The sequence below is a fragment of the Tribolium castaneum genome, chromosome 4 (assembly GCF_031307605.1).
Source record: "Tribolium castaneum strain GA2 chromosome 4, icTriCast1.1, whole genome shotgun sequence".
Classification (NCBI taxonomy): Eukaryota; Metazoa; Arthropoda; class Insecta; order Coleoptera; family Tenebrionidae; genus Tribolium; species Tribolium castaneum.
In genome coordinates, this window is record NC_087397.1 from 11,142,946 (window position 1) to 11,287,124 (window position 144,179).

Consider the following 144,179-nt stretch of genomic DNA (forward strand, 5'->3'; position numbering starts at 1 on the left):
TTGAATACATTATGGCAAGACACTTGAATCAGTTTTTCGTTAAATCATCACTGGTAACGGCACGACTACCCGACGATCTACCGGAGAGCGAACGCGTCCACCCTCTCCAACGACGTAGTCGGAACTGAAATTCTGGAGGACACTGTTGCGCTTCGGCAGGAGTTGTTAAGATATGGCTCCGCCTTCTGGTGCCCCTCCACAACGTGTTATCAGGACTCCAGCTGCTTTCCTTTCAGCTGAATGGCGAATGTCACGTGCGCTTCATGAATTTCAGCAACGTGCGAACTTGCCGGCTTCGCCCCACCACACTTTTTATTAATAAACTAACAAACCAATCAGTTTGTGGCAAGTTCCGTGGCTAATAAGAGTACTTGTAGTTGTGCAACGCTCCACACAATGCATTCATTTATTCACTTCTTTTTTATAAATAACAAAACTTTATAAAAATATTTTGCTGCGTTTTACTCGTAATTCTTTTATTTCTGCATTTTATTTATTTATAAATACCTAGACAAAATGTACCTAAATACGTTTGGAAAATGAATATGGATCAAACGACAAATAAATATGTCCAGATTTGGTGTATATTGGGTGCTCAAAAACCGGAGCACCAACTTAATGGTGTGTGTGGTAGAGAATTATTGTTTAATATATGTATAAAAGTAAAAACAGTAAAAATAGCTATTTGTGTATTAAGAGCGCATTGTCGATTGAGAGAATGTTGAGACAAAACCATGAAATAATTGATTAAAATAAAAAATTATTTATTGTCTGTTGTTACTACAGTTACCACAGCTAGTTACATAAATCACTGGACATTTGATTTTAATAAAAAATAAGAGAGCGAGCGTTTTTCCCATTTCGTCGCTTTAAAGCGACAAAGTGACATTTTTGAGAAAATGTCAACTTTGCGTTGCTAACTGAAAGCGCAAATATTTATTTTGCATAGCAATTGTACAAAAAAATCTTTTTATTAAGGTTAGTGATAAATAACGAATTTTAAATAAATGATATGTGGCAACGTTGTCTAACAGTCGTAATTGTAATAGAATTTGATCAACAATAGAAATAAATTATATTTGAAACGGTTTTCTAAGAAATAATTCCCAGTGTTGGCACATCTACAAATTGTGATTTTTTTAACAATAAACTGCTAAAGTCTGATAGTAGCTAAATTTAAAAATAATTGTTCATCGTGGTTTTGTTAGAGAACGATTACGCACTTAGTGTGGAACATAAAAACATTAAAAAATAATGACAACTGAATAAGTCAACAAAATAAGTTTTTCTACTTGTTGCACAAATTGTTCATTGTAAAACCGAAAGAAGTTTCACAAAGAGAACTTTTGTGCAACTCCTTTTAGTAAATTTTCAGGAGTTGTACTGGCATTGCTAGACTGAGTGTCATCTGTCATCACTGTAATTTAGTGTGTGATCACTGATCTGTCAACAGCGTCAAGTCGTTTATATTGATAGCGTTCGAATAATTAACAAAATTAAGAGGAAATAGTTGGAACAGATTTTGATAAGTTAAACTAAACACAAACAACCAACAAAAATAAAAAGTAGAAAAAAATAGTATAACACTCGCTTCATAAGATTTAATTGTGCCACTCATTCTATTAGAGCACTCCTTCGTCGTGCTCCTAAACCTTTCGTGCTCCTAGAACGTCTTATAAAACTCGTATAATAATATACTATTATATAAATATATATATTATATAATATACTATTATATAAAAATGACTAGGACTTTTTTCAAGATACTCAACGAACTACTGACTTGATGTGCCAGTTTTTGAGCTCTGTATAGTATATGTATTCAAATTGTACGGTCTCTTCTTCGCTTACCATTTTCTCTTGACTACCATTTTGACTTTACAGAGAAGAACGAAAAGTCAAAGAATTTTTTTTATTAATTTATGTTATGTTATGCGAATGTGGGAAATTGCTTTACAAACAAGTTAGGTACATATTTTTGTACTCATAGCTTTTAGATAGTTATTTCCCGGTTATCTCTAGCGTGTGGGAAACGGACTTATCCGTACTAAGGTGCTTTTTAATATGCAACAATGGCTAAGGACATTTAAAAGGTAGATATCGATGGAAACGTTAATTTTTTTATGATAAGTGACAGTTATCAACTTATCAGCAAAAAGAACTAAATGATCAAAAACAGTATTTTACGTACCTAAGTCCGGAAAGTGGTTTAACTGGACGAGGAAATACCAGAACGAGTCAAAGACGAGTAGCTTACGAGTAGCAGTAGAAGATCACTTTCTGGACGTGATGCGTACAACATTTTTTTTGCAACCGTGATGAGAATTTCTTCATCTCCAAAGAGCGTCTAACGTCATTAACAATGTTAAAAACAACTGCAGTTGCATGTAGCATTTCTGCACATAATTGTACATTAAATATTTATAATAACTAAATCTCTAAATTTCCAACTTCATTGTCTCATTTTTACGAAACAAGTCTGGGAAAAATTATTCAGCGGGAGGGCTAGCCTGATGAAATGGTACTTTCCGGCATGAATATCATAAAAGTAAAATGTTCATTACGTAGGATTGAAAAAAAAAATTTTTTGCCTCTTGTAAATGTTTTGTAAAATGTTTCGTTTTTGAGTAAATTAATAAAATGTGAAAATATGCAGTCGAAATTATCCCATACATAACAGTGTTTTTAAACTAAACCGCTGTCAAATACGCAAATGTTATTGTATTGTGTATTGTATTGTACAATGTAGTCTTCAGTCAATTAAACCTGTAATTATTCGAAATGAAATAAAGCTTATTTTAAAATGGTTACTCATTTGTAACATGGACATGAATAACGAGAAAAATAATAAAGTAATAAAGTAAAAGTAATAAAGTTGGAAAACGTTTGACAGTGACATTTGCACTTCTGATAGGTTTCAAATCCAACCCGTTTAGTTTAAAAACACTGTGTTGCATGGGTTATTGATATCGACTGCACATTTTCATATGTTATTGTTTTACTCGAAAACGATACATTTAACAAAAAAAATACAAAGAGGCATCTAAGTTCCTAGATGCAATTGGCTTTCAAATTCAAGCGATAAAATGGCCACTTAATTTGTGCTACAAAGTTATGAAACAATTGATGTCAAAGGGGTCCCCATAGCTCTCTTTAGCAATGTTCCTTAATCCTACAATTTGCAATATTAAATGACAACGATTGTATACAAAATTAGATAAAAATTGGATAAGTAGTTTTAAAGATAAAAAATTTAATCTGTATTTTTTCCATAATGAAACGTTTTTAGAAAAAAAAATATATGGGTCACTTTATTTTAAATGTTTAATCTATGGTTAAAATATGTGCACAACCTCGTGAGATATCCTGTATATCCCATTTCAGTTCATAGTAGAATTGCAACAGCGCATTTGAATTATTTGTAGTGAAAAATTAAGCAGGAATTGAGAGTTTCTCTAAAAAAAAATAATTCTATGTTCAACTAAATCTGAGCGGCACGTTCTGGGCTAAGAAAACCCACCAGAAATTCTCAATTGTAGTCCAATTCACTCTTAAAAATTCAAATGCGTTGTTGCAAAATTCTACTATGAACTTACATGAGATATAGCTTATATCTTTACTCTGAAATCTTAATTATTTTTTTGACTTTCTGACATGATTGTCATATTAATTTTTTGCCTATTTAGCTCTATCTGCACAAACCATTCAGTGTTGGTGTCATAATTTGTACATAATGTGTCTTTAGTTTGGCGTAGTTATATACAGAGTGCTCAAAAAGTGGCGCACCAACTCAGCGAGCGGAACGTTGTTGAAAAGCATGTGTATTATCCTACCGTATGTTCAGATTTATAAAGTCCTTGTCAAAGTATTGCAAACAGTTTGATAGAAACACCAATGAGAAGCAAAATAAAATCTTCACTGTAGATATATATTTTTGGACCATAAACTGTCGTGTCACCGAACATTATTTTGTTTAAACTACAGTTGTACAGTTGTTGCCAGGCTATTTATTGAACTGTGGTAAATAAAGTCAAGCTCCCAACTTATCTTTAAGCAATGCATATAACAACAAATTGTTTTTTTTTTTAATAAATACCTAATTTAAATTTGATGCGATCGAATGTCGCCGGTCGCTATTTTATTAGAGCTTGGTAAAAATCTATATTTTAATTTTATTTTAAATTATTGTACTACAAACACGGAAACACGAAGGAATGTGAAAACGCTAAAAAGCGTCGAATTTTAGTCATTTGTCGCAGTGTTCTACAGAGGTTTTAAATATCATGTTCGAAACATTTTTATAAATCCTTTTTTTTATAAATTCTTCTAGAATCTCCGGCCCTAGAGGAGCAAGTCTTTTAAAATCTCATTAATGCATTAGGGGTTTATATTAAAAATTGGTGCAGTGCCGACGATTCTCCCCATTAAACTTACCAATACTCGTTATAAACAAATTGAATAGAAAAAATATTGTATATTATTTTGTTCAAATAATAGTTTAAAATGCATTGCTTCTGTTAGAGCTCGGAAACTCTGTAAACGACCACGATAGGCGGAGCCAATGCGTACTTCATCGAGTGGGGAGATTGAGCAGTGGCGTAGCAAAAAACTATTCTATGATCAAGAAGGGTTTGAGATTCATAATTTGTAGTAGTTAAAATTTCCTCTATTCAATAATTGCAAGATGAAATAGTAAAAATCATATCTAATGCTAATACACGTTGATTTCCTAGAAATACAAAGCAGAGAGGTCGAATAAATAAAAATACACAATGAGTAACGAGTAAAAACGCGTTTATTGCAAAAAATGTTTCTACTGGTATCTTTACTATAACTGGTAATATTGAAATGTTAAACTTTAAGACGAATTCCCTACACATGTAAGTACACGCCACGCCACTGTTTTCTGCCAACACCCCTAATTTAAAGATTGGACTCGTCCGAGACGAGTTTTCGTCTCTGCGCACTCCTACCACCGTGGACGATCTGTCATTTCGCGGACTCTATAAGTTATGAAGTTTGTATTTGAATTCTAGGCGGGATGAGGAAAGAAGTCAGCTACCAATCAAAAGTCTTTGCTTCTTATTTATTTCGAAGCGGAAAGGGAAAAAATCCAATATGGCGTAATGACATAAGAAAGGTAATTTGGTTGAAATAATTGTTATAACCATGGTTATAACTGTTTTTATTTGGTTTTTGTAGCTTTTTTACGTTCAAAGAGATATTCGTATTGCTCTTAGTTAATTCATGTGTTTAATAAAATCAGGAGTCAAGGGAACTACCATCCTGAACCTAAAAGTATAGTAGAAGTAGAACTAATAAATAGGTAGTTTTTGTACGGCTTTTGTGTTCACTGGATATGTCTAGATAAGACCAGAATTGTAACAGAAATTTATTAAATACATTCATTTAAAATTTACTTCTGAATTCTGTATTAAATTGTAATAAGTGATCGGTTCAGATGAACTTCTCTTCGTTTATATAAGCTTTCGCTCATTTGTAACTGTGCCTTGTACATAAAAACGTGCTACAGAAAAACGTAGTATTTTTTAAACAATATATAGATAAAATTTACAGTAAAAACAAAGAAAAAAATTATTAAGATTTAAATTCACTTTCTTTCATCTTTTTTCGACCATTTACTGTTTCTTGCGCGCACGATGTAGGCAACATGCAATGACGCATCTATCTGTCAATGTCAAGGACGTAAACAAAAATCAAAATAATCAGTTCATTTTCCACTTTTTTGATAATTTTACCAGATAAAACGTTAAAAAATGAGTCGGAGAAAAAAGATAAAGGTATTGTGCCGAATACCAGTCAGAAGTATACTTGCTTTATTGTATTTTTACCCAAATGACGGTAAATCGTCGAAAGTGAGGTTATCTGATCAATGGTTTTTAGGTGGACAGTAAAGAAATTGATGATAAACTTAACAACGCCGATGAGGAAAATGTTGCGGAAGCGTTGGATAAAACTAAAACCCTTCCATCTGAGAAAAAATTAAACTCAGGGGCTAGTTCTTCCAAGGGAAACAAGAAGGAATCAAAGAAGGAAGAGTTGAAGAAGGAGGAGGATAAGAAGAAGGATATTGATCCCGAATCGGAGCTGGATGATCCAGTAATCAAAGACCTATTTTCTGGGTTAGAAGGAGCAGCATTTCAGAGTCGCATGCCATTTGATAAAATGACCTCAACTGAAGCGGCCTGTTTCCCAGATATAGCCCAAGCCGCATTACAGACCATTAAAGTGTACCTAAACGTCCGCAATCGTATTCTACAAATGTGGCTCGATAACCCAAAACAACAACTAATACTTGAAGACGTTATGGAAAAAATCGAAGTTCCCTACAACAGTGACGCGCCTCTTGTTAAAAGAGTTCACGCGTTTTTGGAACGTAACGGGTACATCAATTTTGGTGTTTTTAAAAGACTTAAACCTTTACCGTCGAAAAAATATGGAAAGGTTATTGTAATTGGAGCCGGCATTGCTGGACTAGCTGCAGCTCAACAATTACAACAATTTGGGCTGGAAGTAATAGTCCTAGAAGCGCGGGATAGAGTAGGTGGAAGAATTGCTACTTTTAGAAAAGGTATTAAACAATCAAAGGACAAAAGCGAACCAGGAATTCTTCAAGTCAAAATAAAACGATTTAACCCAAGTTGCACTTGACACCAAAATTCATAAATTCACAGATAAATTATAAATTAATATTCGATTTTGTTGAATACTTCAAAACTGAACTGCTTCAAAAAATAATCGATGTTTATGAAATTTGGCACAAGTATACTTTGCTATCAAAACCACAATATATTTTGGTTTATTATTATTGTAAAGTATTATTGACGTACTAAGTGTGAAACCAACAATTTAACTCGTTTATTGTTTGAAAGGTGAATTTTAACTAATTTTTGTGCCATATAACATTTTTTTTAAACACTCCGATGTTTTATGTGATATTTGCTGCATCTTTTCACATTTTATTATGTTATTTAAAACGGTACGTTTTACACAAATTTATGGGGCAAAAATTTTTTAAAATGGGTTTAACTTAGAGGTTAGAGGTATTTTAACATGTGGAATCTCTGGTTCTTTTTTGTGCTTATCTTTTCGTTACATTCTGCATAAAATAATGCTTCGACCTTATATGGCAAATTTTCGTCGCAGTTGATCAAACTCTTGCGAATAAATTTAAGGTTTTAGCTCAATAAAAGAGAGAAAAAAAATGGCTAGGGGAAGACTGAGCAAGACGGGGTACTTAAAGTTTGAATCCCAATAAAACTAACATTATCGTATCTATATTTTATTTTTTGTAATTAATCTTTCATGATGAGCTCCTGGTTTCTTGAACGATTTATCGATAGAAAAATTTTGATGGTTGAATACTTGCTAAGGTAGAGATGATCTGATTGCTGTTTATATAGAAATTATGGAACCGCTAGAATTTATCTAACGATAACTTGTTCAAGAAATTGGGGATAAGTCTTATTTGCAACTTTTGTTACGTAATTAAATAGAAACTTAAAAGTTACATTTTAACTTCACTGTTGTTGCTCTCGATTGATGGTCTAATCCTAGATATTTTCTTCTTTTTGTACACTTTTTTATCATTCCCAGACTTTTTCAGTTTTTCTTAGATATGTAATTTCTTTTTTCTTTTGCTTTTTTTCCTATACTATTCTCTGTCTTTTAATTGTTTTTTCCAGTCTTTTTTATATGGTAAAGAAGTAAAAGTAGAAGTTTTTCCTCTTTTTCTAACTACGCGAGTGGTTAGAGATTTTTTCAGTTTTTCTTAGTTCTGTAATTTTTTTTTCTTTTGCTTTTCTTCCTATGCTGTTCTCTGTTTTTTAATTGTCTCTTCCAGTTTTTTTTATATGATAAAGGAGGAAAAAGTAGAGGTTTTTTCTTTTTTTTAATTACGCGAGTGGTTTTGCATATTACTTTTGCCATTTTAATGCTGAAAAGTCTCCGTCTTGCCTTCCTATGGCAAATAGAGTTTAATAGAGTTCCTATATTGGGAATATATCCAATAAAGGAACTCTAGAGTTTAAAAGTTAGTAACTACCAATAAATATGTTGCCATGTAATACAAATAAATAAGTGTTTACCTGTTAAAGTAATCGTTGAGACATATGAATTAGTTCCTATATTGGAACTATTATAGGAACTCTAATATGAATAACTGTAAACGGAATTTGAATGTTATTTACAAAACACACACGAACTAAAGAAAGTGAATCTTAAGAAAATCACTAAAACGTTTTTTTTTCTTTCATAAAACTTATGAAAGACATGGTGGCACCTCTCAGTGACTTCTCTAATTTATAGCTGTCTTAGCAGGGCTTTTTTACGTGCAAAAACAATAATGATTGATTAAATAGTTTGGTATTTAAAGCCTATACCCCTATTGCACACTGAAGAAAATAAATTCTGCTAAATATTCGGGGAAATACTTTATTTTCAAAAACGTAAAAAGTTAACTCAAAGGTCCCTGTTACAATCGCAGTTATATTTCTCAAAAAATCACGATAGTAACATTTTTACGTTTTATTTTATTTTCAGGTAATTATATAGCTGACTTGGGGGCTATGGTTGTGACAGGCCTCGGCGGCAACCCTGTGACAACCCTCAGCAAACAAATCGACATGGAACTGCACCGCATACGACAGAAATGTCCTCTGTACCAATCAAGCGGTGTTACTGTCGATAAAGACAAAGATGAAATGGTTGAACGTGAATTTAACCGACTTTTGGAAGCCACATCGTACTTATCGCATCAACTAGATTTTAATTATGCTGGAAATAAGCCAGTTAGTTTAGGTCAAGCGTTAGAATGGGTGATAAAGCTTCAAGAAAAGCACGTTAAAGAGAAACAAATCCAGCATCTCAAATCCGTTATAACACTACAAGAAAAATTGAAAACGAATCAAAAACTATTAGTTGGGATTAAGGAACAGATGTTTGAGACCAATGCAAAAATTAGGGAACTGGCCAGTGTTGAAAAACGAGATATTCAGCTAGAATTTGCGTATAGGAGTGCTGTGCGTGATCTTAACTCATATTCGAAAGAGTGGGATCAACTGCAAGAGCAAGCGAAGGAAATTGAAGATAAACTTAAGGAATTAGAAGCGTCGCCACCAAGGTACTAAATTTGTTTGGCTTTGGCACTTTTAAAAAAATTTTTGTCCAGTGATGTGTACTTGTCATCGAAAGATCGCCAGATTTTGGACTGGCATTTTGCCAACTTGGAATTTGCAAATGCGACTCCACTTTCGAATCTATCGCTGAAACATTGGGATCAGGACGACGATTTTGAATTCACGGGGAATCACTTAACAGGTGAGTGGGCGCAACTGTAAAAACTGGAGTGTACGGCTGGTTGCATACATAGTTTCGTGTTAACTCACGTTCTCGATTTTTTGGGATAGAGAATATCTGTTTTCAATGCGTTTGCCTTTCTTTTGTGTAAGGTCAAGAGCAATTTGAAAAGAATGTTACTGATGTGATGTAATATTTACTCGTTGCGAGTTTAAATATTTGTATTATTCTTCTTGTATGCGCTGTGTTTACTTTTCTATTCTTCCGAGAGCGGAACGTTAAAATACGGTGTAATTTTTACCTTTTGATCTGTCGTGCGTTGGACAAAAACAAATGATGCCACTTTTTGATTATATGAAATTTTTTGAATCATTTTGCTTAATACGTGTTTACGCCTCTAATGGTTTTAAACGACTGATTTATTGACAGTTGAGCACAAAGATCTGATAATTTTTTGTAATAAAAACTGGAGATTATTTCGTTTTTACTATTTTAGTGGTTCCGTTCGCATTTTATTTAGTGGATTAATAAGAAAATTGTCAATAATGTATTAAATAAGGGTAATCACAAGAGCAAGTTAATTCTGAATAGTAAAAAAATGTGTAAAATTCAAACCTGATTCACACCTTACTACTACTACCAAAAACTTTTTTATTCAAAAACTCTCAAAAATTAAGAGTCGTGGAGAGTGTGCTATTAAATACTTTATACAGGTTGTTTTTTTTAAATGAGCCATTCTGGATGACTCAGAAAATAAATAATTTTCGAGGTAGTCAATTTTATTTACAGGGCGACCGTTTTTATATACCTTTGAAAGCTGTAGCGCCAACTCAGACGAAAAGTTGATCTTGATGGTGATATTGATGATGATTTCTAAATAAGAGATGCACCAAAAAGTAAAAAATAATTGAGGTTAAAATAGGGAGTTAATCGAAGAAGTCATGTTTTGAGTCATGAATAACAAGTTAAGGTAAACTAAAAACTTTGATTTATTTTTAATAATTTTTAATTAACTCCCTATTTTTACCTCAATAATTATCACGGACGATTAAAGAATCAACATATCAAGTAAAAAATAATGTTTCTCACACTGGAGAATATTTTTTCTTATAGGATAAAAATTCTAAAATTTATAAAAGCTTTGGGAGTTGTCAGCTGAACGAAGTAACTGTAATGCTGTAGTTTTCTAACTTCCAAAGCTTTTATAAATTTTAGAATTTTAAACTGTAAAAAAATTTACTCCTGTGTTGAAAAACATTTTTTTTGTACATATTTTGAATAAAAGTTTTTTAAAAAACATTTTTTTTATAAATCTTTTATTTCTGATTATGATGGCTTTATTAGCACAAGTTTTTGAAAAAGTGTAATTTTTTTCTGTAGTTTTCAAATAAAGCCAATTTTTCGATTTTTGTCGAGATTGAGTACCGAAAGTCACGGTGTTTGGACGTAAAATAACGGTCCTAATACTATTGAACTCTTTAAAATAGCGAATTTTGTTATTATCTCTGAAAATGCAATGCGTTCCAGTGGCGTTTCCTTTTACTCGCGTTAATTTTTCGCATTTATAACAATTCTGTTGCACGTCCTCGGATAACCAGGCCATTATTGTTTATTTATTGCCATAATAACACGTTTTTCTTCTCGTAATAACGTCGATTCACACCTTGCGGCAAGACGTACGTGATTGACAGGCATTAAACCCAACGGCTTTTGCAGGTCAGTGAGCGGCTGATGGTAAAGTCGAACAGTCGCCAACATCATCATTCATAATAACAGTTTTTCGGATAAAGTATTGTTGAAAGAATGATTTTTCACGTGTTGTTGTAGTTTTTCTTTTGTAAAAAACGGTCGATGTTTAAAGTCCTCGTGCATGAGTGCTTCATTTGCCTGACCCGTCCGACAGGGGCCTTCAGATCGGACAGATAAGTCGCCGATAAGGCGGTCATCTCACGATTTCTGGATTCGTTTTATTTTCACTTCGACCTTTAAGCTTTTTTGGTCAATCTCGGCGCGCTGGCGATGCTTCTACCGATTAAATACTTGTTTGCGTACGGCGTTATTAAGCTCCGTGCTTTGTTGCTGTTTCGTTTAAATTCCAGACTGTGCTAAGGGGCTGTCGCGAAAACGGTAATCGGATTTTCTCTTTTTCTACGACCTGAAAATTATTGACGCTTTTTTTGGAAGTTGGTGCTAAACAATAACAATTAAAGCGGGCTTTAACCCTCATCTGCAGGGGTTCTGCATAGGTTGGGTCTAATGAACCCATAGGGTAAAATACAAGTTTTCGACAGTCCAACTGCTTTTTTGATAAATGATTACTATTTTATTAATCAAATCAAATAAACATTTTTATACATATTTTAAATAACTAAAATCAATCATTTTTTAAAAAAGAAGAAAAATGCTACTCGTCTTTTCACCGTACGCAGGTAATTGTTTTTTTTATCACGTTATCACATGGCTCAAAAATTGTCTACGATTTTCTATGAACTCTAGAATGACAATTATAGCGTTTGCATTGTAGCTCTCTGCTGTATTTATTCTATTTACTTATTTTTACTATTTAGTATGTTTGGTTCAATGGACCATTTGTTACCTTTTTATGTGAATAAAAAACTAAGATGCGTGGTACGACTTTTTTCAGTATACAGGGTGTCTCAGCTAAGACTTTCGAGCCTGATATCTCAGATATTTGTCAACGGATTTTTATGAAATTTAAAACGCAGATATTTTAGAAGATAAAGATTAAAATGCAATTAATGCAACGACTCAAGTCTTAAAAACGTAATCTTTACATGCCTTTTTAAAATGTTAAGCTTTTTAAGAGTTATATTAAAAAAATTATCGTCAGTGAAAAATGCTGTCAGAAAAATCTCGTTCGTGGAAGACGTCTGTTTCGCGAGAAAAATGAGAAACAAACTGCTAAACGTGGGTACAGATGCAAAAGCGTAGATCTCTACGAGACAAATGAGCACTACCATTGAATTTTGGTCAATCCTACTCGCAGAAACGTAACTGTCACGTAAGAGACATTTCACAATTATGTGTCACCCATACAAAGTCAAAAAACAATATTTTTGACATATTTTTGGTACTGGATGCTTTAATTCCTTCAAAAAGGACTAAAAGACTGAACAACAACTGAAAAATTCTAGACACTTGAACATTCTGGACTTTGGAAATGTTTCGTACACTGCTGATTGGATTCTCTTCAAAAGCTTGAATTACAGCCCCAAATATTGCTTCGTTTCCAGTGACGTGTTTTGTCCTCACTAGAGATTTAGTTCAGGTACGCTTCCAAATTATTGACGATTCTTTGAACTTTAAATTTCATAAATAACATTTCACAAAAAGTTAAAAGACACTTTCCATAGACGAATATTGATTCTTTTTTCAACAACACAGAAATTTCAGCCACTGTTGTTGGTTTTTAAAGTAATTTCACCAAATTAAAACAATTTTACTTTTCTGACAGCGCGCACACTTTTGGCATTTTTTTCAGTGGTACAAAAAATGCCGCATAGAAATGCTTCATCAATTGTTTCAAAAGATGACTCTAAATTACTATTAAAATTTGGATTAAGTTTTTAACAACAAAATTTTTTTTTTTTTTTCTTGGATCAGCTGAGCGATTTGGCAAATTTTTTGTGTGGCCATTTATTTTTCGGGGTTTAATGATCCAACGGTAATTTGGCTTAATTTTAAATAAAAGAAATGTGTTTTAAAATTGAATTTTTTTGCCCCTAATTGAAAGACCACCTCCTAAAATATGTGCATTCTAAATTTCATAACAATCCGTTGATAAATAACTGACATATTAAGCTTGAAAGTCTTAGCTGAAACACCCTGTACATAACACATCTCTGTAAACATTTAGAAATACATATAAATTTATTTGGATATTTTCTGTCATAAATAAAAATTGAATCGAAAATAATAAGCAACCTTTGCTGTTGAGGGTTAAATCCATATACAACACAGGGTTTTTGTTTTGATTGGTGCAATTTTTCATGACGGAGGTGCAATATTTTAATGGCAGCTTACGCAATGAGAACTTGTTGAATTGAAGATATTAATTACAAAGGTAAACTTGTTTTGATCGGGCTGCAGCTTTAGCGCGAAGACACCCGCAGTGCACGGACTAATTAATATCTCCGCCAATTAATATTAGTTTTTATGCAGTTACGATTGATTTGTAGCCATTGTGCTTTGATTATGAGTCTCGGGGGTTCATTGCTCCAATTTGCGCTCGGTGGAATGCTTTTTTAATCGATTAATAGGTGTTTTGTTCATGGCGGCGGCGAAATTTTTAATCGTCGTTTTGTCTCCGACAACAATAGGATTGCAATTATTTCGAGCAGGGCGCGAACCAAATTCGAAAATAATTCGCAGGGTCACCTGTTCAACCAAACAGAATCATCGGTGGTGATCTTTCATACGGCGAAAAAATCGCGTCAAAACGAGATTTCACACAGCACGCAAATGACAGATTAGTTAGTTTTCAAAGAATGCACGGAATTGAACAATAAAACCGAAAAAATCCAGCTGTCCACTGAAAGATTCGTCGTTCTCATTATCTCAAGAAAAAATCTCGTCATTATACGATAATACGAGATCAGAGGACTGTTTTTTACCGCGATCTTCATGAGTTTTTTGCCCAAATCATTGTCCAAATAATATTTATTAAGCCCGCAGATGCGACTAGATTACTTAGATGGTAGTTCGATAATCTTCAAGTTGATGTTTAATTTTGGCAATTTTTTGGTCATTTCAACCGGCTGTCGTCTAATTCTCGTAGAAATCGTCAATTTAAAAAGTCAATTGTCGCGCTTCACTGGTGTCGGTGGCATTCTACGAATCAGGCCGCATCTAATTGATAAAATACAATATACCGATGAGAATCGATTGGTTACGGATGTTAGTGCTCGTGTGGAGCTAACATTGTCTTCGGAAATCCACAAAGAGCATCTCGGACGTGACCTTGCCGTATACTCGATCTGGATGGATGAAATTGAGTTATACACATTTTTTGTTTATGTAACGTGTGCGACCTTTACTCTCATCCTTGCAAGCTTTCTCAAGTTAAAAATTCTGAAATTGCATTGAATTTTATTCAGCCGGATTGGAATTCCGTTTGTAGGTCAGCTTCCACAGTCAAATTGCCTGGAAATGTTGATCGAATATGACAATTGTAGATCGAGGATTGTATTTAGAGAGTCCGGTAACAGATGAGACGAAAGATAAACGATAAGTTGCCGCTGAACCGGTTCAGAAGTGACGGTCGAGAAGGCGACATCATTAATTAATTTATAAACCTAATAATGATTTCAAAGGGATCAGAGGAATTCAAAATCATTTCATTAAATTTCCAAAGCAAACAAAAAACTGATGAATTTCTAATCGATTCGTTGGCTTTGTCTCGTGTTTACGACGTGCTAACAGCCCTCAAATTTGGAAACGTTTCGTTTGGCGGTGGCTCGACAAAACAACACAAATGATTCTTTATGTGACATGTGGACGGCTTAAAGCGGCTTACGTCGGGCTTAAAGTCTTCATACCTCCGAAAGATAAGAAATGATCGTGAAATCACACCCATTTAATTCCATTTGTCGTATCCTTTTTCGTTCGAAATGTGGGGGCAAAGCTTAACGTCGCCCTCGGTTTGAGATACCGAACACCGGATCTTTATAATTTGCAAGAGATCGCAGTCCTTGATTTGGAAGAAGGGGGTTGGTCAAAGGCGGCCGCTCTTTGCGAATTTGACACCTCTTCCGTTCGGAATTGTTGCGGACAAATGCTTTCAGTTTACGTAATTTTTCATTTGGCTCTTGACAATAAGAAAGTGTCATTTGTTACAAAGAAAACGATTTTAATCAATTTACATAATGTGTGTCACTCTTGTTAATTATTTCTTATCAAGATGATCGAATTTATTAATAATAATTGTGTTGTCACTTTTATGAAACCTGAGGTCCTTTTATTTTTTTACCAAGCGAAATTACGGTTTGTAGAGCAATCTCCGTCCTACATTTATAAATAATGTAATACAGTTTATCCTATTTTTTATTTAAGATATTGCGTTTTACCGAACCATGAAATTGCATTTTCGTGCTACGTATAGAGTGTACAGTAATATGAAGTCCAGTTTTTGCTGCTTGGTAAAGTAGAATGACTACAAGTAGGTAAAAATATAAATGTTTATTTCCAAAGAACACTTGGGCCATTCTTTATTGTTTTGGCTAAATCCTAATTTAAAAATCTTTTCGGAGAGATAAGAAATTTTCTTCTAATGTGAATTTTTAAAAAGTTGCGTTGGTGTAAAATGTAAATTAGATTAGAGGTTTACATTCTACTTCCATATTTTTCTTCAGATTTAATCCAATATGTAAATTAGTAAGTTTAGATAGTTGATCTATAATTTAAAAACAGCACTCTCGAATATCTGAACAAAGTTGATGCGTCAAATAAAATATGAAATTTTTATTTAAATCAGTAGATGCATCAGATTGACTTTGAAAAAAGCTGTTAACCATCGCGAGCAACCACCCGTTCGTAAGTAAACTTGGAAACAAGTAGGGATCAAAATTACATCATTTAAATAAATATTTACCGTCAACGGTGAGTGCATATATCATTTTGTACATAACGTTTTCGCTGCGATGCGAGCAGTCCAGTTAGGGACTATTCCGTATTCTTCGTGTAGAAATCACCAAAACTTCGGCTGGTTAACCATGTTACATAGCGGCCGAGGTGAAATTCGAACACGGTAACACTTGTACGGAGAAGTTTTAATTGCTTTTCCCCCGCTGCGGTATTTATCATGGAAACGCAATAGGAACTGGTAATAAATATTAAGTAGGTTTGTCTGCCTGTATTACATAATGCATTAGTTGGGAAGAGGATACATACGTATCTACGGGTGATTTGTAGGTGTGAAGATAAACTTTGCCGTTGAAAATCACACAAGAGGTCGTAAATTTTGTGACAAATTAGCGGCAATAGCTCAACACCACCATTATTATTACATGTCTATTATAACCGAGCACAAACCGTTCGAACCCTCGTTCATTGATTAAGTTGCAAATACGGACGATTGGACTATTTTTCTCTTTGAAAACATGCTCAACAACTTCACGGAGGAAATAAGATACCAGTTTATTAGCATTCAGAATGGAGTTTTTTCTATACTTCAATATCGGTTTAAATTCCAGCTGCTGTCATATTTAGTGGTTTATTTGTTCGGATTTTGAAAACAGACATAGTTAACATTGTCCCACGTGAACCCACGCTTTTGCGACTCATTATCCCGTAAACACAGCATGTGGTCATTCTGATTGCCAGTTGCGATTTTGTGAGCGAAAACATTTGATATTTTATGTATATATCGTAGAATTTCTCGACAAACGTGTGTGTTGTTTTTAGAATCGGTGCAAATGCGAAACCAAGTGGGATGATTTATGTGGCTTTGTTCTAGCAAACGGCCACTTGTGTAATATCGGGAGCAGTGTGGACTTTTAGTAAACTAGTTTGTTCCACGACTAAATAACTTATTATTTCAACTATACTAATTAAATGGAGATCCGAAACGGAAATAGTAAACCGACGTCTTTTAGCCGTCTCCATCTGGAAAGATGATATTGATAAGAGGTTTCATTAGGATGTATCTCGTGTAATTATTATAACTTCGTGTCAAAAATCATCAAGTTTTGATGACATAATTATAAGACCGTTGCAGTGTCAGTTTTAATTCTATTTTTTGTTTTTGAGAAACTCGCCAGTTTCCGAAGAAAATCGTATTAAATGTTTTTTCTCGTATAGTTATACACAAATTGTCCATGACTAAATTAGAATGTTGATGTGAACTAGGTAATAATTTTAATGATACTTTAATAAAAGTTTAATGATGGTGCGTCTATGGTAATAATCGTGCTTCACCAGAATTCTAGCAATTAGTTTACAACATCATAAAACTTGTCCTGTGTGTTCGGTAATGGCTATAAATTCAGAACTGTGGTGTAAAGAATTTAGTTGATTTATTCAGTCCACTTTTCACAAATAAATATTATATAAATAGTATCGCTTGATTACGAATTATTCAGCTGTGTTATGGTGCTGTCGATCCATGCCCTATAAAATGGCACGCTTACGTAGACTCCATAGACACTCGGTTGCCCGCAACTTTTCCCCCAAATGACCAAGCCAGCAATGTTGCCTTTCCCAGTGTTGGGACATGTGAGAGGTGCTCCTCCGTCGTACTAAATTTAACTATTAGGCCCGGTTGCTCAGTTCGAGCTTAATCTTTTGCTTACGTAAACTCGGTTTAAATTTAAACTAAGTTTAAACCGTAGTTGTGTTGCTCAGTGGAAAGTTTAGCTAAGCCGCGCTGAACTTATGTTGGTACAATGTGTTCAAAAATGGTTGTTCATCAAGTCGACTATAGAATTTGAACACAATGTGCCGTTTAATTTTAACTGTGAATATTGTCAAAGTTACAGAACCTTCAAAATAATGCAAATAGGCTACAATAACTACAATAACAATTAGCACGGAATATTATACACAAGTCAAGCCAAACCCTACCTTGGAAACAACTTTGCCAAAAAATGGAAAAAAATTGAGTAATAAGGTCTTAAAAAAGTTGACAGAGATGTCAGTACTCCGAAACTACAATAGTTATTTGGACGAAGCGGCACAATTACAATAACAAATAATCATTTTTGAACACATTGTAGTACTGTACGCTTGCGCACTCAAGTATGAGGTTGCTTGGCGAGATTTTGTTTTGGTAAAGTTAGCTTAAAATGGAATAATATTATTATTTATCAATATTTTGGTATATTGTAGGAATAATATCGCTATAATAAGAATCTTAAGATTAAAAATGTATCTCAATATAATTATCAATTAATTACTAAAATGGCTTTCCTTTCTTTCTTGGAACTCTTTCATACGTGGCATTTTCAAATTATGCTTCCTTCAGAAAAAGTGCAATTTATCGTTTTCAGGCTTGTCTTTCAAAACACTGCAATAAACTGATCTGCACAGTCTATTTGTTGCTTGTGTGTATTTGAAGATTTGGGCGTCCTGACTTTTGAAGCATACAAATGTTATACAGGGAGTTCAAAAACTGGCGCACCAACTTAGTGGTATGTTGTTGAGAAGCATGTGTAGATCACAAAAAAAATCTTGAAAAAATTCCTATAGTCATATTTAAAAAAATCTGGAGCTACAAACTTATTTTAACTTTTTCAGTTTTCATTATTTTTTAATGTTTTTATGTTTCACACTAAGTAATCGTTTCCTAACACAACGATGAGTAATTATTTTTAAATGTTCTTACTTTAGCAGTTTTTTCAATTTAAAAAAAAAATAAAATTCATAAAAAATCACAGTTTATAGATATGCCAACACTGGGAATTATTTCCTAGGAAACCGTTTCAAAAATAATTTATTTTTATTGTTGCTCAAATTCTATTGCGATTACGACTGTTAGACAACATTGCCACATATTATTTATTTACAATTCGTTATTTATCAATAACTTTAGTACAAATAATTTTTTTACTATTTTTACCTTTATATGTAAGCAATTCTCTACCACACTCCATTGAGTTGGTGCACCGGTTATTGAGCACCCGGTATAAATATTTTAACTGTTTAAAAATCTGTGCTATAATTAAAATCACATAATATTTACATAGTGTCAATAAATCCAACATCATTCTTTCCCTGACTGTTGGATTTTGATGCAGCAATTAAAAAAATAAGGTCTAATAGGTATACTGAATTAAGAATAAGTAAATTATTATCAAAATACTTTTTTTTGTTTTTTTAATATAATAACTTACATATTGTTGCCACGGTCCTCTACTCATTACTGTTATTGCTCAAGTTTATTTGTTTTTCACAAGTTTAACTCAAACTGAACTGAAATTTATTTAAAAGAGCTGTTTTTGTGCATCATCAGCAAATTTACTATCGAATTCTGTAATTTATTAGTTCTTTATCACAAATCTTCATTAAAAACAATTTTTTTCCACATTTGTGAAAGTAAGTATTATATGGGCTAGATGGCAGTCTGTTTTTTCTAACATTATTGCTCTGTATATTTTATGATTTTTTTAATTGTCGCTTATTTTTTGTAATGTAACATCCTCTCTACAGGTGTCTGCTGTTGCATTAAATTTTAGTGCAGTTTGGGTCTATGCTCCATTTTTTTCATCGAACGTAACCAAGTATCTTTTTTAGAATCCTGTGTTAGTTTATAATTTTGAACAAAATTGACCAAGTTTTTTTCTTTGCCCTTAAAATTGCTACTTCGGTATCTTTTATTCATCTGTTAATGATTTAAATGAAATTATAAAGTGGTTAATATTAAAAATGTTAAGCGATAAACCAATGCTTAAGCGCCCAACATCGACCGCTAAGCCTTTGCTTAGTCGATATTTCGTAACTGAGCAACACTCGGTGCCGTTTAAACTTAGTTTATAGTTAAACTCGGTTTAAGCTCGAACTGAGCAACAGGGTCTTAGAGAAGGAAATTTTATTCATCTTACCGTGCACGCATCCTTCATTGATTCGCCTCCCGCGCAAATTTCTCCTCCGGTCATATCCAGATACGTGTCAACTGTTGGCAAAACTGGCAATAATCCTGCGCGACAAGTGGCAATATCAACAGGTGATAGGTTGACTTGTTTCATGGGATTAGTTGGATGGTCTTGGACGCCAAAATTTGTTTCGCCCCATCCAGCCACAACACATCTGTCAATAAAACGATTAAGAAATGATGCAGTTTTGCTTAATATATGTACGTTTGACCGGTGTATGATGCGCCAGCTGTCGGAAGACAAGCAGAGTTGATATTGTTTTGACTTAGAGAAAATGGGGAAGACACTCTGACTATTGCAATGTCGTTGATCAAATGCTGGGGGTCGTAATTTGGATGAACTCTTATCGCGGAAGCTGTTCGAGTCTGAACATTGGGCGACGTTAAATCACTGGGATTGTGCACACCCATACTTATAATAACATTCGCGGGATTATTTCTAGAAAAGTGGCAAAATATTTGTGTGAGTGTTTGGTACTGAACTCACTGGTCTCCGTAGACTTTGTGTGCTGCTGTAAGAACGTGGTAATTGTCGATTAGAACACCACTGCCCGCATATTGTGGATGGGTGGAATTTCGTAGGTAAGCTTGCCATGGGTGACCGCCTGGAGTTGCTTGCCCATCGGCTGTTGAGACAGGAGAAACGAACCTTTCGCCACATCGGCTCGATGGCCCTTGAGTGTAACATGGGATTGTTCCACTCGGGCAAAGTTCTCCCTAGTTGAACGAGTCAAATTTGCAATTTGACGCAATGTTAACAACTTACGGGTGTAACAATCCGGGGATCGATCCCTGGAGTTGTTGGGGTACCACCGTTGTTGCAAAATCCCGGAGGTACGCACACGTAGGAGTCACCGTCAGGTGTGGTTCCTCCTGTTTGTGCTTTGATTGTAGCTTAAAAATTTGGATTGTTAGTGTTGGAAGTTTGTTTGGTGTTTAGATACGAACTGATGGCTAGGCTTATGAAAAAGATGATGTGTTGGTAGGATCGCATTTTTCTGTTTTGTGTGTTACCGTTCGTCATTACTAAGATTTATAAGTGAATGCTGTGAATTTCCCACCAGATAAAGGTTCTTGTATGACATTGAAATTCGTATCAAAGTGAATTACCGTACGGGAAGTTTGTAATAAAACTATTTTTGAACCTTGTTTCTGGTCGTTATCAAAATTAAATACGTAATTTGCCATTTTTCGATTGTACTTACCGGAAATTCGTCCTATTTAAATTCGTTCAGTGGTGAAGGGCGTAGTTTCAAGGGTGGATGAGTTTTTAAAAAAACAATTATCTCTAGATTAAACAGTTCAGTTAGTGTAACATGTTTAGCTATTTGTCGGCTTTTTACATTTTATGATTCATATTTCGTAGTCACTGTTAATCTCCCGTTTTGCTTAATATAAAGGAACAACTTCTCGGATCCTTTGACAGGTGAGTTGAGTACATTAACATTTAAATAAGCGGTTTTTATCGCGATAATTCTTTTCACTTGGATATACCGAACTAGTCATTAGCGCTCGCAGATTAATTACGGGAAAACTTGTCATACGATTTGATAAGCGCTCTAATAGATAATTACCACGACTGGTTGTTATTTGTTTTATTATAATTAACAAGCTATAATGGCTATGTGTAATAAGCCATCAGCCATCAATGAAGAACGCGGCTCAACGAGATAACGCATGAGAGCACTTAGTGTCTAAATTATGCCATTATCGTGTTACACTTTTTTTCATCGAAATTTTCCAATTCACACCATAAGTTTAGAAGCTCAGACGCACAGGAAAGCCGTTCTGAAAAAATGTAAAGCTCATCGGGGTTTGAGGTACGACTTTGTCGGTTAACAATGTATTTTTCCGCGGTGTAATCTGCTTCGTCAATATAACCGGGCAGCTACACGATTTGGGCGGCCCGTGGAAATATTTACAATCTTGCGATTGCTATAATCAAACTGGCTTGTTTATAAGAGAGAGAGAGTGATTAATGGTGAGGAATAGTTTCCTGATTTATTCGCCCGGTTAGCAGACGATTTGGTGCTATCTTTTTCTTATCAGTGATGTATTTAAATAATTAATTAAACGAAGCCGAATTAATTGTACGACTAAAAAGCTATTTCCTATGATCTATGATTCCGTGGTGTTCGGTCTGTATTTATTTAAATTAAATCAACAGGTTTTGGTTCCACCTACCTAATTTTGCCAGACGAGACGACTGTTATTACCTCATCGTAAAAGAGGCGTATATTTTCTTTTGTCAAACACAAATGCTACGTAAAGGTGATTTAGACAATTTGGTGTATCTTGTTAAATCGAGATACGAGAGTGAAAGTGGGAACATGGCATTTGGATTCATATTGTTTGCATGCTGAACATAACTTCTTTTGAAAGTGTTTATATACCCAAATAGGTTCGCGACTTGCTATCTATAAATAGGCGCTGTTAATCTAAATTGAAGCCGAAGTTTCTCATTTACAGACTTGTATATCTCGTATTGTTACAATGAAAAACACCTGTTGAGTACGTTGGCTTAATAACATTTCTAGGGATTGTTATTAATATCGCTTTGTTTCGCATGCTGTTGCATAAATTTTTCCTGCTTGAAACAGATCTTATTGCATAACATGCGGGGGTTGTGTTTAATTCTAATTATTCAATCACGCTTTTTGCGATTTTGGTGGAGTCGTAGTGATCAGTTGCGAATCCTTCGTCGTGTCCATGTGAATATCTACGATCTTCTTCGAGCGCAAGCCGTCCAACTCGTTGATCGTGGATCTGTTCGTTTGGTTTCCAGATGAATGGTGAGATGAACGATTGGTTTTTATATCGGATGCACGGCTACAGTTTTGACATAACCGAGTTCGCTCGGAGCTGATTTCATCGCCGGAATTTTTTTCAAGTCGGCACATTATATCTTGTGTGTGTGTTTCTTCTCGCAAGAGCAGCGAACGCTATTATCCCCAAGTACTACACGGTTCTTCTGGGCTGTGATTATGGCGGTCAGATTGTCTGCTGACCCCGAAGAATGCAGGCCCACTTAACAACGCAAATCACCGCGTTCCGTCATAATTTACAAATGGTTCATGTTTCAACAATGTATGAGGGAATTGTCTTCCACTAACCGGCGAATTTAATAATAAATTAATCTTCTCAGAACTCGTTTTATTTATTTTGTGGGTATATGTCTTCTATTAGATAAAAACTCGGGCTGAGTGCCATCGACAATCTTTTTATGCATATTTCAACACTTTATAAGGCAAATGGTCAGCACTACTATAATTTCTACTGTATTTCCAAGTATATCTTATCGACTGGTTCTGGTTAATTGCCTCGGCCACGATACGATGCTGTCATAATCTGTTTCTGTGGTAAAGCGAACAGTTGCCTCCAGCATTAGCGGTATAATTATTTTGATTTTTATTCCCAAATTGCAAAAATAAAACACTTCTTTCCAATAACTTATGTGATGGCCCAACGTTTAACGACATTGAAAGCTTTATATAACCATGACAGGCTTGTCTCAGACTGATAAGTTATTTCTGAAATGTTGTCTATAAGTATTTTGCAACACATACTGCACTACTTTCAAATGTCAAGCGTGCTGCTGGGGTAAAACCACTATCGATGAATAAGCACTAAAGACAAAGGAACTCAGTTTTTGAATAATTTTGAGAATTTCCAAAAGCCTTCCAATTTTTTGTTATATTACGTTGCGAAGTTAATTATATTGTTATTTGTTATTGTTCAAGTCAGTAGCCGTGTTATGCGCTACTTGGGTATGTCGTACTTGAAAAAATATTTAAAAGGCTTGTCATAAGTTTGAATTGTAGTTCTGCTGCATTTTATCATTATTTGTCAGTGCTAACCTTGATCTGAATTACATCTAATAATAGAACAGCGCCAACAATCAGAGAAAGCTCATAATTAATAATGTCCTTTACTATTGATACCACTGGAATCGAATTAGCCGTCACTGTATGAATATTGATTTAATGGTTTTACCTCTCGCAATACTTATTTAATTACGCTGCAGCTATGTTATAGAAATGCTGACTTACACAATCATCGTGACTTACCCGGAGAACAAAACACAAATGTTTGATTTTAATTATTCTGAAATTCTCATTGTTTCATTGTAAAGCGTTTGCAGTTAAATTAATTTTAAAACCAAGAACCAATTATCATTGGATCGGAAATTAATCCAACATGATTTAGTTTTTTCGTGCGAAGTTTATGCGCTTGTCATTTTACATTTAAACTAGATAATTTATGACTGTGGTTTATATGGTAATACAATTTCCGAATGTTAAATAAACTTTGCACATCATTAGAATTGATTGAGTTAAGCAATAATGAATGATAACTTCCACAATTAGGCTAAGGTAACCTTTAACGATTGTTGAATGATTAATTTAATCTCTGTTTGCACAATAAATTAAAGAAATAAAATTTAGATTTTTGTGTTGGATCGGATGTTCGTTTTAAGTAGACGTTCCAGCAATTACCCCACGAAATTAACATCATGTATTCGAATCTTGTTGATTCCGTTTCTGAGAATTTTTATAATCTTCACGCACTTTAACAATTTGTAGTTGTCTCTTTGTGGTAATTTATCATGTTCTGGGATCTATTCTTAGGAATTGAGATATCAAATGAGACATTTACTTAACCACATTGGGTTAGTCACATAAAAAAATCGTCATAACTTGAATTAAGACGGCTGTATTAGAGGCGAGCTTTAGCTTTGCAATTTCACAGTAATTGGAATGATCTTGTTCAATTTTATGGTTATTTGGCATTGTTCTATCCAATTAACTTTAACGCAACATTTACATTTAACTGTAGACACTTTTCAGCTATCGCGAATAGGTACTGTAATCGTTGTTCGATAATCTTTCAGGGCATTCTTCAGTTTATGAAAATCACATTTTGTCCGAAGTTTTTTTATTTCTCTTATAATTACATTATTAAGTCGTTAATGCACACATGCCAGTCTCCACGCTTGATGAGTGGCACCCGTAGCTTGTATGACAAGAATGTTTGATAATTATAATAACGCGATCTCTTCCGTCACTCCATTTGTTAGACGTTGAAGAGCTTGAGTTCACCAAAATTTCAACGCTGGCGTCTCAAATAACCAAGGAAACTAGGCTGTAGCTTTATACGAAAATATATGTTCTTGGCTGTTGGAGATTGCCACAAGAAGCTAGTATATAGTGACGTGATCTGGGATCAAGTACAGCGTGGGCTCGCGACATCCGCCCGCCAAGATTGCTGATAATCTGGACAGCGACCTCTTAGAGCTAAGTCCTCAACTTAATCATCATCAAATTCAGCAAATGCATTTCTGGTGCAATTTATTCGCTTCAAATTGTGTTTTTGTGAAAGCTGGACTTCTTTCTTTACTTTCGCCGAATAAGAAATTAAAATCACTAATTAAAAACACTATACAGGCTGCTCAAAAACTGGCGAACCAACTCAGTGGTTCGTTATTGAGAAGCAAGTGCAGATTACGGAAAAAATGTTGAAAAAATTTCTAAAGTCATATTTTAAAAAAATTGGAGGTACAAACTTATTGTGTTAACTTCTTCAGTTTTCATTATTTTTTAATATTTTCACACTAAGTAATCGTTCTCTAACAAAACGATGAATAATTATTTTTAAATTTTCTAACAGACTTTAGTAGTTTTTTTGAATTAAAAAAAAAGAAATAAAATTTATCAAAAAAAATCACATTGTGTATACTTTCGGTTCACTTTCATAAAAACCATTGTGGTGGAATTGACTAACCTGTTACCATGACAACTCATGTAAAAGTTAATGCCACGAGTACCCAATTTCCACCACAATGGTTTTTATGAAAGTGAACCGAATGTAGTTGATTTTTTTTTATAATTAACTATCTAAGAGCTCTCAGGTTGGCATTATCATAAATAGTTTTTTTTTTGAATTAAGGTTGGTGTAGTTTTTTATCTGGCAAATTCAATTTCCAAATTTTTCAAGTTGTCTCTAATTTAAAACACGTACAACAACACATTTAGTTATTTTAGACCACCTTTACACTAACGAATTAACAATTAACACTAACGTCCAATTTTCAAAAATGTTAAATGTGGTGTTTAAAATGTTAAATACAGAATACAGCCAGTTTCAAAAGTGGTTGGACATAAACTTTTGGGGTGATATAGTCTGGTCTTTATTAGAATTTTGACACTGACAGTTGATTATACAGACTGATCCAGAAATACTGAGTCTGTTGGCAACACATTTGAAAGTGCTTGTAATTTGTAACATTGCAACCGAATTCGATTTTTCTTGACAATTATTTGACGTACAACCCCACAAGAATGTTAAATTGTTGTTAACTGGAAACGCATTCCATTAGTATCTTTAAAAGTTTAAGTCTTGTGTTGCCAAAAGACTCAGTATTTCTGGATCAGTCTATAAAAAATGAACTATAGATGTGCCAACACTGGGAATTATTTTCTAGGAAACCTATTGCGGTCACGACTGTTGGACAATGTTGCCACATATCATTTATCCAAAATTCGTTATTTATTAATAACTTTAATAAAAAGACTTTTTCTAACTATCTTTACCTTTGTATGTAAGCAGTTTTTGGGCACCCTGTAGAACAAAGCCCTAACGAGTGTTTCTGTTCGACGTTGTGCAATTTTTGTGAAGGGGTTCGCTCTTTATGGCTAGTATTGATGTTGGTTTAGCGAATTCGAATAGAAGCGCGATTTGTTTACGACGCCGTTCTTGTGGCTATTTATTTGCTCGGCCTGAAATTAGTGGCACTTTGTTGCCAGTCCGGTGTCGTAAGATGTGCAAGTTATTCCAGTGGAATTCACTTTACAGAGGCGGTTATTCGCTGTGCAGATTTAAATTCGCTTAATAGCTCTAGTTTATAATCGCCCGGCTCCAACTTTGTACGACTTCTTTATTCATCGTTTACTGAGGAATAATTGAACTTTGTCTAATAATAACTTTTAATCTGATAATGCGAGGCTTCTACGTGAAATACTAGACATTTACGACCTTTTGTTTTTAGTTTGCATGCAATTAAAAAGGCGAACTTTTGAAAGAGGCAATTTATTTTAATGCAACATTGAGATGTAACGTTTCTGTATTTGTAGCGACTGGAAATGAAGGGAGCTAAACGTTTTTCTGAATGTTAACATTTTAATTAAATCGACATACTTTAATGGTTTTCAATGTAACTCCGTGATCGAGGAATTTATAATTCTGACATATTTCCGAGAAAGTAATAATAAAAAGAGTCGGGAACGTATTGTAGCGCGTTCTTTAGTAGCAATCAAGCAAGACGTCTCTACTGTTGAACATTGAGCACAGATTCTGGCCAAACGTAGATTCCTATTTACTGACTGCCATAATTATGATTTTTGAGGGTAGCTCAATCGTTTATATACTCCTTTTCCAATAAATTATACAACTTATGGGAGGTGAAAGGTCAGCGACATCAAATTTTATTCTTACGATCTTTTAAGTTTACTACTTTCGGTACTTGGAATTTTATCATAAATGAATAAAAGATATAGCGCTGAGTTGGAGTAATTATTGCTAACGATTTGTTGATAGTATATCTTCCTGTGAGCAGGAATATGGAGAGATTTTGCCAGAGATTGGTAAATAATTTCGATCATTCACCTGCCATTTAGTGTTACCAATTTGAGTAACAAGCCAAAGAGATGTATAACAATGGAGCGCGGTCCTGAATCTGTTTCATCGGTTGCTCACGTCTCTTACGACTTCTTAAACAATATAATCTTCTTGTCTGTCGTTCAGAACTGCCGAAAGCGTCTGGAGCCTATGTTTATGTATTTGTATGTTTGAGTGTATGATAATTTCGAGTGTCTGGGTTATATTTATGCATTGTTCCGCAGCGTACGTGCCTATTTTTATTTATTTGTCGAATTTACAACATCTGTTACATGACCAAATCGGCGTAATAATTTTCAGCGCTCGACAGGTTTTCTTCTCAATTATTGACCTCCGAGACGATTCTTATTCTCGATCTCGGCACAAAAACATTTTCGCATTTTCAAGTTGGATTTTTTCCTTGATAAAATTTGAATTATTCACGTTATTTCGCTAATAAGTGGGTTTTGTGTGGAAGATGTAAAGTGGGATAAAATACGATTTTGTTGGTGCTGTACATTATTGCATTAATTAGGCATTCTTCACTGCCGGGTATAGACATTAATAGACATAATCTGAATACTTTCATCTGCGATGCGAAACGGTTCATTATCATCGGGTCTATAGCATTCATTAATTTAATTACGATCACAGAATTATTTAATGAAATTCGTGTTAGTTTTGTTGGGTTATCTAGTACAGCATACCTACTTAATTAGAGTGCAGTAAACCTTGCAGAGTTGGTATTATAGAACTTAAACTGTTTGTCTGAAACGAAATAAAGGCACGATCTATATTTCAGCTTTACTGACCCATATTCGAGAAAATTGTAACTGTTTATTTCACCTGGATGGAGTTTATAGTTGAGCATGAAGCATACTGCAGCAACATGTTGTGTGCATGACGCTTAGAAATTGCATGACCTCCGTATCACTCGAATTCCAACATCACGCATAAATCAATCCGTCGTCATTTATCATATCATGGTGGAACCCCTGTTGGGGCGTTAGTCCGCATATAAAAATCTTTTGATTCATAGAAGTTCAGAATTATTTCCGGCATATTGTCCTTTGACCCGGTATCTTGCAACCGATCTTTTAATTTTCAGTAGAAAGTTAAAGATAATTTGCTTTCGGCGCAAGCTCTTTTTTTCCTTTTTCGTCGTTCCGTTTCAAGCTCGACTTGAATGCTGTCCAGTAAAATAAAACAAAATTTTTATTGGGCGTTTAATTCGACCATTGTTCTAGAAATTTTTCCAGTTATTTGTTATTCATGTGTTAAATTGTTAGCGTTTTCAAGATAAACTAACCTTCTTTCGCGTGCATAATGTCTGCATTGTATGGAGGCTCTAATATCTCTGGAAGGAATTTTTGTTAAAGCGGGGTGGACGGACAATTACTGTTATTTGTGACCTACATGTTTAAGTACATGTCTATGAGTCCGTTGTTTCGTTGCCATTTGCGGGTCACCTGGGCCATGTATTGTTACACAAACATTAAAATGTATCATTTTACAATCAAAACTGAGTCCTCGCCTGTGAATACGGAATCTAGGCATTGATTATACGCACGACTGAACGCGCTTTTCTTTTATATTTCTCTCTTTTTCCCTCTCTTTGATCCGTTTCATATAAACGGCCACTTTTTGCACGCCTCTTGGTAATACCTTCTTACATAGGTCGAAGGGGACTCCAACAGGTGTCGACGAAACGCCATCATTTTATCTACCCTTGTATCGCTAGCGTTGTTTGTACTAATGTATTGATTCACATTGCTGTGGGGTGGTTTTTCGTTTTAGAGAAAGTGTTACAAGACTGACCTTTGCAGAATGTCATCAAGTTCTTAGATAAAAGTCACTCGCGTGTTCGTGATGGTGTCAATATATACGAGAACGTGATAGGTAACCGGATTTAACTCGGGGGAAGGCTCTAAATTTGGAAAGAACTTTCGGATGATTTTCACTTTTTGGTCTCTGTATGGCAACAAGATAAAAACCGTCCAACTGTGATGTGGACATGTAATGTAGAAATTGCAACAATGATTGTTTCCGACACGACTTGTATTATCAGCAACGAATGATTCATATGTCGAAACGTTTTTCTTTTAGTGTGCAAGTCAATAATATTCTGGCTGATGATCAATCACTAATTAATGTTTCACCTATGGCGAAAGTGTTGTTTGAATTCACAGCCAATTAAATAAAAAGGAAATAACTTGGTTTGACGTTTGTGTTTTGTGCGCACAGTGAACGTTGCTTTTGCGACAGGTTTGATCCATTACAAAGATTAGAAGCAAATATCACGATGCTAGGAACACTTTCTCTCCTCAGACAATCGGAGATCGTGTTCTAACGTGTACACCATTTGTCGAAAAGTGCAGTCTAGCTAGTTGTCCACAGCTGGTGAACGTCAACTGAACTGTTATAAATTATAACACGAAAGGTCGTTTCCCTGAAGTAATTTATATTGCGTTCTGCACTGTTATTACCGTAAACACTTAATGATCGATAGCAGTTCTCATAAGTTTCGATTAAATGTGGACGTAGGTATTAGTTTTGCGTTGCATTGCAGCCTCAGAGCTAAGTGATTTTTCTATTTTCTATCAGGTTTAGAACAGTAAGGGAATTCGCGGCTATAACTCATGATGCGTTGAATATTTGAGCGTTTTACGTGAATTTAGCGTTATAGCAGTTAGCATACGGATGTGTTGAGAGCACTGGGCGGGCGAGCTCGTGATCGCTCACGTATAATTATCAGAGAAACTTAAAACAAACAAGTGCCTGGTTGACTTGCTGACCCTCCTCAGAGCAGCCAAATATCGGCCCAGTGTGGTAACGACGTAGGGTTTGCAACCAATAATTTGCGACGATTTCGTGATTCTGTAAAACGGTCGGGGTTGCTCTAATTTATGTTAAACATATGTTCGTGCACAGCGACAAATCCGAAACTTTTCTAAATTCAATTATGTTAAATAAAACTTGTGCAATGTGCAAATATGGATATATGTATGAACATACATCGGGTCGTGATGCAGCAACTGCAAATATAGAAATTCATATCCCGCAATATTCTGCACGCGAGGAACAGATAAGCAGTGGATGTGCTTTTGCCCTAACTATATGTTAGTGGGAACCGAGCGAGCTTGTATTGCAGTGGTTATAATGTCTGATTATAAAGTTCATACATCAGATAGGACCTGCTTTATTTCAGAGCTTATTGACAAAGGTCGAGCTACCTTTGAACTCGTTGATGATAATCGGAGTTTTTCAAATTTTGGTGTTGATTTTTTTCTGATTGGATCGTGGCTCGTGGTCAGAATGTCGTTTGATGGAAAAATGTCGATGAAAAATTGTGAATATAATGGTTTCGTGGCGTTCCCGGTCTCTAGTTGCAGTCGACCAGCTGGTGTGTCCTGGGATGCGTTGCGGACGTAATCCGGAAAAGTCGCGTTTCTGCAGGTCCGCTGGTTGTAGCTCTGTGTGAGAACCTGCTCGGCACAATGTGCATGAGGATCGTGCTTCAGCAGATATACTGGTCAATGCCGGTGGTAAGCGCTCACTCGTTACAAGCTAATAGTGTAAAAAAAGCCCACTACATTGTTATGTTATGGGGAATCCGGAGCCGATACTTCCCCCGATAGGCTCTTCCTTGATCTATGGACGCGACCGGTGCTGATAACGCCCGAGAGATGCCTGGTCTTCCTATAGGTCACAGACGTGATCTGAGAGCTTTAAGCTAAATTGTTTGAAAAGGGGCGCTTTTATTATTTTACTTCTTTTTGTTTCAGGTGAGCCGCAAAGACTTCTTTGGTATGACAGTGTCTTGTCCTTTCGCGTGTTACTAAATTATAGTTTGTGTGTGAAAAGTATGTTGGTTAGAACAGATGACTGTAATAATCTTCAGACGCGTTTGTCATAACTTAGAAATGTGGAAAAACGTGACCACCACGAGACTGCACATTTTATAAATATTTTGCTTCTTCGGATCAATGAATTCGATTTGACTAAAGCGTATGTTGTAAATTCTTAGGATTTATACTATTGTCATCCATTAATTCCACAGTCGAAGGCATTTAACGGAATATTCCATGCGGAATGATGGTGAAAACAATAGTAAGCGGGTACTGGAACATGGAACTCATATCGCTAGCCAATATTATAATTGCAAAAAACAGCCACAATCTGGAATATTGCAAGCCGAGCCACCATATTTACATAAGCCATGCTAAACTATGACGCTGATAGTATTGTATAGAAATCAGAATAAATCGTAACCACGAACCTTACCATTTTGGTTTTTGCGACCTGGAGTCGTTCTAATGTTCCAGGAACTTTGTAAATGGCTATAACTTGTTTCATAAATTGATTAATGCATCAGTCCTGCCTCTCGGCAGCTGATCAGGGCGATCGACGATTCCACCATTTCCGATGAATAGCTTGGTAATTGTATTGTACGGACATGTTAATTTGACCTTAGTTCGTTAAGATGCTGACGGTGCGTAATTTGTTGGCCATCACTCGACATCACGCAACGTACACATTGATCCGTTTCATCGTGCACCAGGAGTTGCCCTCTGAATGCGAAGAAACCTAACCAACAACATTATCATCGTCATGCATTTGCAATCAGAAATTTATTGTCCACGAGATTCCCGGAAGATGCACTTCTTGCATTCTTCGAATTGGACTTTGCTTAAATTTCACTGCCATAAATTGTGCCTTCATACTTACTGAAACCAGTAATGTGAAGCGTTTATCTAATTACAGCAAGTGGTTTTGTATTTACATTTGAGATATTTATAACCCGCATAGTGTTTAATTAATCCCATTGTTGGAGCATAAATCTCGATACAGTATTTAGCTCTTGCGTTATTAAGAGATTGCACTGTTCAATTAAAAATTGTTCATGCTTTACAGGATCATGTCTATCACACTGATCCTTGTTTCAGACTCGGCATTTGATATCGTAATAATCTCGTCATGCCTTGTAACTATCAAACTGTTTTTAAGAGCGTCTTGAGTTATTTATTTTGACACTAATTTTCTTAACGCAGTTTTCATCAGTTTCGTGTTTGTGATTAAATTTTATAACACATAATTTGGTGTTATAAGAACATCCGCAGGTGCATACATATTTAATTAACAGTGTCAACTTCCGTTTGCATCAATTTTTTCAAAGTGTTTGTAGTATTTGAATAGAATCACTTCCTTAAATTTATTATGTGCTCGGTTAGAACAACAAGGGTATTTTAGAATTCATTAAGAAAATTCATAATTACTGGTGTGTTTCAAAAAATGAAATATTAAATTTCGGTGAATTTAAATTACAAATTGCTCAAATGCCCACGAAAATAATAGTTTATTTGTAACTAAAGTATAATTAATATGAATTAGGAACACTTAAAATGTTAAATTATGTGATAATTTGATTCTCACGAATTTATTAAAATGATGATAACCGTTAAAATATTTGCGGAAAAACAAATATTTGAGGATGGAGTGCAGTTTTGTTTACTTCATGTTTTCCGGGTGATTCTGCACTCTTGGAACATTTGTGTTTGGTTTTGTTATCAGTACTCAAATATTCATGACTGATGTTACTCAGCGCATATTTCTCCTTTTACGGTACAGATCTGTGAAAAAGATTAATTGATACGGAAGTTATTTTACCTTTGCATTAGAGATGCAGCCAAATCGTTTTATTATGCATGTTTTAATTGCACTCGGCTTGCCCCGGGAAATTGGTTTCGGGCACAATTTTTTCGGGTTACAACATCGAAAGGCATAATTACTGCATTGTTTATCACGAGGGTCGTACCAGATTTCCGAGGTACATTTATCATTTACATTAATAATGGTATTCATTGTTCTAATTATTACGCTTCATGAAGTAGGAGAGACGGTGTTAATTAGTCATTGCATACAAGATTTGCTCGCGAGACAAAAACTGTATTGTTGAGTTATGTTGCAAAACTCAGAAATATTAAAGAGTAATTTAAAATGTAATTAAATTGTTGTTACGAGTCTTTGCAGGTTTCGTACTTTTTGTTGCTGGTCCATTTGTGCAAATTCCATTGTCAGAAAGATTAAACGATGCTATCATTTATTCAACATATTAACACATAATTGTGATCCCGCCGTTTAAAGGTGGGTAGATAAGGCCTGATTTATTGCTTTCATTGAAATGTGTTGTTATTCAGACCAATAACACCACTCACGAGCTGCATTTAGCAGCAATGAGGCTCTCGCCGTTTTAGTGAAACGTCAGTTTGCTTTTATTATTTTGTTATTATTGTGGATATCACGGTTTGTGTGGTGTTTTTTTTACTTTTGTCTTCTAGGATTGTTCCTTGCTAGCTTTCAAATTTTATGGCATGGGCGGGTTCAAGTAAAAATTTCCAATATTGAAAGTGTCAATTGTTTTTAGCATTCCTGAAAACGATATTTATGGTCGATTCGAGGGCGAGAAAGAATTGTAGCATCGAAATTCCTCGTTGGCTACTAAGGTGGAAAAGAAACATCGAGTGGGGAATGCAGCGAAAGCACCGGTCTGATGCATAGCAGGACGGATAGTATAGCGCTTTCATGCGACCGCGTTCAAAAGTAAAAACTTGTAAAACGAAATGGACAAGGAGAAGAATGATCGTGGTGCTCTCTGCACGGCTGCTGCTGCTTCTCGGTGCTGAGTTTAAGTCGGCGCACGAACAACTTTTTCCCCACATATTTGAAACCGGGTCTTTATAAAGTCGACTTGGGTTTGCTTAACGACTATTGGAAAAAAGTTTGGCCAAGCTAACTGTTTCTTTGTTATATCGCTGCTTACATAATCGGGAGATGCGTTTGGCTTATTCCAAACGGTCGATCGCACAAGATTTAAATGTCATGAATATGTTGTGTTGTTCCACTCTCACTGGAACGAAACGGCACGAAAGAAAAAACGGTAAATAATATGTTGCTTTTTTCCTCGCCAAAGAAGCGATTCATTCTTTATTAACTATATTGGGTGCCATCTCGTGCGAAGACTCTTCACGTTAAATTGCAATAGATTTATAATCATTGTAATGGCCGGCTCCTAATTAACTCGGCGTTTTAAAGATAGGTTGCTCAAAAATTTTAATTCAAATTAACTTCAACAACTACTCAAGAGTTTTTACATGGCAGCTGGACCAGTGCCATTCTATTTTGCACGTCTTTGCCGAACTGGTTCTGAAGTCTGTTCACAATTTGAAAAATTCGTTTATATCGGAATTATGGGCTGTATTAACTCAACAAATTGTCCGTCTGGTGTATTTCAAATTTTTTAGGAATCCGAGACTGATTGGAGATGCTAATCGCGGCTCTCCGTTCGATCTCACTATTGGCCTGTTTATTTCATTACGAGATCTCTCGGTTAGATAGGTTTTTAATTGTCGTCGCATCTGTGGTGTTGAGAATAAAACAAGCGGCGATTTGCATCTAGCACGCGTGAGATTTGCAGCACTATAGCTCGTTTGCAGTAAACCGATACTAAAGGTGTTATAATTCGCGCCCTGCTCCATTTTATGATTGTCACTCAAAACGTGTATGTTTTCCGTTGAAAAAGTGCAGATTCATGACCGGTCGCTTCTTTGCATGTTGTCCCCGCGATTGAAATTCTTCTCGTTTTTAACGCTCGGGCCGTAATGGGATTTCGATCGAGATGGGTGTTCTGTGTCGTCTGTCCCGGCTTAGTTTGTCAGCTTAGCTCACAAGTATGCAAACTCGCCGAGAAACGAATTCGCCGAGAGATTTATTAACCTGATTTGCTCGTCGTTCACCGACTTCTTCTTCGGTGCAAATCCTTTTACCACAGCAGCGCATTGTTGTTCGGGCTTCACTGCACCTAAATGTTCATAATGTTCGGGGATTAAAAATCGTACCGTCATCTGTGAGGTGATTTTGTTGCTTGTTTTTGAATGTCGTACAGGCGTGAATGTTAAATGGGTACCGAAATTCTTGCAAAGCTCAATTTCGAGGGCTTAAAAGTCGTGCCAACCAACTGCCGCGCGATGTCGATGGGTGAATGGAGCGTATCGGATGGTCAGAGCGAGCTTTAATTGTTAGCTGTCGTGGTTGACGGGTGCATTGTTAGTCTATCATGGGGATGGATGCCACAGGTGGAGCCAGAAATAGAATTAACCACAAAACATGTTTGTATATTGGAAAAATTGTTTGTCTTGGGCGGATATGAAAAACTAAATTCCCGATTTATTAAATGTTGTCGCTCACAATGTGCTTAATTTGTCAATAGTTTGCGCGAGTGTTTCATTGCACGTCGATTCCTTTTTCAGTAAGCCTTCATGTCATTGGATCATAGAAGGATAGGTAGTGTATTCATGCATGCTCGGAGTCAGAGTGCTTTTCTGCACAAAGCTTACTAACGACTTACTTGTTCGGCAACAACGTCGCTAATATGTACCTTCTGATTGCATCTGAACGGGCAAGTCGGTGAAATCGTTCATTTATATCTTGTACATAGTTGGTTTTAATGACCGCTCACTAAAAGCAAAGATATTCCGTTATTAGGCTCGCTTATAGACAACATAGTAACGTTGTTTAATTGAGAGGGACGAAAAAGTCGCATACAATAATTTGAACTTTTAACGATCACGGCTTACAGGTGTTGAATAGCGATGGTAATATGTGTAGATAACGCAAGACAGGCAACGCATTGGTCCATAATCCACGCATTTTATGTTGAAAATCCGACAAGCTGTCGGTTTATGACTGTCTTGTCATTTACGGCGGTGAAGTTTATTTACGATAGGCCCGCAATCATATAAACGCTGCGATGCATATGCAGGAATCAGAAATTTTTGACGCACCAGGGGATACGGTAGTTATCGGCCTGCTTCTCGAAAAAGTTCGGTATTAAGACGTGAATGACTTTGAGTCGCCTGTCACCGGTGTGAAACTGCTGGTGAGAAAGCCATCGCAAAGGTGTGATGTCGTTTTAGACACAATGTTGTTTACTAGTGCCCAGGAATTATGAAATACAGTTAGTCGGTGCCTTGTAAGGTTTACCAACATTTGTAGGTATATAGTTGTATTAAAGTAACTATGCAGAATGATGAACGCTACGTTTCCTGTTTAGATAATCTACACAAAAACTTAAACGATGTTGAAAGCGTTTGCTTCTCGCTCGAGATGATTTTTTCGACATCCGGTCAGATATACCCTTTTGAATTGTTCTGCTTGGTATTTGCTTCGAGGAGTCATTATTTGATGTCGATCAACACACCACAACTAACCCACCTTCTGGCAGTACACACTATTTCACTGAATTTTTCAAATAGTAGGTGCACGAAAATTGTTTGAAACAGAACAGAATTTAGATACCGTTGCTTTAGCACATAATCTGCTTCCTCTTCCTGCTTAAGCTGAGATTAGCGATGTGGACTCTAATTTTAAAGCGTCACACTTATATCCGGACTGTCTCGTATGTTAAAGGTGGTATTATCGCAAATACGACATTCTCAAGTTTGTTGTTTTTGAGCAAATAGTCAGAATGAGCAAAACCCACTAAAATTATGTATCTGATTGAATATTATTATCATAAAGAGTATAGGTAGGTATTCATTTACATACAAGCAGACATTTGCGTTCATCTGAAATTTAATTCCATTTTTTGCAACGGTTAATTATATGTAATGAAACGACTAGTACTTGAATATTGCTTTAGTGGATTTAAAATTAAACATTTTACGAATATTAGCTCAAGGTTTTTCCTATGGTGCAAAATGTCATTGAATAATAGCCAAAATGCCTAATTCATGACTAACTTAAGCCGGATAGAGGTGTGAAAGTAACTTTTTGTGTATCAAGATTTGAATGTGCAAATAATCATCGTATGGCATTAGCAATGTGAAGAATAACAAAGGAATGGGCGTTGGCGTAAAAAATTTACAGACAGCTTATCGCAGATGATTTAAGAGTTACACATCCCCTGTCTTTCAAACAAACTTTCGCTTTGGAGGCGGAAGAGGAACAACGCATAACGCCCGATTAGAAACGAAAAGAATCAATTGAACGGTTAATTAGACATTCCGGAGCAAAAACATTGCACAGCCAACAATGACTAGTACTTTCACAGACTCGTTATCTATTACAATTAAATTACTATTCACGTTGGCACTGTGTTCTTTAATCGGAAAAGTAGCTATGTGATCGGCGTTTAATTAAATTTTTGCTTTTTGAATTCATAGATAGACAAGAAAATTATTCATTTTAGCGGTTCTTGAAATGAATTAATGTGAAAAATAGTTTGCTTTTGGGCATGGTTGAGAATTAATTTAGTTGTACGCGCCTTGAACTAGAAACAACATTAAATTTGCATTTTTATACGAAGTGAATTTGTTAGAAGAGCATCTTATTAATTATGCTTCACACTTTATCTACGTTTACACCGTGCAACGTCAGTTTATGAGACAAGTTGACGGTAAATCATCTCGGTGTGAGAGTAATTTTTATGTAAATCCTCGGAAATACCACTTTATATACATCCAGTATTAAAAATTTGCAATGTCAAGCTACAATGTTCCGGAAATGTTCGTGTCATGAAAGTTAATTAATCAATTAAGTTAACCTCGTTGGAGCAATAACTTCATTCCTGCTCAAAGGAATAAAGTTAATTAATTTTAGGGACGTTGCCTTTCACTTTTTTCTTTATAATATCATTTTAATTTTTACGCATAATGAGCACATGTACAAAATAAGAAGCCAAATCGAAAGCAAGGTGTCGCAAGAGACCTTTGTAATTTTATTTACTTTTTAGTAGAACTTTTTTCTTGACTGGATTCTGTTCGAGTGCCACGAGTTAATGAAGCATTCACCGCAATTAAACCACAAGTACGGGCACTCCGATGATGGTACTTGACATAAAACTATTTTTGTTTGTTTTATAAACGTCAATGAAGGCACCTTGAAGCTCTATCTAAAGTGTTTTAATTATTATTTTGACCAATACTTACCTGTTACTTTTCATGTAATAGCAGATGCTGTTAATTATTGATTTCTCAACTAATAAAATGGGTCTCGAGCAGCTTTTGTTACGTAATTTCAGCTAGAGTATTATTTTTGTAGCTGTGTGGTAATTTTTAAAAACTGTTATTTCAGCGTCTCATGTTCTTAAATTATTTTAGAGAATTTTATGTAACAGAGGTCAGAAGCGTGATAGATGCTGATGGTAATGAATTTTTGTAAGAAATCACTAACATTTGTTTGCGTAAATTTTGCAAAGTTTAATGACTCCACTCATTGAATTTTATATTAATTTCTACGTACTGAAAAAAATAAGTTTGTTTAATTTTCAACACTCGTGACACGGCATCCCCGACTTGAACTATTGTCACTAAGGAACATTTTTAATTTTTATTTAATTTATATGCGAAGACGCTTCATTAAATCATGAATTATTGTTAACGATTAGAATTTTTATTGGTCGCTTGTTATTACCATATTTATTAACAAATTTTTTTCGGTTGTCTATCTCTACTATCGTGAAATCTTCTGTGTCCCATAAATGTAAACTGTAGTTCGTTTATAACACCATAAAGTGTAAACGGATGTTTTCTTCTAGGACTTGTACGAGGAGATGCGCTGTTAACGTCATGCATGGATGTCAGAAACGAAAACAGTTATTTGTATTTTATTGTTAGATTATTCATGATTATTGGTTGTGACAGAGAAAGAAGAGGGAGCATACACTTAATTTATGTTTGTTCAGCAAGCGCATATTTTTTGATTTTTATTACACATTTTGTAAGAGTGTAATTATTATAATGCTTGTTGCAAATGATTTTGGAATTTACGTAATTAACGATAATAAACTTGGCCCGAGTAATAACTTTTCAAATTTCTCGTTATTGGTTTAAAAGTGTAGAAATGCGTGATTATTTCGACTGAAATGTGTGAACCAACAGCTAATAACAATTGAGTCGCAAAGCATAATTATCGTAGTGAGAATTGTACAAGGTTGTTAAGCATTTTGTTATTCATGTGGGACTTGGCCCGTGAATTTGTTAATGTTGTTAATAAGCATTTTTTTGGCAATTTATTCTATGCTCAGACGAGTTAGAGTTAAGTGAATAGAAATGAAACGAACGAATAAAAAGAATCAGTGTTCAGATTTTATTATTTCTTATATTCACAGTAAAAAAGGCATTATATGTTACTTTATAAATAGAATTTACCTACGGTACGGTCTTTAAAAAATATGAAATTGCATTATAAAAGATTGTACAAAAGGCAGAGTTGGCAAGTAATTTGAGAAGACGTAGACAACTTACAACAATAAATATCGAATATAAAAAATATATAAATATTTACAGTTTTACATACAGTTTTGAACATACTTAGCTATACAAGTCCTTATATACAGCAACAAGTGTTATACTCCGGGTCGGAGTGTCCGGGGTCCATACACTCACTCATTCATCAATTCTCCCGTGGCTTTTTGGTCAGTCCGGCCGTCGCAGCCTCGCACACACACACCCCCGGCATTTGACTATCACATCCGGCACTCACATTGCACTCACAGTCTGTATTACGTAGTATCACAATTGGTTGACATTAATTAGGATCACTGTCATATGTGGATGGCCACTGTTCGGGTGGCGCCGCCTCCAGCACCGCCGCTCCCAGGGGGGTTGGGTGCTTGGGCCCGTGTGCTGTGCCGGTGCACGTGGTGGTGCACGTGAGGCCCCCTCACGGAGCCCCTAAGTCGCTGGTTGTTAGGCACGTCGGGCAAAGCGAATTTGAGCTTCTCCCAAAAGAGTTTGTCGCCCCATTGCAAGTATACGTTAGTCTTGAGATAGAGCCGAATGTCGGGGTCCAGGTCCTTCTGGGGCACTTCCCCGAGGAGCACCACGATGAGGCGGCGCCGGCGGTCGCGCAACACTTGGTGGTGTGCCGATTTGAACTCGAAACGGCACCATTCGGACTTGATGAAGTTTTCGGACAGGATCATGATGGTGCGCTTGGAGGACTCGACCGCTTGCACGATGGTGTCGGCGAGGAAGGCCCCCACCGGGAAGTCGCGGTAGTGGAGGCACAGTTTGTAGTTGGGCTCGAGGGCGGGCGCCAACACTTCGGCGACCCACGCCTCGTCCTTTGAACTGTAACTAACGAAAGCGTCGAATAATTTGTCTCTGTCGTCGCGGTCCAGGTCGGATGACCTCTGGAAGAGGCGAACACCGAATTTAGAATGCAGCCAAACGCGCACTTCTTGGCGGAAGATGAACAACAGGAGGATCACGATGATCAAAAACGCGAAAACGGCGAGAGTTATCACTAGGAGCGGCAAATAATCTTGGATTATTTGGCGTTGGATTATGGTTTTCGTCGCTGTCAGATTACCGTTGACACTGTTATCGATGTTCGGCAGGCCCGTGCACGACGTACCGTTCTCTTGGTTTACGTAAAACCCGGTTTCGGGATTATCCGAATAAACGTCCTCACTGTAATAGTCGATTTCGGTTGTGTTGAAAACACAACGAACCATCGCGCTGTCCGAAACCGCGTCACCTCGCACCATCCACTCGCGAAGTTTTTCCGTAAATTCGCATTCGCAAGACCAGGGGTTGTAGGCCAGAGTCACCTCGATCATGGTGGTTGGTAATTGCCATACGTCGTACAAATGCAACCTGTTGTGGTCCAACCGAACAATACGCAGCTGTCGAAGTCCAACGAAAGTTGTATTGTTAATATGCGTGATACGGTTTTGCTGAAGGAAAATCTCTCGGAGACTTTCCAAGCCCTCGAATTCATAGCCGTGCAGTTCGGCGATCCTGTTCTCGTCTAAATGAAGTATTTCCAAGTCTTTGAGGCCGTTGAAAGTGCGGTTTTGGATGACTTCGATGTTGGAATTATTTACGAATAAAATCTTGAGCTTTTTTCGGCCGATGAATGCGTGGCTGTTCAATGAACGTAAATCGTTTCCGTCGAGATAAAGTTGCGTCGCATACATCGGAATTTGCTCGGGTAATTTGGAAACGTACCCGGCTGAGGAACAATCGACGACGTTAGCTGACCAGGATTGATCGTGGTAGCAGGTACAATTCGTCGGACATGTCATTTCACAATCACACGCGTCAAAATCACAGCAGTGACACAATGCAAAACAGTGCGTTTCATACGTACAAAGGAACTGAAAAGGAGCTGCCTCTACAAGAGGAACATAGGTGCGGCCCCGATTATACAATAATTGGCAGTAAATGCTCTCCAAGTCCACTAATTTCGGTTGATTTCGGTTACGGTTTCCGACGTTGACTTTTTGTAGCCATTCCATCGTGCAGTCGCATTGATACGGGTTGCCGCCGATGTAAAATTCCGGCAGTGGTTTGTCCGGAGGCACCGACGAAATCCTGAGGGCATTCGGGTCCAAACTTGTAATTTTATTCCCGAATAAATCGACACGAGTCAAGTTCGGCTTTTTGAAAAACGTGTAAGACTGTACTTTTGAAATTAAATTGTCGTTGAGAAACAGTACTTCTACGCTGTTGGGAATTGCACTTCCGGTGATTTCGGTCAGCTTGTTGGCGCTGGCGTCGAATGTGCTTAGAGAGAGACTTGACTCGATTTCGAAAAAATTGCCCAACTCTTCGATTTGATTGGAGTGGATATCGAGCCATTGTAGGCCGGTTGGTATTAGGGCATAGTCGAACCATTTCAGTTGATTGTCCGAAATATTGAGCCAAACTAAACTCGGTAATTTGGCGAACAATTCCTGAATGTCGGTTAAATAATTGCCGTCCAAACGAATCGCTTGCAAATTGACGTTTGCGTCGAATGCACCTGCCGCAACTTTTTGGATTTTATTGCGGGAAAGGTTCAGGATTTTCAGCGCTGTCATTTTATCGAAAACTCCTTTCGATATGTTGCCGATGTTATTTTCGGTCAATCGCAGACCGTACATTTGATTCATGTCACGAAAAGTTTCGTTCGTTATAACGTCGATGTGATTCTCTCCTAGATCTAACGTTTTCAGCATGGGTACGCTGTATAACACTTCAGGCACTTGCACTAATTTGTTACCGTTAAGGTGGAGGTCTTGTAAACTGGAACAGTTCTTCAGTGCTTCTTGGTGTATCCATGATATTCTGTTATTATCTAATGACAGTAGCGATAACACGTAAAGTCCATTGAACGTATCACTTTCAATTTTAGTTATCTTATTGTTGGAGATAATTAATGTGTGCAGGTTGTAGAGAGCTGAAAAGGTATTTTCAGGTATGTTCTCGATAAAATTATCATTCAAGCGAAGGATTTGGAGACTATACAAGTCACGAAATACTGATTGTTCCAGTTTCGTTATTCTGTTATGGGAAATGTCTAAAACGACAAGGCGTACTAGGCCTGCAAAAGTAGCTGCGTTTATCCAATCAGCTGTGAGTTCGTTATGAGATAAATCCAGTACGAGTAATTGGGTTAACTCACTAAAAAGTCCAGGTGCTAGGACATTTATTGAATTATTTTGTAAATACATTTCTCTGATATCTTTCGTGTCGGAAAATAGTTCAGGTGGTAGGCTGACTAATCGGTTGTCGGCTAATTTGAGGACGTTGAGTGCTACGAGTCCTTCGAGTGCACGATCTGCCAAATGTGTGAGTCCGTTTCCTTGAAGGTAAAGTTTCTGAAGACGTGACAGCGCGGAAAATTGACTGGATGGAAGCCTGTCTATGTTGTTACGTGATAGATCGAGAAGACGCAAGTTGGAGCCGCAGCTTTCCGACGGGTTGTGGGCAAACCGAAAACTCGACACTTCGCGTAACCGATTCCGAGTCAAATTGAGCACTTCCAACGCATACAAGGGGCACAGCACACCGTCCGGTAAACTCCACATGTTGTTTTCACCGAGATCCAGCCGTTCTAGTAGACGCAGCTCGTCCGTGAACGCGTTCGGCGACACTTCGAGGGTCATGGCTGACCAATCCGTGTTATGAGTCCGTACTGTGAGGTTCCGGAGTTCTTTCAGTCCCCGGAAGGCTCCATCGGAGAGATTTCCGATCTTGCAGTACTCGATGGAAAGCTCCCGGAGTTCGACTAGCGGCTTAAAGCTGCCGGCGCTTAACGAGCTTTGAAAAAACAAGGCGTCGCTGCATTCAAGCCGCAATCTGACGGTGTGCTGGGGCTGGATGACACTGAAGTTGGTGTTTTCCAGTTCACTGTTGATTGTTTGCAAGCGACAGACGAGTGCGACGTCGTCTTCGGTGCCGCTGTCCACCACCACCCACTTGCACTCGTCTGGGGCCTGGTAGCGCAGCGCCTTGCTCAGCGACGCCGAGAGCACGCCGAAGACGGCGCCGAATAACACCGCACACACCACTGTGGTGCCCATAGTTTAAATGACTAAAAACTACACCATTGTATGCGGACGTAACGATGTCTTCTTGCATACCGTGTCCGTCTCGACCGGTGCTCTGAGCTTGACTGCGGTCCCTCACACAAGGCCACTTATTCCTCACCTCTCCGCCGGTCTTTGCTACTTCTCCCCGCTCTTTACTAATACCGAAGCAAGAATAGACAGACTCGGAGGAACACTGAAAAATTGCCAGCAATGCGATTTTCAGGCGGCGAGTTTTCCGTTTGACCGCTCGTTGAAATCACCAAATTTATTCCCATCAGCACACGACAATTTCATTTCAGTTCGCTTTAAATGTTTATTCAGCCAATTTTACAATCATTTATTACTCTCCTTACATTATTATAATATCTAATCTAATTAGTTCATCGTTTGGGCCAAATCTACCTAGCGTGTGAATCTTTTAATAAGAGATATGACGTACTAGTGTTGTAGAATATCAATCATTCGGTAGGTACACGATTAGGCGATGTAAAGAGTGGGTGGAGATTTAAATGCTGGGTTAGAAAACCACTTGGCGATTATCGCCTAGTAAAAACTTTGTCAACAGAAATTATTCGTTAATATTAAAACGCGCTTTAAATTCGTGTTCTCCATCCCAAAAAATATAAGGCAAAGGACTTTGGTGTTGGATGGTGTTATTTGGCAAAAGTAAAATTAAGCAAGACAGCCGCAAAGTTGTTCAGTCGGGATACGGTAATAAACAACAGCGACCTCGTAGCGCAGCGCGTTATTGCCCAATTAATAACGAGCTCCAAGAATCCCACAACACGAAAAAGCCATCTTTTTAAGGATATTAAAACATCCCCGTGTTAAATAAAACAAATAAATAGGCGCTAGTTAATGGACCGCTCCCGACCTATAATGGCCTGCCACCGGGAGATTTTCTAATTTTCTTCTATTACATTGCGAAGAAATTGATTAGACAGATTGAAATTCTTGTTGCAACAAGTCTCGATATCAGTCGTTGAGATAACGTCAGGTGAAGTGAAGGCAACAACGCCCTAATGAACGACTGTTGATGGGAAATTTCAGCGCGCCTGATCGACTTTGCCGCCGATATTAGTGGAAGAAACGTAAATTGATGGCAGCTGAACTTTATTTGCATTTTTGTGCGGCAGTTTCGATAAAAGTCTGCCAACATTTAATTATTTGGCCATCGTGGAAATTCCTTGCGCCTGGGAGCCAATTTATTCTTGTTGCTTTTAAGGCGATTTTTTTCGCCAGGCATTTAACACTTACATATAAGCAACCACGTACCGGTATTAATTTTGTTAAGCAGAACGATTTACAACGACCCGGTTCGAAGAGAATGACTTCGAACGGAATGTTAGTCCATAAAAATGAAATAACTAATGCATATAAAGAGACTGAATATTGTAATTTAATTTGCTTTTTGGTTGCAGGTAAGCAGAAGTGAGGTTTTTGTCCTCAACCAGACGGCATAATGTTCGGGCGCGATGGGTAAGTTTTATATGGGACTTGTTTACGGATGCCGTTTCTGGGCTTTGTGCGTTTTTTGATTTAGGGACGTTTTATACCATGGGGGAGCATTTTTCTGTTCTTACTCTGCTGGTAGATACATGCCTACACTTTATACTGCCCACTCTTATAAATTTAATGACTCATAATGGCCACCATAAAGTATTTAAAAATTGCAGTTATCTGAGTTGACGTTAAGGGAGGAAATGTTGGATGGCCGACATCCCTTCGTTTTTTATACAATGGGGCGGCATTAGTAAAGCAAAGACAGCTGTCGGTTTTTGGGACACGTCCCAGTCCTTTTTATGGCCCAAACCTGTAGTCAAATACCTCCTTTCACGGCCCGTTATCAACCATTATCTCACCAATTATGACCCATTTCTTGTATATTTATATTTTATTGAGTGAGAAGGACACCCACGAACTAGGGTGGCGATATTTACACGGAGAAGCTTATTTAAATTTTAAAGTTTCTCTCGGAAATTCGTGTAAGCAAACAAGTCAGGTAGCAGCGATTGTCGTGTAATGCGTGCATAATGGGTCGGCTTGTTTGACGATGACCAAAACAACAAATGGTCAAGGGTGTTGACGGTTTTTTCATTTGAGCATTACACACGATGTTTCTTCATACCAACAGAGCTAAAATGATGAATCTGTTTATTGTGAGAATCGCGTGACTTATATTTTACTGGAAATATAACACTTCTTTGTGTGTTTGCATGTAAGCAAACATTACTAGTTCTTTGACTGACTTCTTTTGTAAACGGATATGCCTACCTGTTCTTTGCTGTGTGTACACTTAGGAAAAGCAATAAATTACCAGAAGTCGTCGCCGTCGACGCTTTACCCAGTGCTAACTTGTGGTTTCTGAAGTGACATTTGATTTACCAACGCCTGTTTGTTTGACTACAAACAGATGGTCAATAGTGATTTTATTGGATTTGTCAAATTTTCTTTGAAAGCTCTACTGGAATGAGTTCTACTTTTCAAAATCGTTGCATCATCTTGCAGTTGTCAAATGGTAGCATTGCGTAATCTCTTTGATAGTGACACAGTTGATAGTTATCGTTATGTATAGATATGAGGACTTTAATTAACGATATTGTGAAACCGATTGCTGTTCCGATCTGTTGTAATCGGCGCTATTTATATTTTATCGCCGACGAAGCTCTTCAGAAACGTATGGGTTTGATACAAAATGGCCCAATTAAAATTAATTTAACGTTTTCAAGCCATCGATATTTTAAACTTATCGATTCATCAACGAATCGCCATTAACTTGACTTATATGGTGAAAGAATGTTCTTAATTATTAAAAACATCTTGCGAAAAGGAAAAATTTGCACTGTTGTTAGAAACAAAAAAAGGTGAGTTGGCGGCTCAGCACCCGCGGTGGAACCCTCGGTTGGTCAATAACTCACCACCAGGGCTCGACGATTATATCCAAATTATCATTCCAACAAGTGTCCGTTCAGACATTTGCATATTATTAAGTATCCGTGGCGCAGAGCTGGACTTAATTAGTTGTAGCACTGAATACAGACACTCTGATGGTCGGTTTTTCAGTCTAATACCAACAATTTACGATGTTTGTCTCACTAGGGTTGCCCCTTTCCGAAATTTCCGAAATGGAAATAAAGGACGTTGTCCCTTCTTACACCTCAGATTGAACTCATTTGATGTGCATAAGTGTTTTTATTGAGTCCAAAACTTATATTTTTAGACCTGCTGTTTCAGATAATGGATTCTCAGCGGTACAATTTTTTAAGAAGTATTTCGAGACACTTGTAGATATACAGGTTGTCTCAGCCAAGACTTTCGAGCCTGATATCTTAGATATTTGTCAACGGATTTGTATGAAATTTAAAATGCAGATATTTTAGAAGATACAGATTAAAATCCAATTAATGCAACAACTCAACTCTTAAAAACGTAATTTTTACATGCCTTTTAAAAATGTTAAGCCTTTTTAGACTTATATTAAAAAAATTGATCGTCAGTGAAAAATGGTGTTTGAAAAAACTCGTTCGTGGAAGACGTCTGTTTCGCGAGAAAAATGAGAAATAAACTGTAAAACGTGGGTACAGATGCAAAAGCGTAGATCTCTATGAGACAAATGAGCACTACCATTAAATTTTGGTCAATTCGGAAATAAAATTAACTAGACGCCCTCTGGTGATGACTTTTGAACTATGTCGAAAACAGTAAAGAAATTTTCGTAATGCCACATTTAACTGACATTTAATGAATTGTTCAACAATTTTGCGTCTATAGTGTTAATTACTTACAATAGAAAGAATTACTTTAAAAGTACGTGGTGGTAAATACTAGCGTTGACTTTGGTTCTGTAGTTTTTCGTGGTATAAAGTGTTTATTGTTGGAACTTGAAAGTGGATAAAAAGTGAAAAATATGTAAATTTTGATTACAAAGTGTTATCAAATAGTTGTCTAATTAAAGATTATAAGTAATGGAACACAGCGAACACAAAGTTTGGCTCAAGAAACCAATAAATTAGTGAAGTGTTATGAATTTTAGGTTAGAATTTTCCACTGAAAAAATCATGAAATGCTGCGGTAAATCTACAAAACTACAATAAAGATTAACAACTGCTGATACATTTAAACGTAAATTATGCCAAAAGGTAGGCTTTTCAATGTCTTTGTAATAATTTTCCAATAAAGAAAGTGAACCAAACAGTCATTCGTTATTCGTGTTTTCCTCGTCATCTCTCATTTGTCAACATAAGTTTCTTGCATCAAAGATGCAATAATCATTCCGCATAGGCAATGTAATAATTGTGAAGCCCCAAAATTCGTACAACGCTCAAAATATCCGAATAAACATTTTCCCGCCATTTATGGTTACTGTTTTCGACCTAGCTCAGTGGCGCCCCAACGGTAATTTTACTTCCGAATCCTACTCGCAGAAACGTAACTGTCACGCAAGGGACATTTGTCAATTATCACTCACCCATACAAAGATAGAAAACAATATTTTTGACTTACTTTTGGTACTGGATGCTTTAATTCTTTTAAAAAGGACTAAATGACTGAACTACAACTGAAAAATTCTAGACACTTGAATATTTAGGACTTTGGAAATGTTTCGTACACTGCTGATTGGATTCTCTTCGAAAGCTTGAATTACAGCCCCAACTATTGCTTCGTTTCCAGTGATGTGTTTTGTCCTCACTCGATTTAGTTCAGGTACGCTTCCTGTGTCTTCAGATTATTGACGATTCTTTGAACTTTAAATTTCATAAATAACATTTCACAAAAAGTCCAACGACACTTTCCATGGGCGAATATTGATTCCTTTTTCAACAACACAGAAATTTCAGCCACTGTTGTTGGTTTTTAAAGTAATTTCACCAAATTAAAACAATTTTACTTTTCTGACAGCGCGCACACTTTTGGCAGTTTTTTTCAGTGGTACACAAAATGCCGCATAGAAATGCTTAATCAATTGTTTCAAAAGGTGACTGCCCAAATTACTATCAAAATTTGGATTAAGTTTTTACCAACAAAATTTAATTTTTTTCTTGGATCAGTCAAGCGATTAGGTTAATTTTTTGTGTGGCCATTTATTTTTCGGGGTTTAATGATCCAACGGTAATTTGGCTTAATTTTAAATAAAATAAATGTGTTTCAAAATTTCTTTTTTTAACTTTCCCTGATTGAAAAACCACCCCCTAAAATATGTGCATTCTAAATTTCATAACAATCGATTGATAAATAACTGAGATATTAAACCCGAAAGTCTTAGCTGAGACAGCCTCTATTTTGAATTTGCTTTTTAAAAATTTTGAGTACCTTTGTTGAATTTCATTTGTTCTCGAGCTAAGTAACCACAGCCACCTGGATTTTTATAAACTAAAGACTAAACGTTGTTCTTTAAGATCCAAAAGATCAGACGTCAATTATTAGATAGTAAGAAAAATGTGAAACTTTAGTCTCGGCCAAAGACTCGAGTTAGAAAGTCGCGACTGGTCTTGTTATCGTGTTAGAAGCTCAATTTGTTAGAATTAGTGAAAAGACTTATTTCGCACTAGGGATTGATGAGAACTGCGGGACTTATCTCTGGAATGGTTATTATGATGATAATGTTCTTTATTTCGTTCGAATCGTAAGTGAATACATAAGAGGTGCGGTAATTACGTGCCATTTACGCAGTAGCTTCATGAGTCCGCGTATGCAGGCGCCTAGTAGGTGGTAATGTAACCATTGCAAATGTTATGATCGAACGTCAGCCGTACAAATGGGCCCGCATGCATCATTATCGACGAAACACGTTACTGATTCAAGAGAGCCGTCAAATCCGAATCGGATCATCACTCTTATCCCATAAGGGTGCGAACCAAAACGACGAAAAACCTTTCCAGTAAATCGACTTGCATTAAAACGAAATTTTCCGCCTTCGTTCGGAACGTTTCCTTTCGTTTTGCCGTAAATTTTATTAAAACAATTAATTTTTTGAGATAGTCAGCCACCGTGACCGCTCCAAATTTAGACAAATTATCTACCTATCCGGTGAGTGGCCCAGTCGGCGGCGAGTCCATCATCTAACCGTGACATTGAATTCATGACACTACCAATATAAACAAAGGTTTCACCTGGCGACCGCGATACGCGCAACTGGATGTTTATCGGATGAACTGATTGTTCTGCGTGATGAAAGGAAGACCGCAGAGAAATTAAGGGTAACATGGACGATGAAAGCCGGCAAAAAGTATCGCTTGATGGCCTTGTTTTAAAACATCATTATTTCATCGCGAAACATGTTTTACTCTCCCGCCAATGCTGTATGACAATTTTATTGCTAATTAGTCTCATCTGATACTAAAGCTGCCATCTGATTAATATATTAAACTTGGTTATTACACAAACTGTTGTAACTTTACGACGTCCAGCGAAATTTTATATCTTTTCGATTTTCTCAGATTGTGCGGATTTTTTGATTGGGCAATAGTAAGTTATCTGCCTTTTCTGTAAGGTAAGTGAATGTAATATCGCCACGCTAAACTTCAATGGATATTTTTTTTAATAGTCAAAAAAAGTCTTTTGGGGTATAATATTACTGACACAACCCACTAAAAAGTTCAAACAGTTAAAAGCTGTTCCTGTCATATTTGCACATTCTGTGAATATTTTTTTAAAACATTGCGCATTGGCGATATTGTCTCAAGGAGGTAAGTAATAACGCCACATAATACTACTCCTACAAAACATTATTTTTATCCAAGAATTTTCAAAGAAAGTCAACTTTTCAAAAGTAATGTTTATTGAAAAAAAGAAACCATACATAAAACTCTAAATAAACAAACAACTAAACATAAACAAAAGTAAGAAAGAATTTGTTGTATTAACGGGCATACCGTTTCTAACAGCTGCTAGAGCATGCTGCATATTTTCTTCAGACCATGTTCCTCTCATACCTTAGTTGCGGTTCCTGACTTTATTCATGACGATTATGTAAAAAATCCATGAACTTTTAGTAGCAATGCAAAATAACAAGAAAAATACACGCGGTATTACAGACACTCAAACATTTTGTTTGTTTACTTTGCAAAAAACACCAAATTTTAAAATTTCCACCACTAAGGGATAACATATTCTTTACTAAAAGCAACTGTTTTTTACAAAAAGCACTTACCTTCCCCGTAATATTTTACTATGCGCCCGTCACACAACACTTTAGGTGGTACATGCTCTGCCAAACTTAAATCTGTGGTCAGAATTCAATGGTTTTTGAAATGCAGTTTTTTTATGATTCCGAAAACACCTAAAGCGTCATCTGTCTTTTAGAAGCCAAAAGTTCCCAGATTTTGGCCCTTGGCGTAATTTCCAGCTTGGCGATATTGTATTCACCTACCTTATTTCATAACTTGAAACCTTTGTTTCTTGTTTTATTTTATTAAAACCATGCCAATAATAATAATAATAATAATAGTAGAGTAGTAATAATAATAAAAATAATAATAATGATAATAATAATAATAATAATAATAATAATAATAATAATAATAATAATAATAATAATAATAATAATAATAATAATAATAGTGAAACTCGTAAAAAGCAATTTTTTGCAAAGAAGATTGTGATCTTGTGCAAAATCTAGTGAAACTGTAATGATCAGGAGATTTGATACGCAAATTGTCTAACAATCTGGACGAAGAAAACCTGACTAGTTGTCAGGCAGAAGTTGGAAATTAAAAAAAAATGTTTATGAATGTGGCCAGCATGGAGGGTAAGCAGATGATTTCCATTTGAGTGAGTCGGCGACCATTGGGCGGAAGTTACAACCCGCCAAAAAGGATATTCTACACGAATGCACCATTATGAGACAGCCGGTTAAGCGTCCGCTTGAAACCCGGCTGTTTAATCCATAAGGTGACCGATGAGACGAATTCGATAGCAGCATCTTAATTGGTTCTATTCAGAATTAATCATCAAGGCTTAAATTACCGACATCAAATCGGAACTTTTTCGATTGTGATTCTTAATCAACTCGTTTCGTACATAGCGGTTCACCTCCGCTATTGACGATGTTTCTCATAATTGCCTGTTTTTATTTTTTAATCCAGGTATCCATAACCGCCCAGACACATCCTGCTTCGTCCTGGCCGCGCATTCGAGTAGCATTTTACATATATTAGTAATCGTAAATAAGGCAACGCGCATTCCCGTCCTTCGAATAAAGTCCGATTTTAACTTTTCTGGTCGCATTTTATTTGTTCAATTATCATAAACATGTCGATTTTCATGATTCTTGGTATAAAATTCAATTTGTTCAAGTGCTGCTCGCCATTTTTAGGTGGTCTCCTCGGTTGATGAAGGACAACACGCAACTGTGATAATGTATCTATTTTAATTTCGTAATTATGCACACCACTAAAGTACGTGGCCATTTATCGAATTATCCTGAATAGCAGTAATGATGTAGCAGGCTCGACGTCCCTGTTTATTGTTCCTCTACCACGGCGGAATTATAATCACCAGACGCACCTTCTTCCACCATAAGTACTATCATTCTTGTGTGCTAACTAAATAATTCTTACCGTCACCCAACTCGGGCCGAGGCAATTTTATTGTTGGACGAAACGCTTCTTCTTGAGGAGACACCTATTACCGCTTTTTTCTGTTTGTTTGTTTAACACCGTTTCTGTATAATTTATTCGCCGGTGTAATATATTATCATGTTGTTTGGAAATTTTCCGTATTTCCAAGGTGTTCATCTATTAATTCCAAAACGTCGCTTAATAATGTTTATCGGCATTAATAATCTTACCCTCATTCATCATTTATATGAGCGCAGCACACAGTGGCACGTAACAATTTGGTAAGTTTGAATAATTTTCTGCATCTCTTGGGAAAAATATCACCGTCGTGGTTCAAATTTACGATCTCTCAACCAAATTTGTTAAAAACATAATCGTTTTGAAAACTTGTCAGACATCGGTGGAGCAAAAACTTGCTGCCTAAGCGAGCATTGAAGTCGCCATCACCCACCATATAATTTGTAGCGTTGTAAAATTGTCCCTTCTTATTGAATCTTTTCCAAACACGTTTAATCTATGTTTTACAAAGCCGATATCGAGGAATGAAATTCCCGGCCGGATACATTTGACAGCCTATAATTTGGAGTCTAGCGGTCGGTTTTTGTTTTTTTGCGAGTGCGGGTCACCATCGTAGTTAAAGCTCAGATTTATGGCGGCTGGCCGCGAGTTATTATCGCGTCCGACAGAAATTCCGTGTCTAGTGTTTGTTTTTCACCTTTTGTTGGCCCGAAACGGCACCTGTTGCAAGCCGTTTTTGGGGCGAGGGACGGACGCAGAGCCTAATGTTAATATTTAAAGTGGGATGTGAAAGGGGGCGCAAGGCGAACTCGAATGAAATATTTATTGTTGCAAATAATTAATAAGTTGCCACACGTGCAATCAAGATAATGCCATTATAATTTTTAATTACGGTCATATATTTGGAAGACTTATATAATTATTAGGCTGAAAATTACAGCCCAACTTTCTGGCTCATATTTCAAAGTTCGCTATCTGTGAGGAAGTCTTGCATTCTTACGTGCAAGGGATGATTTATAGCCATCGCGCTGCCCTAGCATTAGCCGAGTCTCTCGTCCCCTCCGAATTATCTGGCCCTTATTTCGAGATATTGCTTCGACGGTCGGCGTAATAATTACAGGCGGTTGCGCACTTTTATGGACAAACAGCTAGATTTACACTGATAAACTTTAGATATACGAAGCGAACTCGTGCCCACCGAACTTCTTTGGCGTTATAACTTCATAGCTGGATTAAATTGAGCGATGACTTACCAAGCGGTCTATTGTCTTAGGGGGTCGACAGTGATGTGTCGAACCGCGCCTGCTATTGTCCTCATCGACAGGGTCACTTAACAAGCGTCGAAAAGACTGTGATGAATGGACTCATCCATTCGACCGAAATTCGATTAATATCAGCAACCTTTGCGACCCGAAACAATACTACCAAAGGGAATAAATTTCAATTAGCCATTTAAACTATTGCGTTTTATTATCTTTTGTAGGTGGAAAGAATCACACTTATGGCACTGTGACGAGGCTGTGTAATTGTACTGTCAACGTCCCTTAAATTTATAGAGATATAAAATTGCTCGAGAGGATTACAGTCACCCGTACTGTATTAACAATTTATTTATGATACAGTAATTGAGTTATTGTCAGTTTGACACACCATTTGCAATTTTTAATTTTTAACACATCTTCAAATTTTCACACAAACACCATAATAAAGCTCTACACAAAGACTATAATTTTCATATTTCAGGAGAATGTAATTCGTTTCCGTTTACCTGGTCAGTAAGCCTAGATTTTGGGTCGCACAAAACTCATGTTCAGGTTTAAAACAATGGGACCTAATACCTAATACAGTTGTCTCCTATCTTTGGGAATTTGATTAAAGAGACTAATACAAATCAAAAGTTAAGAGTAAAAAAATTCAATTGTCTTTCGTTATCGAGTATTTTTAAAAATGAAAATAATTAGCTTTGTGCTGTCTTTTCATTTATTTGTGTAACATAATTCATTAGTTGTTGTTAGCGATGTTAAAAGTCTTTGAATCCCTCTGTCTAGTGCGGAGTATTATTAATTTCCTTCGATTTTGTGTGTTTAAAATGATACAATACCACTGCATTAGTGCATTCAAGATTTTGTCGATATGTCAAAAAGCTCGGTAGTAAGTCAGATGTATCTATGTTGACAGTGCCACTGCTTAGGCTAAGACATATGCGAAAAAGTTTCCAAATCGCATTGTAGCATATTTTAATGGTAAATTCGCTTTTAATAAAATTTAATGTTTAAATTTTAAATTTTAATTTTTTATCAATAAGTCGATATCAAAGTCCATTCAAACAATTTTCCACTCTTAACTTTCGATTTGTTTTAGTCTCCTGAAACAAATCCTAAAAGTACGGGCGTCAATTTTGATAAAGATTAATTAAGATATAAGATCATTAATAATAGTCCATAGTTGATAAGGCAAAATAACTTGTATTCCCTATATTGTACCGGTGCTTAAATTGTACCTTTGCGATTTTTTTAAGAAAGTAATACTTATTTTGACCTTTAACGATTGTAATTAATACCCACTAACAGAGAGTAATTTGACAATGTCGTAAAATTCAAATTTGTAGCTAAAGGTTTCAGTGTGTTATCAACAAAAGAACACATTTTGAACTTATATTGTAAGTTTACTTTCGTCAGGGTCCTTCCGCTGTTCAAGTATCATTTACATTAGTACGAGTATAACTTCCTTTTGCACATACAAAATCATTTTTAACTTTACACTTTGTTCTGTAATCTCATTTTTGTTTATTTGTTTACAGTTTCCAAAAATGTACCATCGCTTGGTCTCATTATTGTACTAAGGCAATAATGCAAAAGTGCCCAATGTTGTTATTTATAACATTTCAGGTCCTGTTGTTTGAGAGAGTTAAAAGTCTTACTTATTTAGAATTTTTGTGTTATTTATGTCATTTTTTAACAGTTATTATAATTAATATCTCAAAATATTTTCGGTTATTAGATATATAAAATTTCAGACGGAATAATAATATTATAATTAGTAATAATATACATATTGGAAGTCTCTTTGTACAGAAGTTAAGTCACAATCGGTTTATGACCAGCCCGTCCCACCATTGCAAATTTACCTTTTATTATTGTGGTCTTTTTCTGTCTATGAACCGTTTCAGTCGTACTAGAAATTATTATTTTATTTTCAAACTGAAAAATGCTACCATCTAAAACGATTTTAGAAATGACATTTGTGTAGACAAGTTTGCTTTGTTAAATGCCCTACTACATGTTGAAAAATTGAAAAAATTAAATAAGTTGTCAAATATGTATATCAAACTTTCCACAGCACATTTTTTTATTTTATTACAAATACTTTCTTCAGAATTTGCCAAAAACAAAATGTGGTAGTACATACAATACGAGTATACAGGGCTTTCATTTGAAAAGGAGCCAGTCTCAATAACTTTTGACATTGAGCAAATCTATTTTCATGCAAAAACAGGTGCATTAGGATAGCGAGGGATAAGTTCAAAACCAACATTAATTATATTTTAGGCTTCATTCCTTAATTGCTAGCCACCCCTACTTTAAAATTTTAAATAGCACCTCTTACTTTTTTAAATTTGCGTATCTAAGTTGTCTAAGTATCTAAGTGTCAAAGAAAAAAAGTTTTTTTCGATTCGTTTTTTAGTTAAGAGTGGTTATATTTTTGAAATTTTTGATCGTATTAGGCCATGATTTGAAGCCAATTTAATTTTAATAAAAAATTGTCGACTAGGGATGCAAGGGGAGAATTTAAAATCAACATAAGTAACATTTTAACTTTCATCCCTTAGTCGCTAACCACCTTTTAAAATTTGTAAGCACACCCAACAATTTAAAACATTTTGTTGGTTTAGAACTCAAAAACGAATCAAAAAAATGTCTGCTTTTAGGGTTAGATAAGCTTTTTAATATTTCAGAAAGTTGGGGGTGCTATTTAAAATTCTAAATGAAGAGTGGTTAGAGACTAGAGGATGAAATCTAAAACGTACTTTATCTTAGCTTCAAATTATCTCATCGCATAATTAACAAATTTCTTATTTAATTCTAAATCAAAGGCTACTAGGACTATAAATTTCCAAAAATAAAACCATCATAAAACCACCCCTAACTAGATAACGAATTGTTATGTTTTTTCTTTGACATTTAGATTCGTTCATTTTTTTTCTTTCCGAAAATGTTTCTAAAAGTAGGGATTGATATTTAAAATTTTAATGTAGGGGGTGGCTAGCGACGAAGGCATGAAAGTGAAAACGTTGCCACTGTTGGTTTTAAACTCTCTCATTGCATCCCAAATCGAGAATTTTTTATTAAAATTAAATAGGCTTTAAATCATGGCCTATTACAATTAAAAATTTCAAAAATGTAAACACCCTTAATTAAAAAACGAATCGTCAAAAAAATTTTTTTTGACTGATACGTAATTTTTTTCGCTTTCCGAAAATGTTTGAAAAAGTAGGGGGTGCCATTTGAATTTTAAAGTAGGGGTGACTAGCGATTTAGAGATGAAACCTAAAATGTAACTATGTTGGTTTTGAACTTCCGTCTGGCATGGCGATTTTTATCAACCTGTTTTTGCTTGAAAATAGATTTGCTTATTGTCAAAAGTTATTGAGACTGGCTATTTTTAAAATGAAATATTATACACCGCAGTCTTTTATTCTGGTGACAAAATTTGGGCTAAATCAAACCAATTTTAACTTACAATTGTGAATTAAATGCAAGAAAAGCGATGTAAATTCGGTAATAATCAGTTATTTTATTGGTGATTCAAATTTAATAATGTGTAATGTGTTAGACGTATTTTTTTAAGTGCGGGTGGCGTATTTTTTTATTGGCCCTCGAACGGGTACATTTATTTAATTTTGCTGATTGTAAGAGATAGTGTGCCCAAATGTAATGCGTTTTTTAAGACCCAAAAATTGCATGAACCGGGAAATTTGAAAAAAAAATTGAAAATGAAAGTAGGACAAATTACAAAAGTCTACCTTTTTTTTTTTATAAAAAACAGTACGGAACCAAGAAGTACAACGGTTTCTAGTCTGTTAATGGTAACAAAAATATTTTTTTAAATCGCACAAAGCGTAACATGGGTATTTTCGAGATTTGCAGCCCGAAAATGTGTCTTATTTACAGTGTTTGTGTTGCGTTGGCAGCAGCTGATGAATGTGTGCTGTGAATACGGTATATGAGTGTAGTTTTGAGGTGTATTGAATAAGGCGTTTTGCGGTGGCAATAATTCGTTCCATGGCAGCAGTTCGGCCGGAATAGGTCTGGAGGTGGCGGGCCAGCTGGTTTCTTATACTCGAAGAGCGCGTCACGTAATAAATAACGTGATAATGGCCAGGTAGGCAAATACTAATTCCATAGCCATTGTGTTAACGGACTCCCGATTATTTATACGTATTTATTTACATTGTCACCAAACTCGAATCTCATACGCGGTTTATTTATTGGCACCGGAGGCCAACGCGCGCGAGACCGTGAATATGCGTTTATTATGTACGGTTTTTATTTATTTAAATTCGGTGGGAGGGAACTTTCGATAATTTATGTGAGTCGACCAAATTATTCCTGGAATCGTAATTTATCGCCGCGTTCGGGTACTCATATTATAAGTTTTCTTTAGGACGGCGGCCATTTCGGGAATTAACAAATTGTTGATTCATAACTCGAATACTTTCTTTGCAGTCTATGCAACGTTAAACAATGAGATTTTTCGATTAACTGCTTTTTTATTTGATCAAGATTTATGTTAATTAGTTTAATTGGGCATATAAATTCTATGCAAAGCAAAGGCAATGTTAAGTCAAGAAAACACTCCGACTCATTGTCGCACCTGACAGAGTACTCTACAAACAAAAGCCTGTTTAAAATTCTCCTTTGTTCAAACACATAACTCGGAATTATTTTAAGTAGATACAGAGAAGCACTAACCAAACGTAATATGTTTTCCATATATTCGAAGAAAACACTTTCTCGAAGAAATAAAAGTCGATGCTAATGTTCTTCCGGGACTGCCGCGTGGGTCGAGTGCTTAAATCGTAAGCACAAGGATGAAGACAAGCCCCCATTGTGTTGAGGGTCCTCGAAGAATCACTTTGCGTATGATTCAATGTTCACGGTGGTCCTAATCGACTGGGCCAGAAGGCGGTACCACGGTTGGGCCCGTTGTAATCGATTGATTCGGCGAATTTTCAATTTAACATGTTGCTAACGCCATTTTTCTCAGTCGCATGTTTGTACGGTACGCATAAATCCGGTCTGTCAGCGCGCGGCTCCGGATTGAGTCGGTATTATTAGTCCGACGCGCGAAATCGTGTTTAAAAGTCCGGTTTCGGATTGAAAAATGATTTTGGAATCGTAAGATGACATGATGAAATTCTGAGGGTACGAAAATTCGAAGCCGCGCAGAGGTCATCTCCAGGTCAAGAACGCCGCCGCCGACGCTCAAAGGTGTTGCGCGTTTATTTAATAACTTGAGACACTTTCTGTAATTTGAGAATGGCACGTTGGAAAACTTTGTGATTTAGCCGATTGCCGTGTGTTGCACACACAGTCCTGGCAGACTTTATTTCATTTGAATTTTGAATTTGTAATTACTAATTATTTTCAGCCTGTTCGTGCTGTTATTGCAGGTCTGGAGTCAAATACCACCAAGGCATATCTTTCAAACGCATTAAGCGTATTATATTACGAATGTTAATGTGATAAGCTACCACCATAAAATAATATAGATTCTACATACTCAAGCTTTAATTTAATCACTATAAACTTTATAGGTGTGCGCATATGTGGGGTCTATTCTCGCAGTGAATTATGTCCAACAAACTAGTAGAGATATTTTTATAATTTTTATAGAGTGTAAACGCTTGACCTATCGTTGAAGTCTCCGTGGTGAATATTCGAGTTTCCAGTCTAGTATAACGTTTAAAACTGTGGATTACTTGTAAAAAAGCAGAATACCGACAAACAGCTCTTCGTTGAATGAATGCTGAAGTCGATTTATTTGCAGTCTGACTTACCGGCAGTAGGCTCATGAAAACCTAATATGTACAATCCGATGAAGCTAAATCTTGACTTTTCCATTTTTTCGCACATGTGGCGGTATACCTAAATCTACCGCGTGTTTAAGTTTTTTATTCGTTTCTTTGATGTGGTCGAGATAAGGTAATTGTAAAAGTAACTGTTGCCTTTTTCGATTTTCTCCTTTTGGTATCGGTCCTTTATTGCGTATGGTATTTCTGGGCGTCATCTCCGATGGCCGTTGTCGATTTCGTCACGAAATTCCGAGGGGGTTTTGTCGTTTTCGTCGATTCGTCGCTTTCGTTTTTCCGCCAGAAAGAAGAGCCTCGTCGTCGGTCATGCGTAAAGACTCGACCAACAGACTCGGTAACGGGACGGAGGCCGAGATAATATATACTTATTTTTAATGAGGTTTTTAACACATGAGTTAAATGGATGTGCGCTCACACATATTTGAAGCTCGTACTGATATCTAATCAATGAATCGATGATGAATCCCAAGCGCGGTCCAGCGCTATCAGCGATCAGCTCACTTCGAGGACCGGTCCGGTCACTTCGCCTGCCTCTTCCTCCGTCCTACCTCTGCGAGCCCGTCGAACCCGCAACAGGTACAGTCGACGCTAAGTTCCTTGCAACGCTCGTTTATCGCACCGAATATTGCTTTTTATGAAGATTGCTTTTGCTGAATTTTATGGCATTTTATCGCTACGGCTTTAAACTTTGCTACATTCGTCGCTTTCGCGGAATTCGCGCTAACGGCCGCTCGCTAAAATTGCCACCAAGGCCTTTTGCAAGAAAAGACGTAATTATACAACTCACTTTTCACGGAAAACTGAAACTGCCTATTTACTTAATTGGCCCCAGGCGTTACAAAAAGCTTGGGGTTGCTTACATTAATATTTTTGCAGTGACAACTATTTATGTCTGTTACGCTTAATGTTGACAGTAGGTGTATTTATCGCGAACGCATCAGAATAGAGTCCCGCATGTAACACTTAGTGGTTGTCGTTAATTAATTTAATGATTCCGATAATGTAATTATTAATGTACTATTCAGCGTTGTTCAGGAGCATCATATTGCTGCAATAGTTTTATTATGTTTCTTAAATGCAAATATAATAAAAAAACGAAGGCAAATTGAAACAGTGCGAGTTGAAAAATGCGTGTATTTTGCTAATATCTTAATTTAGTTATTGGCATATTTCGCACAGCAAGCCGGTAGGATTTTGGATCCGTGTCGGCTCTCAATAAAAATTATATTCAACGGTCGCCTATCAGCACTTAAATAAACGAAACACGAGTCTTATCTCAAACGTTCGAGCGCCGAGTCGCGTTCACTTAGCAAAGATATAAATTGTGGCTCACGTATGCCGCATCGGTCTCGAAGGATCATCACCGGAATTCGGAACATCACCGCAATCGGTAGCTTGAGATAAGTGGCATCTCGTGTTCCCCCCCTTGAACACGTACGTTCATTACTGAGCCGAGACGGTCCGTATTGGGGGAAAAATTACACGGTTGCCGTCTCAAGGCTGGCATCGTTTTTACACGGTACTGAAAATACCTACCAAGCAAATGCTGGAGAAAAATTTCGGACCCGAGCCGAAGCATGCGATAGGTGGAATGTCCACAGCGTTTTTATTAATTAGATTTTTGGCATAGAAAACCTGTAAAGTTTGCATTTTAATGGGTCCGGTGTGCTCTCTGACAGACTGCTTCTAGCATCTCATTTGCACACAATCCGCGTCCGAGATTTGTGGAACTATTTATATAAATTACAGAAAATGTCCCCGAGTTTTGGAATGCCATCCTCGACGCACACGGAAAATTTAATTTTATCGTTCTTGCTACATAATTAATACACTGTTTTGCTGTGCGAAAGCAATTAAAAGGATTTTTATGTCTATGCATTCCCATGCTATTTTTATCGATCGACTGTAATAAATAATTGAAGAAATATCGTACTGTCACTTTCAGTTTAGGCAACACCAATATATCACACGCTAACGTGAGATCAATAAAATTCAAGCGGTTGTGGCAGATTATGCATACTTCCGTTGCAACTTATAAATTCGTTTGACAGTTAGATTTATTTAATGTATACTTATTTATCATGTAACCAGGATTTAAGATATGCAGATAGCTGCAATTAATAAAATATAGTGTTTTTCTCAAAGTTATTGCCTTTACAGCGTGTAAATTATTACACATTATCGTTAATTACTCAAGTTTTCAGGTATAAGCTGTAACTGTTACACTGTACCCCACTTTTATAATGTTAAGGAAATGTTAGCAGACTTGTGAACGTTTATCTAGTCAAGTCTCTCCGGGGCTTGAATATCGTGACTATTTCCAATATTTTCACGGCTTCTGTCAATATTCTTACAACGCAACGACCACTCCTGTAATATTTCATTATCAAATTTATTCGGTTTGTTATACTATTACCGGGCCAATCTGTCTTGGACATAATTAAGTTGACACATTTTTATGCCATAAATAAGGGTAATTATCATTTGATTATCGCCTCTCAACCACACCTTTATATTTCGACTTGAAAAAATTGCTTGACTTCTGGTTTCTGGTTTACTCTACATACTCGATCGCGGATAATGGCAGTGATTTGCAAATTTCAAGACGCGTATCTGTAATAGTAGCTGTCAATCAGATTACATGCTGAAATATTTTAAAATTCTGTTTTGACAGCGGAAGGAAGAGCCGATTGTACGCCACGGTGATAAAAATGCTCGTAATAGCCTACCGATGATGTAACATTGTTAGATCCTCCACGAATTTCGTGTTCTTCGATGACTATTGAAGCTTTAAAATGGTAACTCATCAATCTCGCCAGTCAATACGTCCATTTGGACACTCCTTTAATTTGTGTTTATCCACAGTCATTTTCGTCAGTATTGTCGTCAGATTGCCAAAAATCTATTACTCGTTTTTTGTCGCCTATTGAACGGCTAACCAGTAACCACAGTGTTAGAGAACTGCTCCGCGTTTGTGTTGTTATCATTTTGCGGTTTGCCTGCCAATTACCTAATAAATTGTTGGGTTATCAGAATCTGAAGCTAGGTGGGATTTTCGATGGACGTAGTTATTGGTGGTTTTGTAAACTAGTTTGTAATTTAGATAAAAATGACAGATCACCTGATAGAATGCTGACGATTATAATTCACCTAATGTAACTGTTCACATTTACAACGTGTTCTATCATATTAGCACATTAAAATTCTTTACAGTGGTTATGAAAAATTACACAACATTAACACGTAGTTGGAATATATTATATTATCTTAATTGCTTGCTGTGAATGATTTTTTTCCACTGCAATTTCTTATTTTTGTCGTCCTGTGTATGAAACAAAAATTACCGACATGTGAAGTACGTGTTATCATCTGTGGAGGTCTCGATCGGTGTCACTTGGCATACAAATCGCCGGATTTCTGTTCTTTTCTCTTTCAAGTCGAGCTATGTATGGCTAAATGGCACGTATTCTATTTCGAAGAGAGAAGTCTGAACGGACGTAAAGAGACAAGAATCGAGTCTGGTCGTGTATCGTCAATCGGTCAGTGCAGCTAGTTTACTGCGTTTGTTCCAAGCTAGTTGTTTACTTTCTGTGTGGGAGACTTGTAAATGTACACGAGCATTCTTCGCCGTGCAGAGGTTCGAAAACAATTAAAATAATATTTCCACTTAATTGGCAAATTTGGCTCGCTTCTCTTCAATAAATAATGTTTCTATTTGTTGATTTTTGGTCGCGATAGTGCACCACCATTCACTGTAATTGATTTTTTCACAGCCGCAATAATTTAGAATGACAGGCCAAACGAACCCAAGCTCGACCTTTTCGAAAGCATTTTATTTGCTTTTGACAGTATTGGCAGGTCTGATTTGAGATCAAACTGATTTCGATCTCTTGGTCGGATTATAAATGGCGTCCTGTTAAGTTTCGCAGCCGCTGGTATAGACGCATCACAACTGAATCGACCTCCGACCCAAAGAAACACTCAAACACAGTCCAAGTCCAATCCAATCTCCAACAACAAACAAGAACAATGTGCGCCAACACGCTTTAACAACTTACTATATGCATATGAGGCAGCGCGAGGATAGACAAGACAAGAAAAAATTGCGGCATGCTTGACGATTTATCACGGCACGATCAGTTATAAACTATGTGCACGATTGCGCAAAGGTCTCGACGACTCAACCGAAAAATCGCAACTTTTTTGCACATTAGTGGATAGTCAAAAAAAAATTAAAGTCATTTGAATATTAACTACTCCAGGTAAGTAGCATTCTTTTATTCATAGTTGTCACATAATTTAAGCTGGATAACATCTGGAAATTTTAATTATGGCCATTCCGTTGACTAATTTCTCCCAAATGTGTATAAACAACACAGCTAAAAGAATTATGACCGTTCGTCAAAATTAAAATACGGTGGTTTTGGAATTTATGCAAGGCGTCTCGTCCTTGTGGCGCCATCTTCAGAGTGCTGCAGTAACCATCCGAATAAGTCCGACCAAATCCGATCCTATCTTGGTTCCAATCGACGGTCCCAACCCAACTATATAGTGTTTGACTCGGCGCGAGGGCGTGTGGTGACTTCAACACCGAGCGGTCTCACCTGACCCCCACCTTGTTGCCTCCTTGCCCCTCGTTTGTCTATCGTCAGCGGCTGCATAACGAGGCGCGGATGTATGGGCGGAAGATACTGGACCACTCATTCCAGCTGAGTGCTATTATTAAAATTGTTAGTTTACCAGACTATGTTCTTCGGTTAGCCATCAGAGAGGAGTAAATCGAACTTCACTAGTGGTCATTTTTTTTAAGAAGTCGCAATTCCTTCCAGGATCTAGATCAAAAAGGAAAAGGGATTCTAAATCTTTCTCTTCTCCATGATATATAAGTATTGTAGTAACGTTTTCTTTGTACACCCCATTAAGTTTTACAAGAGATAATTGTGTTTAAAATAAGTGACCCGAAAATATTTACGACACCGATCAGTTCGTTTGAAAGACTACAGCTTGTTTGCAGTAAATCACGCAATAAGCTTGCTTAAGTGATTAGCTTGAAGGGTACTTGCCGTTTGGAATAATCATAATAAAAAATTAATAATGTACAAAGAAACATTGCTACAATATTCACAAACATCTTTCCTCTAAGCAGTAAAACGAAGCTCAGTGCGATAGGTACCAGTGCACCCTAAACATTTCATTTACTTCCAGCTTCATGCTGGTTAAAATTTGAACCTTGAGTCTTTGAATTTTTGTTACCCCTGATCCGAAATCATGTTACTTACTTACTTACTTATCTGAAGGTTTTACGTCACTATCTCCCTCTTACTCCGACACCATACATGACAAGGAAAAACAAGGCTAGACATATTGGGTAGGTATCAAAAGCTCTCGATTTTCACAACAAAAGAAACAGGCAAGTGCGTTTGCTTTGACGATGATTATGAAAATTTGCAAGGGGTACGGCTTATGACTTAGAGCAAAGCGGTTCTGAAATGAAGTAAAGAGAGAAACCACATTTAGGTTTTTATTTTACAAAACACATAGAAAAAAGAACAAGCTATCAATGTTTTGCTTACTGTCTTTCCGCAACGTTGACTGATTGTCTCGTGGTTTCAGGATTCTCTATGCAGTTCTTTTTCTTAGTTTTGCGAAACACTTATTTTCGACATTGGCTAATTGTTTTCAGTCATCACCAATTATTTGTTCCTTTACAATCGGCATTATCTGAAGCATGACAACATAGGTCATCTATGGTCCACACCACTCAAATTATTCCCAAATACTAAACAATAAACAAGAATTGATATTGACGTCAGGAGCAAAGAATATTCAATAGAATAGAATAATACACTATACTTATACATATTCTTTGTTTTAGTTTCTTTACATATTTAGTACACAAGGAGTACTTACCCATATTCCGGGCACGATCTAAAGCCATAATATTTTGTAATTTGGTAAAAAACAATGTCTCTGTTTAATACATAAGTAAAAACTTCTTGATAATGATTCGTTTCCCCTATTGATCCAACTTCACAGGAAAAGTTCCTCTGGTTGTGAAGTTTCTGTCCAAGGATGGTGTGCAGTTGTTTATCAAAAAAGTTTCATTTGAAACCGCAGTCATTTTCTTAAGCAAGACGAGTGAGACGTTGTGTGCTCTGATGGTATTTTCTCGATAAAATGCCGGTGTTACGGCATGCCTTGTATATTATTCGATACCAAATACGCAAATACAGTCTACACATTCATTACTTTTTCCTCATTCCTACAAGTGATCAAATGCCTTGCCTTCATTATCTAATTGAAACCAATTAAATAGGGGAACACACCCAGGCTTCTACACCATGTTCTAATCAAATAGCTTCACTGCTTCATCGGTCACACCATTTTTTGAGGAGTGGTTTTTGAAAAGTTGTCTTTTGGTGAACGAAAGTTTGTTCTATTAAACTGTTTGAGTTTGTCTGGAATGACGGCGCTGCCAGCGAAATTTCTATCGCGGAATTCGCTTGTCGGCAATTCGCAGAGGGTCGAGGGGTGGCAAAAAGTTCCCGACGGGCCTTGCACGTATATAAATCTGCGCGTCAATTCGGAATTCTAGAGCGCTAACTCACGCGGTGAGAAAGAGAGAAAGGAGGCGACTCGCGAGTTTTTAGCGGTTCGACATTTTTTCGAGGTCCAATTATTTTTCGACACAAACTTCGTCTGGAAGCCGTTTGTTTTTGATCGCCAAAAAACTGGCCTTCGCACTTGTTTTTGGACGAGCAATGGCCGCTCGGGATTTATGTAAGTGTTGGCCGATATGAGATCGCCGCCAGATTGGGGACTTGTATACACGACCGTCGAATTCATTAAATATTGTGTATGTTTTATCGGCCCACGGTTATTTATAGACTGCTAGGTCCGAGAATCAGCGCCTGGCTATCGAATTCCACTGATTAAGAAGGACCAATGGCCATTGTTCTTCCCAGCCCTTACTTGGTCCAAGAGATTTTAATGAAATACCGTAATCAGAAAGTCGACATGCCATCCATTCGGAAAGCTTCCATCTTCCGTATGGACGACATAAATTTATGTTAATCTCAGAACCTGAAACAGAGCATTACTTCACTTGTGATTGACATTTAAATTTATAAATTACAAAACCAAATTACTTACATGACTTTGTTTAGTTGTCAGACGAGTACCAAGTCTCGGGCCAAGAAATACGACCAACATTTTGAATTGTATTTTACATCCGAAATCCTCCGTGTGCATTCCCAAAAGCTTGATTCGGAAAGTCATAAAAAATTGAATTAATTGGGCGTATAGTTTGTTCGAAAAACTGTTTATCAGTGCTTAACGCATTCTGACATAATCTTCCAGTAGAAGAAGGTATGACGTCCTTAAATGTCTACCATACAATTAAAACATCAAATCTTCTTAATTTAACGTCATCCGACAGTCAGACAGCTATTTCTAAATTAACATATTCATATTTATATGTGTTTCAAGTTTTGAATACCAAAGCAGACTTCAAATTATTATTTAAGCCTGTTTATGTGTAAAACTGGCCCAGTGTCGTTGACCACACGTTCCATTTTATTTATTTTCTTTTTCACAGGACGAAAATATTCATTTACCGGATCAATTAACCAAGTGTCAATTTATTAGCGAAAAGAATTTTTATTAATTATATAAAAGTTAACTAATTAAAGTGAATGCGATAGACGGCAACCATAAAAATAATAAGGTTATTTATTACACCGTGGAGTGTTTGGGTGGTTTTCATTTGCTTCTTTTCTTAATTAAGTAATAATGATATCTGGTTCCGAGGACCACTTGAGCATTATTTCATTCGTATTTTCTAAAAGAAATAGCGATTCCAAACAAATTTACATAATACTAATATAATTTTGTCGCTATTGCCAATTTTATTGCTGAATCCATGTCATGTAACGTTGACATTAGAAAAACGAACCCATTTACATATTATTATAATGGCAAATGAGCGACTTTGGAATTATAGGCTCAAAGTTTCCATATTAGAACACTTTTATCACGCAATTAATTTTTATTTCCACTCCGATTGGCATTGTCTTGCGGTTATCGCTTTCAGTCAATTAATTTATAGTAAATCTAGAACTTTTTTCTACCAGTTTAGTGGATTTTTTAAAATTAATGTATGTGTTGCAACATTAATTTGATTATGTGAAGAATGTAAAAAACTTGATGTGCTTAAACTGCTGTTTTTACTAATGATGTAGTTTTGTTAAAGCAACGGCATAACTTTAGATCAGATTTACATTTTAATGTTTCAAAAGGCCACAGACTTCTTCTCACACTTTGCCTTTATTTATTTCTCGGTTTTATGCGACATAATGTTTATATTCTTGTCTTTCAAATAATTAATGGTTTTGGTTTTTTTAAGTTATTATTATCATTTATCCCAATAGGTACAGTATTTTCTCATGTCAATACATTTTTTGACGTTTTGACAAATGGGTAAAATCGCTGGAAGGATAATTTTAACGACCCAACAAAATTTTTTGTGACTGCTTTAAATGTTCACATTATCAGTAATGGAGAGTTTATTGTTGTCGTAATGAAATTTCATTGCGGATAAATAAAACTGATAACCATGTAGCAATAAACCACACAAATGGTATCAGTGCTGTGTTAATTTAGGAGGCGAAATAATTTATTTCTCCATTATTATGTCGTAAATGAATATTTGCGATAATACGCTTGACAACTTGTGACCAAATGGGTTAGACTGGTTTAAAATGCTATGGAGATGTATAAAATGTACCACGCGTGGTACATGACATGTAGACGAAGTGGAGCGACAGCGGACAGCAAATGATAGCATCGCTCGTCATTACAATAACAAATAAGAACACAGAGCACCGTGTTCTTACTGAATGCAAGGGCATAAATAGTCAATAGTGGCGATGCCTCTCTTCCAGTAGTATCGCTCAAATTTGTAATAAGCTACCAGTTTTCATCTCCAAATGATTTAATTAACCGGAAACGCTCCAAGATGATTGATGGTTTATTTTAATAATTAACCTCTAACCCGCTATCAAATTACTGTAATAACACTTCAACCGACAATAGCTAACAATGTTATGATTTGCAAAGTAATTTGCTTGCGCTATTACCTTGTCCTTTATTTGTCGGTGCATTTCAGATTTTATAGTTTAGTTAAACACTAACTTATTTCAGGTTTTCGTGGGATGTGGGTTTTATAAACGTACATAATACGTACTTAGAGATAAGAGGGGCATGGCATATAAAGTTCGTTGATTCTTCAAGAACTGCTCCAAAACTGCGGTAGGCATTTTCTTTCAGAGCTCTAAGCCATGCAAGGATTTAATTTATAATGAGTATAATGGTGCAAAGACTATTTATTTTATGTTTAGCAACCTGGGGCTCCCATAAAAACGATCCAACTCGATTGGTCTTTAATATGTTTATTGTGTCTCTTGTCACCATTGGTATTACCATAATGACATTACCATAATAATACCGCATTGAGCAAAACAACGCATTCAAGCTTGTATTGAGGTGGCTATTTTCCTATACCTAGCTCACGCCTTCAATAACTTAATAAGCTTTTCAACTGCATGCATACTCTACCAGTATTTTTCACTATTTTATTCACAAAAATCTCTTGGCAAAAATCGAGTATTAATTTTTTATGTTAGTTAGCGGGGCATGGGAAATATGGACGATGGATGTTTGTTGGCCTGAAATGACGAGCTTTGAGCATATGATGCAATCACTTTCATGGTGATTCGATAATAATAGTAATGAATATTTGAAAGGATTTTGAAGCATAGTGCCGCTCTCCTCAATCTTATCGACGGATCTCGAGCGGGCATGAAAGGGGTCTGCGGCTGTCGGTCGACAGTGACAGCAAATACCAAAAATATCTTAGCGATCAATGACAATCTCTCAGAGATCTTATCCTGTTAAAAACAACCGGCCTCCGATCTTAAAAAACTCACTGATGGTTAGGACCAAAATCGATTGATAATAAATCACATAGTAAAGTGTCTCGAGGAAGGGTGATAATTGGCTTTGCCAACCGCCTCGGAAATTAACAATTTTGTCTAATGAAACTATGTAAAATATGGTGTCTAATAAAATTTGATGCGCGTAAGAAGGCTTTCAAAGAAGTTGTCTCTGTTAACGACAATTTTATACCCTATACTATAACAATTAACGTCCATAATTGTATACTTCCACCGTTTTTATGCCACAATAAATTAGGAAGAATGTGAAATTCCACCGTAAATGTACGTGAAAATGTCGAGGACACCATGCCCGAACATTCGAAGTATTCGAATTAATTAAAAGATGGATCTTGATCCACGATTGCAGATGCCCTCCACTAACAAGGGAAGGGAGAAATTATACCAAATCATCAAGAAGACGATAACGATCGGACTAGACTCTTTTCCGATTTCTCATAAAATTAACATTGTCTGGTTGTGTGGTCTTGTGGAGAACATAGAGTTATGTAAATTATTCCGACCGTGGCCAATGGACTCGTTTATCAAAATTAAGACACGTCGTTCTTTTACACACTCTCCGAATGTTTCCGGGGTATCATGAATTCGAGGAGGAATCATAAATATGTGGCGTTTTAATGGGCAAAAGATTTTTTCAAACGTTAATTTTTCCTTTAAGAAATGGGCGTGTGTGATTATGTATTTGCAGAACGAATTCATATGCAGATCGCCTTAAGTGCAAATTGATATGCAAACCAGCTGGTAGCACAATGCACTATAATTGAAGGCATGTTAAAAAATGCTGAGATATAGTTTTAGACTACGGTTTAAAAACCAAATTGTGAGTTTCCTTATGGCGCTGTTTAACATATGAATTGTCGGAGCCATCGGTTTGTGACGTCTCTGGAAAAGTTAATCGAAGTTATGTTTGCTTAGGCGGGTAAGATTATATTGTAACCTTTTGTTAAAGGTTCGCAGCATATCAGAATCATGTCGTGTGTAATAACCAACTTTATTTATAACTAACAGGTTTCGTCCTCCGGCCCTCCCTGCTAACATTACGTATTGTAACCTTTATTGTATGGCAGGAATAATTGACGCGACATTTATGGCTCCGCATTAAAAGATGAAAAACGTCTGAAAAACGAGAAGTGTTACTCAACCATATAAAAACGTCAAGTGGACCCCGGTCTCTTAGATCAGGACGTTCGCATTATCTTCGACATAATTAATAAATTATCCTTGATCACACCACGACATCAGCTATGAAAATGAGGAAGATTAAGATTTTGTGACGCGGATTAAGGTGTGTGCGTTATTCGTTAAGCTTTTCGCCACACACGCAGTGTCTTCACGCCGATCTTATCGGACAGTAGCCGTGTCACTTGATCTTCCATAGCTCAGTTACTTTCAAAAGAATAAAGAATGGATGCAACATTGGCGGAAGACAATTCCTGATTTAAGACTTTCGCAGCCTTCGGGAATTTCTATCGGCTTGGAAGTAATTATAGTAGTCCCTAGTACCACCAAAACTGGTCGTTAGACTTCGGCGTAATTGTTTTTAAGACTGTCTCCATAAACAGTTGGACGTGTCTTGTTATTATCTCGCTACAGGAGCGTAACTTACCAAAACCACTTCTTTCACCGTGCGATCGTAAATAGTTTTCAGGCGGCGTTACAACGGTAATTCCGCTGAAAACGAGACGCTGATGCCATTATTAAGATGTAATGTTCGTGCAATTTGAAAAATTGGCCAAATTTAATGAGCATTCAAATTGGGAGTTGCCCGTGTCACTCTTGAGAGAATAAAAAAAAACAAATTAAGGCCAACAGGGGTATCATTTCGTCCTCAATCTACTTTTAAATTGACGTATATGGTCATACAGGCTGTTCCACATTAAAAGTATTGTACTATTAATGATAGTCATCTGAAAATTTGTGTACAACCATAATTTTTTAAATCCTGCTCAATGTAAATGTTTTCAGGATGGCCGCATTTCCGGTTATACAGGAAGTCGCTATCTTATTTTGAGTGGAAAGCTATATTTTTTGATGCATTTTTGAATAACTAGAGTTATTTTAACGTAGTTTTCATAAGTTTTTTCTATACCTAAATTTTGGCATTCACGAAATATTTATGGTTTTTACATTTTTTTTTTGTATTTGCACCTTCTAGTTCAAAATCGATACCTCTCTCATTTATTTAAATATCGAAACATTTTTCAGCTCTTCTGAAAGAGAAAGCCTAGATCTTTCTTTTGGTGTTTTCAAATTTCTAAAAAAGAATAAAAAACTCCAAATTTTTAAGGTTAAGTTTGCAGAACTTTAAGCACCCGTAACTCATTTTTTCCAAATGAAATGTTATAAATTTTATTTCACTAAATAGCAGAGAATTTATTTCTGCATCGATCTGTATTAACATTCCTTATACTTCTGTTTAATAGTTTTCAAGTTACAATAACTTTTTGTTGGGACTGAGAAATTCATTTTAGCCATGGAAACGAATGAAAAAATGTGAGAAATTAAAGTTTTTTAAACCAACATTCAATAAATTTATTTTATTTTTAGGGGATGGAGAACACAATTTTGAACATAGTTTGTCATGTGTTTAATCAGAAATGTTTTTATGGCAAACTATGCAAAAAGCTGTGGTTAGTAAGAAATTTTCTACAATGTCAAAAAACCAACATAACTTGAAAATTATCACAGATGGGTGTAGGAAAACCTAATACAGATTAAAAAATAAAATAATATATATTCATATAACATATAATAAAAATACAGAAAACAATTCTCCTTCATCTAGTAGAATAAAAATTGGGTCATCCCTTTTGAAAAAATTAAGTTATAGGTACATGAAATTATCCAAACTTAACCTTAAAATTTTTGGGTTTATTAACTTCATTTTAAGTTTTGAACACACTGAAGAACAGATATAGGCTTTCTTTGTTAATTCTCCAAATATGACTTTGAAATCTCTACTACTAAAAACGTGTTACCGATTTTTTTAGTGACGGATGCAAATCCAAAAATTTTCAAAAAATTCTAAATATCTCAAAAACGATTAACTTAGGTATAAGGATAAGCTGATAAAAAATCCCTAAATTAACTCAACTAATCCAAAAACGTAGTCAAAAACATAGCTATCCATTTAAAATAAGAAAGTTAATAGCGACTTCCGGTAGAACCGGAAGTGCTGCCATCTTGAAAATTTTTTCATTGAGCAAAACTCAACGGATTATGACTGAGTACCAACTTTCAGAGAAATATCTGTATTAGAACTTTCAATATTTCTAATGTGGGGTTTAAACGGCACAGCCTGTATATGGTTTACTATATTTTAAGTGTCATTCGCTGCGATATTCCTAAGCACAAACAATAAACAGTATTGATTGTAAGGTCTCAAAGAAGTGGCAGACATGCCATTTATATTTATAGTGCACGAAGCAGTAGTCTTCATTTTTTCAAGTGGTCGTAAGAAAAAAAATTGGGATCATGTCTTAACGTATACCGTCTTTTTCACGTTTAGAATAAAATGTTGATTGTTTTACGGATCATTACCCAGTATAAGTAATTATCCATGGCACGGTTCGTTATTAACATTTTCCAATATGTCCTGCAGTAAAGCAGTGACAAGTTGTTAATGGTTTTCAGATGTAGAGGTGCGCAGTGTCTGGCTAATTGGCGTTTGAAGCGGGATAAATCGCACCCGCCCTCACCACTATTCTAAGGCTCGGTCAGCCTAAGGCAAACATCGTAACAAGAAAAATTCGTAACAGTCGCATTATTGTTTATTGTGGCGTGAATAAGAGAGCTGCTTAATTTATTTCGCTGGCGTTAATTGAAGTGGCGCGAAGCAATCACCCATCGCGATATGCAAATGCGGACCTACGGTAAGACACGGCGACTTTTGCCATCCGGTAATTAGCCAAAGATGTTTGTTTCTGAGCTCTTAACTGATCTACAAGTCACCGCAACACTCAGTCAATGAGCGGGAGTTCGCCGGAGGCGCGTTTAGGGTGGATAATGAAATATCGGCGCTCGGATCAGGAGATTGATCGTGATGTTATAAACGACTTCATTAAATATTACAGATTTTATATGCAGTTTGTTTGCTGAATTGCCCCATTAATCACGTGAAAAGGAGCATTCCAATATAATATACATGTTTTCTTGAACACTACACCCGTGTGATGTTTACGGCAGTGTGCAAGGCGTTGCCTATTCCTAATTGCTAAATGTTATGACCGGTGAACGAAAGAATAATAAACTATGGTTCCACGGTCGCACTCGTCTAGAAGACTTTGCGTTATTTTTGCTAAACTTCGTAGCAACATGGGTGTTCTCTATCGTTCAATTTTCGAGTGTGTTGGTGGGCATTGTGTATAAAAACCACCACTTAATATTGTACTCACGTCGCACCTTTCTATTCAAACCGGCACCTTTTAGAGCTCTTAAAAAGCTCCTTAAGGGACAGTGTATAATTACACGGGCCAAGTGCACGTGTGATCATCATCTTTCGTGGAGAATATTGTGTTTTCTATTCATCACGATGATGTTTACGACTGAAATTTTGTGACGCCCCCTTTAATTCACTAAACGTGTGCTGGCCGCTCAAGCCACTTAGTAACCTGATGGCTTTATCTTAAGTCATGGCTTGCTTGCCTCAATTTATTCATTAAATTGAAGCCTGTCTATCGGGGGACTGTTTTAGTTGTGTTTGCAAAGAATTTGTAATTTTCGCTTGATTAACGACAGGGTCTGTGTCGTTGCGACACGCGTTTCATTATCGATGTCGACTTTGTCATTTGTTCCCCTGATTAATTCCACGCTAGGGTCTTGACGCCCGTTTGAAATTGATCGAGCGACTCTCCAACTGGTGGGTGTTTCAGTTTTTTCTTATTTGTAGAGTCAATTTGAGGATTTATGAAATTGGCCAAGGGTCTGGTGTGCGAATGGACGTGACTGTCGCAGCGGGAGGTCGCACGAATTGCTGACTCCAATCACAGGTGTCAGCTTCCTGACGGTCTCGAGCGTTGAGTTTTCGATTTTGTAAGACGCAAAATTGAGGTCGTTAACAGCAAACTCCGATGAGCGGTGTCATTTTGGGGATTTCAGTGCTGCTACTGGCGATTTCAACGATAGAGTAGGAAGGCAACCGGCGACTTCAACGGCGCGTCAGACGACGAACCCAAAATATGCTTACACACTTTCTTGTTTATACTTTACAGTACAATAATTAAAAGTCGTGCAGTGAGGTGTAGGTAGAATTCTTTGCGGTTTTTGAGAAAAAACTGCAATGAGTGGTGTAAATTAGGGAAAGTGACCGGCGACTTCAACGTCGGGACAGGAAACGAACCCAAACTATACTTTCTCATTTTTTGTTAATTTTGTGGAAAAAATAATTGAAATTTGTGAACTAAGGTGTGGAAAGTGGTGAATTGTTTGCACGTGAGGTTTTTTCGGTTTGTTGTGCTTGCTCTCACAGCCTTTAATGCGGCAAACGGTGAAAACGTGTGAGAAATTCACGGAAAGCCAGTCGGTGTCTTGGAAGCAGCATGTGCAGTGTAATTACGCTAGACACAGCGTCCCGTTCACGGGTCAGATGTCTTTTCTGGAGATAGATTTATTCCTGGTCTCTCGAGGTCCCATTGTTTGCAAATCGAGCTCGCTTGTTATCCGCCATTGTTTAGCGGTTTTCTTCCTTGGTCCGTGGTGCGACTCGTTAAAAATATCCGTGGCTTAACGGTTTATAATCGTTATTAACCGGAATTTATCTTATTGGCAGCGCGCCAGTTAAGCGTATGCGTATACGTTTGTGTTCGAGATGAGTATATAGATGTTGGGGATTTAATGAGCTTCGGGTACTTAATAAGTACATACTGCCGTGTTCTCGGACGGCTGTAAATGTGCAGCCGAGAAGTATACCACGAGATTAACCATAAATTAACGGCGAAATACCCAAGGTTTAATTAATCGCACGGCCCCCGGTCGTGTTCGATGTGTGTGAAAAATTTCTCTCTTATTCCTACACACGACGACAGTGCAGATTCGTGTGGAACGTACGCCCATGGTTCTTTCGGTTTCCTGTCATCCTTTGTTGCGGTGCTCATTTGCCGAAACTTTAATTGTATTCGAATAAATAATAAGGCTTGATCGACAATTCAATACATGATGGACCTGTTCCGCTGGAGGTATCGGTATGTAGTCGGAATTGTCCTCTTTTTTACTCAGCGCCACCAAATTTCCAGACGAGCTTTACACCGCCCAATATTTTACTCGCAGTCAATTAAAATTATACCAACGATGTCGTCGACGTTTTTCTACGCATTTCTTCAGGGGCATTCTTTTCCGTTAATTATACCACTACGAGAGCTCTTTCTGTCTTAATAATAATTGGCGTAATAACTAGCGCTGCAATGTTGTCGCAAAGAACGTCTGGCGTGGCTCATCATCGCCGATTCCGCCAACATTTGCAATATCAACAATTAATGCGTTCATGAATAAGCAACCAACAAATTCCTAAGGCCAATTATTGCAGCCAATGCAAGCGCATTTATTATGATATTTATGCAATCACCTCCAGAGGTTAATGCGATTGCTTAATGCCGAAGAGTACAAGAGTTGAATGATTAGACGGTCGCTCATTGTGTCCGTCGTAATCCGCACAGACCATAAGCTTATTATTTCTCTCTTATAGCAGTACTTAGCTGTAGAGAATCGATAATGCATTTATCGTTGAGACCGATGCGGGCATAATACTACATACTTTGTTAATTGTTGGTAACACATCAAATTACAGCAACTAAATATATGTTGGTTCAGCATACCGAATAATTTATGTTTGAATTGTAATTTGTCCTTTCGAAAGATGGAGTGTAGTAACCACAGGTTTAACTACATCGACCGATGGGGCGCGTGATCGCGACTACACCAAGCTGCTAGCAGATCGCGGACCACCGCAGCTTTATGGTCGTTTTACAGCGACCGTGTGAGCTTTAGGCAGTAATTAAACACCAATATAAAACACGTTATTTGCACTTTGTATTGCATAGTTAAGAGGATTAACAACCACGTCTGTGCTTAACAAATTAATTAGCATCACTTGTGCAGACATTGTTTTGCCAAAAGGGAAACAATACCTAATTATATTTAGAATATACTGAAGATGACGGGGAGGCTAAAACTAATCCTGAATTGTTAACAGCTTTATTGATAGCTAGTTCCCGGTTATCTTCAACGAGCAGGAAGTATCAGTTCCCGCACAGCAGTGTTTTTTATAATGAACAATGGTTAGGCATTCGCTGCGCTCGTGTCGTAAACAAAGTGGTCATGTGGGAAATTGTATTTCTAAACACGTTAGGCAAATAACTATTAAAAACTAAGGATAATTTTAGCCCAGCTATCCCTACTGCAGACGCTGAAAGATCATAAGGTTTATCTAAAATTGAATTGTGAATATAATTTGCGCAGAAATATGTCCGAGGTAATTTTTCAACCGTGCAGTAAAATTGCGTGTAGGGCTGCACGCATGAGAGTCTCCACTTTTAATTAACAGTCTTGCACCCACTTAAGCCCATAGTTTATAACTTGCATTTTTCTCATAGGAGCTTCGAGTTCGATGTTTATGTAAACGTGGGCGAATGAGTTACCTATAATTTTTGTCGCCGAGCAGATTCCTGCGTAAAAATGCCTCTTCATAAATAGCCGGGCTTATTACCCATCATGCAGGAATATGATTTTTGTTGGAATGTTTTTTCCGCCTGCGAACAAGCTTATAAATATTCAGAATGATCAACTTATAAGTCAGTGGTCAACCCGACAACTGTTCGAAATCGATTACCAATTCTTGGCGGAATGCTCTGCACGTTTCAGAAGGGATCAGTTGAGCAATGTAAGAAGATGGTGTGAATTGTCGACGTGGGGTAAAAAGAGGAGCTTCGTATGTGCAATGATATCTTTCGCATGGAATATGAAATATGAAGTGTAGTGAATCACGCCGATGTAGTGGGCTCATAAATAAGTTTATATTGCCAATTGTTTGCGCCGACTTGCCCTGCCCTGCGCCTCGAGCCGATGGAAATAGGCTCAAGCCATTTGTCTCACCGCCTTTATTACGACTATTTCCATTCTTTTTCTAATTTGTTAGCTTTATCGCTGTAATTGTATCTTGTAATTACTTCGCCTCTTGGTGGCTTTAATGGCTTATTTCCAATACCAGACGGGATTTTTTCCATTACAGATGGACATAAAATAGGTGTAAAAGATTCACTGAGATTGAATACAGCTTGCCGTCTAGTTCGATAGCTTTTTTCCTCGCATCATTAAAAAATTCTTCAGTGGGAAGAGTGCCGATTTTTTGCTCGTAAATCACGGCGAAATACGCCCCTACCTTCTGAAAACTCCGCGGTTACCTTGTATATAAATGTAGCGTCTTGTTTATAGCCTGGTTGCATGACCGTCGAACAATTTGACCGTTTTACTGAAATTATTATCCCGTCGAGACAGATAAAACTCCAACTTTGAAACAGAATACTTTTTCTTTAAAGCTGTTGATTGCATTTAACAGTTAATTAAAATGGCTTGGAGCCGAGAGGATCGTGAAATATTAATGGGAGGGATTATTTAGTGGTCACGCGAGCGTCTGCTCCACCACGCTCTCTTCAGCTCGTTGTCGCGTTGAGACGCCCCTGGTTATGCATTCGGTGCAGACAGACAATTTTTTACACAGCCAAAGTGATTGCAAGGTAAAATACTCATTAAATAATTGAACCTTCATAACGGACGTCCTGTGGTTGGTTCCATTTTTCTCCGTCTCACTAACCTATTTTCCTTTATTATTCCCAGACTATTGAGCAAATGTCAAGGCTCCGTGTTCAAAAGCAAGAGTTGTCAACAATCAATTCAATTAATTTTTCTTTCAGTTCACACCACTGTCCATTTATCCAATACCAAAAAGCTCTTTAAGAAATGCGAATTTGAAACCCGTCTTAATTTTTAGTGGAGAAATATTGAGAAAATCAAACTCAAGTAGACAGGTTTCAAATTTGAAATTTGCATAAAATCGAAAACACTTTTGATTTTTTTCTTTTTCTTTTTTCCAAATGGGGTTAAATCAGTTTCACTTTTGCCTAAAGGGGAAAAATGTTATACGCTACAAATTTAGTCATTGGGCCTCAGTTCCATCGAGAGAGTTGAGTATTGAAACTGATCCAGGAACAGGGATAGTAAGGATTCATTAGTCATTTTTATCTGGACCGTATCACACGACTCACACGTCACACGTAGCTTCAACAATGTGTTGTTAAGATGCCATCTACGATTCAGTAAAAAATGCCGGACAATTTGAATTTAACGAAGATTAATCGAAGCGAATCGTACAGTCGGCACTATAAATTAATAACGTGTACCATTTGGTAGCACTGATTAATGCAGCGGACACCTAGCCGGTAATTATTGTCGTCATTGTAACACTATTGATTGATGCTTGGGCTACTGTGGCTTTTTGTCTGACTAAAAACGTTTTTCCAATTGTTGTGTTCAAAATTGATTTGTTATGTTTTGTTTCCGGCAAACAAACGACTTTCACTAGACTAGTATGTGTTTTAATAAGAGGCTTATTGCGAAAGACTTGGTTTTGTTATTTAAATACCAAGAAAAACTTTGCGGTAAGATTTATGGATGTCCGCTAGCTGATTATGAAAGAATGTCACTTAAAGTCAAATTAAGTGGCTATTTTATGCTTTTATTAGCGGCCTTGTTTCAATAAATTATACATACAAATCTGTTTCACCTTTACTTTATTTGTTCTTTACTATAAACCCTCTCTTTTAATTTGACAAATCAAATTAAATTCATTTAGAATTTCGATGGGTCGTAAACAAGAAAATCACAAGCATTTTTCCTAACGTGCATTACTCTCTAGTGTCCAGGTGTGGCGACTCTGGTATGTAAAACGCCCACACCATAATGCATAGTTAAAATCCAGCCTGTTTCATTATTGCCATAGCAGGTCGTAGTATCGTTATATTGTTTCAACGATTCAAGAAATTGTAAAGTAAATACAAGTTTACAAAATCGTTGAGTTGCCTTATTACTTTGATGGCAGCATCACTTGTTTGTTCCATGTCTGATTGTGCTTTGATTAGGTAAATGTTTTCTGGTTGAGCTGGCATTGCCAATTAATTTCTTTCCGAACGCTTTGTATTTTTCCGAAGCAACCCCGCACGTAGAAGCAGTCCGTAGATCAAATCGTGTCCGCAAGGTAACAATTCTTTCACTACCTGACTGTTCGACTGCTGCGAGGTCAACTTTTCTAATTAACACTAACGGTATGGCGTGATTGATTTGTATACTCGGCGGGCGTCGTCAACTAGAGGCATTTTCTCCAACCCTAGGTTTGAGGAGGCATGCGGGCATACATTCGTTAACGAGTATCTTCGCGGGGTGACGTCGGCACGGGCCCGACCAAAGGAAATATATTAGTTTTCCTATAATAAATACCGCCATACGTTATCTCTACGTCACCCAACACTTATAATATGCAAATTATGAGAATGCTAATGACGATTTTTCTTACAGTTGTTGCATGCATGTAAGCCCTATATTACAATGTAACGGGCTGTCTAATAAATTCTGCATATATTAGCCATATTGCGTTAAGCTTTGCGTGATAGAGATCGTTTTTATTGCACGAACGCGAAAACTCGGTGTTGAAATGTTTATACTGAGCGGCAGACGCGACTTTTGCCATTTTTCCCAAATTCCAACGAAGGTCGGAGGTCGCCACCAGACGTGCACCTTCGCTTTCAACTCTCTACTCGACTTGCATCCAATCTAAATTCAATCACACTCGTAAATATCAATAACATTTAAACAAAGTACGATTACAAAGATAACTAACAATATGTATGCAAATTACTGGTATTTACAACTATTTTATGTAGCCGTGTGATAGGTTACACTCGGGCACTTGTGTTGGTATGTTTATAAAATAGGTGCGATGTCAGGATTCGTGTTGGTGTACATGTCATGAACGTAAAACGTACGTTGCCCTACATGATGTTATCTCCAGGTTGGTCCCTACGATGTCACGGCGTCTTTCACCAAAAATACTAAGCCACACAGTTTTCTTATTTCATCCTGACGTCAATCGTGGGTGTTGACTTTTCTAGTCACCATTTTTGAACATATCACTAGTTTACATTTTTTTTACCAAAAGATGAAACCAATGTGTATCGGTGGAATAATTAACCCTAAGTCTGATACTGAAGTCGAAAAAAAATAGGATGTCAAGTTTTTTAAATATTTATTATCAAGTATCAGTGTTTGAGAATTTTTGCAACAGACTCTTTCTTCTGTTATGCTGTCAGGGTCAGTTTATCTTAATGTAGACTAGTAATAACCGAATAACATATTTTTATTCCGAAAACCTTAATATCTCTCTTCAAAAGACTCATAAGATTTTATAAATTAAAAGTGGCACAGAGTTTTTTTTGTACTGATTAGTGTTAGTTTCTCTTATTGCAACCAGCAGGAATCGGTTAACATATTTTTATCCTAAAAACTTTAAATCTTGATGAAAACGTTTACTATTTGGTCGCTTAAGATTCCCAGGTTTTATTAGGATATTTTTACCACAAACAAAACAAAAGTTGTTTGGGCGTAATCTACATTCATTTGACGATATTTTAAGTCTGTGGTTAGCCGTCCGCACATTTGTGTGGACTTATATTATTCTGGCTATTCGTCGTATGTTCACTTCAAGCACTCAAGCTTTTTTTAAGTTCAGAAATTGTCTACCATATCATGGACCTACAAATTTATATCGTGAGACTCGACTAATGGTGGACTAGTATTTAATTGTTTTAAGATGAGTTTTTAAAGTGGAGATAAGTTCCTATTATATGACAAACTCACAAAACGTATTGAAAGTTTTGAACAAAAAAACACAATCAATTTGTATAAAGGGACTGTAAAAATCTCCCAGAAGACGAGATTACCTCAAAAATTGGTATACTACCGAATATGTATTAATAACTTTAATACAAAGAATTATTTTTCACAATTTTTACGTTTACATGTAAGCAATACATTACTCACACATCAGTGAGTTGGTGCGCCTTTTTTTGAGCACCTGGTATAGGTAATTAGGTATACAACGTCTCTCAGATCTCATATGCATATAGTTTAGACAATTCTGAAGTTAAAATTTCTTTACAAACAATTTCTAACTCTGCGTTTGGGAGATAGTTACCATTTTAAAGTAGCCAACACAAAAAGCTTATTTGCGGAAAAGTGAGAAAACAAAACACGTTACCATACCAAAAGAGAGTGACAATACATAGAAAGTTAATTGACCTAACTTTTCTAAAATATTTTGTCAGGCAATTTTCAGGAGATCCGTAAAATTTAAATGGAAATTGATATTGACAACACATTTGAGAAAAATCTGGAAAATAATTTTCTTATTTATTCTCACTCTTGTGTGATATTCGAAAAAGAAATTTTTGATGTTTTGTTCGAATTTTCTGTTGAATTTATCGTACTTAGAATGTCCTTTTTGTTTAACCTTGGTGGTTTTGTTCCACAGACATCAAATTAAAATGAAACTTTTACTTAAAAAAAACATCATATTTACAGCATTACTGGTATATGTTAAGTAGAAAATTACCAGTACAATTTTAATTTAATTAGTAAGTTCGGTGCGTTCAAAAAGTCTTTAGATCAACTCTTGCTGTGGAATTTAGATTGACAGATTTTTATTGTTTTTGATAGATTATCGTTTTATTCTGTTGAAGTGTCAAATGCGCTACTTGCGATTTTCTCCAATGCCAGTATTTTCGTATGTAGTAATCGTAAGAAATTAACATATGTTTAAAAATTCACAGCAAGAGTTTATTCAAAGACTTTTTGAACGCACGGTATATGGACTATATGAACGGACAGATATTTTGTTGGTTGTTTATCCACAATATGTAATGTCCCCAACTATGCGGACGGCTAACATAAATTTATTTTAAATCAAATAAAAGGTTTAACAATTAGTTTATCACAGAAACAACAAATGCCAAACTAGACTCAAAAAACTAATTTTCAAAACTTTTCGTGAATATATTAAAAAACCTAGACGTGATAGACAAATATAACATATACATATTTTAGTTATCACTTTATCAGCGAGTAAACAGAAAACGAAATCCGTATAAATTATCTCCTGGTAACTAGTGATAATTATTGCTCAAAAACTGGCTCACCAACTGGTACGTTGTTGAGAAGTATGTGTAGATTACGGGAAAAATCTTGAAAAAATTCCTGAAGTCGTATTTTAAAAAATCTGTAGGTATAAACTTATTTTGTTAACTTTTTCAGTTTTTATTATTCTTTAATATTTTTATGTTTCACACCAAGTAATCGTTCTCTAACAAAATGATGAACAATTATTTTTAAATTTACTATCAGACTTTAGAAGTTTTTTAAATTAAAAAAAAATAAAATTTATCAAAAAAATCACAATTTGTAGATGTGCCAACACTGGGCATTATTTCCTAGGAAACCATTTAAAAAATTATTTATTTCTATTCGGAAATAAAATTAACTAGACGCCCTCTGGTGATGACTTTTGAACTATGTCGAAAACAGTAAAGAAATTTTCGTAGTGCCACATTTAACTGACATTTAATGAATTGTTCAACAATTTTGCGTGTATAGTGTTAATTACTTACAATTAAAAGAATTACTTTAAAAGTACGTGGTGGTAAATACTAACGTTGACTTTGGTTCTGTAGTTTTTCGTGGTATAAAGTGTTTATTGTTGGAACTTGAAAGTGGATAAAAAGTGAAAAATATTTAAATTTTGATTACAAAGTGTTATCAAACAGTTGTCTAATTAAAGATTATAAGTAATGGATCACAGCGAACACAAAGTTTGGCTCAAGAAACCAATAAATTAGTGAAGTGTTATGAATTTTAGGTTAGAATTTTCCACTGAAAAAATCATGAAATGCTGCGGTAAATCTACAAAACTACAATAAAGATTAACAACTGCTGATACATTTAAACGTAAATTATGCCAAAAGGTAGGCTTTTCAATGTCTTTGTAATAATTTTCCAATAAAGAAAGTGAACCAAACAGTCATTCGTTATTCGTGTTTTCCTCGTCATCTCTCATTTGTCAACATAAGTTTCTTGCATCAAAGATGCAATAATCATTCCGCATAGACAATGTAATAATTGTGAAGCCCCAAATTCGTACAACGCTCAAAATATCCGAATAAACATTTTCCCGCCATTTATGGTTACTGTTTTCGACCTAGCTCAGTGGCGCCCCCAACGGTAATTTTACTTCCGAATTGTTGATCAAATTCTATTGAGATCACGACTGTTAGACAATGTTGCCACAATTCATTTATTGAAAATTCGTTATTTATTGATAATTTTAAGACTAAGAATTTTTTTACTATTTTTACCTTTATATGTAAGCAATTCTCTACCACACTCCATTGAGTTGGTGCGCCGGTTTTTGAGCACCCGGTAGGTCGCAAAAAAAGACTGAAACAATTGTAATAATACGGAATGGAGTGCAAATATTAGAAGGGATGGTAGTAGAGGTTAAAGGAAATTGAGTTATCAAAATTCAAAACTCGAGTTAGTGGAGTGAGGACAGTTGCAGTTTGTTGCGAAAGCGAGCGACTAAATAACTTAGCTCGAATGTAATTTGCCGTTGTCAGATGAGACAGATGCGTTGAAACGGTCAATTTTGCATTGAAGATTCCTTTTGGAGAGTATCCGTTTGCAATGCGTGAACGTGTAGATCCAGTTTTTGTGTCGCCTTGGCCGTTATCGAGCGTCAAGTTTTTGTTTTCTACGATCCAGACCGATTCCCTCTGTCTAGATGCAGCACAGCACACATCTAGCAACATAAACAATGCGATGATAGCAGCCATCTGTACCGCTAGATCCCTATCAATAAATTGGTTAATTTAAAAATATTGATTCATGGTCGAGGCGTTGCTCGGACTCGTAAAGTAGCTTGGTAGATTGATGAAAGCATCACGGCAGGTTGCATCTCGAGGCTTGGCTTTTGTTGCCGTTTTGTGCCTCTCTTTCCTGGGCATGCAGTTTGGTCCTGGATCGACTTGGCTGATTGCTTAATTACGATTTGGCTCGGTTGTCCATTTCGGTTGCATCACTGTAACTGATGGTGTAGGATTGTGTGCCGGAATTAATGGTAATGCGGTTTGCAACTCCCGACAAATCTCTAATTTGTAAGATAACGACGTTCGCTCTTTCCTTTTATTTCTCGTTAATAATAAGAACGTGAGAAATGCTTTTTACACATTCAGTGCACACGTTCAACATATGTGCACCCAGAATTCTTCGAAAAATTTAATCGTTTGCGATTCGCCCGTCGAAGCAACTTTATTGTTGTCATATAAATCTTAATTACGATGGTAACGAGGCGGTTTGTTTTACGCTGGGGCCATTAAAATTTCATAAGAGACGCAAGATTTTGTGCTGCTCGCTTCGTAGGACCTATCGCATTTCTGGATCGACATCGTCCAGATACGATCTCACCCGAAATTCTTACTCCGGCAAATGCAATTATCGTAAATTGATTTTTCGACGAGTCGCGATTTTAATAAATCGTGCGTGCTAGGGAACCAGCAATTTTTTTTACTGAAAATTCTCGGGGTTGTTTTGTGGTGGTTGCCATAAATGAAATCTCGTTATGTGGAGGAGCCATCAGACCGAGCACAATGCGACACCCCGCTGATATTCTAATAACACGACACCGTCAAGGCCGCCACCACCAGTCGTTTCTTAATTGACTTTTGGAACTGCATCGCACCTCTGGCCGCGCCATTCGGCGTTTGCAATTAAAACAGCATCTCGTCTGAGGAAAGCAGTTCTAATATTGTTTTGTTCCCGGTAATGAAGAGGCGAGCTATTTGCACGGATGGTGTGAACGATGGTTTCTGGAGTGTGCAGAGGTGTCGCAGAGTCTGTATCCCGGAGCGCGCTATTGATGGTTACACGCGTCCTCAGAACGTTGTAGGCGTCAATCGCCGCCCCCGCTCTCTTTAACCAACATGCTGTGGCGACGATGTTATAAACATCTGTACAAAATAGCGCATGGCTTTGCCAATGTACTTTAATTTGTTTTCCGTGTCGACTGGAACGACATCAAAACAGGACGTGACATCATTAAGGACCGTATTAGCACGTTAGCAGGTCCCGATTTTACCGACGGAAAGATGCAGCCTTATATTCATAACTCAAACCCAAAGAGATATTGACCCAAACACTAGCAGTGTCTACCATCGAATTTATTGGAGAATGTAGCTTTGTGTTATATCCCAGGATTGCGAAAACGCTCGCCGCATTTTAATTAAAACAGCCTTCGGCCAATTAAAGAAGAAAATTGTTGGAATATATTCTCCAACTTTAAGGAATGCTTTTTTATAATTTCCACACAACATTTCGTACAAACCATAGAATTTAAAATGTACAAAATGGAAAACTATTGTGTTGACTTTATGTCCTTGCAGCGTTGATTAATGCTGAGTTCTGATGGAATATCGCGATTGGAAAAATGTGTGTGTCCGCGGCTGCACCTATTCTGTAATATTAATTTGACTTCATTCCTCTTGGCATTATAGCATTTGTTAAATGGCGGTACACGATGATGCTTTTACATTCCGGTTGAAAACATATTTCTTGGTGCCCAGGAAAATTGCCAGAACATCTTTGGTCGAAGTCATCCCGTTTTGAGCGTTGAAAGCAGCCGTTCATATTTCCTGTGGTAATATGTAGAATTTGCGCCCGATGAAGTCGTTATCTTCATGGAAACGTCGATAACGAACGCCGCGGTGGTCTCAAGTATTCACCTCTACACAGTTTTGTACAACAACCAACATAAATTACGCGCACGCAACTTTGATATGCCACGATAAATACATCATTGAATGGCTTTTCTCTATAATTTTAAAAGTTGGCGAGTTGGAGTGAATTTATTGCGTTAGATGGCGGTTACGAAAAACAAAACCGAAACGAGGAGAACAGCAAGGTAATTTCTTTTTAATTTCGCCGCAAAAATGTGATCAACATGAACAAAACCCAGGGTAAACTGCACGTCTACTCATAATAAGCGACCGTACCTGGCCTTATTATCACAGTAATGCGGTTCAGGAGCCTAACCCGAGGCTGAGTCTGGAAAAAGCCGGCAATTTACACCCAATTAGAGATCGTCTAAATTGAATAACGAGTACCAGGTAGCATCTTCATAATAGGTAGCGTGTACTAAACAAACATGAAGCAATTAAAATTTACGAACACGCTTAATTAGATTTCAATCTTTGAAAACTCGCTACAATATTTCACATTCGTCTTTTAGGCCTAATTATTGACCAAAAGCGTCGAAAGCCGAAAGAGATACGAGACGGACTTTGGATGTTTTATGGGCGAATTTTTATTCGCGTCACATTAGGTGTAAGAAACGAGCAGAACCGCCAACAAGCTGCGGTCCTATATCTTGGTTTTTATGGGCTACATGTGACCCGATTGTGTTCGGCGTAAATCTGGCGGACAACTGACAATACTCGCTTTAATTGTCGAAAAGGCTTTTCGGCAGCTCCAGAGTCCACTGATTTTGGATTGTTAATGTGTTCATATGCTCCGCGTTGTAACTCATCCTAAGGGCGCCTGCTTGTAGACGTTTTCGGAGCGAATTGTGTAGGTGCAAACGAGGAGCAAAAATTATTTTTGTGCCTCTGGAACTACCAAACTAAGGCGTCCGTGCCAGATTTATACTCCCCTGGAGATGTTCAGTGAGTTTTGTTTTCGTATCGAATCGTCGTAATTAACACATCTCTTGCGATCGCTGGCCGACATCATCAGGGGCGGCGTAAAATACGAGGCGTACAATGACGCTTCTCAACACTTAATAAAAACTCAACGCTAATTTCGCATAGGCATAATAAATCCGGTTATACACCATAACTTCTCCGGCACTTCATTTGCGGCCGACGCCGTTAAAATCGTACGTGAACATAAATCGAGCTTTCTTTCTCCTTCTGGCAAATGACATTCTACACAGTCCGCTCTTGGCCGCCGCCGCCCGTGTGATTTATAGACTAAATGTGATGTAATAGGTAAACATATATCTCCGGAGCGGCATAAACGGTGGGCATTTCGTGTCGGACAAGTGTAAATTGCGCCTAGGTCGCTGTAACTCATGCCATTAACGGAATGCGTAATCCTCTGGATTCTCCTCCAAGAGTCGGTGCTCACGAAGGCCCCGAGGTCCGTCGCGGGTGGCGGCGCTCATTCCACCGAAGAGGAGATGGCAAAGACTCTAATAACTTATGGGCGTATCTCGTAAATATTGGCTCAGTACCTTACAGTAGTACTGTAGCTCATAGGGTATTTGTTCCGTTACTCGTATATATCGTGTTTTAACAGGTTGCTCTTCGATTCATGCTCTCACGGGTCGTTTTTATGGTGCACGAGCTGTAACTTATGGGAAAGGGAATTAGCATGTCTTCACCACCAACTCGAGGCATTAATAATACCCACTTACACGCTTGTTTGGATGTGTTCTTATTTACACAATATATTTTACTTAGGTACTTGTTCGCAATTTCAGAAAATTTATCGCTGGCAAATAACACGCTGAAATTTTCGACAATTCAGAAGATGCTTCTAATAAAATGTGGCACGCAGCCGTCGTAAAACAGCACCTTCCGAGGTCAACCTCTGCATGCCTTGTAAATCATCTATAGCGTGATATCTTCCTGACGTCATAAATTAAATTAATACCATAACACATAAATTATTACCATTACTTAAGAGTTACCACCATTCATATTATAATAGTATATCGAATCTGGTTACTTCATTATTTCAGATTTTACGCGCCAACAATGGCCAATTGAGAAAAAAACTGTCAGGTGTTGTTAATCTGCAAATAAATTACTCTATCCCGAGAAAATATCTTCATTAAGGTGAGATTTTAGTATTTCTGACACCGTTCAAACACTTTACTGATCAGTGCGGGAGTGAAAAGGGATAAGTCCTTCTGCGAGTCATTTTGACGAATGGCACAATTAGTTACGGTAGGTTGACGGTAGCAAAATGGCACATATCGTGTGAACGTCATTCAGTCCTTTAAACTAAGTGATTCAATTTGAATGTAGTCGTCCCATTAGCGTTGGAGCTCGTTATAAATTCATCTGGGTAATAGAACTGGCAGGACAGACGCAAGTTGCATTAGCATAGGCTCGTCGAGATATCTTAACGCCATCTTGAATAATTCGACTTGTTCTGCTATCAGCATCGATGATCTGTCGAGATGGTAGACTATTGTATCACGTGTGTAGATCCGCGCGCTACTAAATGGAAATAGAGTGGGCTAGTTTATGTCTGAACGGGCCGATAAAGAAGACGCAGTTGTGTTCTATTCAATCCAATGAAACAATTACGCCGATATTATCATTGATTGTTTTTAAACGACGCGCGATGTGTCGATCGTAATGACAATAAGCTGAGTCTCAGCAGGATCGACGACGTGAAAAACGACGAACCAAAACACAATACTGCTGCATTCCGGCCATCGGATGATTTGCGGCAATACAGCAGTGATTAATGTGGCAAATTGTTTTCAATTTAACTCGCAACAAGAATCGACGCTCCAACGCCTGTTTTTCTACGTCTTCATAGAGCGCAGCGCAAATAGTTCATCCATCACATGCCGTTACTCCAATTACTGCAAATACCTGCGATGCGGCGAAAGTGTGAAGTTATGCCGTTAAAACACCGGTTTATACCGTATATCTGCTAAATTCTCCACGATAACTATTAATCTCCCTAACGCTACTGGAAATCGATCGTAGGTGTTCCAATCAATTACTTCTTTTTCGTTAAATTTTACATTTCATTTTACAGTTCTTGACCACTTACAAAGTATGAATAAACAGCGATCGTTGGATCATGGTAAAAAGGTGAAGGAGCAGCAAAAATGCTAAACGCAAATGTTTCCTGCCTTGCCTGTATTTACCCATTACAATATTTTTTCCCATCAACTAAATGTTACAACCAATCTATCCTATAACATGTTATTTCTAACAGTACTGCGATGAAAACGTATTGACCCCTGTATCGTGCAAGTCAGTAAGACAACTCGGAAATTGTTTACATAACACAATGCAAACAATGGGTTAGTTGCACTTTTTTGGTACCAAAGCTTTACACATTTTTTTTAATAAGTACAATGATAATAATGTCAAATCACAAATTTAATCGTTCTAACATACACACACCAGAAAAGTCTAGGGATATTAGTAATTCTTCTGAATAATGATGTAATAAATAAAATTTTTGGCATTTTTTTAAAACAAATTTTTATTTATTAACATAAATTTTAAGGACTGCATGAAAATTATGTGTGCGTTGTTACAATTAAAAAATAAAAAATTAAATTTGTTGTTTATAACTTGAGCTTGTGTCACATTCTTATAATTAAACGAAACAAAAATAAAATATCTTAGACACACTTGTCTATCTTTTCTTGGAAAACTTCTTGCCACGCTGCACTTTGGGCTGCGTATAACTCCTGGCGATTTTTTCGTGAAACATTTATTAACAGAGCTTTTCTTTGGAGTGTATCCTAGATGTGTTCAATGAGTATCAAGTCAGAAGATTGTTTTGGCCACAGTAAAACAGTAATTTCGTTACTTTCGTAAAAATTCCCTAATAGTTCTTGAAGTGTGCGGTTGGCAATATCTTGCAAAAAAATCAAGCCATTACCTGAATTTTTTGTATAAGGCAAGACAAGAGATTAGAAAATAAAATCTCTTAATCAAATTGCGGTTGAAAATGGTTTGATCGGATCTTCGTTCGGTTTGTATCCCACCTTATAGCATCATTGTGTCACTGAAGCAAGTATGCATTTCCTGAACATGTTGGAAAAGATTTTTTCTAACAGATTTTCTTCAAAAACGCATTCTTCTTAAATCTGGGCGGATGCCAAACCGCTATTCATCTGTAAACAGAAAATTAGACCATTGTTGCAAATTAGAGGCAGCAAATTCTTGAGCCCATGAAAGTCGGGTTGCGCGTTTTGTTTTGCTTAAACCACTTTTAACCATAATTTGGTAGAAGGATCTTATTTGTTTACCTCTTGTTTTGCCTTATACCAAAAATTACAGTAATAGTGTGATTTTTATGCAAGATATTGCCAACTGCACATTTCAAATGCTTAAGGAATTTTTACGAAAGTAACGAAATTTCTGTTTTACTGTGGCCAGAAGAATCTTCTGACTTGATACTCATTGAAGACGTTACTAATAAATGTTCCACAAAAAAATCATCAGAAGTTATTCGCAGTTCTAAATGCAGAGTGGAAAGAAATGTTCCAAAAAAAGATTAATTATGCTACGGAGATGAACTGTAGTAACCAGCAAGGGAGGTTAGAGTTCCTATATTGGAACTCTAGGGGAATTCACATCCTACATTATTTACCACAAACATTATTTTATTATTGTTTTTTTTTAATTATAAGAACATCATTCAAGATCAAGTTATAAACAACAGTTGTTATTTATTAATCTAACTTTCTTAGATTATATGAAAATGATATTGTTTGTTGTTGATACAATTAAAAAAATAAAGATTCCTTTTAAAAAAATGCCAAAAATTGCATTTATGACATCATTATTCAGAAAAATTACTAATATCCCAAGACTTTTGTGGTGTGTGTATTTGCGGTCAGTGAAAAATTTTTGTAATCAAGGAGTAATAATTAATAGTCTCATTATTGAGACTAATAGGAGGTAATAATTAACAGCTTTGAACAGTAACGATTGTTAATATCCTTTATTATAATAAATTAGTTTATCAATTACCTAATAATTTCTCAAATTTAATATAGTTTTTTGTAAAACCTCTAAAAATTGCACAACATGTGCGCGGAGAGAAAAGATATTTTTGTGAAGTAACGCATCAATTCCGGGATTCCGCAGGCTGCCTCGAGGGAGGTGAAATTGCCCTTTGATAAGATCGCTGCAGATTTATGTTCTCAGCCCAGTGCCGTGTCGCATTTTTCGTGATTGTGTCAGCTGTTAATTAGAGGAGTGTCTTATCTGTACGTCGCAGTGTTTATTTCCCTACTTGTTTGTGAATTGAATGAACATTACTTTTGTTCCGATTCCGGGTTAAGGGTTGAACGTGGCGTCGCCAGGTGGCGATCCTCCGTCTGGACAAAACGCCGTGAATTTTTCGGCTTTTAGACCGATAGCATCAGACAGAGGTGTTAATTAAATCCACTTCTTGCAGCGACTGGTCCCGAATCAATCACTGTCGGACGTAAACGATGTGTTTTATCAATTTTCTTAATCACCAACACACTCGCAGCATTATTATTTATTTGTCCAAAGCGTTCATCATTATTCGTCCGTTGGTGGACAAAAAATCGTCCGCCTGTTAAGGTATGACAGATCCTAGATGTTCAGTTTCGGCTTTATCAATAACTTTTGATGTCCAACATTTGTTTTCAAAATAAATCCCCGCGTTAATTTATTCGTGTAAGAGGAGACAAACGAACGAATGCGACGCGCGACCGCCCATCTGTCTTCCCTCGGCGACAATAAATTTCTCATTAATCATACTCTAATCGCTTTTCGAGGAGCAAACGCAACCAAACCAATTTTCCAAAAAATTTCTGCATTTAATAATGATTTATGAACAGTGAAAGTTGGATTTTTGTATAGTCTGAAAAATCAAGGCTCGGTAATTATTTTCTGTAGTTGCGTACGACGTATGTAAAGTATTCAATTTATCTCAGATAGAAACCATTATTAGTTTTGTAATTGCTTGCACCTGTTTAATGATAGTGAAGATTAATAACGCTCAATGACATTTGAGGCATTTTTCCAAAATCGAACAAGTTTCTGGGATTATTAATCTTACCAACACCTAGGTAAAGGTTGTTTTCGTGGTTTATAAAAATTGAGTCTCTTCAGTTGTTTACTTTCGGCCTAACCAACGTCAGGAGTTTTAACAGCAAAGTTGAGATTATAGAATTATGTCTTATGGTCGCTGTAAAAACCTCAAGGGGAGTTTCGTAATTTGGGCTCCGTGTTATTGTGGTCCCATTTCGTTATACATTACTTGATTCGTCCGGTCGATGGGGCGCCCAATGTACAGGAATGAACGGTAGATGTATTAGGGGGCGGTTAACGTCTCACCATCCCACTGTAACTTTGTAATTACGGTCGCATTAAGCTGACGTTTTCAAAGAGATGACTTAGAGCAACCGCCCGGGACCGTGCACCACTTACGTTTCTATTTAGTTTCCAAATTGAGTTGTGCCAACTTGTCGGCTCCTTGAAGAGGCCTCAATGTTCTTGGGGATTATTCGACCTCAAGACGTGGAACCGTAACAGGATATTCCTGCGGGCTTAGTGCTACTGCGAAGTGCAAACTACACATGAATTAAATTCTTAGTGTCAGAGTTTTGGACGTAAAAAATTGCCGGGTTTTTCAGTCATTTTGGTCTCACCAAAGCGGACGAAAAGTTAATGAAAACAATGACAAAGCGCATTGCTCAATTATCACGGTCACGAGTATCACTTCCTTTCCATTATCCCAATATAACGCAGGAATTTTCTGGTCAGATCATATTATAACTGCTTTATTTCCATTAAATTTGAACAAATCAATTTTAGAGAAAAAATTGTCTGCCCTAGAAGTTTATGCGAGATCCTACAACATTATCAGCTTTTATTACGAAGCAACAACATCTTGTTGGCATTTATGTGCAAAACTTTGTGGCAGGTTTAATATCGGGGAAAAAATCACACCACAAGCCTAAGTTTATCGCCTTATTTTATAGTTACATCGTTCTGGAGCGTCGATTTTTATTGCCCTTTGTAATTATCGAGATTACGGAGTTTTCGCAGACGTAAAAAAATTCAGCTTAGTGTTGTCTTCATCTAATAAAACACCCTCGATGACGGTCGTAAGTTATGCATTTTATTATCGGTGTCGCCCGTAACAATGATATGATAAATGAGCTACAAGGAGCCGTAAACAGCGGAATCTCGACCATAAAATAACGCTCTCTGAGCTTTCCTATCCGTGCGTATTCTGCAAAGCTCTTATCTGTCAACGGCTGTGATAAATAAGGGAGCGTCAGTTATTAACAAATAATTTCCCGCGGGGCCATAATCAAATTGTCTCTAATTTTTATCTCAGACTACAGACATTTTTCGTTTGCTTTGAATTTGAATGCAGGACCGATTTTCCTGCCATATCTCTAATAATATCTCTGTGTCGGTAGCACGATAGCATCGTGGGGATTAGGGCTACCGATATCTGGCGGTACTGTCATCAGGCTGTTCAGTCCGAGGACAGGTGGCAGGCCCAAAACGGCCTCGTTTTCATCCTGCTGCTTATTGTTACTTCATCATTGGGCAATAAATTATATTTAAGAGGGTGGGAAGCTTTTAATCCTCTGAGGTCAAGAGCCACTTGTTTGCCTGCTTGGGGGATAGGGTTGATAAAAACTGAGAAAGGCATGTAAAATGAATTAATGAGAACAATTTTTGTGTTTTTAGCGGTAATTGTAATCCAATGTTAAATCCAAAAATTGAATTGAGTCTTTTAGACATCTGGAATTTGCTTTAACGGAACACTTTTATGTGAAAAAGTTGATACAGTAAAACCTTCCTTAATGGACACCTCCGAATAACGGACATTTCTTTACAACGGACATTTTTGTAGGAACATAACAAAAGCAGTGAAAAATAATGTAAAAAACCTCTCTACAATGCAAGTGTAGAGGACAAAAAAATTGCCAATTACCATAATATCATATATTTGCCTCTTACAAAGGACAGACCGAAAGAAGAGTGATGCAAAAAACAAACATTTGTTTCAAGGATGTTGTAGAAATGGATGGAAAATTCTATATCGCCAATCCAGAATTAAATATTGACCAGTGTATGAAATTTTAAAAAAAAACTGATAAAAAGATTGATGATGACGATTGTATATTATAAGGGGAAAACTTGCGAGTAGAACCACAGTAAACTCATGTTGTCTGAATATAAAATTACGGCTCCAAAAATGCACCAAACACAAAATGAAGAGTTTAAGTAAAAAATCTTTTTAATTCTTTTCTTATTTCTTATTTTACAATCGTATAATTTTATCCTAGGGATAAATTTTGAAAAATAAAATGTAACAATTTTAATTATACTAGAAATAACTTATCCAGGGTTTATCTGACAAATGTAAAATCCACTCTTGATAATTTTAATTTTGTTTTAAAAACATTTTTAGTTATAATATACCTTCCTAATAATATAAACTTAATTTAATAAGAAAATGCATATGTACACAGTGTTCGTTGTTGAGAGGTTTTACTGTATTTTTGTATTAAAATTTGTAACAAATAGTCTAAAAAACGTGTAAGGGAAAGATGAACTGTGATGATACGAACACGACAAAGAAACTGGAAAAGTTATTAGGTTTTACAGAACTCGAATATTTATTTTCTTTTGCCGCCGATAATAATGATGATGATGAAAAGATGTGATTTGTGAACGTTTTGATTTCTCGTTGATCGAAGTGTTTGATTGTAGTCAAGTTTTGTTGTAGTTTTCGGTTTAAAATGATCTTTATAATTCGTTCGGGAGTTTTCTACTATGGTAGCGCTCAGCTCCGTTTGCGTGTGCGTCATCTGACATTTCTGTCACTACGTTTACATAGCAGGGTCATAGCGGTGACAAACTATCAAATATTTTTTGAGGTTACGAAGTGTTTAAATTATGAGTTGTTACAAAAAATACAGATTCACAAAACACGAACTAACAAACGCAGAATCAAAAACCTAACGAAACGCGAATCACAAAACACAATAAACGAACGGAAAATACTTGCGATTAACACCGATAACACTTTCGACAACCATGCGACGACGTCTATAATTTACTGTCAATGTCAGATTGACAAATTCGTGACACTTGACGGTGTTGTCGAAGTGCACAGGTAAATTAATGTTCAAGGATACCACCCCTAGATACCCCTTAGTTGTTTAAATTTGCATTGTTTTTGATAATTTTTTTACAGCTTTGTGTTGGTAATGAAAAAATGAAATTGATGACGCACACGCAAATCGAGCTGACCGCCACTATAGTTTCCATTTCTGTATTCTATTATGAACTTCTAGTGTTTTCGATTAGAGAAATCCTATTGGTTAAGTAATTTCTGGAAAACTGAATTTTAAATTCCAATTGACGAACTGTCAAACAACTGAGAATCTAACGGATATTCGGTTCCGTAAAAAAAAGGAAGTGAAGAAGTGAACTGAAAATGATCAGTAATTGTCAAATCCGTCAGTATAAGTCCAATGGTTAACGCAGTGTACCTTTTGACTCGGAATAGAGAAAGTCTAGATTTTTCCTTTGGTGTTTTATTCAAATTTCTAAAAAATAATAACAAACTCCAAATGTTTAAAGTTAAGTTTTCACAACTTTAAGCATCCATAACTAATTTTTTTTAATAAAATGCCATGTTTTATTTCATTAAATCGTTGAGAATTTAATTCTGCATCGATCTGTATTAACATTTTCATACTTATGTTTAATAGTTTTCAAGTTACAATAACTTTTTGTTGGGATTGAGAAATTCTTTAACTATGGTTAAAGCCTACGGGCTTTATCTCATAAGTTACCATAGAAACGAGAGAAAAAATGTAAGAAATTAAAGTTTTTAAACCAAAAATCAATGAATTGATTTTGTTTCCACAGGACGGATAACACAATTTTGAACAGAGTTTGTCGTTTGTTTAATCGAAATTTTTTTTATGGCGAACTATTCACAATGTCAAAAAAACAAAAATTACTTAAACATTATCACAGATAGGTGTAGGTAATGCTAATACAGATCAATGCATAAAAAATTCTCCTTCATCCAGTAAAATAAAAATTGAGACATCCCATTTGAAAAAATTAAGTTACGGTTACTTTAAATTATTCAAAGTTAACCTTAAAATTTTTGGGTTTATTAACTTAATTTTCAATTTTAAATACACAGGAGAACAGATATAGGTCTTCTATTTTAATTCCTCAAATATGATTTCGGAATTCCTAAAACTAAGAGAGTTACCGATTTTTTAAGTGTCAGATTCAAACAATTTTAAATATCTCGAAAACGGTTAACCTTTGGTATAGAGAAAGCTGATAAGAAGGGCTTTAAGATAATAAATAATCGAAAACCGCAGTAGAAAATATAGCTTTCCATTTAAAATAAGAAAGTTGATAGCGACTTCCGGTATAACCGGAAGTGCCGCCATCTTGAAATTATTTTCATTGAGCAGAACTCAACGGATTATGACTGAGTACCAACTTTCATTTAAGCATCTTTATTAAAACTTTCAATACTTCTAGTGTGGGTTTTAGACGGAACAGGCTGTACAACAATAATAAAACTTGCGAAAATTGGTTTGATTTTAATGAATTTTTGCCAAAGAATCGCCAGACAATTTAATTTTCGATCCATTTTGGTGAAATAAAATTATGCATCAATTTATCAATTGACTTGACAAAATTCTGCCCTCAAAATCCACTCTTATTGCTGGGTAATGTAATGAATTCTCGTTTTGTGTTAGTTTGAGTAATAATTTATGTTGGTGACAAGTTGGATCCTCTAGTTTTCTGAACGATAAGCTGTCTGCATTGAATTCCGATACCGTTTTATGGATTCCTTGCGACATTATAGAGCGAAGACTCCCTGCGAGTTCGCCACACATCCCGCGGTCTTACCGCTGGGGCTGCCATCAATCATCCACTAGCGCGGCCTTACTTTGGACGTGCCAGTACATCGACCCTCAAAAGCTCCACCGCAAATAATACGTTCCTGCTACCGTTGCCACCAAAACCGCATGATTTATCGCCGGCATTTCGGAGCGTTTTTATTCTTCCCCAATTATGGTAACATTATCCCGGCGTAGGACAACGTCCTTAATGAGTCCACGTTGAGATAATATTACGTAAACGGTGTCCGTTTTATCGATTTGATCGATCGATTTACTGATCCGAACGTATTAATGATTGGAGAACACCTCATTATCAAACAAATGAAGCGTGCAACAAGGACCGATGGAATCCTCTGCACTGTGTGTGATTAATTAGTGTCTCCTAAATGCAACTGATGGGGAGCGTGCTAAGGCCTTGGTCGCTCGTTTTCAAAAGCACGAGATTGATGCTCCGGTTAATCTATTAATTGGGATTGTCTGTCGGGTTCAATTTAGATTAATTGGCGATAGATCGGCCGATTTTTTTTTTTTTCTAAAACGCACCAACTTTTGATTGCTTGGAGAGGCAAGGAGATAATTTATAGTATTATAAAACCTAAGACAGACACTGCGTTTGATATGTTAGCGCTGTTGGGGTTTGAGGTAATCGTCAAAATTTTTAATAGACATTGGTGACTGTCATTTATGGTCCCTCTGGCATCGAAATTGGCTTATAAAACCATTAAAACAGACAAGTGGAATGCACCAAGCATAAAGAAGATTTGTGGTACCCTAAAACAACTCAAATTTGTCCGTTGTTTTTCAAGAGTGGCGCATAATTAAATGTAATGTAGTTATCGTCACATTTTATTGCACATGACTCTTGCTTTAACAACGTCGTCAACAGATTATCAAAAAAGCCAATGGCTTTGACTTGACAGATCTAGAAAGAAAAAAAGATGGTAATTAGCGGTCGTGATGCCAAACGGCTCGTTGGGTTTGATGTCAGTTGTATTATTTGACTACACCTAAACGTCGACAAAATCTAACGCTTTGGATGTGGTGGAACTATAATTATAGTGAAAAATAATAATGAGAGCCGGTTTTAATTCCACTACAATGAATTAAATTATCCAAAACGTAGCGGTGAGCACCTTTTGATCGGATCATATTTGAACAAAAGCGATCGCTCGGGCGGAATTTCATGGGAAATAATTTTGTTTGTGGGGAAAAATGCTTACGCACAAGAAATTGAAAGTATCATTGGCGAGTTATGTAGCACGCACCTACCCATTTTTCATTTTTATTGGAAGTTAATAATTATCAATAATGAGTGTTATGCAAAGAGTTGTAGAAAAATGTCTTAATTGGTAAGTACGTGCAGTAACGCGAAAAAAATCGGTTCGCTCTATTTGGTTTTATTAAAGTGATTGTATTCAGAAAGGGGAAATAAGATAGCGCAACACAGTTGGAGAAAGAATGGACCTGGTAGCTACAGGATGTCGTAAATCAGATGGATATTAGATGTGGGACCATAAAATATTGTACGACTTGACGCCATAATATACGAGTACTTCCAACGGTTTCATTTCTTACCGGGTCGTTTGATTATTTTAATTTTGAATATACTTTATTGGTATTTTTAGTATTGGGCACCCGGAAAACTAACCTTGTAAAAATAAATTTCGTTTTATGTCTTTTTAATATTCATTTTGTTATTATCGCATGTTTATGTTTTGAAGATTAAATTTATGCTCACATAATACAATCTCATTCTACAAGAAAATGTAATTATTATCTACACTCAGCCGTTTATTATTTTGACTTTTATGTCCAATCACAAGATAAACGGCAAGTTTAATTAAGGAAAAAATGTAAATACAGGACGAATAAAGATTTATTGGCAGTGCGAGTGGGAAAAATTAAATGTAAGACTAGCAGCAGACAACGATGTTATTAATTATGGACCACCCCAACGCATACGCAACACCTTCACAATTAAAAGCAGAAATTCGTTAATTACATAATTGTTTCGTTGGAACCGGAAACGTTTGCTTGTTGGAATTCATATTTTAAAGCTAATGAGTGGTAATGAAGTTTTGAAGAAAATTTAGAGATTTCAACACCTTTCCTGTCAAGTTAATCGGTATAATCCTTTACCAAAAAAGGACTTGTTAGTCCGATCATTAATTTTTATGATGGTGCATATAAAGTTCATTTATCAACAACTCTTGCCCCGCATTAGCACGACAAGGCAGATCCGGACTGGGCAGGTTTTATAGATTTTTTCATGCAAAATCCAAATTTTCACCTTCAATCTTTAATTGTCCGGTGTAGAGAGGTGTCCGCTAATCGGCGGTGGGTAAAGTCAAATGTATATTTTTTTGAGGAACACTGGTTTATTTGTGATTTTCTGTAGCAAGGTTATTTGACAAGGTAATAACAGAAACTGGATCGGATGTGATAATCCATTACACTACAAAATTAAAAAAATGCATTATAATATGGAGCTATGAAAGCACCACAAAATAACTTTTTTACATGATACTCATAAATAATTTTGGTTACACCTATTTTTGAATAGATTCGAAATATTTACAGCATGAGGAAACTCTTTATGTATATTTTGTGTTTTTCCATATACATCGCAACATTGTTTTCTGTGGTGTTAAGACCTTTTTATCACTTATCACATTATGTTCATCAATCTTCATATCACGTTTTCTGAAAAAATTTGCATTTACTCATCGATATTTTATTTTGGATTTTCGATATTCTCAATTTTCGTCAATTTCTACATAATCTGTGAAACAAATATTCGTTCTTTGCATCATCATACTTTTGGTCTGTCTGTTATAAGAGGTTTTATATTACATTGGGTATGGTAATTGGGAAAAATTTTATTATCCGCATCCGGTGTACAGAGGGTTCATTTTAGGATATATTATGAAAATTTGGTCTACAAATCTGAAAGTAACACCCTTGAGACGAAATGGGAAAATTTTGGACAGAAAATCTATTTTAAATAAAGGAAGAAACATTTTCAAAACTGTAGTTGCAATTTTCCGAAAATATCTTTAATAAAAATTAAGTTTACACTCTCCACTCCGAAAACATGAACCACATCCTCTGTCGTCTTAAGAATAATAAGGGTTCAGCTGAATTTAATATTAAAGCCTTGCTACTGACTTTGTTACAGTCACATAAATATAAAGGAAACTCATGACCATTTGACGCACTTTCCATTTTGGTTTTTCCTAAGAATTCAGCGACCTTCCAAATGACTAAAAGACCAATAATTAGTAAAAATTGTTTAATTGGTAAAAGAAAAATGCTTAGACGCAACAGTAGAACTTTTACTCTATGGCTAAAATTTGTAGTTTACATAATAAGTTGCAAAAAACACTGGTTTTACAACGCATTATGTACAACATTTTTTGCAGTTATGCCCAAAATTCAAAAAAGTAAATGAAAAATATTGACATTTCTGGCAGAAATTTCAAATTCTAACATATAAATCTGTCGTTAATGACAGTTTCATTGTGCAAATGAATTTTGTGTAATCTATATAAATAATAATTGCAAAATAGTATATTATTGTACCAGTTTTATAAGACGTTTTGTTGTAGCACGAATGGTTTTGGAGCACGACCGAGGAGTGCTTCAATGGAATGAGTGCCACAATTAAGTCCTATAAAACGAGTGTAATATACTATTTTTTCTACTTCCTATTTTTGTTCTTTGTTTTTTTTTTAGTTTAACTTTCAATGAACAATTTGAACAATTTGTGATACCAAAGTAGAAAAAGTAAAATTTTCTACCTGTCTGACAAACCAGTCCGGTCCTGTGAGAAGGATATTTCTAATTAAGAGATATTTCTAATAGTGCCGCAAATTCAGTTAGTTATTTTTCATACTTTTGTCAGTAGTCGTTGCGTAACGAGATGATTCTTTCAGTGCGAGTTAAATTTCTGATGTTAATCAAAACGTAGACCTCCTCGAATTTTATTTATTGATTTGCATTCTTCTTGGGTTGATTTTTTTCCTCTTCGGTAGCTGGTCGGCACACAACACTTGTACCATTTTGCTTAATCATTCAGTGCGGACTCCTAACGAGCCTAAAGTAGTGGCAGTGGCACGGAACAGGCGGTATGCGGTCCGTTAGCCAGCATATGAAATTAGGACCGGCCATGTCTTGAGTACTCATTATCAAGACCGTATATCAAGCAACTAAGTACACATGTCATGACGTCAAAAGCAGCAACCAATCGCCGACTCCCAAACCGTATAAGACAATGCAACTGGGCGGAGACCATGGCCCCAGGCCCCCCAACTCGTCCTCTGCCAAAATCCACCAAACTGATTCCTTGCTCGGAGACCACTCATTCGCACGGCAACTCTGCCGAATCCTAACCAATGACCCAAAAGCAGCGAAAACTTTGAAGTGATGGTACCGGATATGGCAGAGGTGCCATTATTTGCGACATTTTATGGTTATGGAGGCTCATTCACGAAACCTGTTCGGCGAAAGGGAGATGGATACCATGGCCCACCTTCCGTCGCGTTTCGCTTGTGGGGAACTATTTCGAAAATGTAGTGTCTGCACTGTTTGTAGACCTTGTACGTATTACAATTGCCGTTGCAGAAACCTTGTGTAACAAGTCACGAATTGCAAGATTTCATAAACTTTGCCGCTCTAGATTATACGGCACGTCTGGAATTATCCGGCAGCCGGAATGGCCGAGCAGAAAAATCCTAGTCGTGTATCTATATTTCTCTAAAGAATAGAGATCGACTTAAAATGATAATTTAATTCCATTAAGGATCGCGAACGGCGTGCTCATCCCGTACATCAATCTTAATTGGCAGAATAAATGATTGGCAATGCTCGCGGCCAGGAATGACTATTTTTAGTAAAGAAGATTCCATAAACAAGGAAATATTTTCGTATATTTGACCACAAACGCTCGCTCGTAACGTGAAATCAAAAACATTTTGCAAAAAAGATTTGATTGATTGTTGACCAATTTGTATCCAATGTAACCTGATATGGTGACGCGAAATTAATGCAAAACATTTTTAAAGGTGCCATTCAGGTCGTTGAAAGACATATTTGTTTGTAGTCACGTTCTATAAAGATGTAAAAAATTGTCAACTTTTTGCGCTTGTTATAAATATTAATGCGGCAATTCATTTGGCCCAAATTGACTCAAATTAATCAACTTGTTGTGACAATATATCACAACTTAAAATTAAAAATTTGATGTCTTTTGCTCGCAGTAGGTAGTTCACAACTCATCTTTTTTTATTTTACCTTTTCCATTCTGAGAAGTAAAATCTTTTTTTTTGGAGAATTTTAAAAAATTACATAATTTTGATTAAATATAGGATTTTTTTTTAAAAACTAGCCTGGGAAAAGAAGCAAAAATGAAGTTCATAGTCAATATCTCTGACATTCTTTGAAGTTTTATGGATTGAAAATATTGTAGGTGTTTGTTTGAGTAAGAGCTTGGGGTAAAGTTCAATAGATACTCAAAAATATTCGTGCCGGATTTGAACCAGCGACCTATGGATTTATTGTGTGATTTTGAGGGTAAAAAACTTGTAACATTTTCAAGCGTTAATACTATATTTCAGGATAATTTTCATTATTTATTTACATTTTCATTAAGTTTCATGCGATTACATTTGCTAAAATTTTTCTTTACTTGCCACGGTAATGGAAACGGCAATTTCATTCTTGTATTTGTCATTTATTTTTTTTTATAATTTCTGATGTAATGTTTTTCGATTGAGTCTCCGAAATTTTTTATGTGGGTATTATTCTTAAAAAAAATCGGTTACGTCTCGAATAGAAATATCGCAATTCGTAATGAAAAACAATTCTTTTCTTTACTTATAATTATAATACAAATAACTGTTGGTGTGGGGCAACAAAAAGGGACTATTATCTACCTATCTATTAAAATACAAAACAATAGAGCCCAACTTTTGTCTTATTGTACAGGGAATGGCAGAGCAATATTTCCTATGTGAATTTGTCATGATTAGACGAGTTAAAAACCCTTATATAATTTTTCCAAAAAGTGCATACTTTATAAATTTTTATTAACCCACTTGTTGAGAGCCACTGTTTGGCTTATGGTAATTTATTAGCAGTTAATTTTTTCACTAAAAAAAAGGAGGTGGTGGCGTATGGGCGTTTTGAAAATTTTTCAAAATTGTGGCTAATATATTTGTTTGTGTGGGATGTTTGAATCCTGGTGCTGACAACAGTTTGTTTTTTTTTGTAAAATTTAATAACAAAACACAAATTGAAATAGAAGAATAACGTAGTGAACCCAGCAGTTAGTTTACCTCTGCTGTTTTGTCAATAATATTAAAATTTTCGCTAATTTTTATAATCCTAGTTCAGCGGTTCTCAAAATTTGGGACTTTAATTTCAGAACGATTTTTTGGGAAAACTATGCATTTTTTATTTACATAACTTTTGCTTAATCGATTTGTCTTGCCATTCTCTATTTACCTTTAAATTTTTGCTAAACCATTTCCCAAGGCATTTAGGTTTGTTTACAGTCAAAATCATTAAAATAAATTAATACGAAAGTCACATTTACAACATTTGTTTTATTTTATATTCGCATCTGAACCCATTTTGTTTGTTTCATTTGTTGCGTTTTTGCTTTTTTATGCGATGTTTCTTCCTTTTTCCTTGCGAGCAGTGCATTATTTTGGATCGGCTCGCCCTCTGCGTAAATTCCCTCCTCGTCAGTTTTGAGTTTTATGGTCGGTCGATTTTCTCTCATGACGTTCGTGTGTTTGTTTAAGCTGCAATTATCGACCAGACGCTGTAATTACCTGGCTCCAATTAAAATAATGGAACGATGCCATGAACTATTAGCATTTCATTGGAGGGAAAAGAACGCAGAACGTGATCATTTTTTCTCTGTTATTACATACACACAACGTGCACACAATGCACGGATTAACGAAAATAAAACCAAAATTGGTCTTATCGCATCAGCATCTTTGTTGTAGTGGTTATAGAGGAGGATTTTTTATCATGTGGTATTTGGGAACTTGATGACTATGATAAATGGTGCACTCGCCCAGTTGTTGATTTTATCTAAACTATGAAAATTGGTGGTAACTGTTGTTTTTTCTTTTACAGTTCGCAACGGATATTCGTGTGTTCCGGTGGCCTTAGCCGAGGGTTTGGACATCAAATTGAATGCTGCGGTTAAGAAGGTGGAGTATAACAAGAACGGAGTCGAAGTCACTGTTTATAATCCTAGGATACCGCATTCGGTGAATACTTATCACGGTAAATATTTTTTTCAGCCTCTAGGGGGCAAGTCTTCCTGATAACAAGCCGTTCTCCACACGCTCATTACATTGCATTAAATCTTAAGTATGTGGTGAAGAAGCCTCGTAATTAGTAGCGATCTTCCCCGATATACGTTTACAAAGTTGACTCAACGCGGAGGTCGTAATTCAAAAAAACAATTTTAATTAGCGCCGTGGCAACATTATAATTTGATAGAACACGCCCTGTAAGCTATACTCTGAACTTGCCGGAAGTCGTAAATAAACAAAAGTAGGGGCCACTGACTCCGGTCGCTGGTAGCCGCTGGAGGAGGTGCTCTGATATGTCGGCTGCCATTGGTCGCTGTTATCATATGCAGATATGATATCTAACCGCCTCACCAATTAGATCGGTGTCCCCAGGGGGAACGAATGATATTTGTCGTGGTTATCGGCCGACGACGGGGGCGCCCCACCTGTATTATTTGTGCCATGTTTTTGATATTTGACCCATGCCTTCGACACGAAAAAGGCATTACGTGATTAAGCAGCTGCTCCCTTTTAGCTTCCCCTTAATTGAATACAATTTGCTTTGAATATTTAATTGCGGATAAATTCGAACTTAGCCACCGGAATCAGATAAACCATAAACTGCACGATAAACGATCTGAAACGGGATAAATTGTGAAGTTTTAATCAGCAACATGTCAGTAAATGGACTTTAAGTATTTCAAGTCGACATTGTTGTATGTCTAAGGATGCAAGGAATTTTATTGCAGCTCATTCTAGTAATACATCATCACATATTTGCACCTTTATTTAGATTGTTCTGAACGTGATAGGGATCACTTGAGCTTGTCGTTTATACGGACTGTTGGCTGTCGGTTTTTTCGATCACACTAGAGAATAATTCATGATAAACACGTGCTCCTGGTAGCACACAATATGTATACAGGTTTCTTATACCTAATGCATAATTACTGTTCTATATGGACGCCTTCGGTTTACCAGTACCATTGTACGGTTTGTTTAAATGGTCACATTAGTAGTGCAATGAAATTTTTTGAGGATAAGTTTGTTAATAATTACAAGTGACGTGAGAAATGGTAAAGGCGTCGCATTCAAACGTCCAAATTAATTTCTAACGTTTTCATTGTATGTGCCTTCCAATTTATCATAGTTTTTAGGACTCGGAAATTTTTAACTAACGATAATAATAGATGTCGTAAATTACATGATTCAAAATAACTAAATTTCGTAGGTTTTCTCATTCCAACGATGTTATCTGTCAAATAAATTTCCTGCTTCGGGTCTATCGTGCCGGTTAAGACCATAACCTTTCAAATTACGGGTCATAGTCTTCAAAATCAATTTAACAGCCGAACTAACGATCGTGTATGACAGTAAGACATATGATATTGATGAACGTGGCATACCACACACCTGTTAAGTTATTTTCCAAAATATTAATTATAAATAGGCAGTGGTTAGTTTGTGACGGAGAACACACAGTGCAAATTCCTCAGCCCCATAATAAATGTATCAACACTAGATACATCGCCTGGGTAATTTGTGTTTTAACAGTTTGATTATACACTTGGCTTGGATGTACAGTCAGAATTCCAAACTTGTCACGAACGCACCTGAGACTCAGTAATTTATTAAGATTATAGAATGCAGCTCTCTCTTATTGTTGCAATTGACATTTATGAATCTGATCTTTACCTCGAATAAAAAGCAGAAACATGTTTTCCACAAATTGGAAATTATGTTACAAGTTTGAACAGAAATTTTAAAACCAAACTTGTGTCGTCACTGGAGCTATTTGAAAAATCTGTCATTCCTCAAGATTTTTTTACCACTAATTTGTGATAATTAACAGAAAGTATGTACAATATGTTTGCGTCAACGTTGTCGACATTTCTTGAGGAAAATAGCATGCGATATTTACGGTGACAATGAACGCAACAGGTAGTCACACTGCTAGACATTGTAGGCACTTGAGGCATTATTATTTGCCACTTTACGTGTCATATACGTTATTTCGTATTCGCTGTTGACAAGCTTAAAGGCGTGGCGCCTCATTTTTCGCCGGAAGGATGCATTTTCTTGAAACAATCGCCATTGTTCGCCACTTGTTCAAACTATTTTTTTGTACACCGTGATTTCAATGGTTTTGCAGTCTGACAAGAGTAGCTATATCTCAAAAACTGATAATCACACAGAAACTTAAATATGTCGATGTACAAAACATTATTATTTTTATGTCATATTAAAATAAACGATGGGTAATTTGTTATTTTGTAGCTCCCAAAAATCGATTAAATAATAAATAAATAATACTTGTAGAATAGACTAATTGAAATAGGATACTTTTAAACTAAACCTTCGTTAAGTTATTTTGGCAGCCTTAGATCTGAATCGTCACCTTTTGCAATTTTTAAGTTTTTATTTAACTTGATTTGTTGTCTGTCTGTCTGTTTCATATTTTTGGAGCCAAATCTAAATAGGTTCCTGTTGTCCCAATGAACTGAAATTATGCATACTTACTTAATCTGCGCTAAATGTAGCTAACAAATGTCGCTATTTTTTAAATTAATTTATCTTGAACGATAGAGTATAGACACAGAACAGAGGTTAGAATGTTCTTTTAATGCTAACAGCTGTTTTCTACCACATACCTCTAAACAAGTTTGCACAAATCAGCAAAATAATGGTGTCATAATAATACGGCATAACAAAATCTCAGAGAAAAAGACGTTTAGACTAAAAAGCAATAAAAGAAAAAATAAAAAAGCTTTTATATAAAAGATGCAATACAAATTAGGTTTTTCAAATTTATTAAAGCTTTGGGAACGGTCATAAGTCATAACAATACTGCACTACATAATTACTTTCTTAAATTGATTACTCTTCCCAATAGTCCAGTCAAAATAGACATCAAAATATTGATAAGCTTGCAAAAATTTGCATAGAGCTGAAAATTGGTACAGGTCTTTAGGACACTATTACAAATAACATATCAAAAGTCCCAATCGATCCTATGTGTGCAAAAATATTCAAGGTTAAAGGTCAAAAGTTTTTGCAATTTTTCTCGTAAACGGTAAATATTATCATTAAATAGGTCAGACAAAAGTTATAGACAATGCAATTGTCTACAAAAAATGGTTTTATACTTTTTTTTCTACGGGTCACCATTACTGAGATATCGCGATTCTAAAAGTTAAAGAAGGCGAATTCTATATAATACTAGTTTTTCAATTACAAAGACACAAAACCGCCTACTTTATTATATAAGAAGATATCATAAGCAGATAATATTCCGAAATACTACTTTGCATCTACCATAGCTTTGCAAAAATTGTTTAAAATAGCGGGCCACACGCAAGCTGTTCTAAAGTTACGTGTATTTAATAGCTGTTTCAAAATTATAAAAACGTCAACGTCGCTTTTTACCAAATTATTTTTTTAAAATAAGATTGATAAAATTGTAAAATAGTTATTAATGTTTAGATCTTTCATTGAAAATATAATTTACATTAGCTATTATTTTTTTGAAATGCATGAATAATTTATAACAGCTAATTTTGAGAGAAAATGCGACGTAAGCGTTGTTATAGTTTTGAAACAGCTAATAGCAACAGTCCCAAATATGGGTAGCCTAGACGTGCATATTTAACTTTTAGAATCGCTATATCTCAGTTACAATAAGTTGTAGAGAAATAAGTATAAGAACATTTTTTTGTAGACAATTACATAGTCTACTACTTTTGTCTGACCTATTTACTGATAACATTACCGTTTACGAGAAAAAATGCAATAACCGATACATTTGACCTTTAATTTTGAATATTTTTTTGCACACATGGGATCGATTGGGACTTTTCATATTTTATTTGTAATTGTGTCATAAAAATTTGTATCAATTTTCAGCTCTATGCGAATTTTCGTAAATTGAAATGTCTATTTTGACTGGACTACAAAGCTTTTTAAATAATTTTAAAATCCTAATTTGTTAGCGAAAATATTGTCCTCTGATAGAAGAGAGTAGCTTATTGTACAAGTAAATCACGAACAGATAATGAACAGCTTTTCTTTACGTGTATTATACAACGTTTTTTCTTATAGGTACATCGAGACATTTTTGTTAAATTTATTCAACGATAGAATAAAAAAATCACCAATAGAATAAAAAATCACCAAATAGAAAAAAAGAATCACCAAGCGGCTACTTTCTTGTATCGAATTTTTGTTGTATGGCTTTAATTGACGAAATTTATGAATGAACTTTATTTATTTATGATATGAACTACTTTTAAACCCGATTTTGACACTGACAATTCTTTAAAAAAAACAGACCATAACTAAATTAGAGTTCCTTTATTGGGAGAGTTGAGACACTGAACGTCAAACCGAGCCAATTTTGTATTATCTGGATAAGGTATATATTTCTATCCTTTTTTATTAAAATTTTTGTTAGTAACTTATGTCAGAGGTTTATGTCGAAAATAATTTCAAGGTTATAATTTTTGTCAAATGCATAAAATGACATAATTTTACGTCAAATTTAACCAGGGACGTAGAAAACGTAGAAATTTTGGGATTGCTATTTAAAAAAAGAAAATAATTGAATACCTACCAATATTAATGTTCACATTTCTGAAATTTTTTGATATCTATTTTAATATTAAATACATAACTTAAAACATACTTCAGTGCTAAAAATGCTTTTCTTTCAGTCACAATTATAAGTTAAACATCTCGTCCCAAAAATTGGTCATCAAGAAACCTTCATATTTCCTGTCGTCTTTTTAAATTTTTTAAAAAATGATATTGAAGGTGTTCTCGTATGGAAAATGTAACAAAATCGTGAATTCCCAATAACTTTATAATTTGAAACAGAATCTAAAGTTCACGTAGATGCTAAAGGCGGCCAAGCAGCGACAGGTTCAACTTTCCTAAAAATTAGAACCAATTTTGGGTTCAAGTACCTACGTATTTTATAAATGCATAGACAAATTCCCAAAATGTCATAGATTTTGTACATAACATTATTTAGACAATCCACTTTTTCAAATGCTTGTTAACAATAAACGTAAAACTCGTCACGAAAGGTTCAATTTCTCTCTCTTTCATCGACGATTACCATTTCTTAAAGTTAAGGAAAAAATGTTTATGATGAAGAGTTTAGACGTAAAATTCTTGTACTTGCAAAGAAATCTCTTTTAAAATTTGGAGTTCATATAAAAAAAACAGTGAATTGACGACGACTGCCAGTCTAAACCATTTCTAAACGCAGTTAGTCGACGAAAAATGGAAACATTTTTTGATAAATTTATTTGACTTTTCACCAAATTTCAAGTGTAACACCACTGATTTCTATCCCAATTTGTTTTTTTACACATTCCAACCGACGCAAATGAAACAAAATTTCGAAAATTGACATTCAGTGTCCCAACTCTGCCAATATAGGAACTCTAAACTAAATGAAATAATGTACCATAGTAACCACTTGTAGAATAAAGGTGTACTACATCTACACGTACGTATGGAATAAGCAACAACATTGTTAATACCTATAAGAGAAACATTTTTTACCTACTTTTTAGTGCATCTTTTAAATTAAAGCTTTTTCCTAAAAAACATTTATTTTTTTTTTCTTACTATTAAAATCACACTGTAGTTTTGAAAATTAATAGTTTAACTGACATGCCACACGCAAATTAGTACCTCGTTAACCGGCTTATAAGTAGCTTTGCACGATGCTAATAGTATTACCAATATTTACTGCTTGCAACGATTATTGTTAGAGTTTCTTATCCGAGCGCACAGAGCGATTGTGACAAAGACAGCATAATTATATTTTCCTGAGTTGAATCGTCTAGAATTGATCTCTAAAGAGTTACGTTTAATTGGTCGCGTCAGGTGCAGACCGTGTGGATTATCGGTTTGTTGAATGGTTCCCGAGGGATTGTATTCTCAAGACCTGATTTTGGTTTATCTCTTGCAGCGGACGTCGTCCTGTGCACTCTTCCTCTGGGAGTTTTAAAATTATGCGCGTCACCAAACTCGTCCCAACTGAATACAGTTCAATTTTCGCCGCCTCTGCCAGATTGGAAGACTTCGGCAATCCAGAGGCTGGGTTTCGGTAATTTGAATAAAGTCGTCTTGTGTTTCGAGCGGATTTTCTGGAATCCGCAAGCTAATCTTTTCGGACACGTTGGAAGCACTACTGCGAGCCGCGGCGAATTGTTCCTTTTTTGGAACTTGTATAAAGCACCGGTTCTTCTTGCGTTAGTTGCAGGTGAAGCGGCTGCTATCATGGAAAATGTCACCGATGATGTTATTGTCGGAAGGTACGTACACCTGTCTTAATTAAACTAGTCGACGAAGGAAATTTCTTAGATGTATCGCCGTGCTTCGGGGCATTTTTGGCCAGTCTGGAGTGCCCCAACCGAAAGAGACTGTGGTGACACGCTGGAGGGCTGATCCCTGGTCGAGGGGTTCTTACAGTTTCGTGGCTGTGGGCAGTTCAGGCAGTGATTACGATTTGTTGGCTTCGCCGGTGATTCCCCCGAACAGTCAGGGGGTTTCGGGGACTGCCGGACCTGCGAGAGTGTTTTTTGCGGGGGAACACACAATTAGGAACTATCCTGCGACGGTCCACGGGGCTTTCTTAAGTGGGCTTAGGGAAGCTAGTCGAATAGCTGATCAAATTATCGGAAATCCGTGCCTTCCTCAACCGGCGGAATGAATTTTACGAATTAATGGCGTAGTTCATTAATTTTTGTAGAGTAATTATCGGTCTGACCGACTGATGTGTGTGCATAAGATAAGTAAAAACGCTCTATAAATTCGCCTTAATTGCAGTCTGGAGCGTCGTATTATAAAATAATAAGTATCGTAAGCTTGTAAGATAAATTCCTTCTGTGTTTTATGCACAATTTATGCGTCACGTAAATTATGAAGGGAGTATTTCATAAAAAACGTTACAATTCCAATAGAGCGATTATTATTAATCCAAACGAAAGTGGATCACGATCATCCTCAATAATTGCAACAGTGGTATATAAATCTTGCATGGTTACAAAGCGATGTTAACTGTAAATAGCAGAGGTAATTTATCTTCAATTGGACATTTGCATTGTTAATTTTCCGAATTCCGTGCTTGAAAGTGATAATTTGTTGTTAAGATCAAATTTGTTATCAGGTAATCAAGTTAGTACAAATTTTTGTTACGTGAGAAGTGCACTCGTCTTGGCTGTTGTGGTGCTTTTTTAATTTAACGCTTTTGGAAATAAATCGTGAATGACACGAAATATATTGAAGTTTTTGCATTGTGCAGAAAAACGCCCATCCTTCATCCTATTAATAATGCGTTCCTTGTACCGAATAAATCACTGCCTGCACTTCGTATTTCTCAATTTGTTTCGCCTGGAGTTTACCAATTTACAGTTTATCTTGGTTAGCGTCACCTTGAAGGTGTGCAATCGAGGGCGCGAGATCCTCCAAACAATCTCGGAATCGCCGCATTTAACAAATTGGCAAAAACAAGTGTCAGATAATTGTGACCGTCGTAAACAAACAGCAATTAATTCCACTTGTATTGTTTCGGTCTAGGTGGTTGGTTTGACTGGCGGCTGCTTGACTGGAATGGTAAGTTCATTAGTTATGTAAATCGAATTCGCTTTTAAATAATGATTTACTGCTCTCGAAGTCTGATGGTAACTGGATAAGGAAAGTTTTCGGATGGCCACGGCCGATATTCTAGGCACTTATCCTATTTAATCATACATATTTTCATAAGTAAATAGAGCGTTTGATGGCGAACGGCGGAGCCATTACGTCGGCGAAAACGTGTCTCGCATCTGACTGAAACGACTTGTCCAAAAATGCAAAACGAGTTTCCCAAAACCAATTCGTCAATGTGGAATAATGGAACGTCAGGAGTTGAACAGTTAGCAACGCTGAATGGGGAATGAGGATCATACGTTTAACTTTGCGGATGCTTTTATTTATCACTGGCTGTTGAGAGACGGTTACGTTTTACGATTGCTTTGACGCGAACTAAACTGCTGAAATAAAACAATATCCTTTATTTTACCACTCTTCGTCCTATCTATTTTTCTCCCAAGTAATTTTAAAAAACAGATGTGGACGAGACGAAGATTGGAACGATTTTGTTAATAAAGGCGAAGGAGGCAGAATCAACAGCCTCATCCGCTAATAACAAAGGAGAGGATCAATGTTCAGATAAACCGAGTTATTTCGTATTTCAACAAACGAGCTCGGCTCCATCATATATAATTAGCCCAAAGCCATAACATAAATTATGATGTTAACTTTTTATAGGAAACGCACGCCTTTGATTTATATTACCGTCGAATAGACGTATGCTGTTTCATAAATTTTTATTTAAAGAGGTTCTTATAAGGTCGTGCCCGTTTACACATGTAATTTAACAAGTCACCGACGTTTTTACCACAAACTTTACAACGTGCAAATTAGAACAACTGTCGCTTTTAATCACTCTTGCACTTGGATGATTAATTGTTTCTCTGAGTATTGTTTACTTTTGCTTTTTATTACGCGGCGGTTTTATATTAAGTGGGCGTATAAAGTTAGAAAGTTTGACAGGTGCTTTTAATTTAAATCAATTTACTTTGACAGCCGTGGCTAAATTTTAAGTGTGCATTAGAGAAAAAATCAGTTTTCATCAATCATTGTTTGATCAGCTATCTTCAAAGAGCAGTTAACGAAAGTTTTTTGTCAAAATCATGTTTTTTTAATACTGAAAAAATAGTGGCTAAACAGTTAAACAATTGTGACTTTGCCACCACTTGCGAATTTATCCGAAAGTTATGTCAGAAGGGAGTAAGAATAAACCGAAAATTATTATTTCACACATTTTGAAATCGGGTTTCCAGGACATTTCTAATGTATTATTTATTTATTAAAATGTTTCCCATAAAACTCGTATTATAATAAATATACTATTATCGATCTTATTTAAAAAAATAATTCGGTAAAATGCGACCTTGGCGTTTTTATAATTTTGAAACAGCTAATACTTACATCCACATACAGGTTGTCCCAACGATAATATAATATAATATTTATAGATATAAATATTTATACTCTAGGAACACTTTAGGAAAACATTTTTGAATATACATAGTGTCCACAAAAAAGTATGACGTTATAATTTTTTTTAATGACAAGCTATTATTTTTTAGTGCTCATTAGGATGCCTTTCTAGCTTCTTTAAAATAAAAAATAGGTTTTACAGATTTAGTTTTAAAAATTAACAAAAAAAATAAAAGCACCGTTTTTTGATGACATTATTACTAGTTAAACCTCATTTTTTTTAAATCAATTGTCAGTGTCAAAAATTTTGAAATTATTTTGGAACCCTACTACATTGCTATAGGAACGAAACCTGGACGACTAATTTTAAGTGGAGTTGCCAACGTTGAAACAATTTGACAATTGTTTTTAATTCTGAATGGACTTGCAGAACAAGGTCTAACAGACTTACTCGTTCTTATTAGTTTGATTGATCTGAATTATTACAGGGGGTTTACAGTTAGAAACGTAGAAAAAACACCAACGTCGTATTTTACCGAATTATTTTTTTAAATAAAATTGGTAAAATTTGATTGGTTATTGCTATAGCAACAACGATTAACGGCATTTAAATTTTCATTACAGTATACGCACTATTAGCGGTTATTTTTTTTGTAGTGCATGAATAATTTATAACAGCCAATTATGAGGAAAAATGCACGTTGGCGTTTTTATAATTTTGAAACAGCTAATAACTCTGTTTAAAGTTGAGTAACTTGAAAAGAGTTAAATGGAACATGTTTAAAGTTAAAATCTTTTGAGAAATCAGCAAAAGACACTTCACTGTTAATGTTTTTGGAGAGACAATTTAGATGCAAAAATAAAAAACTGGGTGGTGTCCCATTTAAGATTTTGAGGTTCTTCAAATTGCAACAAACCTCTTTATTTTTTATCTTTTTAATTACAGTAAGCTAAAAAAAAATATACTATTTAAGTTTGAAATTTCTTTCAAAGTTTTGAAAGTTCTACTTTACTGAAGTTCTTAGTTTTTATGTAATGTTTCTTTTAAAAACATGTTTTCGTCAAAAATCAAATTAGTATTTCAGAAATAAAATCTACCAATACCAATTTAGCTTAAAAATATCTATTAAAAGCTTCATCCAAAAATGCAAAAATATAGGTTGTTCCATTAAAAAAAAACTTAAGTTTGTGTTGTAGCTAATTTCGAAAACAGCCTGTATAGTTCCTTGACATTAATTTTTGGGTGTCAGGGAGTTAGTTTATGTACGGCTTTTGTAAAAAAAGAAAAATTTTCTAACATCTAAAGGTCAATAATGGACTTTTTCTCATCGCTGGGACACCCTGTTATATCCTGCTATAAAGCCTAGAAAAAAGATCTCAAAGAAAAAAACAACAAAAGATTTGATGAAAGTGTTATTGGTCTTCCGCAACTTTAAAAAACAATTGTGATGATTCTAATAAAAAATTTGCACTGAAATTTCTTGGGTCAAAACCAAAAATAAAGAGCGGCTGGCTACAGTTTCCTCACAAAAAATTAGACTTGGTAATTCTCTCTTAAAAAGAAGAAAAAAATACTTGAATTTTAAAACACCGAATTTATAAAACCACCACAATTAGCTGAATTGTTTTTTTTTGTCTTTAATGTGTTATGTTTAATTTTTGTTAATTAAATTTCGGGATGGTCATTCGTGTTGAAATAAAATGATTGCTTTAAGTTGGTAATTGCTTGTGATGCCTCTCTTCGTGGCGGTGTATCGCAACCGTCTAGCCACCAGGGGACATAAAAATTCCACTTAATTCCATATCCGTGCAATATATTCCAGAAAGTGCTTTGCAACGTTGAGAAATTAAAATGTGCATGTCAAATGTAATGTTAATATTAACACAGAAATTACCCCTGTGGAGAATGAAGTTAAAAATTGCTTTGAAGTGAGCCGATGTTGCCTCCTTAATATAAGTTTTAATGTGTATTTAAATATTAAAGAGGAGGATAATCTTGAAAGCGATGCGACCAACAAGACGTTTCCAAAAACCTATACATAATAAGATTTAGATAGTTATCTCCGAATATTACAGACATGAACTTGTTATTATTACGTCAGAATCTTGATGCGAACCTCGAACCCATCATCGCAAGGTTACCTGAATCCCACGAACTAAAAATTCCATTTTTCAATCAACGCTACTGTACCAAAGGCGACCGAATTAAGCCATAATTCATATTTTGGCACGATTTTGACCAAATCTCGAATGTGATGCAAAATAAATGCACTTGTACATTTATCCACTCATTCGGGAAGATGGCGGCAGGCCCTCGCGACCTCGAGGTGAGTAGCAGGGCGCTTCATTAATGTGGAATGCACGTAGAGAATTTAAGATATGGATTAATTTACTAAGAGTGATGGTGATGATCTGCGTACAAGTGAGGCATTTAATACTGAAAGCGGCCGGTGTTTGTTGATTTCGTGTGTAGGACCAATTTGGCCGGTGACCGCTTCGGAGGGGGCTTACGGGGGGTAGCCGGGCTCCGGACTCCGGTGATTTGTCATGTCAGTGTCGCTGTGATGGATGTAGCTAAGCCGGCGCACATTAGCATATTGAAAGGCTTTGATTCATGCCCGAAGAATCCCGTTGTTTCAAAATAGCAACCGTTGCACGCACCTCGTACACAAAACGAACAATTTTCACTCAATTTATTTCAAAGCGAATGAATTTTAATGCTGCCCCCGTAACAATTTTTTTTTCTTTGGTTTCACAAATTGTTTATTGTGAAACTGAAAGTAGTTTCAGTAAGAGAATTTCTGTCAACAGCGTCAAGTCGTTTATTGATAAAGCCCGAATAATTAACAAAATTAAGAGGAAATAGTTTGAACAGATTTTGAGAAGTTAAACTAACAAAAACAAACAACAAAAAGAGTAAGTAGAAAAAATAGTATATTACACTCGTTTTATAAAACTTAATTGTGGCACTCATTCTATTGGAGCACTCCTTCGTCGTGCTCTAAAACCATTCGTGCTACGATAGAACGTCTTATAAACTCGTATTATTATTATACTATTTTCTACTTTGGTTTCATAAATTGTTGGTTGTGAAACTGAAAGTACAAAGTGTTTAAAGATGGCTGTTCATCAAGTCGACTATGGAACTCAAATTCATTCATCTCTGTCAAATTTTTAAATAAACTTTTTACTCACTAACTCACTTTTTTGGATTTTTCGGCAAAGTTGTTTGAAGAGAAGGGTTTGTCTTCATTTGTGTCTTATATTTTTGTGATTTTTGTTGTTGTGTACTTTTTGCGAAGCCTTTTGCATTATTTTGACAGATCTGTCACTTTGACGGCATTCACAATTTGAATTAAGCGGCACATTACGTTCAAATTTCATAGATGACTGGATGAACTAACATTTTTGAACACACTGTAGTTTCACAAAGAGAACTTTTGTGCAACTCCTTTATAAATTTTTAGGAGTTGTATTGGCAGTGCTTGGCTGTGGTCATCAGTCATCACTGTAATTTAGTGTGTGATCTGTCAACAGCGTTAAGTCGTTCATTGATAAAGCCGGAATAATTAACAAAATTAAAAGGAAAGAGTTTGAACAGATTTTGATAAGTTAGACTTAACAAAAACAAACAACAAAAATAGAAATTAAAAAATAATAATATATCACACTCGTTTTATAAGACTTAATTGTGGCACTTATTCTGTTGGAACACTCCTTCGTCGTGCTCCAAAATCATTCGTGCGACTATAGAACGAACGTCTTATAAAACTGGTATAATAATATTCTATTTTTAAATCAGATGGGAATGAAATTTGGCCGTTGAATAATGCAAGCGTTTTTTGTTTTGTTAATTTAGCAAAGTGCTCTTTTGCGTGGATCGAGCAGCTGAAGACAATAAAACCATTAGAATTTCTGCGGTCTGTAATTTGGATCTATTAAGACGTTTTACGAACTTTTAATAATGCTACGCGTTACATTAAACCAACGTGGCTACCGATGAGCTCTCACAACTCTTCCAAAAATGTTGATTAAAATTTTAATCGGATCGTTAATCTCCCGTTTGTGTTACGCCCCATTTAAGCAACAAACTCTGACTTGATTAACTTTTAAACATATATTTTAATTAATTATTATTTATTGATGTTTCAAATATCACTTATGATGTGTTTTTTGTAGCAAAATATAAATTATACGGATGGTGATGACGAGCCAGACATCTATTTTAAAAATGAATCAAGTTGAGGCTTGAGGGGGCGATTGAGTTTTTGTGACCAGGCCGATAAAAACCTTTATAATCTTGTTAGCCACACAATAAGATGACACCGAAATTTACTTAATACATTTATAATTAGGATAATAAAGCCGAACCACGTTTCGTGATTTTCAGATTTATTGGTACTACACGGCTAACAATGTGCATATAAAGGTTTATTGGTCCATTTGAATACGTTAAAGTGGCCTTTGTTGCTTTTATTGTTTATCAACAAACAAAGAACAAGTGTGCCTAACACTAAAACTTTGAAAACGAAACATCCGCATGTAAATCAGATGAAAACGCACTCCATCACCTAATCAAGATAACAAACAGACGTGGGCATTGAACAATACATGTGTTTACTAAGTAAAATTTTTAAGTAAAGCTGAGTGTAAAACGGTTCAAAAGATTAATGAAAAATCAATACAACTAATTAATAAAGAAGCTGATAAAACTGCTCGTTATTTATTTACGCCATCGCGAAGGGTATGATTTTCCGGAACAACGCTCATTTCCGGTCCCGTTTGTCGAACACCGACTGCTTTCATTATCCCATTCCGTAGTTAGGCACTTTTCTCATTTTCTTTTGTCGGTTGCTGTTCACTCTACGTCGGTGCGAACGCACTGCTTTCGCAGTGCGAAAATAAAGGAAAGAGGGAACGAAAGATCCGCGACGTTGTTTGCTTGATTGCTCCAACTTCTAAGCCATTTCCCAGTCTTTGTGAAGTTCGACGGCTAATTTTCTCAGACGGTGAATTAACTTTAGATGGCCTTGTTAGGTTTTGTTTCCGTCAACAAATTAAGTTATCTTTTTTGTTTTCATGAGTTTGTTAGTGGCAGATCGAGATCGCTGAAGTGGATTATGTTTTTTTGTACTTTGAAAACATATTTACAGACAAGTCAAGAATTTGTGTTTCGAGCTTTTTGAACTTGGGATTTTTTAGTTGAGGCGCCACCTTTTGGATACTAGGGGATACGGCCTCGAGTTCGGCTAACAGAGCTTTCTGCTTCGTTCTTTCAAGCGACATCTCGAACCAAGCTCTCCAACCAAAGTTATTTGGGTTGCAGAGCTAATGGTATCGGATTCGAAGTTACTTTTACCATAACTCACAATCTATTAATTATTAATAATAATTATCATAATTCTGAACATTTATCTAAAAAGTTGCTACAGATGTGTTTACAAATGCAATAAACAACTTCCACCTGATGATTGATTTCAGTTTGTACTGTGATGAGTACGACTGCACGAATTATCTGTTTGTTCAACTGGAGATAAATAGCATACGTTTGCTGATTTTAGCAGTAATAAAATATAGCTCGACAGAGTCAATAACAAGTGGAAGCCGAATAAAACCGAGTTGTCGCATTGATATTGACGTTTATAACATTTGTTAAACGTTTAAAAACAACACGCTCAATCTTTCATTTTTGATTTATGCCGCTGTTGCTGCAATATGAACTTTTATAACTTAAAATGCAATATTGCAATATGTTTATTACTGTTACACAACAATTTATGAGGTATTGCAGTCAGATGACTATATAAAAATTTAATGTCACATCTGGATTTCTTCTTGGAATGAAACGTGATTTAAAAACTTGAAAAGTTCATTTTTCGACATTAAATCTAACCTTAAGAAGAAAATTCTGCAACCGCAGCTGCGACTGATTCGGACGAAGTTGCTGCAGAAAAATGTCATTCTCACTTTTCTCTCCTTTTATTATGAGCTGGGGTGGGATAAACTATTTCGTTTCTACTACAAGGTGAAGCGGAAAGTCGTTCGGCCTTTGCAGCCATTTCGTAAAATTGTGTTATTTACGACTTTAAGCTAGTTCTGCCGTAATTAAGGCGCTTTAAGTTAATTCAGCTGTTAAAAGTACTTGCTTTAAACAAAGAACATAACATAATGTTTTGCTTGGCATTATTACGTGAGCAAACTAAACGAGGTCTGTACATCCAAGAGCTTATGTCTGCCATGGCAAAAGCTCTATTGAAAAGATTTTAAACAAAGGATAAATCCGTCCAATGAAAAGGAAGCACCATGTGCTAACACACTATTGGGCACATTTGAAAGCTTTCGTATTTTATGAAAGCTATTTAGACTATTCATGAGATGTTCGAATTACGGGTCCACCCGTATACGATTCATCACTTTAATTCCTTTGTTGGTTGGTAAAATGCAGTGCAGTGGCGGCGTTTAATGATTTAGAGAAACATGATTTTTTGATGGAGAAAAATAAAACTATTTCACTTAGTGAAATTAATCTCACGAGGAGATAACGGGAGATATGTTCGCTACAAAGTTTGGTTTCGGATCGGCGTTCCGTGGTGGTTAAAGTTGCTCCGAGTTAGTGCCGCATGCCTTGGCTACGGACCTGACCAAAATGCATCTGCTTATTGGAAATATCCACCGGATCTCCGCTGCATAAACCCCTGCAACTTTAATATCGAACTGCATTATTGACCACTTCCTATTCGGCCATTATCTAGTCGCTGCAATCGCAGTTGATAATTCACTCCGGAACAGACCTGAATTATTGAGGCAGCGGTGGCTACGGCCTGAAACCAAATTTCTTAGTGGAAGAGGCAATCACTGAAAAATAATTAAAATAAATGAGTTCATCGTCGAGATTCATGAATAAATATGAGCTCATACGTATTATAAATTTATTCTAAATACGGGGGTGCGAGTCATTCGAGACGTATGATTGGACGCGGCAATTGTTACATTAATTATACAGATAACAGGTCAGTTCTAGCGAACCCTACAATCTGATCACGGTGGTTCCCTAATTAGATATTGCAGATCTGGCCCCGAAGAACAATTACTATCAAATTGCTGGGGAATAGTTGTAATTTCGACGGCACAGTTATTAAAAAGAGCCCCAGAGCCCGAAGGCGAATCAAATTTGATAATATTTGTTTAATAAATATACATTTGTTTTATTTCCAAAAACTGGGCTAATAAATTATTTCATTTGCATATTTGCATCTAGTTATCGCACAAATTGTGCCAGAACAAAGTTTAATAAACTCGGATAAATAGTATTGTAATTAAACTCGGTTGTCTGCTAATTCAGCCACTTGTTTGCCGAAGATATTCAACCCGAATATGTAGTGTTTGTTTTAGAGGTAAAAAGTGAAATATGTTGCTTTTATTTGATGGCGTTATTCAAAGTTAAACGGCTCTCTGAGGGTATCGTGGACAGCAGCTCCCCGACACTGATAAATAAAAGGCATTTTTCCATGGTTTTAATTAAATTAAAGTCACAAGGAGTACTGATGAGACAAAATTAAAAAGCGGAGGTTGTTAATTAAAAAAGGAAGCCAGACTGATTGCCACTATTTTTTAAAAAGCCCAAAAAGCGAATTTTTCAGTACATCGAAAGTGCGCGTAATTGTCTTTAGTTTCGCAGATTTGGGCGCGATTATTACCATCATGCGATAATTACCATTGTGAGCGTTGGCTCCAATTATCCTCACATGTTTCGCAGAATAAAAGCTCTCTCAAAGGGCTGGGGTAATGCCATATCCAGTCGAAGACGCCTTTGTGCTTGCCGCATGTTGACAGACTAATTATTCCGGAACGCAAAAATTTGACAGCAGGATGCGTTCCTCGCTCCGGGGCTGTTTTGTTATTATGGGAATTTATTACGTTGTCTGTGCGAAGGGTTATTAAAAGTTGAGTATGTCCAGGCTTAAATCGATCTCTCGAATTAAAAACTTTCCAAGTCGCTTTCATTAATTAAGCGAAATCAAAAAATAATCCTTCACTTTTAAAGAACGAGGCAAAAACTGCCATTAACTTTAAAATACAAAGAAACGGGGGCGGTGAGCACCTCCGGCGCCCCTTTCGATAAAGTTCGCAACAAAAACTGGCCGAATATAAAGCGTTCGTGACGAAAGATGAATTAAAAAGCTGCGGAATGGACGTCTGTGCCGTTTTTGCAAATGTTGTTAATTATCGCTGCCAACATTCAATGGGTTTAATCAGCGACACGAAGTTTTAATATGAAGTTTCTACAATCATTTTCACTTTGCCGCTCATTATTTTTAATCAAATCGGCGACTCGGAAGAACCGCACAATTATTATTGAAACGTTTCACAACACATGAACATTTTATTTTACATGGTACTTCTTAGTTTGTCGATAAAAGTTTGACGCTTCCCTCCATCAGCAGAATGCAATATTCGCTGCGAAAAAGAATAGTTGAGAAATTTATGCAGTTATAGAAGGATATTGCAACGTTCTGACAGTTAAATGGAATAAGGAATCTGGGAAACATTCTGGAACAGATGTCTCTCTGAGTTGAATTGTTCTTCCGGAAAAGCCACCTTCAACTCGTCACACTAATCTGCAATGAAAGTTGCGACTTCTCTTATTAACTTGCTCACTTTGAGACATCTCTATTCATGTAGGAACGGACGCTTCGTCTTTGCACAAAGCTCCAAGCATTATATTGATGCATGTGCATCACACTCGACATTAGTTTAACGAGGATAGAGCAGCGATAAAAGCTGGAGAGCTTATAATATGTTGGTCGAGTGGTCCATAAACCCCGATAATTATTAGCTTTCATTTCTTTAAATTTACAAAACTGCTTATTGGAAATGTCACCGAGTGCAACATAAAGTGCGAGATTTGTTGTAATGAAATTAAAAAAGAGAACGTATAGGGGTATCAGCGCAAGTTGGCAAATCCGCCAACGGATTACCGAGAATATTGCCACTTTGGCGGTAAAACCAAAATCTAAAGCCATAACAATACGCGTTCGAACAATATGGAAAATTGCACAATTGCATCACACGGTCACGTTCTTTCAATATCGCAATTTAAACAATGAAAAAATATTAAATAGGGAGTTTGACTCATGTCCCACGTCGTAAACACATCATAACCAACAGAAACTACACTGTGTTTAAGATTTCATCTGCTCGGTTTATTTACGTCCATACAAATTAAAACTTGTCAGCTCTATTTGAAAAAGTGCAGGTTTTACGTCGGGATGAAGTTCTTATGTTAAACCAAGCCCTCGAAGGGGCATCCACCGGTGAGATTTTGTTGTTATTTGTTGGAAAACGAAAGAAATAAAACGATTTATCGGGATTTGTCCGCGTCGCCGTGTTTTACTCCAGATGAGACTTTTATCTCTGTGATAACTGACGTTTTTGCTCAAAGCAATGAAAAGTTGAAAGTCACGTAAGACTCGACTGGTGGTGTTAACTTTTAAAAATAAAAATTCGAGCCGGCTAAGAAAATACGGCCGTAAAAAATACAAAGTAATTTATTTTAGACGGATTCACGTCGCTGGATTTTGTCAAAGGGAACGTAACTTAAGATCAAATTAAATTTCGACTTGGGTCTTATTAAAATTTAAATTAAAGTACATATTTTTTATTCTAGCAAATGTAATCTGATTATTCGCTTCCGTTTAAAAACTGAGATGTGCTTAGATTAAATTTCAACAATGTTCAGCGGCGCGCTGTTTAACTGCTAATATTGATTTAAACACGCGATACCATCGGTCTTATTAAGGATTTAAAATAACATGACGCTGCAGATCTGCTCTCGTGTTGATGCCAATACGACAAAATGGTGCATTGTGTTTTGGGCGGAATGAAGACAAAATTTGTGATTGCGAACGGGTCAAATTTTCACATTCCTCTGTGTGGTGTAACACCGAAAGACCCTTTCTAATTTATGTTATAATTTTCATTATCAGCGGCAAGTTTTACCGCATCCACCAACAATTTGCTTAAAGAATTGAAACAATGCCGGTTCTAATTCGTTCCGACAATGGCAACTTTTTAATTGCGCCCTAACATAAACAACCTCCAGTCGGTTTCCGGGGACAATGAAACACATTAGACCATCCGCCCGGAGCATTTATCTTTGGCCCGGATAAAATTTTATCGGGCTATGGAAATTACCAGATAAGAATTGTGTGTCTCTTGTGATGGAAACTCTTTTGCAAAAATTACTTATTTTGTATTTCCAGTGTGTAAATGCAAGCGTTCCAGCAAAGCGTATCTACGTAGTTCGGAAAACGAGTGCTTTTATGTGCCAATAAAAGTTTAATTGCTTACGGAGAACATTCCCGTGCTGACATCTGCACACACACTGATAAAATCGTAACAGACTCCGGTTCACTTTTTTCGGAAACACTCTTCAATTAATCTTATCCCTTTGAATTTTTGCGGGAATTAATTTAAATCGTAAATTGTGCACAATGACCGTGCACCACTTGTTCTTATTTCTTTTCGAGATAACGCCGCAGATAAAATGCAGTCGTGTCTGTTGTGGACGCTTGCAAATAGATGAGTCCCGCAAACAGTGGCGTCTCGTCACATTTTTTCCATTTTCCTTCTGATGAATATTAACTCAAGCGGTGAAATCGCGCAAAATGCAGGCGCCGCCACTGCTGGGGGCGTTTTCCGGAATTGGGGTTTACCCGACGGGGACAATTATGCGTGTCCACGCGTAAATATACATATGTCGGTCGGGCTCCAATATGGTCTCGGCTCTGCATAATGTATGGCCGTGTTCAAATTCTCGGCCAAATGCACGGTCATGTAATTAAAATTGTTTGAAGTAATCGGGCTAAACAGCATATTGGGACATTGTGTGCCCAACTGGCTCCACTATTTTGCTTGCTTTCCACGGTCTAATGGCCACTGCAATATGCTAAATTTTGCACTGGACGATACAGCGACCGCAACTTTATTAAACTGATCAAAATTCAATAATAAAAATTACTACAACGTTTAACTGGAAATTTAATTGGAGCAAGTTCGGACTGGACCCGGTCGGACAATTTCACAATTTGTGGCCTTAACACGATGAGTTAGGTCTTGTTACAATAGATTCATGAAGGGTCGTGTAATTGTTACACTATCTCTGCCCGCTTTGAATGACCATTCTGTTATAAGACGTAAGGTATCTCAACTAGACCCAATTGTGGACACTTACGATTTTATGACCGGTCGAGCAACCACGAACGGTTACATATTCAGGTATTAATTACGTCTTCTCGACAAATAGGGGAGATAAAATGTTCTATTATTTTTATTAAACCGCGGCCTCATATTAACAAAGTTTTCTTATCAGAATTAACGTACCTAGACATAATGAGCTTTGCTCCATATTGGGGTTAATTGTGTTGAATTTTAGCTCCGGTATTTGAGCTTGTTAGCGACGTAATCTTGCGCTTGCTTCTGAAAACAGGCGAGACTTACTAATTTTATTTTTAGTTTAGTCGAGGGTGAGTATTTGTTAAAACCTTGTAGGTGTAGCGCATGATTCCACAAATCCCCGAATTTCGGCTCAATTCGTTCCCTTTTTTAAGGAGCCAAATCCGACAATTACAGGGAAGCACCGCAAGGGAAGTCTCTCGCTTTGTTCGAATTAATAAAAAACATTCTCTTGTTTGCTTGTGCCTCATTTGCCTCCCCCAAGGGTGACTCGTTCAAAATGCAAATTGCGATCCTTATCGAAAGGCTGCCAAAATTGGACTTTGTAGTTATTGTTTCTTACAGACGAGTTTATGGCTTTTTTGAGGTGAGGACAGCTGCGGACTAAATGATATTTAAAGACAAAAGGGGCTAAATCTCGATTTGAAATTTTCAAGCACGCTCCTATTGTCGGCTGTGTATTATTCAGGGTGGCCCACCTTGATTCAATATTCAAACATTGAGGGAATCAATGTCACCTCTGCCAAGATATATCTAGATTTATGTTATTTTAATGTGCAGAACGTTTAGATAAAACCGGCGTTTCAGACAGTTGCTGTTTTATCACTGGCAACAGATTCTGCGTCAGAGTGACGACCGGCAAAATATAAATACGCTACTTTATGCCACATAGACAAGGGAAAAATTCTTTTCTTTGATGTCCTTTATGAGTTAATGTCGATTACGTCTTTTTGGTGTCCGCTGCAGATGTCGGTGGTATAATCTCTTGCAGTAATGCGCACAAGCCCAATGCTTGGGGCAAGTTTATGGAAAGAATGGACGAAACCCGTCTGGAAAATAGAACTGTTTTATACGGAACAAGCGACGCCACCTCGGGGAAGAAACGCTAATCATTTCCTGCAGCTCAACAAAAGCCGGGTTTCGCGGATTCCCTCCGGCCGTTCTTTATACTCTCTGCATTATGGTGAAAGCACTTTGCCCTTTATGTTGGTCACATCTTGCTTGTCTAATGGTAGCCGATTTTAATTCGGGCTAAAAAACGAAGCAATGCGATACCTACCCTCGCTGATGCGTAAACTCAATAACCTATTATGTACCCAACGTGCTATTGTCGTATCGGTAATTCAATTCCATTCAACACAAAAATGTGTCCCCGAGGACCTAGGGGTACACGCTTGTTTTTCTGTTAACAGTCGTGGATGTCACCGAATTTTCTATTTAGTACCTAGTTCTATGCGCACTTAAATTGTCATATATTATGGTCGCATTGTTCCGAAGATAATGGAAATTTGCGGATAATCGCTGCTCAATGATGTATACGACCTGATGCACAAAGGGATGACTTTGGCCAATAGCTCGAACTGGTGTGGTCTGGGGGGTCGGTCGGAATTTTAAATGAGAAATGAATTCAAAACACAAGGTTTGGCACAAGTTTTAAGAACAGGGGTCAGGACGTTGTAATGGAATTAGAGTGCGGTCAAACTTATTCAATAATTGCAGAGATATTATCTGATCATCATGGGATGTAATGTAAACCGATTTGCGGTCGCTAGGCTGTGTTACTAACTAACCTAATTAAGGAGTGCTCAACCAACACAATAAAGCACCTGCCCACCTGGTCTCATATTCGGTATATTTCTGCACGTGCTGCCCTCTTCAATTGAACTCTATTTCCCAAAACGCTGCTCCTTTATTGCCCCCCAATCGCAACTTTAAAATGAAAGAATTTTGCTGCGTTCCACCCTCTATGACAAAACAAATTCCTTTTTCATTATTCTGTTGCCTTGTATGAGGTGAAATTGTTTTCAACTCGACTCGATTATTTTTTAATGAGAAGTCAGGACGCGGAAGGATTCGATTCGTTGTTTCAAGTCAAGCAAATGAAAAAGAAAGCCATCACAATCGGTGATCAGAGCCAGCCTCGGATGTGGTATTGTGTACGTTCTGGCGGGGTCCCAAGAGCGTGTGGAGTTTGGGGAACATTTATGCGGCCTAGATAGAGAGATTCAATAAAGAGCACAACAGGAACAAGCTTGATCCAAAAACAATGGGCTCGAACAGAATTCTCAAGGTGGTGATAAATTATTTTTACTTGAATGAGGAAGTGTGCTGACTCGACGACTTCCAACATTATAAAACTAATCCCCAGCCGCTTGAAACATCGACAATACGATGGTGAATTCTCGATGTTAACGTACAAACCGACAGTAATTGGAAACCTAATGATTAATAAACAACACAATTAATGAACATGATTGTTGTAAATAGTGCAGTTGGTCTCATTTCAAATGCGAGCCAAATTGGTATTAATGAATTGAAACACACAACTCGATCGAAGCGTTCTACAAACTTCTTTATGTACACTTGCTGCCATAGAAAAATAAATCGTCTTCGCAAATAGCACATGTTGGGATAGGAATTTTAGTAAAATCGATAACTTTACTTTTAATCAAAACTGTATGAGTAAATTTAAAAAGATATCATCGATGTAAGTAAGCAAGTATCCAATAATACGAGTGAAAAGAATTATGAAAAAATCTCATTTTTTGTGTACTTAATAGAAATTGATAACATTGTTTATTTAACTCAAAATAAATAAGAAAAATGGAACTTTACTTGTTAGCAACACTTTTTTTATTCCTTCCACATTCTTTTCATTTTCTCATTTACAAAACTGTTGATAAATTTTTTCGTATTTTGCCTTAGACTTTGTAGGTAGTAAACCTGACTTCGCCTCTGCTACCAATTGCAGAATTTCTTCATTATTTTTGCCTTGATTCATTTTATATGAAAGCTTTTTTGAAAATTATTTGTTTACTTGGTTGTGATGTTTTATCACTAAGGAAACAAATGCTTGACACGAATAACTGTGCTTATTTCTATTTTTAAAGACATAATTTTTATGAAGTGAAGTACACGTAAAAAAATGTGTGTTCAACGCGGAAGAAAAGTGAGTTTTCTAGCTCGTGAAAACTTGATTCACTCGCTACGCTCGTTAGTCAATCTGTTTTCACTCACTAGAAAAGCATCACTTTTCTTTACTTGTTAAACAATCTACTATTTTTTGAATTTTTATACTTTAGTGCCCTTCTTTAACTTCATTTTTAACTGTGAATTAAATTCAAGAAAATCAGTTTGGTTATACAGTTGTGGTTAACACTTAACAGTTAACTGGTTAATAGTTGTGGGTGATTCAAAAGCGATAAAATGTTAGTGTGATACGTTTTATCTATTTTTTTTAATAAACAATTGACAATGTCAAAATCTATTTATAAATTTCTCCAATTCGGAAGTAAAATTACCGTTGGCGGCGCCACTGAGCTAAGTCGAAAGCAGTAACCATGAATGTCGGGAAAATGTTTATTCGGATATTTTGAGCGTTGTACGAATTTTGAGGCTTCACAATTATTGCATTGCCTATGCGGAATGACTATTGTTTCTTTGGTGCAAGAAACGAATCTTGACAAGTTAGAGATGAGGCAGAAAACACGAATAACGAGTGACTGTTTAGTTCACTTTCTTTATTGGAAAATTAGTACAAACTCATTAGAAAGCCTATTTTCTGGAACAATTTATGCTTAAATGTATCAAAAGTTGTTAATCTTAATTGTAGTTTTGTAGATCATGATTTTTTCGGTGGAAAAATTCACACACTTCATTAATTCATTGGTTTCTCGAGCCCAACATGTGTTCGCTGTGATCCATTACTTATAATTTTTAATTACACAACTGTATAATAGCACTTTATAATCAAAATTTAAATTTTTTTCACTTTTATTCGATTTCAAATTCCAACACTTTATACCACGAAAAACCGCAGAATCAAAGTCAAAGCTAGTATTTACCACCACATACTTTTAAAGTGATTCTTTCTAATGTAGGTAATTAACACTAAACACGCAAAATTGTTAAACAATTCATTAAAAGACAATTAATTGTGGAATTACAAAAAATTCGTTACTGTTTTCGACATAGTTCAAAAGTCATCATCAGAGGGCGTCTATTTAATTTATGGGTACAAATTAAATGGACAGTACTTTATTTTATTTTATTTAAACGACAAGTATTTTTGATTAGTAAAAATAATAAATGGACAGTAAAAATAATAACTACACAGTAAAAATAATAATTGCACAGTAAAAATAATAATTTAATAAATGAACAGTAAATAATAGCATTTACGTTTCCGAGTTTAATCGTTCGAGGGGTATGTTTCCTTTTAGTTTGCTGAGACGAAGCTCCAGCTTGCAAGCTAGCTACTGGACGTTTATTATTTAAACTGTGCAAAATGAAACTAGAAGCTGTGCATATACGATTTTTTTACTGGGCAAATTTTTAATAAAATACTGTGCGTGGTTTAGTTGTCATTTAAATTTTTTATTGTGCAAAAATGAATTAAATACTGATCATTTATTATTTTTTACTGATCAAAATCGAATTTTTTACTGATTGTTTTATTACTACCCTTAATTTATTTACGAATTAACGCCATATTACGAAAATTCTTTCTGATTTTGACACATAATTGTTTATAAAAAAAACTGACTATACTTTTGCACTTTTTCAAGTGCCAGCGGTGTTGCTTCTAAATTATGTTCAAAAACGAGTCGCCTGAGCTCATTTTATTTGAAAAGGACGAGTGACGAAATCTATATTTTCGAGTGTTTTACATTAGCATCAGATGAGTAAATTTCCAGTGTGGTCTCGGGCAGCAGCAGATAGTGTATGACCTGTGTGAATACAATTACGGGTAAAGTCTCCAAACGCCTGAGAATCTCTTGACAACTCAAATAAGTCTATTTTAGCTTCTTGAAACCGATTTTCAGCAAGACTTCTAGTCCCTTGCAGCCTTGCACGTATATTGGATAACACATACCTGCAACTTGAAAGTGCTTTCTAAAGCTTTTCAAATACATTCTTTGTTCGTTCTCAGATTTATAGCCAAATCAAAGCCAAAGTCTCTGTGACCAAAATTTTTTTGCCATACAATGCGGGGTGGGTGTTGGGGCAATCGAATTAGGGTGTGCAGGAGCGCTGAACAGCAAACACATTTAAGTAAATTAACACCTGAAAGTCTGTTTGCCAATTAAGTGAACGTGGATGCAAACGCCCTAGCTGCTATACACGGGATGAAAATGTTCGCCGCCATGTTGGAGCTTATAGCTTGATATTATGGCAGTAATCACTAATTACATAGTTAAATGGCAGTCGGCCGTCTAATTTAACGTAATGTACGATTCAAAATTAATAACTGTGATGGCCGCCGACCACAGTCCTGCCACGTGACGTCACGCATCAACACCCGATCCTTGTGACAGGACGACCACAGCCATCTGTGCTGCACTGCTGACCTGCTTGATAATTAGCCGAAGCTTGATACAGTTCGGGGTGAATATGATTCCCGTCAGAGAATATGTTGGAGCAAATTTCGCAATTTAGATTAATACGAGTTAAGCTTTAGCGAATTCGAGTCCGACGACGCTTAATGCGAAAACTTAAGCACCTTAAGACGGTATTGCAGATACGGCACGCGTTTATCTTTTCACAGGACACAAGGAGACTCATTTAATAAGTAATTATGCAAATTTTAAGCTTCAGGAAAATTCCTACGGAGAACACACGCTAAAATTAAATGTTATTGCCTCGTGATCTTATAATCGAATTGCTCCCTCTCATATTCTATTCATGCACCCTTACAGTCTTGTGTTTCAACGAAAGTGTTAACGAGCGAGCGGTGATGGCACCTTACACCAAACGAAAATTTACTTTTACAGATTTTTAAACTTGGCTAGAATAAGCGAATCACGTCTCTTAAAAGCTTTTTTTAAAAGAAAATTTCTGTCACTCGAATTTCCGGGATCTGGACGGATAGGTAGATTACTCGACAGATCTCCATCTGGTATACTTTATAGTGATCGTTGTTTTTATTTTATTGAAGGTCTCCCAACTTTATTATGATAGTATAACCGCAACAAAGAAAAACGGAAAGAGAGGGCGTTCTAATCAAAAACGATTTTGTTTGTTTTTCGTCATAACATTTTTTATATTTCTTGGCGTATAAAGAAAACCCATCTACACAAATCTATTGCATTGCGAATGTAAACATCCAATTTCTTGTGTTTTCGTTTAATTTGACATGGTTTAGGTAATATTCCCAAATTACCTACTTAGTTTCCCAAATATCTAATAACCCTGTGATAGGTTGGATATCAAGCAATGTGTTGCACGTCCCACGAGGATTTACTAACCTATTAAATTTAGCAAATGTTTCACTACTTTGATGTCATTATTGATTTATGAGAGCTTTCGGTTAAATTTAATAGGGTCGAACGAAACCGCTAAATGTTTTATTTTAAAAGGATTGGCAGCAACTCTGGCCATAAAATCAAAACAGTGGCTCAGACCTGTATGTTATTCCCCAGCTTTTCTCAAAACACATATTTCATGTTTTATACTTTAAAAATAACAATAAACATAAATCTGAAAGAGTAATTTGATGAAACTTGAGGCTTGTTGTTTTTAACCAGATCCGAGACTAGTTAATTACGAACGCGTGGCTTATTTGAAATTGAAGTAAGGTTCTAGATATGCGTTTTGTGAGATACTCCTCTAACAACCGACACCTTACGTGCTTCCAATAAAGCAAGGAGTAAATCCCGAAAATTTCCCTTATTTGCGCGTTTGAAAGGCGTCACCCGAAACCTCTCAGTCAGCAGTTCTGCGGAGAAAGCTATCAGATAAAAAATTGCATGGCGACGTATTCAAGAAGTTACTCCAAGCTGGCAGGAGACTCGATCGTATACAATTGATATGCCGAATTTTTCGCCAGCATGGAGGGATTGCAAACTCTCCAAACGTCGATAGTTGAAAAGGAAATTGCAAGATGTACCAAATATTACACATGAAACTATTCAAATAAAGTGGCAACAAAATTGAACTTCTTGCAGAGTACACAACTGTTGTGTTGGTGTTTACATGGCCGCCATACAAGTAAGTAAGCGAGCTCGTTAGGGCTTTGTTTAAATGACAAACACACTGAAACATGTTGAATTAACACAAAAGTTTCCACAATGTAGTCAGGAAATACTGCCTTATTTTTGTGTTAGAAACCTGGAGAATCTCACATGCTTATGATGCACTTGACACTCTTTTGCTTTCCGAAGCGATCGATTTAATCTTCGGTGCTATCGTGGAAATACAAAGTGAGTTAGTTCGCTTTGAATGTGATAAGAGCCCTTTCGTTTCCCAAAAATGGGAATAAAAAAATAATAAACATGCGATAGAAAATCCAATTAAATAGCCGTCAGGGCATCATTTTCGATAAGAACCGATACGGTGGGTTTGCGGCTGAACGAGTTATCAACGAGATATCAGCGTCGTCACTGGAACATGTCTGATGCTGGCGGCACTTTAAAATGAAGTCGGATCTTTGGAAAACAGGCACTTTGTGTGGCTGTGCGGTAAACTGCGCCAGCATATGACTACATAATAGGAAAACTAATAGTCTTTTAGCTGCTTTTGAATTTTTACTTCAGGAAACGACTTTTCTGTTCTCTTCTTTGATGGCGGGCAAGCTTATTGCGTTATATCCGTATGTGCATTCACGGAGATTCACGCAAAATGGTGCTTTTCAGCGGGATTGTGTGCAAACAAATTCCAAGTTCGAAAAAAGCAATTCAGTAAGTGAGAGTATTTTTGAGAGTTTGAGTAAAGGCCGGAATTACAAATTTGGCCTTATGTGTGTTTGTCGAAGGATAATTTGGCCGTTTGTGTGCAAGAATGCCGGGGAAACACTTTAGGAATCGCTAGTGCAAGTCTCCGACAAAAAGCGGTTGAAAGAGAAAAGGTGCTACATATTTAATGCTATCTGTGTTTGGTTGGAAAAAGTGAAGCAAGAGTGAGATGTCAGAGGCAGTTTTCTTGACGATTATTTCCGTCAAGTGACAAGATGGAAAAGCGCTGAGTTAATATTTTAACAATTAATCAAGTAGCGAGAAGAGAAAATAGTGGCAGTTGCAATGAATCAAGAGGCTGCGTAGTTGACCCCGTGTCTGTCTAATGTCCTGGGAGCGTCTCCAGTCCCCTGGAGTAAAAGCTTCATCTCTCCAATGTCTTCGCATCAGAACATCCTGATTAAAACGGACAGGATAATCCCCTGGTCCTGTCAGCTTTAGCCCGAGTTAATGATAGCAACTCGGTCAAAATTTCCAGAATCAACTAAAGCATTTTAAGTCGCTTCAATTTAGGCGTAAACTTTTAATTAAGCTCTCATGTATGCAGGCCTAAAATTTTAACGAACACTTTTTGTGTAATTTCTCGTTAAGCAAAATTTAATAAAAAGAAAAACGGCGGTGAGGTTTCGCGATTCAAACATTACATGGAATTTAATTCTACCGCTCCGATAAATCTGAAAAGCCATCAAAAATAAATTAGATAAGCCTTCGGCAAAGGAGCAGACGTTTGAAGCTCTAAATGAGAATGCAAAGCTCCTTTAAATCGCACGTTTTTGTCAACAAAGATCAATCCCACTGTAAACTACGTGTAAAACTTGTCACAACTATGTGGAAAATTGTTGCGGACTACTTTACACGACACTTTGGGCACTTGAGATTAAACGCAAAGTTTCTCCTCTTAGACAGTCTTTTATGAAATAATTTATGTTCCCGGGCGCTACCAAAGAACTTGGCAACAAGTATTCAGTCTCGTCGGAGGATACACGCTAATGCAAGCGACCAATAAAAATTAACAAGACGCGGAGATTTAACTTGGCACATTATTATACTCAACACTAACAACTAGAAATAAAATAATAGACCCATAGGCACCACAAGTTTAATTCTAATTGTTATCACTAGCTAATCGATAACGTTGAATACCTCATATCTGAATGTGTCTGTTTGGCAGCTAATGATTTAGCGATTACACTGCAATGTGCTCTTTCGAAATTACACACAGTTCGCTACTCTCAGATAATGAGATAAGGCCAAAAACAGATTCTAAACTGTGCTGCTTTGAATGGGTAAAGGATAATATCGCTCCCAAGTTCTTGTGCAAAAATTTCATATCCAAGTTTTAATTGAGGGAAGCGTTAAACAATGTTTATAGTGTTTCTACAGAAAGACATTAATCGAAATAAAAGATTTAGGGATAATTCGTGTTGGAAGAAGAAAAAGTATACACAAAGCGGGATAAGTGGAGCCGGAAATTAAATTTTGATTTGGAAAAACCTGTGAAAATGTTGGACAGAGGTCCAAAAGAGCAAAAGAAAATATTGAACGTGCGAGTCGTTGTAGATACATCGTGTTTCATGAAACAGCCACCATGTCACACATCCGTCGCAGCCAACACACCAAATTAATTATCATCGACGGTTTTTGCACCAGCACTTGCGTTCAATCAAGCGGACCGCGTCTGTGATTGAAAGCAAACCAAACTGAATTTCGTTCAGTTGTTCGTTAAATAATTCAATTGCTGTGAACAATCAAATTTGCGGAAATATCCCATTGGCGTGAATGTGCAAAGCGTGAAAAGCAAAAAATTAAATTACATTGCGTTTCAATAAATACGTAAATATCGGGAAATTAAATAATTTCCTAAAACGGAAAGAGCGGACGTACTTCTTTTATTGTCAAGTGAATTTTATTAGGCGGCAGTAAATGTAACTATAATAAAACCATTGTCCAAAAATTTATTGTTTTAGCACTGCGCACAGCGGGACATAATAACTAACACAACTTGGAGCAAACTTTGCGAACTGTTGGAATTCTTTCCAAGAGCAAAAACAGATGCTTCGATAGCGCCCGGACGCGACTTATTACTATATTAATTCGCAGAAGAAAGTACACATTTACAATTAATTTTTTCCGTAAGGTTCTATCAAGAGTATAACTGTTTCGGAATCCAGGATTTTACAAACTTAACCGGTCTGCAACTGTAATTCCGCTACTGAAATTGCCATCATGAGAACGCGTTTATTGTTATTATTATTTCAGAAAGTGTGCATCTAGCGCGGAAATAAATCCCTCTAACGTTATTATTGTTGCTCCAAGGCACAACATTGCGATGCGCATTCGGAGATCGGGGCAAAAACACCATGATTCGTGTTGTTTTTTCCAAAATTTTGGCCACAAATTATACGGGGCTTGTGGGGGAATTTGGCGATAAAAAATAATGCCGAAAATAATGTGTTTCACTTTCGTTGAGAAATAGGTTTTCGATACACGTCTCACATGGGAAAAGCTAGTCGATTATTTGAGCCGTTCTGAGGAAAATACAGAGCAGACAGTTTTGATATTGCTATTCTAATGTGTAAAATATAGTGACAATTTCATCCCCCTTGTATACAGTATTTCCATCATTCTTGCATAAGGCCGTGTATCAGGTAACCTCCTGAAAATACTGAAATATTTGAATTTCCCACGGGAAACGAGCGAAAATGGATTTTTCGCGAGACTCCTGCTTTGTATTTCTACTACTTATGTTGCTAACTTTCCGCCCAATATTTTAAGCTGTTTCGAAGACTTATCGACTCCAGTGGCGGAAGGATAATTAAATTTAACAAGACCCAGTAAATCCGAAAACGCATCTTATCCGTCCTCTTTTCCGACCTGACAGGCACATAAATTGCGAATCCAGTCGGTAAATTAATAAAACAGGTTAATCTGTAATGTTGGCTACGTGATCTGGTTTGGCTTTGATAATTCCGGCGTTTGTCGATAATTTAAAACATTTTCATGTTTAAATAATTTATTGAAAAGCACTTTAAGACTCAAGGACTCTTTATGGCACTTATTCTTTGAGTGGGTCTGGAAAGTTAGAGTCACTAAAGATGAAGTTTATGATGCTCCTCGATGATCTTTCTTTAAATATCGGAAACTTTTAAGAATACTTTAAGTCCTATTTTGCCACCCTGCCAGAATTTATTTTGAAGAGAGCGCAATGAGCTTGGAACGTTAGGGAGTTTTAATTCGCAGGCAAATTCTATCAAAGAATTAAATTGGATTTGCCTTACTCATTTAATGGAAGATTTCTAAACCAAAAATTGTCGGTCTCTCGGGCATTGTCAAGGATTTAATGGAATTCTCGACCTCAAATTGACTGGAAAAATAACTCTTGTTATTTTAATCAAGTGCCACAAACAAAATCTGCACGCGTTTAGTTTTTCGCTGTAATTAAATATTTTAATTAAAACATTAATTTTCTTCTTACGCATTCGATATTCAGGACACTGCTGGCCACAGACACGAATTAAAACACTGAATACCCAAGTCTGCATTTTATTATTTCGCCCGATCTCCAATATCGCCGCAATAAGTTATTTTAGCACGTATTACAGCGAAATTAAACTGTCGTCAGGGCTGTGCCGTTTCTTTTCAAATAAAATGAAAATTTGGTCACGGACCAGCTGCATTGGCAGTGCAATAAGTCGATTTCCACCAGCAAATCATAGCGGAATTAATTGCAATGAAATTTATATTGCTGCTCGTGAGGGTGCTAGTTTTTTAAATTAACAAGGACAGGGCAATAAGACCAATTGCTTCAATTTCATGCATGGTAACTTTATTGTCCGATGTTAAATATTGCGATTACTTGTGGCGGCATTCTATTACTGAGGGAGTGATCCCCGTTGTAATATAATAAAAGCGTCTGGAGGGTGTTGCTGCGATTAAACATTTATGTAATCAAACCGAGTAGAAGGCAATTTTATATTTTTTCTGTCGAACTAATAAAGGGCTGCAGTCGAGACAACCCTTCAATATATCTATCCTGACAGTCGGTATGCATTTAAGTGTTTATTGCTCCTCTCGTTATATTAATTATTATTAGGACATTAGATTTATCTTGAGAGACTACACAGACCAGATAGATAAATTATTCACCAGAAGGCTATTATATAAATTTTGATTACGTTTCACTAAGAAATTTATTGGGGTTTCCATTCCTCAGTCGTAGATTACGATGAACAGACGTATCACGCTGGGGTGCCTTTGTGGCTATTTTCAATTTCTTTGACATTTTCCCGAAGAATAACAAACTTTTACAAAAGAGAAACAGCTCGAGCTTCTGTTTGGCGTTAAAACGTATCTTGCGTAATAATCAACGTGCTTACTTTCCCTTACGTAAAATTTCGTAGACTTTACGACCCGACTCTATAGATTGCAGATAAAATAAGGGGTGGTCGTGTGTATATCTATGGATCCCTCGACACCTATAAATCACAAATCGGGGGTCATCCTAGTTATCAGTCTTCTAAATATGAGTTGCCCCTCTGAAAGCAATCTGGCAGTATCTATCTTCATGACTCATCACTATCTGCACTCGCTTTAAATTCCTATTGACGATGATGCTTAAGCATTGTCTCCAAAAAAATCTCCATGTTTTGTTTAAATTTAAACAAAAATTGTTAACATAAACAAAAATAGGTAAAATTTATGTAAGATAACTTGAAAACTATCAAGAATTCGACTTTAAATGGGTTTGCATGAAGAGAGTTCCATTTTTGAAAACTTTTATTATAATTTTATTATTATCATTATTTTTAACTTGCTTTGTGGTCTGTCTGTCTGTTTCATATTTTTGAAGCCTATTTTGAAAGGGTCGCCGTTGTCCCAATGAATTAAAATTTTGCATACTTACTTAGTCTTCGTGACATTGCAATCCTATGCAGTTAAATACCTCTTAAAGGGGGTTTTGAAGTTTTATGTTATGTTTATAAATGGGTTTTCATTGAGTACATACCGTAACTTATATTAACATTAACGATATGTTGGTCATTGGGAAATATATTAATACCTAATCATTTTCACTACGTTTCGTTATAAACAAATGTCGCTATTTTTTTTAATTCATTTATCTTGGACGATAGATTAGGATGTGCTTTCAATGCTAACAGCTGATTTCTGTCACATACCACTAAATAATTTTGCACAAATCAGCAAAATAATGGTGTTACAATAATACGGCGAAACTAAATCTCAGAGAAAAAGTCGTTTAGAATAAATAATGATTAAAACGCAATAAATAAAGAAAATAAAAAAAATTTTTTTGAAAAAAGCTTTTATTTGAAAGATGCATTAAAAAGTTACAAATAATGTTTTTTATCAGTATCGAATATTTTTAATTACAAATTAGGATTTTAAAATTTATGAAAGCTTTGGTAACATAAAATACGGCATTACAGAATTACTTTCTTAATTTTTTCTTAAATTCTTAAATTGAGCTAAAGCTCTTATAAATTTTAAAATCCTAATTTGTCAGCAAAAATATTCATCTCTGGTAGAAAAACATTATTTTTTACTTTTTAGTGTATCTTTCAAGTAAAAGCTTTCTTCTAAATAAATATTTTTTTAATTTTTTATTTGGAATAGTCGAATAGAATAGAAAATAAAAAACTGAAAAATAGGCAATGCAAAATGACCGATTTTGAAAGTGTCTCAAAATCGCGCGAAACTCTTCCTGTCTGATGGATTTTGAAATGCTCTTTACAAGGCAATAAAATCTTTTTCCCGGCTCTTTTAGTTTCGCCATCATTCGCTAATGATTGAATTTGAGGTTTTTTTAAAGCATTTTAAAGATTTTTTATGCTGGTTTCCATGGTCTAGTTGCGTCGTAATGGTGAAAATAAAAAAGTATTGTAGCTTTAGTTTTAGAATGCTTTTTATTGTGTTTGTATGTTGCTTGTTTTTTCTTGATTGTGTCTACTTTGTCTAAGTTCAAATAAATTCAATTTCCTTGCAATGGCTGACAGAAAATACAAACTAGTAGAAAGAGAATTCTAACCAGAGTAATGAATAGTTAACAAAGTAAAGTTTATAGTGTGGAATTTAGTCAAGTTTTGTAAATAATAAATTACAGTTGCGAACAACTTATTAAACACAAAGCTAATGAATTGTTAATAACTTTTTCAGTGTTTGAGCAAATACGTATCGATTTTAAATTTTGAGGTATCGTTTTAAGTGGTTTGAAATCTCGTTATGTCTGGCAGAGGGCCCAGCCATTTGGAGTCAACCGCTGGACGTATGTCCTCCGACCCACATTCCCTAACCTTTATAATGTCTCCCTTTTGTGTCCACCTTGCACCCGACCCAATGGATTCCATTTAACCTCGGCGAAACCCTAGACCTTAACATCGCCTAAATATGTAAAACAGAACTATGATCAGTAATTACTAAGTCGGCCTGTTTAATTACATTACACGCATAAATTTATTGCTCATGAATAGGGATTTCATACATTAAAGTTGCTGGTAACTATAAACCGTTAACTGGATTCGTTTATTATGTTTGTGATGGCGTGAACTTTAACGACATTACACACCGATTCATTCATTACACCGCGCTGTTTGCCATAAATTCTTTGGCGTAATTAATGCACCAACAAAATATTGTATTTTACAATGCCGGCTAATTAATAATTACAAGCCGACTTGCAATTAATTAGTGAAACTTGTTACTTTGTATCCACTTTGTTCCCAAACAAACGACACGATTTCTTTGTTTCAGCCCTGAAAAGTCGACCACACACGTATCGCTTTTTCGGGAATTGCCAGCAAACAGTTCTTGGAGCTCCTGCTCTATGAGCGTGTGTTTTTGGCTGATCAAACATTATGCGGTTTCATATTCCGCATTATTTGCAATAGGAGCAAATGATTGATTTAGTATCTGCGTTTGTGGTTAGTGATTTGATGCTTCATAAAGCACACTATTTGTTTATAGATATTGCTTGTCAGGGTTGATAAAAAGTACGCGTGTTGTCGTTATCGAAATTAGTCCAACAAAATTAACTAGTGCCTTTTTAATAAACGCCGCTTTACTAATCAAAGGACCGTCGCCAATTAAAATCACCATCAAAGCAATGCACACCTCTATAATTTTCGAAAATGACTTTAAGCGTTCTGTTGGAAGTGCCAAGTCAGTGAATAAAACTGTTGTTAAATTTACAACGCAATTTTGTGGTAAACTCTGCGACAGTCGAGCCGGTTCTAAGACGCTTTGCGAGGGTGTGGATTTCGGCAAACTACCATGTAAATTAGGATAGATCCACCCCGACGCGCTTGTCTTTCCTATATCGATGACCGAAATTTACAACTTGATCGATGCAAATGTACGGGAAGTGAATTTATTTACCATTAGTTCTGCGAAAACACGACCGCCAAACTCAGCATTTGCACCCAACGCTGAAAAAATGGCACGGCTTCGTCCCCCCTTTTCTCCTAATTAATCTGTTTCTTGACAGCAAACCGGACATGACTTGAACTAGTGATTACCTTTGTCCGCTTCCTGGTCCAGAAATTTCAATTAAACAACACGTTCCACTTTTCCTGTGGAAATTTTGCGCTCGGATTCGTTTGTAAATTATACTCTTTCTTCGTTATTAAATTCGCTTTGACAGATTAAGTATATTTCGTACTTAGTTAAAAATCCATTACATCTATACCGCGGAACGCCCGAAGCGGTGGCTTTGTTCCAGCTCGAAAGCAAGAAGATGAAAAGTATTGTAAATAATGTCTCCCTCTTGCGAAAAGTTTTTAATTTCTTTTACGATAGCTAGACTGCTTATTTGCGTGGTGGCCTTTATCTAGTCATAAACATTACAGTCGCCCATATCTTATTTGAGAATGTGCGGTCACGTTTTGCTCCAAAAACGCCTTGGTGGAATGTAGTTATCTATGCCCGGAGTGGAACCCACAACTTAGCGCCCTCCTGGGAAAAACTTCTTTTAACGACACCGTGTGCTGATACTATTTATGGAGTAATAAAGTACGATGTTTCAATGGCTTTGGCTACTATTTTTGTTTGAGGAGCGCTTTAATTGGAACACGGGCCGCGCAATTACCGTCGGAAAAGCTTTAGCGCAGATAACTGAAAATCCATACCCGACTTGTGGGTTATTTGTTGTAAATTTTTATCCGGCTTTTGCAAAGTTTATTAAAAAAAATTCTCGATCAGTGTTTGAGAAACAAAAGTTGGGGCTGCGTATGTTTCGAATTTAATCATTTACACGAAACAATTTCCGTTGTTTAATTCTACAAATTCATTTGAATTGCTTCCGACGCCTCAAAAGAGAAATAATTACTTGTTTATAATTAATGCGCTTTTCAATTAAACCATTAATTTTAATCGGCCCGCTATACTATAACCATTTAGCCGGCACAAATGACGTACCTCCACCCAATCAAACATTCATTACTTCATTTGAGCGAAACGTAATACAAAAATTTATCGGAGCCCATTAAAAATTCAAACTCTACGAACAATCAACGGCTATAAAATATTCCAAATACCACCACTAAATTGCATTTGCAGTTGTAAGAATTCGAAATGAATTATTAGTTTTACTGCAGCGCGAAGATTGAAACATTGTAAGTTATTCAGAAAGCTGGAGCGAATGTACTCCTTTAATTTAACTATGGAACGTATACGTAAATTTTTATGTTGCCATTTATGTTTTATATTCAGTATATTCGGGTTTGGAGGGCAAATCTGAAACTTTGCCTTTAACTCTTAAAATAAAACGATTTCAATCTGAACTGAAATCGGTTTTCGACTCAAATCTCTCAAGCATTCCGGCTATGCATTTTAAAGCATCATGAGAACTAAGCCCTCGGCAAAATATTCTGACCGTCATTTTAATTCTCTTGGTGAGGAACATCGAGCGGAATTTACCAATTTTGTCCACGACAAGGGCCGTTGAAAAAATGTGACAACTAATTCCCATTCCAAACAAATCCACGAAAATTCCAGAAATCCAAAAAATAGTAATTCCAGGTTAATTCCAACATACTTTTCCTAATTTAAAAATAATTCCTGAATCTCCAAACTTGAATTTAACGTAATGGGCTCTTCCTGCAAATCGTAGATTTTGTTAATTTTATAAGTAATGAAACTTCATAGAAAAACAACACAATTTCTAGGAGATCTATGCCCAAAAATTTGCAAGAATGCCAAAAAAAATGAATTTTAAGTCATCATGACGTCACAGGCTACCGCCTACTAGTTTTTTGATTGATTCACTAACGTGAATCACAAAATAAAGCGCAGATCAAAAGTTAGGTTATGTTCATGTTCATATAACGTTTAGCGCGTTTTTAGTGGTGTGTGTAAGCAATTATGTGATGAGAATAAGCAAACACAGTACAAACAACATAAGAAATACAAAAATTAACCTAAATCAATTTATGCAAATCATGAAAACCAGTAAAGTACTCGAAATTACAGTGAATGCGCATGCGCGCTTTAAAATGGAAGTAGCTCGGCCTACTACGTCACGCGATCAAAATTTTTTTTTTGGCCTTAATACTGAAAATCTATTAAAATAAAAAAATAAGGGTAACCTAATTTTTCTAAAAATGCATTTAAAAAAATTCCATGCCAAGTATTTTCGAATACCGGTAATTCCGTAAGTTGCACAAGAAACGGTTTCATTCCGAACAAAATATTTTTTGCTTTGCTGGGTCTTAATAATGTGAGCAAGTTGGTACAATCTGTATTCTGGAGTCGTCCTTTTCAGATATCACCCGACTTTCTAAACCACATTAAAGTGTTGAGATTGTCATAACTTTCTAAAACTTTAATTGTACTTTTCTTGATTTATCTCCTGTTGTTCATTTAATTGTGGCACAGATTGTTTAAAAGTGTTTGCAACTTATCTTCATCCTGGCGTAATTTCTTAAAAGTTTGCATTCAAAATGTAACTCGAGTTAATTTAGGCTTGTGAACCAATATGTACGATGTCAAAGCAATGGAGTGTGTAATATAAATGCGATGTATGGGCGGTCCGGAGTGTTAGACAACAGTCTGAGTGTGCGAAGCTGATATGGAGGAGATGACAAAGTACGGATTTTAGGTCGTAAAAAAATTTAAAAATGATCATTTAACATAATTTAGCAATGCTGTCGGTTTCAAAATGTAACAACGACAAAAAATGTCTGTGACTGGTGTTTTTTTCAAAGTTTATTGTTATGTCTTGATGAGACTTAATAATTTCCTGACCATTGTCCGGTTGTTTCCGCAAGGATTGCGATTGTTTAAGAAAGTGATTGTGGAGAGTATTGATTGATTCACTAAGTGAAGTGACAACAAAGCAGCTATAGAATTTCTCAGACGACCGATTTCTTTTACAGAATCGCTAAATTGCTTCCGAATCCAATATTGCTGTTGACATATGGGTGATCTTGGACCATTACGCATCCAGAATCTTAATCATTTATTTGATAAATAAACCGAAAGCATGAATCGAAATCGCCGTTTCCGCTGACTCTTAATTACATTAAACTATTTCCGAAGCAAATAAAACAACGCAAATCTTTCATTAAACATCTGGAAGATGAGCTGGAAGGAGAAAAGTACCGAAACTACTCCATTATACAAATATTTGCCTTCTTTCAACGGGAGATGGAACTGTCTGAATGTAAATGGTATTATTGTAATATGAGGAAGTAGGGAAGCCTCTATAGTATGTAAATACAGTGGCGTACGTCCGGAGAGACGGTGAGAACACTCAGCTGCTTATCCGCACTCACAAACTTGTTAAAAATTGAGCCGCGCTGTATATTCGTTTGACAAATGCCCTTATTATGAGCGTGTCACGATTTAATGAAGTCGCGAGGTTGATTCATTATTGCGCATCCTTGTTATACCATAAAGTTCGTCATTTAGATCAGCTCTTGGAAATGGCTTTAAAGATGGCCCATAAAATCTTTATGCGTATTCCGGCCCAGTCCGACTATTGATGAAAAACCGGAGGCGCGTTCCCAAATTGAAATTGATACTACCTGTTCCATAATGGTCCTATTAACTCCGATAATACGAGCCATATTTCTTGGATATGCGAATGGATGTGCACACGCACGCTAAAATCTTTGCCGACTACAGAATATGGACGTTGTTATACGGTTAATGTAAGTTTATGGCTGCTCTGAGATACCAGCCTAGTTAAGATG

General features: G+C 36.2%; 4 protein-coding genes across 4 annotated transcripts in view; 1 reads left to right on the forward strand and 3 right to left on the reverse strand.

Annotated features, from left to right (window-relative positions):
* LOC661030 (toll-7-like protein) overlaps nucleotides 1-220 on the reverse strand; it is a 7,508-nt gene extending 7,288 nt beyond the window's left edge. The window contains exon 1 of the mRNA XM_967219.4: nucleotides 1-220. This exon is cut by the window's left edge and continues 3,259 nt beyond it. Coding sequence (XP_972312.2) covers nucleotides 1-10 — 10 coding nt within the window. The 5' untranslated portion in view covers nucleotides 11-220.
* A 5,435-nt stretch (nucleotides 221-5,655) lies between these two features.
* Nucleotides 5,656-112,026, forward strand: Su(var)3-3 (Suppressor of variegation 3-3). The gene is made up of 7 exons (XM_008202676.3): nucleotides 5,656-5,801; nucleotides 5,905-6,592; nucleotides 8,563-9,142; nucleotides 9,191-9,339; nucleotides 104,565-104,717; nucleotides 110,709-111,054; nucleotides 111,104-112,026. Exons 1-7 carry the CDS (start codon nucleotides 5,778-5,780, stop codon nucleotides 111,450-111,452), a joined length of 2,289 nt encoding a protein of 762 aa, XP_008200898.2. The 5' UTR covers nucleotides 5,656-5,777; the 3' UTR covers nucleotides 111,453-112,026.
* Nucleotides 17,335-20,992, reverse strand: LOC660918 (trypsin-1). The gene is made up of 6 exons (XM_015982957.2): nucleotides 20,873-20,992; nucleotides 20,691-20,818; nucleotides 20,412-20,641; nucleotides 20,130-20,363; nucleotides 19,875-20,079; nucleotides 17,335-17,573 (listed from the first exon to the last, which is right to left on the reverse strand). The coding sequence occupies exons 1-6, from the start codon at nucleotides 20,946-20,948 to the stop codon at nucleotides 17,403-17,405; spliced, it is 1,044 nt and encodes a 347-aa protein (XP_015838443.2). The 5' UTR covers nucleotides 20,949-20,992; the 3' UTR covers nucleotides 17,335-17,402.
* Nucleotides 39,699-44,040, reverse strand: Tollo (tollo). The gene has a single exon (XM_008202675.3). It carries the CDS (start codon nucleotides 43,926-43,928, stop codon nucleotides 40,179-40,181), a length of 3,750 nt encoding a protein of 1,249 aa, XP_008200897.1. The 5' UTR covers nucleotides 43,929-44,040; the 3' UTR covers nucleotides 39,699-40,178.
* Nucleotides 112,027-144,179: the final 32,153 nt, after the last annotated feature.

Coding starts and splice junctions, on each gene's coding strand:
- LOC660918 (XM_015982957.2), bottom strand. CDS start 20,948: ATGACGAACGGTAACACACAAAACAGAAAAATGCGATCCTACCAACAC. Junction 20,642..20,690: donor ATCCCCGGATTGTTACACCC/GTAAGTTGTTAA, acceptor TCGTTCAACTAG/GGAGAACTTTGCCCGAGTGG. Junction 20,080..20,129: donor GCATCATACACCGGTCAAAC/GTACATATATTA, acceptor TTTTATTGACAG/ATGTGTTGTGGCTGGATGGG.
- Tollo (XM_008202675.3), bottom strand. CDS start 43,928: ATGGGCACCACAGTGGTGTGTGCGGTGTTATTCGGCGCCGTCTTCGGC.